The sequence below is a fragment of the Furipterus horrens genome, unplaced genomic scaffold, assembly GCF_987537825.1.
Source record: "Furipterus horrens unplaced genomic scaffold, mFurHor1.1.pri manual_scaffold_8, whole genome shotgun sequence".
In the NCBI taxonomy this organism is placed as follows: domain Eukaryota; kingdom Metazoa; phylum Chordata; class Mammalia; order Chiroptera; family Furipteridae; genus Furipterus; species Furipterus horrens.
Genome location: NW_028327178.1, coordinates 98,942,436 through 99,063,776, shown reverse-complemented (window position 1 = coordinate 99,063,776; position 121,341 = coordinate 98,942,436). Strand labels below are relative to the sequence as shown.

At 46.6% G+C, this 121,341-nt stretch overlaps 4 protein-coding genes and 1 pseudogene across 6 annotated transcripts; all 5 read right to left on the bottom strand.

The window, feature by feature from the left end:
- Positions 1-5,013: 5,013 nt before the first annotated feature.
- IFT52 (intraflagellar transport 52) lies at positions 5,014-28,924 on the bottom strand. Its single transcript, XM_090286431.1, has 14 exons — positions 28,854-28,924; positions 26,190-26,314; positions 25,452-25,539; positions 24,827-24,956; positions 24,469-24,544; positions 23,287-23,358; positions 18,335-18,461; positions 16,325-16,411; positions 15,011-15,079; positions 10,993-11,147; positions 10,556-10,643; positions 9,462-9,570; positions 6,869-7,014; positions 5,014-5,297 (listed from the first exon to the last, which is right to left on the bottom strand). Exons 1-14 carry the CDS (start codon positions 28,872-28,874, stop codon positions 5,250-5,252), a joined length of 1,341 nt encoding a protein of 446 aa, XP_090142557.1. The 5' UTR covers positions 28,875-28,924; the 3' UTR covers positions 5,014-5,249.
- Positions 28,925-30,474: 1,550 nt separating this feature from the next.
- Positions 30,475-51,663, bottom strand: SGK2 (serum/glucocorticoid regulated kinase 2). 3 transcript variants are annotated; one of them, XM_090286429.1, is made up of 14 exons: positions 51,474-51,663; positions 45,354-45,419; positions 44,738-44,787; positions 44,183-44,240; positions 43,912-43,995; positions 42,906-43,037; positions 42,227-42,339; positions 41,896-41,932; positions 40,881-40,967; positions 39,265-39,360; positions 38,180-38,335; positions 35,764-35,853; positions 32,594-32,790; positions 30,475-30,768 (listed from the first exon to the last, which is right to left on the bottom strand). In XM_090286429.1, the coding sequence occupies exons 2-13, from the start codon at positions 45,393-45,395 to the stop codon at positions 32,626-32,628; spliced, it is 1,110 nt and encodes a 369-aa protein (XP_090142555.1). In that variant the 5' UTR covers positions 45,396-45,419; positions 51,474-51,663; the 3' UTR covers positions 30,475-30,768; positions 32,594-32,625. The 3 variants fall into 3 exon arrangements, with proteins under 3 accessions (XP_090142555.1, XP_090142554.1, XP_090142556.1); XM_090286428.1 differs by lacking the exon at positions 51,474-51,663 and adding an exon at positions 46,548-46,606; XM_090286430.1 differs by lacking the exon at positions 51,474-51,663 and adding an exon at positions 46,548-46,606 and having other exon boundaries at positions 42,906-43,034.
- A 7,194-nt stretch (positions 51,664-58,857) lies between these two features.
- Positions 58,858-76,857, bottom strand: L3MBTL1 (L3MBTL histone methyl-lysine binding protein 1). Its single transcript, XM_090286427.1, has 19 exons — positions 76,685-76,857; positions 76,247-76,397; positions 75,979-76,126; positions 75,237-75,321; positions 74,677-74,765; positions 74,096-74,200; positions 73,071-73,206; positions 72,654-72,745; positions 71,500-71,651; positions 70,984-71,060; positions 70,344-70,429; positions 70,039-70,149; positions 69,442-69,556; positions 68,457-68,556; positions 68,097-68,294; positions 67,957-68,006; positions 65,256-65,413; positions 64,794-64,856; positions 58,858-60,725 (listed from the first exon to the last, which is right to left on the bottom strand). The coding sequence occupies exons 1-19, from the start codon at positions 76,794-76,796 to the stop codon at positions 60,591-60,593; spliced, it is 2,163 nt and encodes a 720-aa protein (XP_090142553.1). The 5' UTR covers positions 76,797-76,857; the 3' UTR covers positions 58,858-60,590.
- A 12,871-nt stretch (positions 76,858-89,728) lies between these two features.
- On the bottom strand, positions 89,729-94,447 carry SRSF6 (serine and arginine rich splicing factor 6). The gene is made up of 6 exons (XM_090286426.1): positions 94,177-94,447; positions 93,801-93,949; positions 92,395-92,519; positions 92,043-92,251; positions 91,746-91,829; positions 89,729-91,655 (listed from the first exon to the last, which is right to left on the bottom strand). The coding sequence occupies exons 1-6, from the start codon at positions 94,281-94,283 to the stop codon at positions 91,292-91,294; spliced, it is 1,038 nt and encodes a 345-aa protein (XP_090142552.1). The 5' UTR covers positions 94,284-94,447; the 3' UTR covers positions 89,729-91,291.
- Positions 94,448-107,084: 12,637 nt separating this feature from the next.
- LOC150003586 (peptidyl-prolyl cis-trans isomerase A pseudogene) lies at positions 107,085-107,792 on the bottom strand (annotated as a pseudogene).
- Positions 107,793-121,341: the final 13,549 nt, after the last annotated feature.

The following is a 121,341-nucleotide window of genomic DNA, read 5'->3' as shown; positions in this document are numbered from 1 at the left end:
CCTGGAATTCAGTGGCTGTGCTCCCTCGGCTCCACTCCTGCCTAGCAGCCCGAGCGAGCCTTCTAAAACGTAAACCTGATTTAGCTTCTCCAGAACTTAAAACCTGTGTCCTCCCTAATCAGGTTTATAGTATTCCACCTGGTCACCACCCCCCATCCCGAGCCAAAAGAAACTTGCTACCTTCCCTGCCTTTGCTTGCGCCCCTCCCATTCATTTCCTATTTATCCTTGGGGTCCACTGCCCCTAGTTGCTGTTGACTGGTGCGTTTCCACCTTTGGACTTGGGGGGAGAGGGGAGGAGGGAAGGGGCCACCTACTAAGCCTGACAAGCTCAGAGGAGGCCTGCATGGCGGTCTTACAAACTTAAGAGACGCAAAGTAACCACAGAGGATGGTCTGAAATTAAAACTTCCTAACTAAAAACAGGTCTTGGCAGGTTGTTCTGCCTTAGGTCGGTATCGTCCCTGACCAAGGTCAGTCTTTATACCTTAACAGAGCCTGTGTTTTTGCAATTCTTTTTCTCTGGACCCCTCAGGGCACAACCACCCAAAGACCACAAATCCCCTCATTGTCATTGATATCATGTTAATTGTTGACTGTTAACTATCCACAATTGTAAAGGAAGTATGTATCTATTCATTCCTACTTTTTATACAATCTTTGCTGCTCTGCTCTTCCCCTCTTATTCTGATGTATGAAATAAGTGGAATACGCTGGCTGGTGTGGCTCAGTGGACTGAGCACGCCTGTGGGTGGGAAGGTTGCTGGTTCAATTCTCAGTTCAGGACACGAGCCCAGGGTTGTGGGCCAGGTCCTCAGTTGGGGGTGTGCAGGAGACAACCGGTTAATGTTTCCTCTTTTTTCCTTCCCTTCTCTAAAAATAAATAAAATATTTTAAATAATAAAGTAAGTGGTAAAATAGCCATTTCCAGTGCATTTTCTCAATCCACATTGATTTTGCTTCCTGGCAATTGTTGTCAGTTTGGCTCAAATAAAATTGTAAAAATTATCTACAGGTTTGGCCCTGACTCTGTGACTCATTTGGTAGGAGCATCATCCTGTGCACAGAAAGGTTTTGGGTTCAATATCTGATCAGGGTACATACCAAGGGTGTGGGTTCCATCCCCAGTCGGGGCACACACATATGGGAGGCAGCTGATGGATGTTTCTCTCTTTCTCTCTTCCTCTCTCTCTAAAATTAATAACAGGATATCCTCGGGTGAGGATTAAAAAAAATTCTCTACAGGTTTGAATATTTCTTACCTCGACAGAACCATGAGCATGCTGAGGTTCAAGTGGTTCTTGAATTCACCACAGTATCCCCAAGGCCCAGAATTGAACTGTTGAGTAGAATTCTGTTTACCATGCACTTAAACAAACTTCCAAAGGCTTAGCAAGGGTTTTCCATTTTAAGTTGCCATTTACCAAGTACCTTCCACACCCAGCTCCCTGGAAGGCATGCTGAGAGGAAGAAAAATGAACAGGAGCCCTGGGACACCGGCTGAAACTCAGCCTCTTAGCCCCTGCTTATGCCTCAGACTCCTCTTCCAGAAACTGCTGGATACTTGGGGACAGTCCAGCCAGCTGATGACAACTTCATTTACCACAGCAGAAGAAACACTGACATCTTAAGTGCTAGAAGATTCCACCTCCATTCATTCAGGGCTTTCCCCATCCACTTCCCTCATAAAATAGTTCATATGGACATTCTCTCTTCATTGCTGGGTCACAGTATTTAAGAGTGCAGGCTCTGCTCTAGCCAGCTAGTTCAGTTGGTTGGAGCATTGTCTCTGATAACGAAGGTTGTGGGTTTGATCCTGGGTCAGGGCACATACAAGAATCAATCAATGAATGCATAAATATGTGGAACACCAATTCTATGCTTTTCTCTCGTTCCCTTCCTCTCCCTCTAAAATCAATTAAAAAAATTTTTTTTTCCTTCTTCTTTTTAGATTTTATTTATTTTTAGAGAGCAGGGAAGAGAGGGAGAGAAACATCAATCAGTTGCCTCTTGCACGTGCCCGGACCAGGAACTGAACCTGCAACCCAGTCATGTGCCCTGACCAGGAATCCAACTGGTGACCTTTCTGTCTGCAGGACTATGTCCAACCCACTGAGCTATACCAATAAAGGCAATACATATATAAATATATATATTTAAGTGCATGCAGACTTTGAAGCCAGACCTCCTGAGGTTAGAGTCTCAGCTTCATCACATAATAGTTGTGTGGTCTTAGGCAAATTACTTAACTCTGTGCCTCAATTTTCTCATCTGTAAAAATAAGATTTATCAAAAACTTAGATAGCTTTTACTATGCGCCAACCACTGTTCTGTGTGCTTTGCAAATTTTAATTAATTTAATGCTCATAACAAACTTATAGCGTTAGATCTTCTTTCAGCAGGTGGGGAAACTGAGGCACAGGCCTCCCCCAGGTCACACTGCTGGTAAATGGCAAAGCAGGCAGTCAAAGCTGGGCTAGTTCTCGAGTCTATGCTGTTAATCACTACACGGGTTCCTACTTTGTAGGGTGGTTTAGGATTAAGTAAATATGTGTAAACCACTGAAAGCAATCCCTGGTACATAATAAATACTGTATTACTTTTATTTGCTATTTATGTGACTCTTCAGTTTATTGTTAAGTGTTGTGACAATTCGGGTGCTCTCATGCGGGACCTCCTTTGAAGTCCAGTAAGCTGTTTTGCACACAGCACACAGCACACATTCTCAAGATGCTCATCGGTCTCTCGCAGCCCGCGGTGATGGGGGCAGGGACACCAACCACTTTGTAGGCGCCAGGCGTGAGCGGCCGCCTAAGGCTAGGCACTACCTTACTGCGGGTCCCACAGCGCTGAGTAAGCACTCGGGACCTTGGGGCGAGCGCTTGGACTCTGGAGCCGCGCGAAGCATCACGGGAGTCTCGCCGCCTGACGCCAGCAGGGCGGCACCTGCGCTCGGTTCCGCTCGGACCTTCTAGGGCGACCTGTCCCCGCTCTGCAGCCCCACCGGCGGATCCCGACAGCCCCGCACACGCCGAGCCATCGTCGTTGGGACGCCTCCCCTGACGCCTGCCATGTGGGGTCGTGCGGAGGAAGAAGGGCCCAGGGGAAGAGAGGGAGCAGGGCCGGACCATCGGCAACCCCTGGCCTCCGACGCGGTGGCGGTCCCGGGACTGCGCGGTCAGCAGTCGCCCCTGACCCACAGCCCTGTCTGTAGAGCCCATTCTGCGGGGAGCCGTACCTGACACCTCCGTGTGTCAGCCGCCCTGGCCAAGCTATTAACGCTGCAGATCTTCCTGCTACTTATCACCGTTTGAAACATTTAGGAAGTCAGTTTCTCTCCTGGATTAGATTGTGGGCTGCAGGAGCGCAGCCCTAGGAGGAAACATTAGCAGCTTTCATGTTAAAGTGCGGTGTAAGCAAGAATTTTCTTTTTAAAGTGTGTATTTCTGTCTCTTAGAGGCAGCGGAAGAACATAACATGGGCTGGAGAAAGGGGAACCGAGTGCCCGAAGAGGGTGAAATTCTTTCTTGATCCTTTAGTTCCGTTTTCAGTTATCAAGTACATTTTTTATTTTAAAAACTTTTAAATGCCATTAAGGTATACATGGTGCCCTGGGATCTTTTAGGAAACAATAGTCGAGCCCCTTATATTTAGTTTTATAAATAAAAAATAGAAAGTAACTTGGCAAAAGCCATAGATCTATGAATCATAAGATACCACATTTTCCTCCTTGCTCATGGGGGATGTTTGTCACACATATCTCCTCCCCTTTCTGATGTTACCTCCTCTTTGTGACAGTTTCTCTGATCAGAGATGTATTTGAGTTTAAATAAAATCTCCAACAGTTACTTTTATGCTGTTAGCTGCTAGGACTGGAGCTATTTATTACTTTTTGTTAGTGGGTTTTTTGGTTTAAGAATAAAGTGGAACCCTGGCTGGTGTGGCTCAGTGGACTGAGCGCCAGCCTTGCAAACCAAAGGGTCACCAGTTCAATTCCCAGTCATGGCGCTTGCCTGGCATGGGAGAGATGTACCTCTCACACACCAGTGTTTCTCTCCCTCTCTTCCCATCTCTCTAAAAATAAATAAAATCTTTAAAAAAGAATAAAATGGAAACACTTGTTCAAGTCGGTTAACTTTTTCATCTCAAGTGACTATGTGAACCACTCAGATCTTGACCCGGACATCTTTTCTAAGCCTCAATTAGGGATTTTCAGCTATTTACTGATTATTTCCACTGTATAAAATATCATCATCTCAACTGGATTCTTATGCTCAAAACAGTACACTCTCTGGAATCTCCATCTTCCTTACCTCCACCACCAAGCAGTCAGGATCAAAATCTTGCCAGGCTGACCTTCAACCCCCAGACCAAATCTATCTCAAAATGCCATCTTTCCTACAATAGCACCTTAGTCCACATTCTCATTACTTCCACTTGGGGTTATATCACACTCTCCCCCTGAATGGCCTTCCTTCCACAGTTCCATCTTTATGAAGCCCACCTGCTAAGCCATTCCCATTGTACCACATCCCATACACACTGGCAGTGGCTCCATAATCTTCTCTCTGGTTTTCAGGGTTCCCCAAAGCTAGTTCCCAGCATATCCAGTACACTACCATGCATTTCCACATCAAGCTGCCCCATGCAAGCAGGAATAGTCTCTCCCATTGTCCTTAGGACGACCATATTTTGCCCTGCACTATAACCCCAAATGATAGAGCTAAGTGCTTTGGAAGCTCAGAGGAGGGACAGAAAATATGGGTGGAGACACTAGCCTCCAAATGGCTGCGTCTAGTGGGCAGTTGGGAGATGAAGCGGTAAGTAATCTATGTGAGGAAGGTGTCTGCCTACTATTTTTATTTTTTTCATTAGGTGCAATAGGGCAAATGGACTGTATCCTTCTGAGCTAGTCCAAAGGCTGTACAGTATTCACAAGCTTGGAAGTTATTTATGCCTTTGATATAAAGACTCAAATCCAGAACTAGAGTTGAAAGAAAAAACTTCAGACTTTCGTATATTATAAAAGAACAGATTCAATCAGATTTAATTTAAAAAAACGGAACATATCGTACATAAGGATCTTTTAAGTTAGAAATGCTATACCTATCTGGGCACCACAGAAGATACATAAACCTTACATGGCTCTTAGAAGAAAGAGGAGATAGACAATTTTGATAAAGAAGCTGAGGAACAACTGAAAGTCAACGGACACATCAGGAGGCAGAAAATGCTTCACGAGGCCGGATCCTCAGAAATTATCCTGGAATGCAGTTTCACTGGTATCAATGTCATGTTCCTGGATGAGGGAACAAGACACAGAATTTTAGTATTTCAGTGCAAAGTCTGAAATGTGCTCTTCAGTATTTTGGACTTGATTAGAGATTCTGAAACACCATTAACTGGGACACAGGTTCTCTCTGGCTTTAAGGCCGAATCCAGCCCAAGGGTCAAGTTTTCACCACCAGGACAGGGAATTTGACCACTGTGCGTCACCCACCATGATGTAGGGAGCAAAAGCCATGAAGGTGCTGATGCAAAGACTTCTTACCTAGGCCTTGGGGGCCTATCCCTCCCTGCCTTGCAAAAAGGTAAGTACTGTTGAAAATCGACCTGAGCCCCCACCCCACATTCCAGTGCTGAGCAGCGATTATATCAACACCTCACCTCAGGACGCCACCCATGGCATTTGTCTCAGAGCGCTGCAAATGCCCACATAGTTCCATCTGCCGCATTACGCAGGGCCCAGAGACCGCAAGGGCTGCATTCACCTTGCTCAGTGACATAGACCCCACATCCAGCACTATGCCTGGCACATACGAGGCGTGCAGTGTGAGTGCCCAGCAGTGCCAGCCCCCACCAGCGAAGGCTCAGACCCTAACAAGTCTTTCCACTCAGCATCCAAATTCCTAAATATATATATGGAGAGAAATGGACTTTCTTTCTACTGTTTTATAACCCTTCCACGACCGCATGAACGTCTTCACAAGTCCTTAAACACTCTTCTAAACACTTCTAATCTCATGGACGCACCCTAGATCTTAACCTACAGGTGGTTTTAGGCATTCTACTAAAGCAGGGCTACTGCACTGAGAACCCAGATGGGTAAATCTGTACACACTTGGATTCCATGATTAAGACAAATTCTGAGGTTAGAATTGCTGGGTCAAAGGTATATACATTGTTAGGGCTTCTGAACAATATTATAAAAAGTATCTCCAGCAAAGTAGGACCAATTTATTCTCTTTCATCAGCAGGTTGGCATTTAATGTTAGAAATCCTGTCAAGGTACAAACAGAATGAAGGCCAGGCATAATTTCAAAGTAGCTGGTCCTCAGCCTGGAGAAAGCCGGTTTCTAACATGAAGTGCTGACCTCATGTCCTGCTGCTCCGTCGCGCTTGGCTCAATTCTCTCTAGCCACAATGGTACCACTGCTGTTCCTCACACATGCCAGGCAAAGCCCAGCCTGAGGGACTCTGCATAGGTCTTCCCTCTGCCTGGGACACTTGTCCCCAGCTAAATCCTTCAGCACTTTCAAGTCTCTGTTCCAGTATCAGCTTCGTAGTGAGGCCCACACTGACCACCCTCTTTTAATACCGCCCGCCGCATTCAGCACGCTGATCCCCTTACCCTGCTCTGGTTTTTATACCACAGCACTTCTCATCTTCCAGCAGACTATAATTTATTTATATACTTATTGTTTACTGTCTCCTTCAGCTAGAACAGAAGTTCCGTAAGTGGACTATTTGGTTCACTTAGCGGTTACTTAATAAATACCTGCAGAATGAATGAATGGCATGAAACTCAGTTACGGACGATACTGCCACTTGAAGGGCTCGCACATCAGTGAGTCCTTCTAGGCTTTGTACCTGGTTCAATTTCTTGAACTCCACCACTTGGAAGAAGATGTGCTCAAGGATATGTTTGGCATCTTGTTGGTCCTTTGGTAGTTTACTGGTTACTCCAAGAATGTCACCACACTTCCTGACATAGAATTCCAGGTCTTCTTCAGTACCTAAGGACAATTGAGCCAATTAGATTAACTCATGCCTTCTTCTCTTCCCCAAGTACAAACTTATTGTGATTTAGGCATCCCCTGTCAGATTCCTACATCTCTTTTAAGATCACTCACCTCTTTCTAGGGTATGTGACCACAGGACACACTACAAAGACCTCTGACACATTGCTTTTATAAATTAGGAAAAAAGTGTGACACTTCTAATTAAAATAAGGTTGGACTAGCCCTGGCTCTTCTATTCCCAGATAAAGCATTCCTACATTACAAAGCACAACAACCAGTAAGAAATCAAATTACCGCCCTGGCTGGTGTGGCTCAGTGGATTGAGCACTGGCCTGTGAACCAAAGGGTCACAGGTTTGATTCCCAGCCAGGGCACATGCCTGGGTTGTGGGCCAGGTCCCCAGTTGGGGGAGTGTGAGAGGCAACCATACACTAATGTTTCTCTCCCTCTCTTTCTCTCTCCCTTCCCCTCTCTCTAAAAATAAATAAATAAAATCTTTAAAAAAGAAAGAAATCAAATTACCATCCTCTGAATGCAGCAACGACCATTATGAGGGCACACAGGTACTTTAAAGAGCATTTATTATAGCAATACTATAGAAAAGGGTATGGAAAAAAAAAATCACCCATAATTCCATCAGCAGCCTAGCTCTGCAAAGCCATCCCCAAAGCCCCACAGTCAGGGATAAACAGCCATGAGTGCCCTTCTTACCCTGTAACTTCTTTTTTCCCTTCTGATTTGCCTTTTCTCTTTTGATTTTATCTATTTTTTATCCCCATATGAGGACATTTTCATTTGCTTTTTTAGAGAGAGAGAATAAGGGAGAGAGAAAAATATTGATGACAGAGAAGCAGCAATCAGTTGCCTCCGCACGCACCCAGACCGGGTGTCGCATGCAGCTGTGCCCAACTGGGGATGCACCCGCAACCTCCCAGCTACAGCACGACACTCTAACCACTGAGCCACACCGGCCAGGGCTAATTTCTTTTTTCAGTGTTATGATATAAATGTTAGTCTTAAATTAAAACATTCAAACCATACAGCTGCAAAAATCTCTCACACTACCTCTATCCCCACCGATACTACGTAGGATAATTACTGCCATATTATGCCTACATACTTACATATATGTAAAAATGGGATCAGATGACAATAGTTCTAAGTTGCCTTCATCATTTAACCATGTCACAATGGCATTCCATGTCAAAGCCTATGCTCTACATCTTTCATTTAACAGATGTATAATAGTCTATTTATTTCATGTTTTTTAACCAATCTGCCTACTGATAAAACATGACTATTGCCAATTTTTTTGAATGCTACATAATATCACTATAGCTACATCTTTTTTGTTTTGCATTTCTACAAGGGTTTCTGTGGGATAAATTGCTAGAACTGGGAATGCTGGGTCACAGCATCTGATTCTTCTCAGGTCTGTTATTACCACTGGACTCACCACTACGTCTTGCCACTTTTTGATTGCCCAGCACCTACCGCAGTGCATGGCACAGAACAGGGGTGCAGTGAAGGTGTTTTGCATTGAACAATTTTCATTTCTGTGTACTCACTTCTGGTCTCTGGGGACCTATAGGTGGTGCCCACGCAACTGGGAGCCTACTGGACGCGCAGTTTTCTGTCTTGCTTTCCTCATGTAGGGCTCTCACTTAAATTCCATCGGCATCACTCCCCAGCCTCTGTAAACCTCTTTTACGTTGACTACGTGCTGCTGCATCGATTGACTGTGGCACAATTTACTACCATTCCCCTGCTAGTAAACACTACAGCCATTCCCAATTGTATTTTATTTTCTAAGTAAACACTAGAGCAATCATCAGTATACCTTCTTTTATCTCCTCAGATTCTCAGGAGTGAGGTCTCTACCTCAAAATGGTTAATTTCTTGCCTCGCAGCAGCTGCATGCAGGCCCATCTGCTGTGCTGGAGGCAGTGCGTGTCGGGGGAGCACAGGACTGGGAGTCAAGGGTACCACTCACCTTGTTCCCTCATCCACAGGGCAAGGTAGGAATGCTTGATTCCTTCTAGGACCCCTCTGAAGGATCCACTCTGAAGTCTCTCTAATTCTTTTGGACCAGATCCATTTTCCTATGTAACTGCTCCTGTGACTAGTGTCCTAGACCCGCTACGTGGCAGCCAGGTTCAGAATTCATTCCAGGGTCACTCAGTGGGTCAGAACTAAGGACATACAGGGAGTACAGCTGAGACTGTGGCTTCTGCTCAGCCCCATGTTCTAACTCACTGAGCTAAGTGGAGTGGAGAGAAAAACATCATTCACACAAAATAAAACAGAAACTGTAACTATTCTCCCATTCATATTTTGTCCTCCCTACATGAATACTCAACTTCCTCTCACGGCAAATCTCAGAAGTTCACAATTAAATAAAACTTACCAAAGAAGACAAAGAAAAAGGTGACTCCACTTACACTTATTGGTGATCTGAGCAAGCCGTGTCTTCTCAGAGGAGAATGTCTCATCCAGGTCAAACAGCTCCAGCGGAGGAGGTGGCAATTCCCTGAAACTGGGAGGGAAAACCTAAAAAGAAATAAGGTCTGTTGTGAAAAAGAGTATCCAATGCCCAACTGACAGTGAAAAGACAGAAGGGAAATGAGAGGCCAACTCAGCCCTTCCCTGGGAGGAACCACCCAAACGCCTGTGACCTCCTCATGCCCTGACCCATTAGACGGTGTCAAGCAAGACCCCAGCCCATTGTAAACAAGCAAGCAGAGCCTGCGCTGATACACCACTAACCTGACCAGGCCGACGTACCAGCGCCCACCAACTCGAGCAAGGACACAAAAGCTTACGGCTTATCAGGCTTACCTGTGGTGAACATCTGATTGTACTATTGTTTCTCATTTAATCATGAGCTCTTCAGGGACAGAAATTGGGGGAGCAGGTGTAATTAGTGTAGAGGCACTACACCTGGAGCCAAAATTTGCATGTATGCGTCAGTGGTGTGCTGACAAATGTTTAACTATCAGCTCTCAAAACAAAAGTCCTGATCTATAGCATTTGTGATTTTCTGTGATGTACATACATCCACATGGCCAATTTCAAGCTACCTAGATGAAGCCAAACAGCTCGGAATATTCCAGAATGCAGTGGGCTAAAACAATTTTGAAGACCAGCTGAGTAAATGCTGGATGGGAATGGTGGAAAGTCGCCTGCAGGCACACGGCTGCGCCCTGGGCTGCTGGAACTGTGCTACGGCCCCGAGGGCCTGGTGCCGGGGACACTGGGGCGCAGCCCTTCCCCTCCCGTTTACGCTTATGCAGAATGCTCACATACGCCCTCCAACCCCACAGACGGGAAATGGCTAACAGGCAGAAAAGGCCATGCCCTTGATTCCTCAGGTGGGAACCACGCCAGATGAACGTCCCCGCAGAGCACGAGTAGGCAGACGGGCACAAATCACATACGAAAGGATCGACTGGGGGGGGGGGTGCGGTGCCCCGCTGGTAAGGGAGGGGCAAACAGTGGGGTTCCGCAGTGGGATCCCCCAAACACACCCACTCACCACTGGCTGAAGGGCTGGCAGTGGCGTCTCAAACTGAGGTTGGATGAGCTGGAGAGGTTCATGCTTCACGTTCAGCTGTTCATAAGCCCTGTGACAGCAGTGAGACAAAAAAGCAGGGGTCAAGGTGAGACCCTGTGCGAACGGACACCTCACTGACCACACCAGGCAAGTCCTGGGCACACCGGAACAAGCTGGTCCCCCTAAATGCCTGATACAGCACCTGCAGCACAGCAGGGACTGACAGCACTGAGGCCGCTTCCCCTGCACCAAGGGCCCCGCCCCAGTATCCCAGCTCTCTGTCCCCCTCATCCCAGAGCTGGGAGCACGTTTTGCATACCACCTTTGCTGTGACCCCAACCCTCGTCCCCAGGCTCCTGTGCTCAAACCAAACACTCAGAATGGGGTGCGGGGCTGCTCAGAGAGCCACAGGTACTGACTTGATGACCTTGGTGAGGGAGGTGATATCCAGCTGGTGAATGGACAGGTCGAAGAGGGTTGTAAAGTCCCGTGGGTTCTCATCACCCTCCTGGAGGCACACGCGAAGCCGCTCTGACAAGGTGGCTGTGTCGGGCAGCATCGTGTAGTCGGAGATCTGAAAGCCACAGAGGGCTCCTTTCAGCAAGGTAGAAACAAGAATTTAATCTGTCAAGTCACCAATGTCTCAGGACTAAATCTGCAGTATTGATCTTCTCTTGCCAAGAGATTTCACTCTTCACGATCACTGACAACTAAACCGTGAATAAGCCACTTCATGTGGAAAGAGAAACGAAAGTCACTTGGCTCAACCCCAGTGCTGGCTAAATGCAACTCCCCAATTACGCATGCTGGCGTTCACGCCACAGAGCACGGTGCAGAGGCATGCCACCACGCACACTGGCCAGCTTCGAGTTTCACGACCACTGACCCTGAGAGCCCAGCAATCAACAGTGTCCCCCAGTCACTGCCCGTTCCCGGTCTCCTGTACTTTCTTTCCTTTTGTCACTTCAACCATCTAAAGTGGTTCTTCTTTCTTAATTCTGGCCAATGACTTCATGTCTGTTCCAGTGAGAAATCAAAGGCAATCATAAAACAAAGCCCACAAGCTTCCACGGAAACACCTACCCGCCCACCAGCATCTGGGCCGTGCACTCTGCCTTCGCTCCTGTTACACGTGCGAACTGCGTGACCCCCAACGCCGACAATCCCTCCCCTGGACACCAGGTCCCAGCCATTCTCCCCCAGGACATGCATCCAGCGTCGCCGAGAGCCCTTCGTGATGACACGTGCTGTGTGTTGGTAACAGTAAAAGATCAGGAAACCCTAAACGTCTAGCAACGGGAGACTGGCTAAATATACTACAGTATGAACAATGGAAAACGCAACCTTAAAAAACAGAACAAAACAAGCAAACAAACAGAAAAAGCGCTTTATGTATAATAGGAAACATCTCCAAGACATGTTGGTAATTAAAAAAAAATAAGGAGGTCGGCAGTGTTCCTACACATACCAGAAACGGCTGAGATTGCTGTCACTGGGGAGGGGAACAAAATGGTTGGGGAAAGACAGAAGGAAGACTATTTACTGCATATGCTTTTGAATTCCAAACTATGTGACTGCATTGCCTATTCAAAAGTTAATTTACATAAATGCATGCTGGCAACAAGAACCATTCCTAATTGCCCCTGAGCTGCATTTAGCCCTGAGTCTAATAAGGCCAACTTGTTAACAGTTTGAAAATCGGTCCTCTGGAGTCACCTGCAATATACTGTCCCACATTCTCCAGCACCAGCACTTGAGGAGACACACCTGAGCATTCCAGAAATAAGACAAACAGGCTCACTTTTTTTTCCCCTATATCCCAAGGGCGAAAAACTCCTCCAATCCTCAAACTTTTCTGTAGACAAGAAACAAGAGAGGAGCATACGAATCACGGCTCTTCCCTACAACATTTGGCTGCTTGAGAGGCTTCACCCCTATCACGTGACAGTGGGTTGGGGGAGAGACAAGGGCACGGAGGGTGCCAGACGCGGCACAGAGGTCAGCGATGGGCCCGCAACCCACAGCCCCGAAGGCGGACGCTCGTCTCTGCACAGAGGCCTGCTACAAAGCCCTCGTGCAGAAAACCAGCAAGGCCTTAAGTGTCCAGATAGGAACATACAGAGTGCGCGTTCCTCATGACTTCCTAGCAGATTCTGAGGTTAAAACTTGACATATAAATTCCTTCAGCTCTTTATTGAGCTGCCATTTGGCTTTAGTAAATATCATTTGAAACGGAACTATACTGTGGGTTTCAAACCCATTTGGATATAACAATATTTGATCTGAAATCATAGGGAGTCCAGGTTTTCAGAATTTCTTCCTTTGCAACGCTGCTGGGTCCAGCCTTTTACTCTCTGAAGCCTCTCAACACAAAGGACATTTTCACCAGGACTCACACCTGCAGAACAGTAACCTGTGCAGTTTTGGAGAAAGGCTTAACACTATGTTCCTCTGGCTCTCTGACGCTTCCCTTCTGAACCAGCCCAGTGTCATGTGTGAACAACAGAGAAAAGGCACAGGCTCCAGAATGGGCTGACGTGGCATAAACAATGGCTTGGCCAGGTACTCATGTAAGTGGGACCGTCGAGAATTTACTGACTTCCGTTTCCTCAGCTGGCCAGGAGGAATGACAGAAACGTAGCAGGAGCAAGGCGGCCGCCCAGCACAGGAGCAGATGCAGCATTCTTAGTGCTGCGACCCTTGACCCACGACACTCTTAACTAGGGTTGGCAGCTGCTAAAGATCCGTCCACTCAGAGATCTGAAAGGCGAAGTCCTGACTATACCCCCATTCTTTTAATTTGGGGGCTTACATCACTTCTCCGGAGGGATTTACGCACCACAGCCATACCCTGAGTGTTTTCGACATGGGGCTCTCCTAACCTGTGTCAGCCCCGGGGAGGCCACATCTTCAGCTGAGGAAGGAAGCAACCAGGGGGCCCATTTCTGACTGCCCTCCCCCTGCTACCCACCCCGGAGGTCGCTTCCCTGACATTTCGGAGGGTGAGGAACAGAGAAGCAGTTATAGAGTTAACAGGCTGAATCAGGAGCCCTGGGTTTGGGCCTGGCCCTACATTTGCTTGAAATCTGAGCACATGACGATCTCACAGAATTTTAGTTTCTTCATCTATAAAATGAGTTCAACACCCTCTGCCTCCCAGGGCTGTTGTGAAGCTTAGATAAGATGGTTTAGGAGGAAGTATATGATATCATCGTCATCGGCAGCCGTCCGTCTCGAGAGACGATGGTGTAGCTTCTTAAGAGTCCATCTGCACCGCCGAGAATGGCTGTGCAGTCCGACTCGGGAGTGACACGGTATCTGTCTCCTCCCGTGTTGAATCGACATCTTGCGATGACGCTGGAGTGTCCTCTCCAGTGGAGCTGAAGCTACAGAGCCTGGGCAGGGTGATATGGAGGGTCTGCTGTTGCCCATGCAGCAGACCCCCCCTCTCTTCGCAGCTGAAGGATCCAAGGGAAAGACGGAGTCAATACAGCTTGGCTTCAGGTGCGCCGCAGGAGTTGCCGGTGTTGACTACAATGTCAAACCGCCTTAGGGACTCCGGCTCCGGATTTTCTGTCGGGGTTTACTCCCTTAGCCTTTCCCCTGAAGAGGTATGCCGCAAGGCAGCGGAGGTTTTTTGGAATCAGAGTTTTCCTTCTCTGATGTGCCCTGACTGGAAGATCGAACCAGCGACACTTAGCTCGCAGGCCGACGCTCAATCCACTGAGCCAAACCAGCCAGGGACAGTATATGATATACACTGTCTAGTATATGGTAATGACGGAAGTTAAAAAAATGTATTATAGAGATACATAGCCCTTTTACACCTTTCAGTTTAGTAAGCAGGTTTACATCTATGAATTTAGGCCTCCCCATCATCCTGTGAGGCAGAGAGCATAGGTATTAGTGTTCCCTAGAAAACTAGGATTAAAAAAAGGACAAAAATGACCTGCTTAAGGTCCAAGTTATTGCTGAACGTTATTGGCTCCTAGTCCAGTGTTTACAACTCTCCCTCGTCTGATAAATAAGGTCATAATACCTTTAGGATTGTTATTCCCAAAGGCAAGGAAATGACAGTTTAAAAATTCAATTTGGATGGGCTTTGTTTCTCCATGAAAAAAGTATTTTTATATCCTGCATATTTCTGAAAGAAGTATTTCCCTACATATTTTGATGCTGAAAGTTTGGGCCAGGGACCATATTTTAAACTCCAATTATTATATACATAGAGAGGGAGATTCCCACACCAATAATTAATTTTTTTAATTGATTTACTACTTTTTATAACACAGCTTTCATCTCCCCCAAAAGCACCCCTTCTTGCCATCTAACAGGTAAAAGTAAAAAATGTTTATCCCCGTGGAACTGTTGGAAGTGGTGCCAAGACGGTGAACCCGTTTTTCATTAAAAGTTTTTGAATAACTCGCAACCTCCTACCTCTGGGTCCTCAGCATCAATCTGATTTAGGTGAATGTCTTCTGTTGTAAGCCACTGGAAAACAACATCCTGGATTTAAAAAAAGAAACTGGATTTAAAAAAAGAAATTGGAATTAAATACTTGGTTATTTGAGAAAGCCGAAAGCAGGAATAGAGAATTATATCAATAAAGAAAAACTGAAAAAGGGAAAAAGACTGGACCAGTGATTCAAAAGAGGGAAGCCGCCTTCCTATTGGTGACATCACATAAAAACGTAAGTTTTCCGCACTGTAATGTCACTTTTATTATCGAAGTTTATCATTTATCCTAGGGCACTATGATCTCTAAGCACCAGCCAGCACTGGCAAGAACAGACTCCCAGTCCCACAGCAATCCCTGTTTAATGCGCTGATAGCAGGCTGAACTTAACACACAGACTCTGCGAGTATTTAGATCTCCCCAGAATGTGTCTAGTGACACTGGAACCTCTAGGGACGCCGCAGAAACAAGCACTGCATCAACCTCCCAACACAGAGCCCTGCAGGCCTGGAGGTCTCCAAGGCTGAGGGACTTTGTTTCATTAATGAAAAAGCTCAGTGGGAACGTCTTCCTTCAGCAAGTGAGTCACGGGAATCACATCCATGTGCAGCTTGGGCATGCACGGTCTGTCATCCTTCACGGGCTTCCTTCACACTACTCTGACAAGCCATTGCCATGCCTGTACCTCCCTCCCCATGTCAATCAGTGACCGGTCCTATCCTAACCCGTCTGAAATACCTCTCCTGCCCACCAGCCCTCCTCTCATTCACCCCTTCACTACCTTCCTTCTGGGCTCACCATCCTCGCCTGGCTGACTTCTCCAGCCCCCCAGCCGGCTGCAGGCTCCCTCTTCATTTCCACTCTCCATACGCCCGACAAGGGGCTTTCTAAAACTCAGCTCTGACTATGCCCAAGGCTGCTCAACACCCTATAGGGGCTCCCGAAGGCTTTCTGCACAAAGTTCAAACTCCTGAACTTCAACCATGAGACCCTAACTGGGCTTGTCCCTCACCGTGTCCCCAGGGTCGGCTCCTGCTCCAAGTCAGCATGCTTAGAAATGCTCGCCACGCTCTTCTGCATTTACTTCTTGTTCTCTCGGGCTCTCTCTCACTGTTACAGAGTCTCAGAGTAGAGACCATGCCTGACTCAGCTCTGTACTCTTAGCACGTGGCACACAATGGGCTCTGACCCGCTGGCCTTCAATGAACAGATAAATTGGGCAGTATTTTTTTTTAATGACATGAAAAGCATACTTAAAACATTATACATTAATGAAATGAAAGAGAAAAGCTTACCATGATTTTGCTGTTTTCTTCTTTATCCAAGTACTGGTCACTAAACATGTGACACGAGCCGAGCACTGCCAGCTTCCCACCTTGGTTCTGCAGATGACAAAGCTGCATCAGACACTCAGATCCCAAAACGCACGGTATGCACCCGAGTTTCCAAACGCTTATCATCAGAATGACGTGAGCTACTGTCTCATACACAAAAAAATGCCAGTTCTCATCAGGATTTTAACAGTCTAGAAATATCAACTATGACAGCAACCACATTCCAATCTGCTTCTCGTTTTATTATTACTTTTTAATTGTATGTGCCCCGGGCATGAAGCAGCTCTGCTCACCAACACAGGCATCACATGAGGATGACTAAGGACTGTGCACCTGCTTTGCCCCTGCCTGATATAAGAGCAACACCTGCTTCTCACTTTAGACACTTCTACGTTCTATTTGACTTGACCAAAAGACACTGTGAATTGGTTCTACAGCATTTTCCCATTGTTATCTTATAAATGAAGATCATAACTGTAAAGGAAAAAAAAGATAAATCCAAAGAGAGTTGAAGACATTTTCAAGTACCAAAAGAGTATTTACTCACATGCATAAAAAATTCACGGAAGAAATAAGTTAATAAAAAATATTTGAATATTAGGAATTTTTAAAAAATCAAAATATGTTTGCCTATTAGATTAATAAATACGACAATATGACTAAAACACAGTGTTGGTCAGGTTTATGAGACAGGGCTGAGAGCCTGTGGGGAGGAGAACCGGGCCTTCCATGGCTGGGCAGTGGGCACACAACCTCCTGAGTTCTGGAAGAAATACCACACATAGCACAAAACTTTGTACCTAGGATCTACCCCATAAAAATCCACTGATTAAGCAAGGTAAAAGCTTTGTGCACAGTTAGGAAATCAAATAATTATAGTTCAACCACCAAAAGCCCCTTAAAATAGTATCTCATTACTGTTGTGCCTATAAACTGACATTTTATGTGAACCAAATCTGGCATTTAATAACACTTTAATTTTAAAACAAGATTTCCAGCTATTTGGGAGAGACTACCTACCATAATAGCTACACGAACTTTGTCTGAATAGCATCTTGCAAACATATCAGAGATACTTAATTACTTCATAATAAAATGAGGTCAGAACGATTAAATATGGGAGGAAAAGATAATACCTAAGTCCCACAAAGGAAATTATGATTGTAAGGAACTAGACAGCTGGGTCTCTGAAGAAAAATAGGGAGGTCAGCCAGTGAATTCTACGTCTTGGTGGATAGATGAAGGTAAATTCAGCAAAGCAGGAATTCAAAGGCAGTGGAAAAGCTGGGTCGTAAGGAGAGGGACTGTGTTCTCTGGGACCACCTGTTCCCACATTTTGTGGGGTTTCTAGAATAAGAACTGGATAAGCAATCTTCTGATATGTTTTCCTGGGATAAATTAAAACACAGCAGCACAATTCTATGCAAATAAAAAAATTTTTTAATTGAATTTATTGGGGTGGTATTGGTTAATAAAATTAAAGAGGGTTCAGGTACAATTCTCTAAGACATCATCTGTATATTGTATGGTGTTCACCATCCAAAGTCAAGTCTCCTTCCTTCACCATTCGTCCCTCCTTTACCCTCTTCTACCTCCTCCACCCCCTTCCCCTCAATTCTATGCTAGTTGGTGTAGTGTGTTAACCTGACCATTTTCTGAATGGATTCTCTTACACTGAAGGTGAGAGCCCAGAGTCACAGACAGAATGTAAGTTATTTTAAGAGTTATAATACAAGTAGTCTCATGCTATAGTGGAAAAGCTTTGGATTTGGAATGATAGAAGCTCAGTTTAGGCCTCGACTCCATCAGTTATCCCCATAAATAAAACGTAGATAACTGAAATACTGCTTTGCAATACTGTTGTGAAGAGCAATGAGAATAGATGTGAAATCCCTCTAGAAACAGTACAGTAGTTTTTACTATTGCAATAATACAAATAGCACATCTACCCATACCTAAGAGAGGCTGTACCTTGGCGTGATAGAAAGCCAGAATGGGTCTGTTGAGCGGGAAGCAGACAGAACCTGTGGACAGAACAGCCACTGCTGGTTTCATGACACTCAGTGTGGCACCAAAAGGATACACAAAGGTGAGAGCCCTGTGAGACATCAAAGAAACAGTCCAAGTTTTAAAAATAATGAGTAAAATCTTTTTGAAGATAATCTTAGTATTTCTTCAGGATTTACCATCAAATACAAACTTTCCTCTAAGCTTCGGTTTCTTAACACAAAAAGTAGTGTAACTCTAGCTACAAGTTTAATAAAACACTGTAAGGAATATGAATGTAAATTTACAATCGCATGTGCAAATGATTGTAACTGTTAGAACAAAAGTAGCCCCTACGGAGGAAGAAAGAGGGAGCCTCATCTAAGAACCGAACTCGAGCTCCACGTGAGCCCGCTCTGTATGCCATTTTCCCCGTCCTTGTAGATCTGACTGGTGCCATCTCTCAGAATGAGCGTCTGTCGTTAGAGGAGCATGCTACCGACTGAGTGCTTACACGAACGGAGGGCACCTCTGCACAGACCCGGCGTGGAGTCCCCCCTCTCCTCTCCACTGTCCTAAGTGAATCAGTCTGACTCGGACCAAGTGCTCATGGAAAGGGAGTGGGGAGGAGGGGGAAAGGTAGGATGCAGATCACGGGGTAAGGCCAGCCATGCAGGAGCGGCGAGGGTTTTACAAACAGCTGGAACTCTGCAGAGGTAGTTGTTTGAGGCAAGTGCTCTCAGAATAAAGAAAAACGGGAACATTAAAACCAGAGCAGAGCCCTGGCCATGGGGCTCCATTGGTAGGGCATTGTCCCACAAAGCGAAAGGTCCCTGGTTTGATTCCCGGTCAGGACACATGTCTAGGATGCAGGTTTGGTCCCTGGTCAGGGTGTGAACCAGAGGCAACTGACTGATGTTTCTCTCCCTCTCTTTCCCTCTCTCTAAAAGTAAGTAAATAAAATCTTTTAAAAAAGAGTTTAACTTCCCTTTTCCCTTTAGCCATGAGAAAACTCTTTGTAGCTTACATTTAAAATTCTTTCCACTGTTAGTTGTCCCCTTTCTTTCAGTAGTCTCATCTATTCCTTTTACAAACAGCAGATGAGTAAGATTAGCTGGGTGGAAAGTTTGGGAAAAGAACACTCTGGGGAAGGGTTACAAATACGTACAGATCCTAAGGTAAGAACCGGCTCATCGGATCTAAGGAACTGAAACAAAGGGAGTGTGCCTACAGCGGAGTGAGAGAAGGAAAAAGGGACATGATAAGAAACAAGGCTAAATCAAAATATGTGGCTCCAACAAGCCAAGACATTTTGAAGCACAAAGCAGGACTGATTCCCCACGTCTTAAAGCCTATCCGGAAGCTGGGCTGCTTCCAGATCAACCAGAAAACAAAAAGCCAGCCGGTTGCCCTTCACTATTACCAAGGAGGTGATCATGCAACAGCAGGGAAGGTGCTGTGCCTTACACCACAAAGCACTGCCTCCCAACAACGCTGCAAGATTATTACTGGTCCCATTCTCGTCGTCGTCGTCGGCAGCCGTCCGGCAGCCGTCCGTCTCGAGAGGCGATGGTGTAGCTTCTTAAGAGTCTATCTGCACCGCCGAGAATGGCTGTGCAGTCCGACTCGGGAGTGACATGGTAGTATCTGTCTCCTCCCGTGTTGAATCGACATCTTGCGATGACGCTGAAGCTACAGAGCCTGGGCAGGGTAATATGGAGGGTCTGCTGTTGCCCATGCAGCAGACCCCCCCTCTCTTCGCAGCTGAAGGATCCAAGGGAAAGACGGAGTCAATACAGCTTGGCTTCAGGTGCGCCGCAGGAGTTGCCGGTGTTGACTACAACGTCAAACCGCCTTAGGGACTCCGGCTCCGGATTTTCTGTCGGGGTTTACTCCCTTAGCCTTTCCCCTGAAGAGGTATGCCGCAAGGCAGCGGAGGTTTTTTGGAGTCAGAGTTTTCCTTCTCTGATGTACCCTGACTGGAAGATCGAGGCAGCGGAGGTTTTTTGGAGTCAGAGTTTTCCTTCTCTGATGTACCCTGACTGGAAGATCGAACCAGCGACACTTAGCTCGCAGGCCGACGCTCAATCCACTGAGCTAAACCAGCCAGGGCACTGGTCCCATTACAGGTACAGAAACAGAAGCTGAGTTACTTTGCCCTCAGGTCACCCTGCAAGTAAGACACTGAGACAGGCCAGTAAGCCAGGACAAGTGGAACAGGGAAACTGAAACAGAGAGTTAAACGGCCAAGCAGCTTACAGCCATCCAGTTATCAGCAAAATCCTATCTTCCCTAACCAAGGACACTTAAGAGTAAATGGTTTACACTTCCCCTCCCCAACCAGAGGGTAATAGCTAAATCACCCTACTCGGAGAGAGATAACAGAACTCCAGTTAGTGCCATTTGTGCCAACCACACCCAAGGATGGATGAAGTCAAGGGAATCAATCTCATTTTGGCACTGAGCAGAAAGCTGATGAATATTCTATTGAATCCTCCCCTAAGACCTCCCCTGAAATCCCCCCCTTCAGAAAACAGGTAAGAACCTCAAGACAAGACCCAGCAGGGCTCTCTCTGGAGCACACAAGTGCCTTTCTTCCCTCTCACATGGGGATCTTACTTTTCTCTCTTAACCTCTAAGGGTCCCCATGAGACTTGCAACCAGGGGAGCAACGCGCAGTGGCAGTTGGTCCCGGGCTTACCACTTGACCCTGTCTCCAAGGTCCCCTTTCCTCTGACTTCTCAGGGAGCTAACAGCAGCCCTGCACTGGCTCACTTCCGTCACTGTGACTTTTACTTCTCAGTGAGTCCCCGCAGCCCAGCGTGGCTCACTTCTTCCCTGTAACATTTCTAGAGATCCAAAGCAGAGCACCACCTAGGCTCTCGCCTACTGCTTCTTCTACCCTAAGCCCTTCCTTGTTTCACTGTCCCCAGCTTTAATAAACGTACCCTCAAATCACCTGGACTCTTATTGGAACTCTTTCCTGCACAAAGTCAACCCACACACTGCAGGCTGGCCTGAGGCAGACCCGCTCTGGGCCCAGTCCCTTCCCGGTGACAAAATGAAATCAGGAACTTCTAACTCCTTCTAACTCCAAGTCTATAGTTCTTTTACCTACAGCAACTGGATGAACTAATACAAAGCTCAAGACTTAACACTGTGATTCTTAGATGTCAAAAATTTTAATTCTATGACATGTTGTTATACTTTTTTCCCCTGTATGACTTTCCTTGGTTTCATACTAAAAAAGCTCTTCCCTACTCTTAGATTATAAAAAATATTCACTTACATTTTCTTTTAGTACTTTTACATTTTAATTTTTAATACGTAAAATTTTAATTCACCTGAAATGCATTTTGGGGTATGATGTGAAAATGGAAATGTTTTTCCAAATGGTTAGCCAAAATGATGCCATCCATGCCTCAATAATTTCAAATGTCATCTTTGTAATAAAATAATTCCAACCCTCCATTTATATTTTGGTCTGATTTTAATTTGTTTTATTTATTTTTTACTATTTCTGCATTGGTACCAAATTACTTTAATTCTAGAGCTTTGAAATATGCTTTAACTACCTAAAAGCTTTCAACTTTTAAGGGGCAAAATACCCCAAAGTAAAAATGTAAAGTGGAAAAAATACTTGCAATGCATGGCGGTCTTAGAAGTAAGACAGACCATCAATAGGAAAACGGGCAATAAGCAGTGGACAGGAAATTCACAGAATACAATCAGCCAAGACTCTAGAGGCCATACCAGTTACTACTAATAAAAAAAATGCAAGTTAAAATAAAGATATCATCTTCACTAGAATACTCCATGCTGGCAAAAGCAGAAGGTGTGTGTTCACAGGTACCACACACTACAAACCGCCTGGAGGGCAAATTGGCCATGGAGCACATTTGGCAAAGCAACAGCTGGAAGACCTTCCGCCAAGAAGTTCCAATGCTAAGAACCGAAACTACTGAAATATTAGCACAAGTGCACAAAAACTGTACATACAAAGATGTTCACAGTGTGCTTTGTTGTTTATAACAAATACCAAACTGTTTATGGTAGCAATATGGAACAGAAGTTAAAGGGTATACGCAGGCCCTGGAGCAGACTGCCTAGGTCTGGAACTAAATTCTGACACTTAGTCAAATGAGTTTGGTTAATTAACCTCTGTTATCTTGTCTATAACATAGGACTGTTGTGAGGAATAAGTAAGGTAATACAGGCCTGTCACATAGCAAGTGCTTGATAAATGTTGGGTGGTACTATTAAAGCAAAATATTATAAATTATCTAAATGTTCTATAACAGAATAAAGTGAGGTAAATCCAATCTTATCTAGTCATTACAATGTTTTATATAATGTAAAAAAATCTAGAAATCTAAATACCACTGTTAAGACTGATTATCTCTGGCATAGATTTACAGTGAAGGACTTCTATTTTCTTCTTTTTTCCTTTTTTAGAAGAAAAAAAAACTTTTTTACATTTTCTTCAAACTCTAATGTCTGGTTTGGTAGAAAATTACCTTTTTTAAAAAGATTTTAATATTTTTACAGAGAGGGGAAGGGAGGAAGAGAGGGAGGGAAGCATCCATGTGCTGGAGATACATTGACAGGCTGCCTCTCACACGCCCCACCCCTGGCCCGCAACCCAGGCCTGTGCCCTGACTGGGAATCAAACCGGTGACGTTTTGGTTTGCAGGCCAGCACTCAATCCACTGAGCCACACCAGCCAGGGCGAAAGTCACATTTTTTAGTATCTGCTTCTGCTTTCTTTTTTTTACTATTCAATATAGTAACAGCGGTTAGACAATCATATATTTTGAACCGTTCAACTTGTTTTTTAAGTGAGAATTACTTCTGTAATCATAAGCTCCTCATTCCAAAAAAGAAAACTCTTCAGAACGATGCCACCCTCTGCAGATGGCCGCAGAAAACACACTCACTGGGCGTCGTTACCACCGCTCTCTTCGTCGATGATGCCAGGCACCACTTTCCCTGCAGCTCGGCTCACTTCCCTTGAAGAAAAGTATTAAAATCTAGTAAACCAAAAAATGTAGGCATTTCATACTCCATTCATTAGTTGCACAATCTAGATGCAAGGACTTGGCAGACTTGTTCAAGATACAACTTTTTTTTTCTTTTTAAGACACAATTCTTGATAACTACAGGTATATACCCACCACACACTGACACCTCTTTTGGAAAACTTGCAGAAGTTAACATTAAAGTATAAGGTTCGGTTCCTGTTTGTTGAGACCTAAGGGAAGGGTCCATATATTTAATGCATATTCTAATCTAGTATCTAGACTCTGTACCATCAGATCCTGCAGAGTACCTGGCGTGTATGAAGTTCAAGTGTGGAATGAATCATTTTGAATACTGTATAAGGAAAAGCTCACAGAGGGCACCTGATGTTGTCCCCTCATGCACTCATTTCCCATTTCCCCAAAGCCCCTAATTTATGTTTTAGGATCCAGTGGATCAGAAAAAACTGACTTCATCCCAGGCTCCAGGGGTAGAGAACATGACATCAGGACAGTCTATGCCCTCAGGACATTCTATGCGCTCTGCCACAGTGACCAGTCGGCATGCACATGTGGCCTAGGCAAGCGCACACGGAGCAAATCTCAGGACTATTCTTGATGGTAACGCTGGGACCGAGGCACACACACTCTCCTTTCCTCGATGAATCTGAGAACTATTAAACCTATTCAGTCCACACACTCAGGAGAACAGGTCCAAGAGAATTACAGAGAAATGGAATTGGAACCCTGTATTTTCATTTAATCCCTATCCAAAAGATCCCCTATTTCTAGGCTTTTCAATTACAAAAATCAATAAAGTCCCTATTGGTTAATGCTGTTTGAATAGGGTTTTCTGTTGCTTGTAACTGAATGTATTCTGACAAAAGGGTGAATATCAAGTAAGGTTTCAAAGGACAAGAGGAAAATAAATTGATGAATGAGCATACAGTAAAATAAGTGATGATACAATAAAGTCAAATAACACAAAAAGGGAAAGAGAAAAGAAGGGCCAGTGAAAAGAATGTGTGAGAAGAAATGAGGGAAAGATGTAGGAAAGATTAAAGTCATTTATAAAGACATTTCTGCTTTCAACATGCTCACCTATTTAACACTCCATTGGAAACTAGAGCTTCTTTTGGATGGAAATACTTATAATACACATTTCTAACCACAGCATCTTCAAGGGGAAAAGAGAGGAAGGCACATTTTAAATTAGGACTAAGTTTGACATTAGAGACAAACGTGAAAAGCACCCAGGAGCTCAAGTCCAATCCCTCTCCCTGTATAAATAGAAGCCAAGAACCAGAGGGTTCAGACTGCCAGTGAGGCCAGAAGGCTGGACCACCACCCCCGCCACCCGGCCCAGGGCTTTTCCCATGGTACTATTAGGCCCCGAGGGCTACAGTATAAATAATAAATAGGGAATTACTGCTTCTATCAAATCAGTAATAATAATTACCATTATTAACCATGATGCCATATTCTTCTAGGAAAAAGTTAATATTGGTGTCAAATCTGGACTCCCCACCCTCTCCTAGCATCACAAGGACATCGCCGCCACCATCAAGGTACTTCTTCAGGACCTCAAACTATGCAAAGGGAAAAAACAACCCATGAATACACCCAACACTTTTGTCCAAAATACTATGAATAAGACCTTAACTACCTGAAAAATAAATACCTTAAATCTATAAGGCACTTAAATATAGATGTAGATAAGATTATATAAAATGTACTCTCTATGTAGGATTTCCAAGCTTGCCTTTAAATATAAAACTCCAGCCCTGGCCGGGTAGCTCAGTTGGTTAGAGCATCACCCTGATACACCAGTGTTGCCAGTTTGGTCCCCAGTTAGGGCACACACAAGAACCAACCAACTAACAGATAACTAAGCAGAATGATGCAGTATGTGTCTGGCGCTTTACATGCCTTATCTCATTTAATCATGATAACTCAATGATCAAGAGAGAGATGAAATCATTACCTTAAAGCAACACAGTAAGTGGTAAATAAGAATTTAAATCCAGGACTTCAGAGCCCATGCTCCTGACCATCTCATTCTAGTTCTTTATGGTATTTCTTACCTCAGCTGCAGTAAACTTTTCCCTTGGCCCAGCTGTGATCCACAGTTTCACTCCAATTAACTTCTCAGATGTGATTTCATCTTTTAAGCTACAAATAGGATTTTAAAAGCAAGTGTTAGATCCACAATTAAACCAATTTATGAGTCATTTTAGCCTCTAGACTAAATGGAACCAGAAGCCACAGAGCCCCAGAGGTGAAGATATTTAGAGGCACCCAGTCCAGCCTCTCTCCCAAAGTGAGAATCCCCTCCACGAGCTTGCACCCAAGTTGTTGGCCTCTGCTCAAACACTTCCTATAAGCCAAATTAAATTGTGCTAGAGCACAGAGAGTCCTCCGTCTACTAATGCAATCAGCTCTGCTACTAGTTCGAATGATTACATATCCCTACCCACTAAGAAAAACGACACATCTACAAAAACAGAGAAATACTCTCATTTTTCCTTTCTCTAAACTTTAGTATTAACCCAAATTGACATATGGTAAATGCCTCTTACCTCTTAATAAGCTGTATATGTTTAATTAGAATAATTTTTTTATTTGTGATTTTGGGGAGAACTTAATAATATGCTAACTGCCAATTTTCAAAAAAGGTGCTTTAATAATTTATTTACTTCTGAATGATCTTTAAATTGAGCGCCTCCCACCTGAACAACCCGTCTTAGGTAAGAAAATAAAGACTTTCAGTTTTAACCAGCAGACTATTATTATCTGGAAGGGAAAACAATCCACAAGGTCACCTCTGAATTTTCCAGTTGCTCCGAAGTCTCTTCTGCATGGATTTATAGCCATTGGTGGTGGTAAATACTTCTTTTTTGTATGCATTGAAAAGAATGGTGCTCGGAAGCTCTTTCTCCATGGTTACCTAGGCGACAAAGAAGGGATCAGAAGAAAAACAATAAAAAATATTCCAAAAGACCCCAAAAGGAACAAATAGTCAACTTCTTCTAATTTAATGAGAAAGGGTATAAAGCTGCCACCTAGCTATGAAATCTCTGCAACTCTCAAAGGTTGAGAGTGAAATGCATAATCATAGCTGAGAAACCTAAGGCCAGCGCTGGCGACCAGCCTCCTCCCATGGCCCTGCCACATCACCCCACACCTGTGGGAGACCATGATTCCTCACTGCTCACTACTGTTAACTGTGAGGTATGGTCTCCTACAGCCCTGGCTGGTTTGGCTCAGTGGATTGAGCGTTGGCCTGCGAGCTAAGTGTCGCTGGTTCGATCTTCCAGTCAGGGCACATCAGAGAAGGAAAACTCTGACTCCAAAAAACCTCCGCTGCCTTGCGGCATACCTCTTCAGGGGAAAGGCTAAGGGAGTAAACCCCGACAGAAAATCCGGAGCCGGAGTCCCTAAGGCGGTTTGATGTTGTAGTCAACACCGGCAACTCCTGCGGCGCATCTGAAGCCAAGCTGTATTGACTCCGTCTTTCCCTTGGACCCTTCAGCTGCGAAGAGAGGGGGGGTCTGCTGCATGGGCAACAGCAGACCCTCCATATCACCCAGCCCAGGCTCTGTAGCTTCAACACGGGAGGAGACAGATACCGTGTCACTCCCGAGTCGGACTGCACAGCCATTCTCGGCGGTGCAGATAGACTCTTAAGCTACACCATCGTCTCTCGAGACGGACGGCTGCCGACGACGACGATGGTCTCCTAGATTTATTTTTATATATACATTAACTTATAGTTTCACTTACGAAATAGGATTTTATTATAAGCAATACTTAACCAACACACTCTTTTCACCTAACCCTGTATCTTTCACATCTGTCTATGTTGGTACATAGGGATCATTTTTTAAAAACTGCTGCACAGTATTCCATTTTATGAATGTACCATTAATTTAACTATATACAGACTGACATCTTTTTTCCGAAACTTTTACTAGTAAAACAACGCTACGAACATCAATCATCCTTGAGCATGTTTTTGTGCACTTTCCATATTTGTAGAATAAATTCCTACCTGTTGAATGGCTAAGTAAATTATTTCCAAATTGCCCTCCAAAAATTGTAATTTTTACTTCCACTAATATGAATACAATCCTATTTCTAATCTTTTTCATCTCTTCTAGTAAGATAGGCACCCCCATTATTGTTTTCATTAGCACTTTAAAATAGTGAGATGGCCATCTTCTGCTGTTCATATTGCCCATGTGTACATATATCTCCTGATTTTCTTGTTCATGTGCTCTTATTTTTCTATTGGGTTTAATATTTTTCTAACTGATCATTAAACAAATACTTTCACAAATTTGTCTTTAGATGTAGCGTATGGGAGCTTTATTGGTTTGTTTTGGTGAAATTTTGCAGGCTATACAGAAGGTTTTATATTTTAGAGAGTCACAGAAGGTTTTATATTTTAGAGAGTCAAAAGTTTTAATCTTTTCCTTATAGACTTCTGGATTGCATGAAGTATTTAGACGAATTTTTGCCACGCTAAGATTATGAATATTCCCAATAATGCTTTCTTCCAGGACTTTTATGTCATTTTTTTAAATTTAAATTTTGGTCCATTTGGAATTTATGTTGGGGCTCAAAATGATTTTGCTGTTTTTTTTTTCTAGAAAGCTATGTGACACCAATCCAACTTTTCAATGCTGATTTAAAACACCACCTATAAATACCTGGATTTTATTTTGAATTCAATATATTCTATCTGACTGTAAGTTCCTATGCAGTTCCATACTATTTTAATTACTATCACTTTATAATTTTTGGTGGTACCGGAGAGCTAATCTCCCTTACTACTCTTATTTTTTAGATCTCCCTGGCTAGTCTCACATATTCATTTTTCCAGTTTAACTTTAAAATCATTTTGTCAGGTTACAAAAATAAATGCCCCCATGATGCCACCACAACTATCTTTTCATGTTTCATTCCATCCCTGTGCACGCTGTTTTCAGTGTGTATATACAATATTGTATTCTTTCTCCAGTTTCCGACAGGAAGAGTCTTCATGATTAGGTTGGTGGCTGCATGATCTATTGCATGTATATGTCATAATCAAGCCTTCATAGCCATCTTCAATTCTGTGCCATCACAGATACTACTGGAATATACATACTTCTGCTTCTGCCATTGTTTTTGCCGTAGAACAGATTCCTAAGAGCAGTATTCCTAGGAAATGGGGATGAGACTAAGACGTTACAAGTCCTTGTCCAATGTTCTTTCATACTCAGCAGGACCACTGCAAATCCGCGTAGCAGGAGGCGATGGAGGCTCGATCCCAATCGAGGGTCCGGATTCAGGCCCATTTCCGTGCCCAGTTTACTTTACCCCGGAGGACTTCTATTTTCCGTAAGACTGGCCCAGAGGCGCCCAGAGCAGTCCAGCGAGACCCTCGCCAGCGCCAGGTCGCCCCAACGCCCCGACCGGCCCTTCACAGTTGCAGTTCTTACCTGAGGCTCAGTGACCACCATCTTCAGCTGAAAGCACCCAGCATCCCGCGGCCAGGTATCCAAGGCCACTTAGCAACCCAGGCGTGGCTATACCTCCGGAGCGACGTGATGACGACAGAGCGGAAGAAGCCAATGCGCCTTGAGCGTCGGGAGGGTGGCGGTAGGGGGCGGAGCTAACATGGGACTGTACCATTATTTGGATGAGGTGTAAATCCAAAAGGAACGTAGGTTAACTTTAGGCCAAATGTAAACCGATTTAATTGTGCCTTTAGTATAAAATAATATTAACGACTGATAAAAGTGGTAGGTCCCAAGGGCTTAAACTTCGTTCGACCCCGAGGAAAGAGAATAGTGAAGACTTCCCGGCGGGGCACGGGGGGGGTGGGGAGGGTTGTTGAGGAACGCCCCCAACCTTGATCCCGAGAGCGCAGGCGCGAAGAAGCAAGGGGCGGAGCTTTGCAGCTGACTCCCTTCCAGAACTTCTGAGTAGGGATTTGCAGTATGACGCGTTACGGTTTGGGCTCCCTGGGACTTTAGGGAAGATTTGCCGGAGGGAAGTGGCAGGTTTAGTGGTGAGAAGGGTAACACGAGATAGTTCTTTCTCTTTGATTAGTCTCGCATCTCTTGAGCATCACAGTTCCGCGCCCAAGATTTGGCGGTGAACCCGCCCTCTAGGTGTCCCCAGGCCGGGAGTTAGATCTGGCCAAATCCTACAAAAAACATGAAAATATAAACTGTGCTAAGGGAGCTGTGAGGGGCTGGAGCTTGGCCAAAAAGCGCCCGTGATGAGAAGAGACGTGAAAGAAAAATGGTACTCATTAAGGCAAGGGCTGGGATGATCGTGCTGGGCAGAAGGGGATGCTGATGCTAAATAGCCGTCGCCGCGAGAAAGAAACCAGGTGCGGATAAACAGGTCTTCGTCCTCCCCCGATGAGCGCTCCGTGCCCTGAGTGTGTGGACTTTTATGCAGTGCCACCGCCTCGCTGGCTCCACCCGATGAGTGCAGAGACTTCGGACAGTTCCTATTTGATCTTATGTTTGTTAGAATCTTTTAAGATGTATAAATTGGTAGGAGTTTGGGGATCTTAAAACACAACTCTTGTTGCCTTTTCACAACTACTGTCATTGCAGAGTTAAAAAGTGGAGGAGGGTAAGTGAGGGATAAAAATAGAAGTAATGTATCTCCACTATGAAAAGAGTAGGCTGTATCACTTGAGAGTTGGGAGAGGTCTTGGGGTCCTTCTCCCGACGTAGAGTCAATATTTGGCAGAAGACCAAAAGAGTACCTATCCAGAGCCCTTCTCCCACTGCTGGAGGTTGAAGAAAAAGCAAGGGTCTTAGAATCAGCTGCCACCAAGTTCAATTCCTGGCTGTGCCTTATACCAGCTGTGTGACCCTGGCCGAGCTGCCTAATCTCTCTGAGCAAATGTTTCTTATCTATAAAGTGGGGTTAATAATTTCTAAATGCTGGCTTACTGTGAGGAGTATAACACTCAGAACATGCTCCATAAACATAAGCGTAGCATGATCAAATCTATATTTTAGTTTTTCTTCATTTTTATTCTCTATCCTGGTGAAAATTTTGTGATCTTATAGTCTTAGAAAAGATAGAACCACTATGTGTTTCAAAATCTATAGCAGATGTGTATTTTTGACAGTACTAGCATGCTTTGGATAATTACACTCTTTGCTTTGGGAAGTTGGGGGGATTTTGGCCCCTTGTGTTCTACATTTGTCAATCAACAGACACTGTGAAGAGAGAAATCAAATCAGAGTGTTTCAGAATTCTCAGTGCATGTCAAAGGGTAACAACAGCTCTTCCTGACCCAGCTTTGGTCTCCAGTGTCTGTGTCATTGGTGTGGTCTCTGTGGTCTTCAGTTTCATCCCCTATAATTCCTGGGGTGGGGGACTGCCCTGGAAGAATGGAAGGGAGAAAGTGGGACTGAGTCAAGAGGAAAAGGCAATAACAATCGGAGCACACACTGATGTTAACGAACTTCCTCTCTTCACAAACTTAAAGGCTAGTAAGAAGTAGATGGTGAACCATAGGTTTGTGAAATAAAGCAGCATGACCTATCCCTACAAGTACAGGGTGTTCTGAATTCATGAGGTTATGTGCTCATGTGTTGTCCAGAATTACCTTGAGAAGTAACTAATCTTGATTACGTGGAACTCCACAGGTGGCTGAGAAGCTGTGGTCACCAAGCCTGCACCAGCCCCCAGCCCTGTCCAAGGCCTGGGCTCGTGGCCTTAGACTTGCCAAACATACAGGGGCAGGTGAGGTGTAGCCCAGCATGAACTTGGCTGCCAGGCTCAGACTAATGAGCATCCAATTGAATGTCTCCTCTTCAGTACCCCATTTCCCACCACCTAGCTTATTCTGATCAGTTCCTGACTTGATTCTCATTAGAGATTTTGACAGCTATTCTGTTGGACCTAACAGAGAAGCAGATGAGCACAAAGGTTACAGGTGAGAGCCCCAGAGTCAGCTTACATGGCTCTGAGTCCCAGGTTCTGACCCTCACTAGCTGTGTGACAAGGCAAGGAACAACTTCTCTATCCCTGTTACTTCATTGGTAAAAAAAGGGGACAGTAACACTTCCCACCTTAGGGTTGTTTGGATAAAAACTGATAATAGACTTGAAAGAGTTTAGCACAGAAACTGGTTCAGCATAGGCTGGTGTTCTGAAGCTGACTTTGGCCAATTAAGCCAAAAGGGTGGGGGAGGGCTATTAAAAGGATCAGAAGCTCTGAAAATCATTCAGAAGCTAGAGGATGAGGCTCAGCTTCCCAGGAGTGATGGGAATGACACCACAGCATTGACATGAAACAACTGCTGCTGCTGCAGCTGCCACCAAGTACCAGTTGCCACAATTCACATAGTTGCCACCTCTACACCAGGAACTCGGTTTTGTGGGTGCTGTCACCACAACTACCACATGAAGGAGAGCTCCTAGTCCCTTCTTTGAGTCAAAATCTGGCACAGGTGCATCCCTGGGCCACATGCTTGGCCCTGGCTGCAAGGAAGGCTGGGAAAGTCACTGTCTACAATTTCAGCTATTGTCAACGGAGGTAGTGATGGTCCCTCATCCATAAAGTAGGGGATTCTCTGAATAGAGGAAGGAGTTCAGATGCCAGGCAGACGGACCTAATAACAAATATCTAATACTACCCACAACAAAGAGGAATACCATCAACATAGAAAAATAAGAGGATGTTGGGTGATATCCTGTAGGTTGTCACAGCTCTGTCATTTCATACTTGGAGAAAAATCTAAACACCAAGAGGCCCGCTGGTTGCCAACCCACCATTTTTCTCCTCCTCCCTTAGTGTCAGAACACCTGTGTTATTAGGGGTAATAATATGCTAATAAGTCCCATATCCTAGCCTCCATCATAGGTAGGCATGGGTGGCTAATGAGCAGTCATTGGGTGGGGCTTCTGGGAAACTGGGAAAGCTTCCTTTTGCTCTTCCTTTCTTTCCTCCCTTCTTTTCCTGCCCAAGACACAAAAGCAATGGCTGGAGCTCCAGTACCCACCCTATGATAATGTAGCAACTAATATTGAAGCCATTTGCCAAGGATGGCAGAAAGCCTCTGAGTATCTGATGACCTGTGGTACCAGCCCGAAGCCATTTAATACAATTCTTTATGTGCTGCAAAAAAAAAAAAAAAATCTTATTTAAGCCATTGTTCCTTTGAGTCTCTGCTCCTAGTAACGGAAGGTAATTCCTTACAGACACCAGCTGTGCTCAGTGGTGTCACAGGTACTTCTAGCAATCCAAGGCGGTGTCATCCTCTGGCACATAGGAAAATCCCAGGAATGCACTTGAGGCCCCAGAGCTGCTGGCCACAGTGTCAGGAGTGCAGCCAATGGACTTGGACACGGCTTCCTGAGTGAACTCTGGGTCAAAGTGTTTCAAGTCAGCAGGTCCTGCCTGTGAATATAAACCAATGAGAAGAAGGGAACGCTGAGGTCAGAGTGGCCAAAGGAACCCACAGGCCCTGAGAGGGATGTTCGGCTTCCCCTCTGAGCACTTTCTGGACACCCTTACTTAACTGTCACCCATGAGTTTATGTTAGTTATTTTATTCCACAAGGTCCAATAATGGCATATCAATTCCTTGAACTCCCCGGAACCCTCCATGCTGCTCCACAATAACCCTAAGACAAGCCTAGTCAACATATAATACTTACCGAATGCCTACCAGGCACTGCTCATGGCCCTGGGAATACAGGAGAACAAAAATGGAGTTGGCCCTGCTTTCATGGAGCTTATATTATGCAGGGGGTTGGAGGATTGATAATAAGCATGTATACAAATAAATAATTTATGGTGTTAATAGGTCTTATAAAAAATATAAAATAGGGTAATATGATAGAGAGTAACTTGGCTGCTTTAGCTGTTTTGCAGGAAGGCCTGTGAGGGAGTTTGTTAAAAGTTATCACAAATTCTTTCCTCTCATCCAGAAGAGGAGTCTCTTCCTCCATCCCTTTCACATGGGTTAGCCATGTGACTTACTTGGGCCAAAGGGATATTACCAAATGTGATGCCATCAGAGGCTTGAAAAACACACACTGGGAGGTCTCTCTTGCTGCATGTGGAACCCTAAGGCTACCATGTAAAAAGCCCAGGCCATCCTGCTAGAGTCTGAGAGGCCTCATGAGCAAGAACCCAGCTGCATCAGCTGCCAGCCAAACTGCCAGGCATGTGAGTGAGGCAATTCTAGATCATCAACTGCCAGCTGACCTGCCAGCTGCCTGCTAACATGAGAGAGCCCAGCAGAGACAGCTAGCCTGGCCCAGGCCAGAAAACCCCACCCAAGCAACCTGTAGAAGCAGAAGGAAATAAAAATTGTTTGTTTTAAGCCACCTAGTTTAGGAGTTGCTTGTTACACAGCAAGAGCTAACTGATACAACCTCTCTGTGGAGGAGGCACCATCTGTGGAGAAGGCTGAGCCAGCTGGGTTTTATGCAGTAAGCAGCAGAGCAAGTGGAAAGGTCTGAAAATCTCCTCTAGTATGCAAGCCACAGCCTGGGGAATGAAAAAGACCATGGCTTCCAGTTTCTCAAAAGACCACAGAACACAGTGGTACTAGCCCAGGGTTCAGAGTTTCAAGACCAGAGTGTGAATCCTGGCCCTGGCCTTTTTTTTTTTTTTTTTTTTTGCTATATGTGGCCCTAGACAAGGCAGGTATTTTTCTGTTTTTTACAAACAAAGACACTGATGCTAAAGAAATTTATTCTCAAGGCCTCACAAGTGGTAGGTGACAGAACCGGGAATCCAGCCCCACTAGGTCTCAGTCTAAAGCCCATGTATTGCATTTTATTACCTCCCTGTTTAGTATTTTGTATAGTCTCTCTCCAGGGTATATATTCAATATTATCCTCATAGTCTTTTTTTAAATCCTCAGATAAAGAAACTTTTCAGGAGCCTATCTGACAACTGCTGGCAAGAATCTGGTGCTCAGCGACATATTCATGAACAGGCAAATTGCCAAAGGAGAGATGTGAATAGTGACATTGACAGTGTGGAGGTGTGCAGACTGCTTGGGTGAAAGGGACTTGACATTGCTTAATGGTTAGAGGTGGCAAGAGAACCTCCAGTGTCTACCACAAATGGGGTTCCTTCTGTTCATACTAGTAGTACTGCTGATTAACATTTAAGAACTAACCACCTTGACTGTAAATTAAAGAAATATAAATTAAAGCAATACTAGATGCTATTTTTTTACTGAAATTTGCAAAGTTAAAAACAATGCACATGCTGCAGACAGTAAGATGAGGATTTTCCAGCAGACCCCACTGGTCAGAAATAGACTGCACCCCCTAACACACAGTGGGGGCAGTATGGATCAAGAACCGAGAAGCATTCACACTTTTTGACCTGGTCTTTCCCCTTCTGGAATCCATCACAAGGAAATAATCAGAACTCTGGGCAAAGGTAGACACTTAAAAATGTTCATCAGTACTTTATGATAAATAAAAAATGGTAAGAACCTAAAATTCACCATTAGGAGCATGGCTGAGTAAATTATGTCACCAACATAGGGTTGAAATAGTATGAACCAATTAAAATGATCCTTACAGAGTTTTACATGACTTGGAGAAATAATGACATAGGCCCTGGCTGCTGTGGCTCATGGGTCGAGAACCAGCCTGTGAACTGAAATGTCACTGGCTCAATTCCCAGTCAGGGCACAGGCCTGGATTGTGGGCCACGTCCCTGGTTGGGGGCGTGTGAGAGGCAACTGATCCATGTTTCCCTCACACATTGATTTTTCTCTTCCTCTCTTTCTTCCTCCCTTTCCCTCTCTGAAAAAAAACAAAACAACAACAAAAAAAGCAATCTTTAAAAAAAAAAAGAATGACATGGTTTTTAGCAAAAAAGGGGGGAGAAGTATCTACATATTAAAATATAACCTACGTAAAAAACACATAGAAACGACTGCAAGGAAACGTGTCAGCTATGGTTTCTCTTGAGTAGTGAAATAAGCTTCTCACCCTGCTGCTTTAAACTTCTCTGTTTTACATTCTTGTTCTACAAGAATACATACCATTTTTATTACCAGGAAAACGAACCATAGGAAGAAATATGTCTTTACAGGGCTTGGCTCCATCTAGCAGTGCTGTGTGACACAGAGCACTTTAAAAACTGTAAAGGGCTGTGCAATGACTTATTGGTGCCAAAAATAAAGGAGCAGAAGCATGGCTTGTTACACAGAGCTGAACTGGCAGTCAGGATTCCTGGGTTCTAGACCAGTTCTGCCTCTAACCCCGTGACCTTGGACAAAGCATGGAGCCCCTCGGACCCCAATCAATTTTTCCCATCTATAGAGAGTTGGCCCAGATGCCCTCCAAACTTCCACCAGCCCTGCTACCGCAGAATCTGGGATGCGGTGACCTCTTACCACATTTGGGTTGAAGGGTGGCGTCAGCCTCTTGTGGTACAAGTCATCCCAGTTTATGGGGCTGAAGAATACGTGGTTCTTTATCTCAAGCTGCAGGAAGAAGGTGCTGATCAGAAGCAGCCCTCCCCATAGGTGCTCCTGCCCCACCCCCACTCGGCCCCAAGTCCCAACTCTGCTAGCAACTGATTGTCAAGCCTGAAAACCTTTACTGAGACTGTAACTTGCACCTCGGGCTGATTTCCTGAGACCACAGTTCTGCAGCCAGGCCTCTCCCCTTTGCCACCATCAGGAACCCAAGCCCTTTTCCTCCGTGGCATTTGTTTATTCCCCGTCTGTATGGTGAACACCTACTCTGTGCAGCACTTGGTAGGCTTTCAAGTAAGACAGCAGAACCTGCCCTCAGGGTTCTGGCGGTATCTTGAGGACCCTGTCCTACCTTGCCTTAGTGCATTTTGACTCTTCCAGAGTGCACACCAGGGATATAGACAAATCAACTCACTATGGAAGGCTTAGGAAGGAAAGCCCTGAGAAAATCTGCAGGTTCCCAGAGAGCTAGAATTCAGGACTTCAGCCCTGGGCGTCTTTCACTGCTTCTTTCCTATTCCAAACCAATGTCAGCGCCACTTTCTCCTGTCCTAGCAGGACCCTCTCTCTCTCTCTTTCTCAAAGAATGTTTCTCCAGCCACCTATATAGAATACCACCTTCTGGGCTTGTTAAAGAGCCAGATCCAAAATATCCCAGATCCTCCAAAACTGGTAACACTGGTTGTATACCCAAGGACATTTTTTGACTCTCCACTTTACTTATTTTTTTCAGACTTTATTTATTTACTTTTAGAGAGAGGGGGAGGGAGGGAGAAAGAGAGGGGGAGAAAGAGAGGGAGGGAAATGGGTGAGAGAAACATTGGTCGGTTGTGCATGCCCCCAAGTGAAGACCTGTCCTGCAACCTAGGAATGTGCCCTGAATGGGAATCAAACCGGTGACTTCTTGGTTCACAGGCCAGTGTTCAATCAACTGAACCACACCAGCCAGGGCTTCACTACTTTGAGGGGTGGGGGGAGAGAAAGAGAGAGGCAGACAGACATTGATGTGATACATTGATTGGTTGCCTCCCGTATGCACCCTGACCAGGGATCAAACGCACAACCTAGGTATGTGCCCTGACCGGGAATCAAACCTGCAACTTTTCAGTGTAAGAGATGATGCTCCAACCAACAGAGCCATGCTGGCCAGGCCAAATCATACATATTTTTTAAGATGCAAATTTTCACCTGGAAGGATTGCACTGGTCTTCATGAAAGCCTCATTCTTTAAGCTGGCCAGGGATGGGTAGACAAATGCCCTAAATGTTGTTATACTTCACAGTATCTGACATGTAGGGCTGTTGGTAAAAATGCTTCGAAAGCACTTGCTATGTTTCAGGCATTGGCCTAAGCGCCTTGCATATCTTAATCCATTTGATTTTTATAGCAGCTTCGAGCTAGGCATTATTGTTACAGATGGGGAAACTGAGGCTCACAGAGAGAAGTTAACTGTGAGTGGTGGGACCCAGGCAGCCTGTCTCCTAGTCCACGCACCTCAGCTACAATGCTAGAAGAGAAAACAAACTTCTAGGGAGAAGAGTGCTGTGGTCTTCCGTTGATAAGTCCCAATGATCTTTGGTTGAGTAGGGGATGTAAGATCTTTTTAAAATGATATTTTCATATAAAATATATAATAAACTTATTAAGAGAATGGACTGCGAACTTTTCATTTCTATATTTTGAGTGTCCAGCCTGGGCACTGGCAAGGAGGAAGTACTCAGATGTTTGTGAAAAGCCAGTCCAGTTCACTCTGCACATAAGCCAGAGGAATTTCTCAAAACTTAAAAATGTCTCTTACTACACCTCTGCTCAGAATACCCTAAAGCGTACCACTCTCCTCCTCATTCCCCCACAGGACTTTTGCACATGCTGCTCTGTGTCTGGGAAGCCTCCTCCCAGCACTATGTAAGTGTTTCCTTCTCATCCTTCCATTCTCAGCTAGCCACCTCCTCAGAGAGGACCCTCCTGGCCATGCCAGTGTGACTTCTCCCCCTCCAGTTGTTGTCTATCTCAACTCATTGTTCATTTATTTCCTGACACATGTCATACCCTATAACAATTGTATCTGATGTTTGTTCATTTTCTGCCCTTCCCCCTCAATAAACTTAATAAGGACAGAGACTCAGTCTATTGAATCCTAGCACCTAGCTCAATGGCTGGCACATAGTAGGTGCTCAGTAAATATGGGCTGAATAAAAGATCTAGACTGAAGGAAGTAACCAAGCAGTAGCATCTGTGAATTTCCAAAGGAACAATTAGCTGGATGTGTGTTACTGTGCTTCTCAGCTGCCTCTGTAGGAAGGGGCCAGTGCTCCATGGGCAAGTCACCTACAAAGTCTGCTTTGGAGCCCAGCCGCTGCCTCTGGTCCTTGTGGAGAAGGCCTTGCAGGAGGTCACAGGCAGCCACCGTCCGGCCCCCAGGGATCTGTAGGGGCTGGTGCAGAATGTTCTCATACATCTGGGATATGTCTCGGCTGTAGAAGGGCGGCTGGTGAGAGAGGGAGAGAACTGGAGGACCACCCACGTTCAAGTGGGCTCAGGTCTCAGAGAGACTTAGAACAAAGCCGGGTCGCTGGAAGGACCAGCCAGACCCGTGTCTTGTACAATGACTCACAGATCAGCCTGGAGAGTGACAGAGATCTCTGGGCTTCCGACACAGTGGACAGGGTGCTGGGAAGGCCAAGGAGTCTCTCTCCACCAGTGGGAGACTTGTCACCACCCGGGAGCATCCCCTACCCCACCTGTCCTAACCCGGCTTGTGCACTAACTTTGCAAAGTTCACACTCTCCTCTCCATCATTTCATCCGAGCCTCACCACCATCCTTGGAGACAGGCGGTCATTTTTCAGTTGTGAAGACAGACTCAGCGAGATGAAAGCCTGTGGCATAGCTGAGAAGAGAGCCAGGCCCCAAACCATATCCAGAGCCCACCTTTCCTCATGCTCTTCCTCCACCTGCTCTGCCAGCTCTCCCTTCATACCCACCGAGTTCTGCTGCTGAAGCCACCCCAGTGTGAAGCCTGGCCTGGGGCGAGTCTACGCGTGCCTCCATGTAAGCAGGCAGCCTGGGTGGGGTCCAGGGCTGGCTGCGCAACCTCCCAGCACTGTGACCTTCCTGGGCCTCAGTTTCCCTTTCAGTAACTTAAGAACAACTCCATTTCCTGCAGCCACCCTAACAAGACTGTTTTCAGGCACCAAAGGGATAACATAGGAGGTGGTGTATTACAAAGTGCTGAACTGACATTACTGAAAAAGACATCTAATCCTTCTATTCACTTCGGCACCCTCTTTTTCAGCTTGGAGTGGAGAGGTGGCCTGTTCAGTTCCTTGAGGAGCCTGAGCAGGTGTCTCAAGGGAAAGACCCACCCCCACCTCTCCCAGAGCCAGATGTCCCTTGTAGACAGCTACACCCAACTCACCAGGCCGTGCAGCATCTCATAGAGAACGGCCCCCAAACACCACCAGTCCACCGCCCGATCATAAGGCTCTTTCCGAAGCACTTCTGGAGCCAAGTACTGTGGAAGGGAAACACTTATCTGAAAGACCCTCAGACTCAGTCTCCCCATTTGTAAGCAAGGCACTTGAAGAAAAAGATCATGGAAGAGATGACATGTTGGGGCTACTGTCCCCTACACGAGCCAGGTGCCATGTCCCCTGCTCCCTGCCCTTGGCAATGTCCAAGGAAGGGGTGGCTGGGCTGTCAGGCTTTGGGAGGCCAGCCCTGTCCAGCGGACTCCCTGCCATTCACAAACATAGACAATGGCTCCTGCTCAGAGGGGTCATCTGTCCTTCGTCTACCCCAAACCAAATTGAGGAGGCGCAGCTAAGACCTGAAACCTGGATCATCAAGCATAGGGAGAAAAATAGGCCAGCTGAAGTCCTGCAGCCTTGTCCCACAACCCCACCCAGACATCTGTCTAAGCAACTAGTGACACCTTCCGGTCCAAGGTCCAAGGGTCAACACTGGTGAGAGTTCAAGGAAATGGTTGAGCCCCAAGGCTGCATGGAGACATTGGCAGGCCAGACAGATGTGTGAATCACTGCTGAGACCCAGAAATTTTAACCTCCCAGGCTCTCGGTGGCTGGAAGAGGGCAAAAGAAAAGTGTCTTTCACACCTGCAAGCCCTGATCTTAATTGTCAGGCTAGGTCCCCCTGTTGCACATGGACTTCACCCTGTAGGGCAGTGGTTCTCAACCTTCCTAATGCCGCGACCCTTTAATACAGTTCCTCATGTTGTGGTGACCCCCAACCATAAAATTATTTTCATTGCTACTTCGTAACTGTAATTTTGCTACTGTTACGAATCGTAATGTAAATATCTGATATGCAGGATGTATTTTCATTGTTACAAATTGAACATTAAATTAAAGCATAGTGATTAATCACAACAGCAATATGTAATTATATATGTGTTTTCTGATGGTCTTAGGCAACCCCTGTGAAAGGGTCGTTCGACCCCCAAAGGGGTTGTGACCCACAGGCTGAGAACCGCTGCTGTAGGGCAATGCTGTCCAATGCAGCAGCCACGATCCACATGTGACCGACCACCAAACACTAGAAATGTGGTTCACCTGAGCTGAGATGGCCCATCAGTGTAAAATACACAGATTTCAAAGACTTAGGGGAAAAAAAAGAATAAAATATCTTGACAATTTTATATTGATTGTATGTTAAAATGATAATATTTTGTGTATATTGGGTTACTTAAAATAATTATCAAAATTAATTTCACCTGTTTCTTTTCACTTTTTAAACATGGCTGCTGGGAGATTGTAATTGCCTACATGGTTCACATTTCTGTGTCTATTAGACATCACTGTGGCAGAGTCGCCAGCCGCGGGCCGGATCCAAGCAGCCCCGAGATCTGAGGCCCCTATTACACAGATGAGGGAACCAAAGCTGAGTGCTCAGGCAGCTCAGGGGAAGTGCTTGGGTGGCTGATGTGAGCTCCTTTAGGTGTAAGCTGTTGCCTCCAATCAGGAGCTGTGGCCTCAGCCACTCACTGCCTGCCTCCTCCTGGGAGGCTGAGCTCACCTCGGGGGTGCCACAGAATGTGGATGTGGTCTCCTCCGGCTCTACGCCTTCCTTGCAGAGGCCAAAATCTGTCAGTACCACGTGTCCCTGTGGAGGAGGGAAGTCAGGCGCAGGAGGGTGGTCTAAGATAAAGGGATGGTGGCCAGGCCTAACCTCAAAGCCCAGATGCCACACCTGAGGGCAGCAGCCGTGGAGTCTGATGCCCCTGCACAGGCTGGAGGCTTTACTGAAAAAACCCAGGGCTTCTGGACTGGGAGCAGCATAGGGGGCACAGTGGGGAGGTGGCATTCCGCTGTCTGCCCAGCTCATCGCAGACTCAGACCCGAGCCTCATAACGGCGGCAGCTCCAGAATGTCCTTGCTGGAGGGGTCTGGTGGCAGCAGCTGGAGGTGGTGGAGTGGGTGGGCACTGCGGGGCTGTGCCCAAAACTCCGCTTTAGGAGCAGTCGTGCTGCTCTCCCCAGGCTGGGACACTGCCCTCACCCAAAGGTATGCCCCTCCCGAGGGGCAGTCCCCACCCAATGACTGACTGGTGCAGGGGCACGAACACCCAGCCCCCTTGCCCCAGTCAGGGACAGTTCTAAAGAGCCATTCCAGCTCGGGCCCTCCTCTCCCTGTAGGATCAGCGGAGGCCTCACTTGCAACCACAATGCAGTGAGCTTCCTCCTCTGCCCAGTCCTGCCTTTTCACCCCCTTAAAGGTAGAGCTCTTGAGAGGGTTCCCGAATAATCTTCTGCACCCAATGTTTCACCTCAGGGCGTTTCCAGGAAATCCAGTCTAAGACATGGAGTGACTACAAAATCCATGAGCCCCTACCCAATTCCACCCCTGCCCTCTATAGACCTCCTTTACACACATGTGCACACACATGCACATATACACATGGTTTTGTGCAGACACATGTATGGACACATATATACCTGGATGCATTCCTAACAATGTATGCACACCACCCACACACTTGTGGGTGCATAGCAAACACATGTGCAACTATGCACACATGAACATACACATACCTGGCAGTCCAAGAGAATGTTTTCTGGTTTCAGGTCCCTGCAGAAAACAAGAGAATAGCATGCTATGGTGGCTCTGCCACTTAGTGAGGACAGTTGGGGACCTGGGGTCCTGGTGGGAGAAGTATTCATGGAGGCTCACAGAGATGTCCAGGGAAGCCCAGGGAGGAAGGGCACTTGATCCTAGAAAGCAGGAGGCTCCCGCCCTTTGGGGGCACTCTCCTCAGACAAAGGACCAAGGTCACTGGGATTTCATCAGGATTCAGGAGCCCACACAAGCCCTGGCTGTCGGGGCAGCGGGCCGGGGTGGCTCTGAGCCACAGGCAGGCCTCACCTATAGATGATGTTGAGGGAGTGCAGGTAGCCAATGGCGCTGGCCACCTCAGCAGCGTAGAACCGCGCCCGGGGCTCCAGGAACCTGCGCTCCCGCTGCAGGTGGAAGAAGAGCTGGAGGGAGAGGACATCTGTGAGAGGGTTTCCTGGCATGGAAGGCCCTTCACCTCCACTGGGGGACTTAGGGATGCAGGACCTCATACCCAAAAAGCATGAGGTCACACAGCTTAAATCTGGGATCCCTGAGGGGACCCCACTAGGTTTTTCCCAGAGAGCCAGAGGGAAGTCCAGGAGGGAACTCAGCTCATTCAGCTGTGCTTCTAGGTCACCAGGGACCCTCAGGTCTCCATTTACCACAGTGACGGGTCACCCCCACTAGTGGCCTTTGGTGTAAAATGAGGGCATTGGAAACCTTGACCACGGTGCTCCTCTAACATTGACCTTTCCCAGGTGAGTCCCGGCTTTACAAGGGAAGTCAATACAGACACACATTCCAATCCTGGCTCTGCCAGGTACGAGCTAGCCAGGCTAAATCCTGAGCCTCGGTTTCTTCGGCTACAAAATTGATCTGTTGTATGAATAATATGAGATCATTCCCGAACCTGGTACTCAGGGGTATGTCTGATGGGCAGCTCCCAGCCAGGAGCTGGCCCAGGGGACCACCCTGCAGGCCTACTCACCTCTCCTCCATTGACATAGTCGAGCACAAAGTACAGCTTCTCAGGAGTCTGGAAGGAGTAGCGCAGGCCCACGAGGAAAGGGTGTCGCACGTTCTTCAGAAGCACATTGCGCTCCGCCATGATGTGGCTCTGCTGTGGGGTCACACAGACGGGCCTATGTCATAGCCCACAGGGCCCCACTGGTTGGGGCTGCCCTGCCCAGGACCTTACCAGGCCCCTCCACAGATGCCCACTGTGGCTCCTCACTGCCAGGCCCAGCTCCTTGCCCAGTGTTCAGGGTTCTGTGTGGTCAGCCTCATCCCCAACCAGTCCATGTGGGTGCAGCTTTGGCCCCCAGATCAGAACCCCTGCCCCCCAACCCTGGGCTGATAAGCAAAGCATATATGATTACTGAATAAATGAGACCATATTCATGCCTTGGTTCTTGCTGTGTCCCCTGCCTGGGCTCCTTCTTTTCAGACCTTCAAGGCCAGCTGCAGGGTTACCTCCCTCGGTTAGACCTCCCTACCCACCCCACAATGTTATTAACATTAATTCCCTCTCCTGAGTCCTCTGCTTTGATATTCAGCCCTCTCTCAGGTCCCATTCTCTCCTCCTCATGGGGTTGGAGTTACACGGCCCAGGTGAGCTAAAGCATCTGCAGTTCCAGGGTGGCTGTGGCTGGCAGGGCCTTTGGAGAGTCGGAAGTGTGGCCCCACACTGCACAGAGGCACAGGTGGGGAGGCGGGCACCTAAACCGGGCAGAGGCCTTGTCCACAGTGGGGCCCTGTAGTCCCCAGGGGAAGGCACAGGGCTGGGCCTGGCTCCTCCCACAGGCCCGTGGGTGAGGTGGTTGACCTGCCTTCCTTGAGAAGGGTCAGCATCCTAGGTGCCACCTGGCCCCCTGCTATGACCCCCTCTGCACCCAGCCCATGGACCCCCTCGTAGTTGGGACTCATCTTGGGAAGCCGCCCGAGCCTGGCAGTTGAGGAGAGGGAGAAGAAATGCTATGCGTGAGCTCTGGTACCTCTTTTTTCTTTAAGATGGATTTTTTCTGCAGCACCTTCACTGCATAGAACATCCCGTCGGACTTGCGCTTGGCCAGTAGGACCTGAGTGGAAGCAGAAACACAAGCCCTGCAGGTGACCCCTCCTCTGATGAATTCCCCCCAGCTCTTGCCTGCATCCTTGAATCTGCAGGTTGGAAGCTCCCTCTTTGCACATGCAAGGGACAAGCAGAGGGTGGAGGAGGCCAGAGAAAGGGAGATCCGGGCCTCTCGCCTTCACCATGTTACTCACCTTCCCATAGTTCCCTTTGCCAATGACTTTGAGGAAGTCGAAGTCGGTGGGCCGGGCGCTGGGGAAGAGGGAAGAACAGGGGTCAGCGCTGGCAAGCTTGGGAAACCTGGCCCTGAGATCAAATCCAGACTTCTTTTTCAGTTTGAAGGTGGGGAACACAGGAGCTTTCCTACAGCCACGCCTCCTCGCTGCTGAGGAACGCCATGCTACCCGGCCACTAGGGGTCTTGTAAGACTGGCCCCTGCACCTGGTAGTCTCACGTTCAAGGAAACAACAGGTAAGGTGGGGGAAAAACAGACACAACTGCATAGGAGGTGATGAATCTGGTTTCAAAGCCTGAGAAGGGCCTGAAGGGTGGGGATCTGCTAACGATGCAGACTTTGGGGGGCATTCCAGGCCCAGGGCTCAGCATGGGCAGAGGCTGGGGAATCAATGCGAGGTAAAGGTGGGGGGTGGTTCTAGGCCAGATGGCGGAGGGTCTTGAAGGTAGACCAGAGAACTTGGATTTTATTCCCAAGGCTAAAGGAGTCAGGGAGGAAAGTTGCCAGAACTTACTTTGGGTTGGCTGAAGGCCCCAGGTTGATGTTCCCATTGGCCCTTGAGGGCTAAAGACATTTACAGAAAGAAGTAATTAATATTGACAGGTCCCTGCTCCTTGGCTCCCTCCCTTTCTCCTGGCCCAGGCCCTGATTCATTCTCCAACCTCTCTACTAGGCTCCTTCCTCCCTCCCTCCCTCCCTCCCTCCCTCCCTTCCTTCCTCCCATCTCTCTATCTCCAGCCCCCCCATTCACCATCTCATCTGCTTCTCACAACAGCCTTGGGAGGCTGTTAGCTGTATGCCAAGTGTGAAGGGGAGGAAAATGAGGCCCAGAGAAGAGCTGTCCTACCCAAGGACTTACAGGCAGCCCCACAGGCATTATTAGAACCCAGGTGTCCTCAGGGCCAATCCTATGATTTTGCCACCCTATTTACTTCTGGAAGCCTTTGCCCAAGTCTCTTCTCTATGGACCCTGCAAACAGCCCACTTCTGTGAGCTCAGAGTGACCCCCGTTGGCCCCCCAGTCCTGTCTGGGATGGCCCACCTGCCTGGCAGGTGCTTCTATAGATTTTCTGAGCCAGGTAAGGAAGTGAGCCCCCTGGTGGTGGGTAGAGGAACCAAGACCCACTCACCTGTGGACTGGGGGATCCAGCTGGGCTAGGGCCAGAGTCCATTCTGTAACAGTGATAGGGTGGGCGCTGGGGGCACAAGGAGGAGCAGGCATTAGAGAGTTGGTTGGGGAGCTGCTTCACCTGTCTAGGGCTTCAGGCACCTCCGCCCTCACCACCCCTCCCCAACCCCATGCGTGCACCTGCCATAGCCTCAGATGCTTCTACCCTGGCGGCCAGCAACCACTGCATGGGACAAGAAATGATACCCACTGGGAAAGAGGGAGGATGGTCAGGGGTGGCCCCTCCCAGGCTGAGCCTTTTACAGGTGTCAGGGACAGCCAGAGTAGCAAGATCCCTGAGAGCCAGGCAGCTCCAGAAGTCCAGGATGGCTAGGACTGGAAGGACCCTGGCAGAGCATAGAGTCTGCACCATTCCCTCCATTTCACAGGTGGGGAGCCTGAGGCCTAGCGAGGGCCTTGCCAGGATGACACAGCTTGTGAGGGGCAGGCTGGGGGCCCCAGGCTCCCCTATAGGCATGCTACAGCCCTGAATTCCTGTGAACAGCCCCAGCATGGGCTCTGTGCTGTTATCTCCACACCCCGAGGACTTCCGCCTAATGCCCCTGGGAGGGCAGCTGCCTGCATGGAGAGACCCCCGACTGGCCAGTGTCTAGCTAAGATTAAACAGATCAGCTGGTCTACACAGCCAGGAGCACAGTGTCTTTCCTGCCAGCTGGTCTACACAGCCAGGAGCACAGTGTCTTTCCTGCACCCACTTTGCGGGTGGAGGAGGCTGGCATATCCCATAGCCCCGCCCCTGCTTGGAAGGTCAAGGCCAAGAGCTGATATTTCACCTGACAGCTGAGTTGTTTGTGGAACCTGCTGGATACTGTGCATTTCAAGGCCACGGCCTTGGCCCTTTGTGGGGCACAGGTGGCAGCCCGGCCTCTCTAGACACTGCCCATCTTTACAAGAGGGAACCTGGAAGTACCACCCCATGGCTTTTTTGGCAGCTGAGAAAGTGACCACAGAGGAAGGGAGGGAGTCCCCAGCTCTGTGGAGCCCTGAGAGAACGAGCTGCAGAACTGCCCACTATGTAGGGCAGGTTGCTGCCCTTGGCCTGTGCCCTGCAGACAGCCCATACTGCTGCCACACCCTCTCCTGTGCTGACTCAGATGGCCCCTTTGCCAGGCCCCGGCCTCCTGGCCCCACATACCTGCACTAGCCTGAGGATAGGCCGCCAAGAGAACCAGCAGTTGTAGCCGGAGGACGGGCAGTGGACAAGAGAGCCTCTCTCTGTTCTCCCAACAAGGGCTGAAGTGTCTGTGCCTGGCGCCGGCCTGGCCCCAGCTCGGAACTCCCGGCAGCATCGAGGGGGCTGTTGATGTCATGCAGGACCCAGCAGAGCTTAAGATGGGCTGGGAGACCTCTGTTCCCTCGGGGACATCGCCTCCCCCGGGGGTGGGCAACAGCTGCAGGAAAGCCCTGGAGACTTGGGGCTTGTTAGAATGTGCGAGTGTGGGTGAGGGTGTGCGTGTGCAGGTATTTAATGTGTAGGTGTGCTTCCGCCTGCCTGTCTGTGTGTCAAGGTACTTGTGTCAGTGTATGAGTCTCTGTAGGAGACTACCTGTGCTCTGTTGTTAGTGTGTGTCATGGCAATCATGTGTGTATAATTGTCCTATGTCTGTGCATCCATGACTGTGTGTTCTCAGTGTGTGTGTGTGTGTGTGTGTGTGTGTGTATGTTTGTGTGTGTGTGTGTACTTCAGGAAGCCTCTGTGTAGTGTGTGGATGTGTCAGTGTGTATCTTTATATGTTAATGTGCTTGTGTGTATGCGTGTGAGTCTGTGTGGTGTCTACCTGTGTGATTCTGCAGATATGTGTGGCTGTCTACATATGTGATTCTGCAGATGCATATGGGTGCCTACTGATACATGTGAGTGACAGCGTAACCATAGGTAGGTCATTGTGTGTCTGTATTCATATTGGTGGGTGCATATTGGTAAATGTGTGTGTGGGTGCACGCGCTTGTGTGTGTGTAGGGCCCCGTCTGTAAGAAGACATGCTCCCTGGGCCATACCCTGACCGGGTGTAAACCATCTGGGAAGGAAGAGGAGGTTCCAGGACCTCAATCATGGCAGCTGAGAGCCCTTCACTTCCCAAGAACCTGCAGATGTTTGAGAGGAACCTGGAGCCCAGGTGTCTGGCTCAGTCCAGATGGCCTTGGTACTTGGCCGTTTGGGCCTTCCCTGGTGACCTCCTCAAAGGCTCTGGCCTGCTGTCCCCAGAGTATGGCCAGTTGGCCCACAACTCTCCAGCTACAAAAGAGGCAGGGAACATGGTCCCAGTGGTACTTAGCTCATGAAGTTCTTGCTGCCTGGTGTGATAATTATACTCTCACGGGATCCCTCCTCTCCCCCAGAGCTCATGAGGGGTGTTCTGGAATACAGGAATTGACAAGGCCTGGCACAGTTGTTCTGGAATTTTCTGTGTGGCTACAACATGCCATATCCAGACCTCTTCAATTCACCACAGTGGAGGGATCTATGGGGCTGGGGCCAAGGGGTTGATTAGGGAGGGACCTGAGCCTAGTGGTCTTGGGGGTTCTCTGCGAGCTCTGAAGTGCAGGGTGCTGGTTGCTGTCAGCCAAAGAAACCTGAGTGAACAATATCAGAGCCTGCCATCTTCCAACAAAACAGAAGTGTTGATCCCATACACAGGTGGGTTATGTTGACAAAACACATACCCAGAACAAGGACATTCCTTTTCAATAACAAGCCCCGACTGGCCCCTCACTCAGCAGCAGTTTAGAAGAGGAAAGCAACAGCAGTGATAATGACAACCTAAATGTTCCACCACGAGGCACTTCGGAATATCACCGTCTACAAGAGCTCCCTCTCTCGTCCTGACATCCCCACCCAGATTCTGTCCATTTCTCTGCGCCCTTCTCAGTTCATCTCCTTGAAGGAGTTGTCTTTCCATTACAATGAGGCTTTCATTCCAATATGGCACCAGAAGAGTGACTTCCACGTGCCAGAGGCAGTGATGAATTCTTCATCCTCACCCCATGCAGCTTCTCAGGAGGCTGTGACACGACCCCTTCTGCCACCTGGTTCCGGGAGCTTCCGGCTTTCCTCCACCCTCACTGACTGCTCTTCTGCCTCTTCTGCCAGATTCTCCTTCTCTTTTTACCCTTAAACACTGGCCTGTGGTGGGGAACTGCTCTTTGTGGTTTCGGGAATTGTAGCCCAAGTCGTGAGCCAGGTAGCACCGCGCCCTCCCCCACCCCCCCGCAACCCCTGGGAAACCTGTAAGTCTCAGCAGAAAACCGAAAGGCTTTGTGGCAGACAGGACTGAAGGCCACTCAGAGGGTTTCCATGGGAATTGGATTTAAAGAATGCTTATTATGCTTTGGAGCTTGCTCTGCTTTTCTTACCTCTTAGTTAACTATAAACAATCTCTAGCAAGGAATTTATGAAACCTTGCACCTAATGCCAGTGTGGCGTCAAGATGTTTAATAGACCCTGACACAGACTGGTCACTGTGCCTTCTCTATTGATATCTGTAATCTGTAACCGTTAACTGTAATCCAGGTGCCAAAAAGCTAATTGATGATTTATGAATTTTGACCTTGTATCTCCCATGTATACTCTACTCAATAAAAGGCATGAGAAACGGAGGTCTTGTGCTTTCTCCACTAGAGGGAATAAGCCACCTCCCATTGCCCCCAGACAAAATACAGTGTTCTGGATAATAAATTTGTTCCACCGTGGTCCTGAAACCTCTGCTGGACAGAGAAGTTTCCAACCGAGCCGGGGCGTTGGAGGCAACTCAGCTTCAGTCTGTCCCAGGGCTCAGCCCCCAGATCTCTATCTTCACTTGTTCCCTAGTTGATCTCAAGCAGTTTAATGGCACCGAGTGCCAACTACACTCAATCATTCCCAAGCATATGTCTCTGGTTCTGATTCTCTCCTGAATTCCAAACTGAAAATCTCTGCTTCCTTGACGCTTCCCTGGTTAGATATCCAGAGGCACTTCAGATGTCACGTGGCTAAAACAAGTCTTGACTCACATTTCTTCCACTCTTCCTCGGCCTGCTCCTTCCATCTCACTTCTGGTACTACCACCTGCTCAAAAGTTCAGGCTGGCACCCTCACCCCACCTCCGCTCCTCCAAGAAATCCCACCAGGCTCTAACTTCCCAGTGCGTCCAGAAACCCAAGGCTGCGACCACTCTGCCTGAGCTGCTAGCATCCCTTGCGTGGATTATTGCAATAGCTGCCCTGCTGATTATCCGTTCCTATCTCCCTTAGTACAATCTCTTTCCACCAAAAGTCAGAATGACTCTTTAAAAATGTAAATCAGATCACGTGAGTTTGGTGCTCAAAACTCGGGGGACTTCCCATCCCTTGAAGGATCAAAATCCAAAGTCTTTAGTACGGTCTATGAGAGTCCACCTGACCTGGCTCTGCCTTGTCCCCACTGCTCTCCTCTCCCCACACTCCAGCCGCTCTGCCTTTCTGGCTGTCCCTCAGACACAGAGTGTCCTCTCGCCTCCAGCCCCTTGCACTTACTTTCCCTCTGCCTTGAATGCTCTTCCTCCCAGACATCTGCGCAGCTGCTGTCCGCTAATGGCACAGAGGTCTCCGGTCACATGTGACCTCTCGGATGGGCCTTTGCTGATTACTGGTGCCCAACTGTCCTGGTTTGTCTGGGACGTCAGGTTTCCCGGGATGTGGGACTTTCAGTGCTAAAACTGGTACATTCCTGGACAAACCAGGATGGTTGGTCACTCTACGAAACCAGTCCCGCTCACTTTTCCTGCTTTATATTTTGCTTTGTAACACTTAGTGCTTTTTGACACCTTCTCACGCAAGGCTTTATTTTCTGTCTTGAATGAGAACAGCAGCTCCACAAGGGCAAAGACTTCTCTTGTTTACTGTTGACTGCCCAGCACCTAGAACAGGGCCTGGAGTACAGTCAGTGCTCCATGCGTATTTGGCTAATGAATCAAGGAATGAGTTGATAAGATAAATTACAGAATATATATAGATGGAAAACTACCCAACATCAAACAAAATCTATACACAAGCCTATGTAAAATAAAGTAGGAACATATATATGCCACAGGTCAAGCCAAAAAAAGAAAGAAAAAGAAAGAAAGAAAGAAAGAAAGAAAGAAAGAAAGAAAGAAAGAAAGAAAGAAGCAGATTTCAAAATGGTAAGTGTACTGGGGATATCATCTGTGTACAGAAAAAAAAGACACACGCATACATATATATTTGTGTACAGCAACAGAAAAAAGTCTGGAGGGCTATGACCGAAGGTTATGGTGGGTTAGGTTCTTTTTTTACCTTTGTATCGTGTGTAAAATTTCTAAGTCCTGGTGGGAATTTTGACATGCCTATTGCTCCCCATCATTCTTCACCATCACCTTGACTGTGACCACCACTCCTGAGCAGCTCTCTGCCCCCAAGACTTCTTGCTCCCTTCTCTGCACCTGTTTCTGTTGTATTTGTCTTCCTGATATGGTGATTGATTCATTTACCCTTGCCTGGCCAAGGCACACCAATGGCCCACAGTGACAGGGCGCACCCAGTGCCAGCTTGAACTGATTTTGTTCCCACAATGCCATAGGTTAGGAACTATCATCTTCCCTGTTTGAAGGAGGGGGATGCTGGGGCTTGGGGAGGTGAAGTGACTTGATCAAGCCACATAGCTAGTACATGTTATATCTGAGATTGGAACCCAGGCAGTCTAACTCCAAAGCCCGAATTCAGGAAGAAGTTAGGAATGTAGAGAAGACCTGAAATCAGTGGGAAGGAAGTGAGGATGCAGATTGGTTAGTGAGGGTGGAAGACAATCAGGGAGCTGGGAAGGTAGAGAGAGTTCGTTGAGAGAAAGGAGGCGAAGGAGGGAGGGATGGGGGAAAACAAGTTAGGAAAAAAGAAAATTAGGAAAGAAGGAAGCAAAGGACAGAGGGAGGGAAGAGTTAGGAAAAAAAGGGAGTTAGGAAGAAGGGCGTTAGGAAGGAAAGGAAGGAAATAAGTAGTTAGGAAGGAGGTTAGTTAGGTAACTAGTTAGTCAATTTGGCAGATCATCAGGCCGGCAGGCAGGTGTCCTGCTCACAGCTGAGTCTCTCACCTGAAAATTCTGGGTCCAAGCTCAGGTCCTGGGGAGCAGCCCCAAGCACAGCTCTGCCCTCCTGTCTCTCAGCATGGTCCCCCGAATCCTGAATTGCCGGAACAACCTTCCCTGTCAGGAGCAACCTGCCACCCACTCACCAAGACTCCCAAACCAGCTCAAACCCAACCTCTCAGCCCTGCCAGCTGATTACTGGCCACAGGGCCTTCCAGTTACTAATTAACTGCTGGGCCTGAATCATGGTGCTGGCTGCACCCACTGACTCCTCAAAGGCCCTGCCCTGGGGAACCCTCTGAACTTATAAAACCTACTGCACAACTTATGTGACCTTGGTCGGGCAAGTGACTTCAGCTCCCTGAGCCTCACGTGAATTGGTGATGATGATGTGTGTCCTGCCTCACAGGGGAGGATCCTCTGAAGTCCCTTTGAATACTATCACATTTTTATTGTCTGAAATCTCACCCTCACCCTCCCAAGTTCAGCTCAAATGCTGACTCTCCCACAGAGCCCTCCCTGATCCCGTCAGCTGAATCACTTTACCATTCTCTTACAGCCTGGAGACAGCCCTTCCAAAGGGCCTGTCACTCACAACTCTCCCCTCTGCCGGTCCCTGATAGGACCACCAGCCTCTGCGATTCGCCCTTTCATAGACACCTCCAGGCAGGGGCAGCTCGCACCAGACAGATCTGGCATTCTCTGTGTTGAGCCAAAGCCTGCTCCTGAGCCTCCTGCACTGCAACTGCCTGGGCACCATCCTGGGTGAACCCACGCCCCGCTCTGCCCTTCTGAGACCTGAGGCTCAGGACCCAGGGCTCAGCTCTCCCCAGCTCCCACAGAGGGCAGGCTTTCCCTGGTTGGTCTGAAGATGCCCAGACTGAGGGTTCTAGCTCAGGGCAGGGACAGGGCCTGGCCTGCTGGACAGGTAAGAAGAGCTCCACCCGGTGACCCCCCCTCAGCAGGCAGCTCAGTCTGACTGCCTCACTGCTTTCTCCGATTACGTTTCATTAAAATGTCAACAACATGCCCTGGTTGGTGTGGCTCAGTTGGTTGGAGCATTGGCCCATGGACCAAAAGTTTGCAGAACCGATCCCTGGTCATGGCACACACCTGGGTTTCGGGTTCAGTCCCCAGGCGTGGCGCATGCAAGAAGGCAACCAAGAAATCGATGTTTCTCTCTTTCTCTCTCTCTCTCTCTGTCTCTTTGTCTCTCTCTCTCCCTCTCCCTGTCTCTCTCTCTCTCTCTCCCTCTCCCTCTCTGAAAGCAATGAGGGAAAAATGTCCTCAGGTGAGGATTTTTAAAAAATAAATACATAAAATGTCAACAATTTCTCAGTCATTCTAGTGCTTTAAAACTGGCTGCTTGCCCTGGCTGGGTAGCTCAATTGGTTAAAGCATCGCCCCGATCCAGTTCCAGGTTCAATCCTTGGTCAGGGCACAAAAAGAATCAACCAATGAGTGTATAAATATGTGGAACAACAAAGCGAAATCTGTCTCCCTCTCTCTCCCTTCTCTCTCTCTCAAATCAGTTATAAAACAAAAACAAAACTGGCTGCTCTCACATGCCCTGAAAGAGCTCTGCGTGCCGGCTCCCCGCCTCCACCAACACGCCCGCCCGTTGGCATGTGACCGGCCCTGCCCAAGGGGGGGCGGGGCAAGTGCTCAAGCAAATCAGGGCAGAGCTCTGGGTCCTGCCCCTTTCTGGAGCCATACTGATACTGCTTCTCTAAGCCCCTCCTCCCCTGCACTCCCAGAACTGGTTTTTAAGGACCCCGCATAATGGTATTGCATAAACTATTGGGAAATTGCAGCGCACAGAAGAATGTGAAATAAAAGTGGAAGCTTCTCCTCCAAACCATCTCCAATCTCATTTCCGGAGGTAACTGCTGTTAACTAAACGCTGACTCTCCTTCCAGGCTTTTGCCTATGCCCTAATCTGCGTATCTCATACACTACACCCCCCCCCAAAATGCGTCATACTATACATATTGTTCAGCCATTCACTTTTTTTCTCCCACATCTTTCCATGTCAATACATAGAGATCCAACTAAAAAACAAAGAACAACTACATCACATTATATATTGTGGCATTAATTTCCCTATCCCTGTTCCCTAGTCACTGTTCCTTTGCTGGTGGACATTGAGGCTGCTATCAATTTCGCAGTAAGTCTAACAAGGCTGCAGAGGACTTTTTTCTGTTAATATCCCGTGGCCTGGTGCTAGTGTTTCTGTCTGCTAATCTCCAAGCAAAGGTGCTGGGTTCATGCTGACCTCTCTACCATATTACTGTAAGAAGTTGTACGGACTGCCATGGCCATCAGCCGTGCTTGCCCTTGCGCTTTCCCCTCCAGGCTGCTGCAGGAAATCGCCAAGGCCACGCCTACTGGGAGGCCACTGAGGATAAGCCTCACCTCCCCATAGTCTTCCTTCCTCCTTTCTCATTCCACCATCCTGTCTCTTCTCTTCAACCGGCCGATTCTGTTGTTTGGGTGTGAAGGGCAAAGACATGTATGTCCTTAGAGATGCGAAGGAAAACAAGAGACTGAGCCAATGAGAACCCAAGTCTATGAAAGTTCCCTCCACCGTGAGATTCCTCAGCCTACTTTTCTCTGCTTACCTGGCCCCCACCCCTCCTCCCACTGCTACCCTGACCTGTACACATGCTCTCACACCTGCAGATTCGTCCACAGGCAGAGGGACAAACTGGCATAGGGGAATTAAAAACTGCCTCCTTCGATGATTTGAAATATTGAATAGACATACGTATACATGAACATACACATATAATTGTACGCTCTCTGCAACAGCGGAAATTATCCTTTTACTACAATAACACATAGGTTTCAGTTTGTTTTCTTTCATCCTTCCATTCTCACCTGGACAGTCACTCAGTTATCCACCTGGCCCTTCCCATCACTGTGGACATTTCCTTTGTCTTTGTTGCATGTTCTATTTTCCTGTTTAAAATTTTTTTAAAAAAATTGTGGTTAAATCTGTGTAACATAAAATTTGTCATTTTAACTATTTTAAAAAATATTTTATTTATTTTTTTAGAGAGAGGGGAGGGAGGAAGAGAGGGGGAGAAACAACAATGTGTGGTTGCCTCTCGCACACCCCTACCTGGGGACCTGACCTGCAACCCAAGCATGTGCCCTGATTGGGAACTGAACCAGCGGCCCTTTGGTTCACAGGCTGGTGCTCAATCCATTGAGCCACACCAGCCAGGACCATTTTAACTATTTTATGTGGACAATTCAGTGGCATTAAGTACATTTACAGTGTTCTGCAACCATCATTACTATCTATTGCCAAAACTTCCTCATCACTCCAAAGAGGAACTGTGTACCCATTAAGCAATAACTTCCCATTCCCCTTCACTCCAGCCCTGGTAACTTCTAATCTACTTTCTGTCTCTATGAATTGCCTATTCTAAATCTTTCATATAGGTGAAATCATACAATATTTGTCCTTTTACATCTGGCTTATTCTATTTAGCATAATGTTTTCAAGGTTCATCCATGTTGTTCATTCCTTTTTATGGCTGAATAATATTCCATTGTGGATATACCACATTTTGTCTATCCATTCATTCATCAATGCACAATTGAATTGTCTCCACCTTTTGGCTATTATGCCTAATACCTCAATGAACACTGTCACACAAGTACAGTATCTGTTTTAAAATCTTTCAGGTATATACTTAAGAGGGGAAGTTCTGAGTAATATGATAATTCTCTGTTTAGCTTTTCAAGGAACCAAATTATTCCTCAAACACCCAAACTATTTTCCAAAGTGGCTGCACATTTGACATTTCAACCAGCAATTCCTCCACATCCTGGACAGCAATTGTTATTTTTCCTTTAAAAAAAAATTTTTTTTTATTATAGGCATCCTAGTGGGTCGGAAGTGGTATCTCATTGTGATTTTGATTTGCATTTCTCTAATGACTAATGATGTCAAATATCTTTTCATGTGTTTATTAGCTATTTGTATAACTTCTTTGGAGAAATGTCTGTTCAAGTCCTCTGCCCATTTTCGTATTTGGATTGTTTACCTCTCTGTTTAGTTTTAGGAGATCTTCATATATTCTGCATAGTAAACCCTTGTCAGATATACTATTGGCAAATATTTTCTCTCATCCTGTAGGTTGTCTTTTTACCTTCTTGACAATGTCCTTTGATGCACAAACATTTTTCAATTTTGAAGTTCAACTAAACTATTTTTTCTTTTGTTGCTTGTGTTTTTGGTGTCACATTGAGAATCCATTGTTAATTCCAAGGTCATAAAGATTTACCCTACATTTTCTTTGAAGTATTTTAGGGTTTTAGCTCTTATATTTAGGTAGTCAATCCATTCTGAGTTCTTTTTTGATGTGGTGTGAGGTAGGAATTGAACTTCATGTTGTTCAACATTTTTTTTTTTTTTTACATGTGGACATTCAGTTGCTCCAGCCCTATTTCTTGAAGAAGATGTCTTTCCCCGTTGAATGAACTTGACACTCTTATCTAAAATCAATTGTCCATATGGGTTTATTTCTCGACTCTCAATTTCATTCCATTGGTCTTTATGTCTGTCCATATACCAGTATCACATTACTTTGATTACTTTATCTCTGTGATAAGTTTTGAAATCAGGAAGAGCAAGTTCTCCCATTTTGTTCTTTTACAAGATTGTTTTGGTTTGAGGGGGCCCCTTTCAATCCCATATGAATATGAGGATCAGCTTTTCTATTCCTGCAGACAAAGGTCATTGGAATTTTGATAGGGTTTGCATTGAATCTGTAGATCACTTTGGGTGGTATTGACATCTTGACAACATTAAGTCTTCCTGCCCATGAACACAAGTGTCTCTCCATTTATTTGTCTTAATTTCTTTCAGCAATGTTTTATAGCTTTCAGCATGTGTTTCAGCTACTGTTTAAATTTACTCCTAGGTATTTTTTTAGATACTATTCTAAGTTGAATTACTTTCTTATTTTTTTTTTTGGATTGTTTGTTGCAAGTATATAGAAACACAAGTGATTTTGTGTTGCTCTTATACTCTGCAACTGTCCTTTATTTACTAGCTCTTATTTAGCAGCTTTGCTGTGGATTCTTTATATAAATGATCATGTCATCTACAAATATAGTTTTTACTTCTTCCTTTCAAATGTGGACATCTTTTATTTATTTTTCTTATTGAATTTCTCTGGCTACAACTTGCAGTCTAATACTGAATAGCAGAGGTGAAACTGGGCTTCCTTGTTCCTGATCTTGGGTAGAAAGATTTTACCATTGAGTATAATGTTAGCTGTGGCCTTTTTTTTTTTTTTTTTTGGTAGATGCCCTGTTTCTAGTTTTCTGTTTTTATTATGAAATAGTATTTATTTTGTCAAATGACTTTTCTGCATCAATTGAGATGATCATGTTTTTTTTCCTCCTCTCATTCTAGTAATGTGGTATATTACATAGATTTTCTTCTGTTGAACTATTCTTGTATTCTTGTGAGGCTCCTCTTTTTTAATGTACTCTCTCCTTTTGATGTATCATATCCTCTAATGTTTTTCTGAGGAAAGGTGCAGAGGAGGTAAAAGTTTGAAATCTGGCTCTTTTCTGGGCAATAGTCTCAAGTTTATCTTTCAGCCTTGTACTTAATTATTTTTCTCTCTGCAAGCACATTTTATATTCCCAAAAGTACTTTCTTGTTTCTGAATGTGTCTTTTCCTTTTATAGCAGTCATGGTTCATTGAGGATCTAGCTTCTGACAAGTGGAAAAATCAATTCTTCCACCATGATGGAAGGAAGATTGGTGTAGGTGGAAGGACACTGGCAAGACGAGGTGGTAGAGAGGCGGGGGTATTCTTCTGATGACGTCCATTTTCTCTGTGACATAGATGCTGAGAACATCTATTGAGATAACAGAGAAGGTAATGGGGTAGGAGGTTTCAGGAGTATAAAAAGGGAAGTCAAAGGTACCACCCCCAAAACCCAGCTGCTTCCTGGGCACCCCTGAGGTTTCACACTGAAGCCAGAGACAATCAGTCAACCATGGTAACCAATCTGCTCAGTCAAATAAGTTCTCGGTCAAGGTGTGGAGAAGGTGGGCTCTTGGACAGATCCATGGCTGGTGTTCTTCTGGCCCAGCAGTCTGGAAGAGCAGCAGGGGGAAAGATTTGAGGACATTGACAAGGAAGGGGTTGATGTGATTGAACATGGCACTTCTGCTAGTTTCTCACCTGCTCCCCATCTCTGGAAACCTTAACACACTCTAGCTGTTCAGCTTGATATTCCCTCACCTGAAAGTTTCCTGTTATTTTAAAAACTGAAGGCTTCCTTGACTTTTCTGCCCTTAACACCAAACTGTCAAGATTGGGTCTTTCACGCTGTCTCTGAGGATTCACATTGTTTATATTTCTTCATGTAGACAGTGTACCCATATAGCTTTATCCTTTGTTTCTTATCTTTAAAATAGAATATAAAGCAGATTCTTTAGGACCCCTAACAGCAGAGAGAACACTTTATTCTGTTTAGTAATGATACTATAGATATTCGCTTTGTGGCTGGACATTTTACCATGGAAATAGAACAAACTCTGCATATGATTAAGTTGTTCAAGTTTATTTATGTTGTTTCGATGCACTGACAGAGCACGCCACATTTTGTTTTGTAACTCTTTCTCCCTCATGAGTCGAGTCACTTTATCTTAAACCAGAAAACTCTCTTAAAGAACACACACGTATGTGCACACATGCACACACATGCACACACACAGCAAGTACAAAAACCTAACTCCATCAAAGTGCAGGTGAATGAAAGTGCAAACAGGCTTCATTTTCAAACTTTGGGATCATTCTCTCTACTTCAGAAATCAAACAGAAAGGTCCTCATTGGCCTAGACCAGAGCTGGGCGAGGTGGCTGGGGCCAAAGTATAAGTGGTGCCCGCTGCTGCAGAGATGGACAGAGGTCACATGGCACTGGTCACTGGTGCTAGCCCCACCCCCTCACTGAGCTCCAAGGTCAAGGTGCAATGATCTCACTTGGGGACAGGATGGGGTGAAGGAGTAGTGGGGTGGACAGAAGGTAGATTTCTTTCTGCTTTTAAATGATTTGGTTTCTTTCCAAAGAGTTTGACATTGATGCAGAAAGTGCTGAAGCCTCAAAGTTTGGGGGTCTGGGGGCTCTTTTCCCCAAGGTCCATGGTCCATCCTGCCTTTCTGGTAGGCAGCCATTAAGAGCAGGGTTGGTAAATCCATGTGGCGAAGGTGTCCCGGCCACTTCAGCTGTGTGCATTTGCTGCCTTCTCCTCACACCACAAAGCCAGCAAGCATCTCTCCTCAGTCTCAGAGACGAAGCCAAAGGACTGGTGAGTTTTGCCACCATCCAAGCAGCCAAGTAGTCACCACTGTTGGCCAGTGGTGACACCCATGCAATGGCTGTAGACCCAGCCCTCAGCCTGAGGCAGGGCCTGCCCACTTTCCTCCCTGGGCGGTTGTGCTCAGAGCTGCCTCTAAGGGCTGAATGGGAAGGAACACCAAAAGCCCTGGGAGCAGGGTTCGACTGGGGGGCTGAATGGCTGACCCTTACTGGGCTGGGGCAGGAACTCAACTGAATTTGGGGTGTCCCTCCTCTACGGAGAAGATAAAGCTTCATATTATAACAGTAATAGCCCTTGACATTTCCCAACGCTGAGCCTCACATCAACACCCTGTCAAACATTTCTGAGAGTGCCCTGCACATGTCTGCTCACACACACACTCACACATCATGGCTGACACAGGGGAATGGGGAAGCCCCGCCCCCCATGCTCCACACCCTGGAGGCCATGGGAGCTTGGCAGCTGCTGCTCACCTCCATATGGGGCCCACTCCCAGGCTGCAGGCAGGGTTGGCAGTGGCTCAGTGGAGGCTGGGCCCCTGCTGGGACAGAAAGGCCAAAGTCCCAGAGTCCCAGCAGGCGCCTGGCCGGCAGTGCAACACTGATGGAGAGTGGTAAGAAAGGCTTAAGGGACAGAGAGAGTTCAAAGACAGAATTCACCTTCCCAACTCCCAACTTCAAGTCGTCTTTGTAAAACTCCTCAAGAGCAGGGCATTTCAGAGACAGGGCGATGTGATGTCATAGGGTGTGTTTCTGTGCTAGACAGAGTGCTACATTCCCACGACAGGAGGCCTGGCAGGCACACTCCCCCACACCTGCTGTGGGCAACACCTTGGCTGAAACCCACGGTGCAGAGGTGTGCTATGCCCAGCCCTGGGAGCCGCCAGGCCTGCTGGAGCTGCCCCTCTGACCAAAGATCTGGGACTGACCGACATGCCCCGGGGTGGCCTTGGCTCCGCAGCCAGCCGGGCTGCCTCCTCCCCACACCCGGCACAGCAGGAGTGTACAGGAACGTCCACGGAACCTCACCGCCCGCTGCAGAGGGAAAGCGCTCTAACCACCCACTCCACTGGAAACAGGACTTGGCGTGGGACATGAAACATGCCAAGGGGGCCAGAACTGGGCATGACTAAGAAGGCATCATGGCTCGGAATCCCTCGATTCGGGGTAGAAGGGACAAGGCAGCTGAGACTCCCATTGGATCCTATGGAAACGTGTTTTTGAGGCCCACCCACCTCAGGGGAAGAGCCAGGAGACCGGGCAGCAGGCTGAGAGCGGCACAGGAGACGGGGGTGGGGTGGGGTGGGGGGGTGTCTTTTTGAGCTCACTTCTTGGTGGGAGGAAAGGAGATGAGGACAGCACAGAGAGATGCCGCAAAGGGCCTCCTGTTCTACCAGACTGTTTCTAACTGCTAACAAAAAAGACCCTTTGGTGATGAAACAAGTTGGCTGGAGATGCGGGGCTGCCACAGGCAGGGCACCCCCTACCTAGTCTATCAGTGATGCTCCCCCAGCGCTGTCACTGGTGTGCCTGGTGGCAGATGAGCCCCAGGACTTGAGGGCTGGGACTCCATCTTCCCCACGACTCCTTTGCTCCCATGTGCCTTGTAGGAAGCAGCCCCGGAGAGAAGAGGGACCAACCCTGTCAGATACAGAGGGCGGTGGGGCCACAGGTGGGGTATGAGGAACTCAAGTCAGGAAGGAAGGAAGCATCAGGTGCGGAGGGAGGCCCAGCTGGGGCTGGAGGAGGGCCCAGCCCTGAGCCAGTCACTTCAAGGTGTCATCGGCGTTTTTGAACATGAGAATGGCGTTATAGATCTTCAAGGCTGGGCCCAGCTTGACGCTCATGATCTTCACAATGTCCGCCTGTGTCAGCAAAAGGAAGGCCTCGCCGTCAATCATCTGAGGGTTGGGGGAGGGAGGTGGAGAGGGAAGAAGGTGAAGAGGGTCATGGGGGAGGAGAGAAGGATGGTGGGCATATGCATGGAGGGGAAGGGATAAGGAAAATGGGAGTAAAGGATATATGGGGGGGAGGGAAGGAGGAGGGCGAGGGGAAGAAGAAGGAAAAGGAGAAAGGAGGAGGGAGGGAGAAAGGAAAAAAGGAAGACAGCAATGGGGACAGAGAAGGAAAGACAGATATCCACTGGTTTCCCCATGTTCACACACACACACACACACACACACACACACACTCTTTCTGTCTACTGACTGATCTAGACTTCGGTGTATATTTGCATAATGTTTTCTGAGTCCTCACTGACACAGCTTCAAAAAACCTGCTGTCACTGTCCCCACATGAACCCACCGGTCAATCTTAGTCCCGTTAACAGACAGGTGGGCATTCTGACGAATGCATCACAGTATCATCTGTGAGCTATGAGAGAGAGACAGAGAGAAAGAGATTGACTTAATCTAAACCTAACCAAGCCTTTAGATCTAACTTCCAGCTTGTGGGAAATATAGGGGATGTTGGAACATTGAATGATACCACAGAAAGCAAAGAGACACATCCAAAAGGGCGCATTCTGCAAGACTTTTTTCAATGGCTCCAATGCATCACTCAGAGATTTCTCACTACTGTAATTGCTGGGGCCGATTCTAGTTTCTTCAAAGCCAAGGGTGGGGTTCGTAGTCTAGCAGTTTGGGCCTACATCAGGGGACAATGAGATTATTGAAGAATATACAAGACGTTGCACGTGTGCTGATGTATATGGGGAGTTCTGAGCCATAATATTGGCAGGATCATATGTGACCTTGAAGACAAAGGAATTCAACAGGAAAATGAATCAAATGAGCCAAATGCAATAATGCACCCTCAGCAATAGGACCAGGAAAAGTCCAAAGTTGAGGTAACCTTAAAAGATCCTTAGAGAACCACACGTGGAATGTTTAGCAGAGGCCAAGCTAAAATCTAATCAGCACTATCAAAACCTGGTGAGGAGACTTCTATGCCATCACAACAGAAAGACACGGCCCACAGGAGCCCAATAAAAAGGGACATTTGGGGAGCAGGACGTTGCCAGTGTTTATCGGTGGCACAGTCCACAGAGTCTCTTGGCCCCCCTCTGTCTGCCCCACCTTGGAGCACCCATTACACCTGGCACATGTCTCCTTTGGAGCCCTGACCACACGCTACTGGGATAAGCAATTCACAATTTTGTCTCCCCTACTACGTGAGGAACCTTGAGAGTGGGGACTTCTGCTCTTTTTCTTCTGTACCCTTGTCACCTGATAAGGGGCAGGCACAGAGCAGACATCAGTACTTACTTGCTGAATACATTTGACAAATACACTGGGCTACAATCAAGATGACTGTGAGAGGACTGGGCAGACTTTGCTTAGGACCATGAGTGCCAACTACCAGACGGGAAAGAGTGCACCTAAGACCACGTATCTGCTTTGCTCTAATTCCTCGCTCATGAAGTATCCCTCTAGTGACTGGTCTGTGTCCTGGCTGGAGAGCATCTGACCAGTGTTGCCGAATGCTCTGACTGCATCAGTTCAGCCAGAGAGAACCCAGTCCCTGGGGAGACTGATGTGGACCAGACCCCAGAGAAGGCAATCCTCAGCCCCCACAAAGGTCTACACTGAGACTCTATTGGATACTGTCGGTCCACCAGCACACCTTCCCCACTCTGGCCATTGCTTTTTTCTTTTTTTTGTATCACAGAACATGCTGAACCAAGACACATATCAGATGTTCCTGGGAGAGACAGCTCTTCTCCCAGCAAGGGGACAATGCAAAGCCCTGCATGGGCCAGAGGACTCAACTCTTGGGTGGCTCAGCAGCTGGCTGAATGAATGTCCTCAAAGAGAACTCATTCATGATCTTTTGCCACATAAAGGAAGACCTCTAATGGGATGCCACATGGTTCTGCTCTGTCTCATTAACACCTGTGGGGAAGATTTGGCTCACAACACAGAATGCTTAGACTGGCAAGGCTAATTAATTTCAGAGATGACCAGAGTTGAGATTTAAAACAATGAGACTATGAAACAAACAAGGTAACATTTAATAGGGAGAAATGTAAAGTCTTGCACCAGATGAATAAAAAAACAGTGAGACAGGTAACACACCAGAAAATTTGTCTAGATTATAATGGATAATTGATATAAAAGGCACTTGGGGACTTTTATGAACCCCAGACTGGTGTGATGTGGCTATAATGAAGCTAGTGCAATCTTAAGTTTTGCTCACAAAAATATAGGGTTCGAGTCGAGGGGAAAGCAAAAATGTCTCTTAACTTTGGAGTAGTCATAAGATGGAGCACTACTCAACAATAAAAATGAACAAACTACTGGTAGACATGATAACATGAATGAACCCCAACACATTTCGCAGAGTGAAGAGAGACAGAAAAAAAAAAAGAGTACATGCTGTGTGATTACATTTATATGAAGTTCAAGGACAGGCAAAACCAAGCTGTGGTGCTAGAGAGGAGAACAGTGGTTGCCTATGACATTGGGGACTGATGAAAGGGGCCGAGAAAGAACTCTCTGGTTTGATGGAAATGTTTCATATCTTGACTGAAGCATTGGATTCAGAGTGCATATGTTTCACAAGACTTGTGGAAGTGTACTTTTAAGACAGGTGCATTTCTCTCCATGCACATTTGATCACGATTCAAAAACACCTAGGTGTCGGTTCACCAGTGGTAGTAAATGTGCCACTCTGCTGAGGGAAGGTGATGAACGGGGAGACTATGTGGGGGTGGGGGTGGTGGCAGGAAATATATGGGTAATCTCTGTACCTTCCTCTCAATTTTGTTGTGAATCTGAAACTGCTCTAAAGTAATAAAGTCTTTTTAAAAACAAAACCCGAAACCATCCTGAGGAGCAGCAGCCCAGGTGGTCTGTGCTGGTCAGAGGGTGTGTGACACACAGGTGCAGCTCTGGGCACATGCGTCCCCATATAAGATCTGCAACCCGGGACGAATGCACACAGAATGGGGAAGCGTTAGGGGGCCCCACCCAACAAAGACCTTATGAAGAAACTGGGGTGGGCCTGTGGTGGGAAAGGGGGCAGACTTCTTTCTCATGGGCACCTACCTGCAGGGGGCCCCGATGCAGAGCAGAGACTACACTTTCTTGGGTGAAGGGGGATGGGTGCATTCTTTGGAAGGAAGACCTAAACAAACTCAAAGGTCCCTTCCAGTTTCAAACTACAAATTAGGAGAGACATGATAAAGTTTCTCATTTATGGACAACTACACATTAAAATCAGAACAACCATGGATTGAATCCCCTCTGTACTGGTTCTTCTGGTATAGTGATATAATTTATATATTATTTTGTAGTATTATATATATAATAATATAGCATAATATCTATTACTCTATAGTGATATAATATATAATAGTATATATACTAGTGATATAATTATACCTAGACATTCTTATATAATGATCCATTCATCATTTCCAATGCTCACAATGGCCTTGAAAGGTAAGCATCATTATAGTACCTATTTTATGTCAATTTTACACATAAAAGATGCAGGCTCAGGAACAGTAAAAAGCTCAAATTGGCAGAACTTGGATTCAATCCCAACTATCTGAAAAGCTAGCGTTCTTTTATCTACAACTCACTGCTCCTTCTCTTTGGGGAGCTTTTGGATCTTGCTTTTAAGGGTATGTTAGGGTCCTTGCAGTAGACGGCAGTACCTGTGCCATTCAAAATACACTTTAATGTCCTGACTGAAGGCAGGCTTGGAAAACAAAAGACGGGGCAGAGAGCAGAGGGGTGAATGGAGTCTGGTCTTCCTTCCCGGGGTCGGTCTAACGACAAGGCTGGGCCACGGCCCATACCATATTTTCCCCAGGGATGTGGTCGCTGAGACTGCTGTCCCCCCGGCCGGACAACAGAGGGCCACCCCTATCTGAGGGCAGCACTGGTGAGGACAGCTGCTTCCTGCCGTCTCCAGGAGTGACCGTTCTGTCCCCACTCTGCACCTGCACCTACCTCACTCACCTCATCTTTGAAGAGTCGTGCTTGGTCCTCACAGCCTGTCAGTGTCTGAACGAAGCCAGAGACCTTGAAAATCAGAGAACACCTGTTGCCAAGGAGACAGGGTCTCGGAGTACATGGGAGAGGTGGGCTTCTACGGCCTTGGCACCTTCTGGGCTATGACAACGTTACTTTTATTTATCTTATCAGCCTAAAAGGATCCTTAGGTCTCTGTGCTGCTGGATTTCCAGCTGGACCAGCAGCCTGCCCCCTCCCCACCCCCCAGGATGGGCCTAAGGGACAGTCTCTCAGTCAGTCCCCACTGGACAGCCAGGAGGAACTGTGCACTCAAGGGATGAGTGGGAGATAGTGTCAGGGGCGGTGTCCAACTCTGTCCAGTGGTGGTGGGGTGTCTCCTGAACCAGGGTGCCATGGTGAGAGCACAAAGTAGGGGAGGGAGGGGAGGAAGGGGCCCGAGCTCCTCACCTCGTCGATGGTCCACTTGGCGACTGTCGAGGCCGAGATGCCCGCCACTCCTGGCAGGAGCTTGCAATGCTGCTCCCAGCACACTGAGAGTGACCGGTCAGGGTGGGCCGACAGGGCTGACATAAAGAGGGACTGGTGGATGACATCGCTTGTTAGTGCTGGAAAGCAGAGGCAGAGGCTGGCAGGCCGATGCTGAGGACTAACCTGTCCCAGAGCCCATTCATTCCTGTGCCACGTGGGAGGACCATGGCCACAAGGATAGCCCTGATCAGACTCCTCACCCAAGGCTCGCTCTTTCCGCTAAGTGGGTTCCTCACTTTACAGACTCCCAGGTCGGCTGATTGGAATGACCCTACCCTGTTCCTCTGCGGCCACACCACTGGGCCCTGCAGCGTCCTGGCACCAGGCTCTGGATACCTTGCATCCAGGTGGCTCCCAACATCCAAGCAAGCGCAGTCCAGGCATCAGGAGCCCATTCTGTTTGTCCTCCTTTCACTAAGTCCTTTTGGGCCCTTACTAACTTGCTCTTTCATCCTGGGCAAGCCACATAACATGGGCCTCAGTTTCCCCACCTGTAAATGAACAGGTTAAGGAAGGAAATCTCTGTGGTTTCCTCTTGTTCTTCCAAACGCTGACACTCAGGAGGCTGGGATGGCCCTAGGAGCAAGAACAGCTGTCCTCTGCAGGCAGCCTTCCCCTGGAGCTGTTTACTAGAGAGCCCTGGAGCCCACACTGAGGAGGTCTACCCAGGGACGTGTGAGAAGCCTCTGGAGTGACCAGTGTCCCCTCTGTGAGAGAGCCAGCTGGTAGAACAAGGGACAGAGGTCAGAGCCTGAACTCTGTCCCTGGCTCTGTCTCTGAAGGGCCTGGAGGCCCTCTATGGGCTAGAGCCTCAGTTCCTGGGAAGACTAGTTTCCCCAATACTCAGGAAATTTCTGGCATGAACACAGTAGGCACGTGCCCTCTGGTGGTCAGAACATGGCCCTACAATGGAAGCTGACAAGGTATTCCACAGGCAGGAGAGGTGCCCACTGCAATCCCATTCCCCAAAGTCCTCACTCTGAGGGCCTGGAGGCAGGCCGAGACCTTCCCCAGTCTGGCCTGGGGCTGGAGGAATCTCGCCTTGTGTCTCCACCAAGAGGAAACAGTACGGAACAACGCCAAGAGGCAGTCAGGCAAGAGGTCAGGATGAACAAGAATTCCTGCAGGTTATTAAGCCCTTGACGTGACCATCTCACTTGAGCCTTCCGCCACTCTTTAAGATCGGCACTATTATCATCAGCATTTTACAGAAGAAGAAACCGAGGCTCAGAGAGGTGGCATCACCTGCTCAAGTTTTCCTAGCTGGTAAAAGTCAGTCTGACTTCAGGTACTGCCCAGGTTACAGGAACTGTTCCTAAAGTGCTCAAATAATTTGGGTCGTGCCCAGAAACTGCAGTAAACCAGGGGATTGTTCATGGTCCCTTCTTGCCTTAAAGCGAGGTGCATTCAACTCAACTGAGGCGAGATCCCCGGCGTCCCTGCTGTGTATCAGGCCCTTTGCTGCTGGCTGAAGATGTGAGATGAGTTCATCACACCGTGAGGGGCTCAGTCACTTTGTCCCTCCCCTTGAAGCATGCTAGGGGCCAAACTGTGTCCCCCTCTCCCACATTCATATGTTAAAACCCTAGCCCCCAGTGCCTCAGAATGTGACTGTAATAGGAGAAAGGGCCTTTAAAGAGGTGATTAAGTTAAAACAAGGTCACCAGGGCGGGCTCTAATCCAATCTGACTGCTCTTATAAGAAAAAGAATTTTGGACACACAGAGAGACATTGGGGGTGTCATGTGAGGGCACAGCCAGAAGCAGCCATCTGCAAGCCCAGGAGAGGCCTCAGAAGAAACCAAAACTTTCTGCACTTTGATCTTAGACTTCTAGCTTCCAGAAGTGTTACAAAGTATATTTCTGCTGTTTAAGGCCCCAAGTCTGCGGCACTTGGTTATGACAGCCCAGCTAAGACACGGGGGATTGGGAAGTAAACTGACGTTTGCCTTAGGTGCTTTATGTCTGTTATATGAGCAGCACATAGCAGAAGTCAGACCCCAGCTTGAACCCCAGCTCTGCTCCTTACAAAGCGAATGACCTCAGGCAAATGACTTCTCCCTCTGAGCCTCCCGTTTCTCTTCTCCCAGAAGGAGAAAATGATAACCGCATTACAGGCTGCTTGTGCGAGTCAGCGACAGTGTACATAAAGCACCTGACACAGTGCCTGGCCTGTAGTGGGTGCTCAGTAAGCCCTGGTAGTAACCACTATTATTTTAGGTAGTTGACACCTGAAGGGTTTTCTAATGAGGAAACGGAGACTCAGAGATGTTAAGTGACTTGATCAAGGTCACTCCCAGGGAATCTAGAATTAAGAACAGAGCCGGGGGCATCATCCGACCTCACAGTGGAAAACCAGAGGCCGAGGGGGCTCTTTGCCTTTCCCACAGACTCCCAGCAAGGCCATGGGTGAAATGGGACTAGAACCTGTGGTCTTTCAAGGCCCTATCTGTAGTCCTGCCATTGCCCTAATGCTCCCCAAGTATCTCAAGTGAAGAGATACAACTCCCATTCCAGCTTCTCCTTCTCTGGATACCTCCCCCCTCCTCCCTGCCCCCACCCCATCCCACCAGTTGTAAACACTTTATGGAGAACGTGGGAGGAAACAACCCTGGACTTACTTGGGAAATCTTCTTGTGGAATCTTGCGGAATTTTGGAGGGCGCCCAATCCTGGAGAGAGAGGGACCAGGTCCGTGGCAGGGAATCAGTGCCTGGCCGGGCCCGAGAGGACATGAGGCCCTGCACCCTTGCCCTCCGCACCGGCCGTGGTGGCGGGGCTTCTTCCTTAGGGAGAAGCCTGAGAGGTTCCTCTTACGGGCCGAGGCCTCTGTGTCAGACAGCTCTGCCTTCAGCCGGCTCTGGTTCCTCTCAGCCAGCGGGCAGCCCGAGAGGCAATGGTGAGCTGTGAACTTGCCTGTGACGTGGCCAGACCCGTCACAACCAGGAGTGGGGCACTTCCTGGGGGAGAAGAAGGCGTATGAGTTGGACTGAATCCGCGTGTTCCCATTAGCCCTTTCCCACCCTGGCCCCATTCGGAGAGGGTCCTTAGTGAGCCCTGACTGGCCACAGGCCCTCTCTGAACGATGCCTTTGGGACTCTTAGCAGGAGCCCTTCCCTCACCGGTGGTGGAAGCTGTACTTGGAGGTCCTATTGGGTGGCAGGCTCCGGCAGCTGAGAGGGGGACAGCCCCCAGGGGAGGCTGTGCTGGGCTCTCTGGGTCCTGGGGGAGCAGAGAGAACAGAGTCAGCATAGGTGCCTGGCATAGGGGTGGGGTGGGGTGAACGGAGAGCAGGGAAAGAGCAGTTCCCATGGGGAAGGTCAGCACGGGGCACTAGTCCACACTAGTTTCCCAGGTACAGGGGCCCCAAGCTAGGCTGCGACACCACTTCCTGCTACTGGGTATCTGCCCCTCTGTGGGGAGAGAGGGGCTTGGCTATCGTATACTTTGGTGAAATCTGCAAGCCATACCCTCTGTCTCTTTGGGGGGAAGATCAGTGCAGAGGTGGGGTGGGCACAGCCGTACCTTAGGAGCCACGTCAGGCAGTTTCCTGTTATTCTCTGTTTGTTTCCCTGTTTCATCTCAGACTTCGGTTAAATGTTTTTAGGCTTTGCCCCACTTGGAGAGTAATCGAGAAAGATTCACACCCCATGTGAGACAGATGTGGCAGCAACAGGGAAATGGGGGAGGGATGGGAAGTCCTGAGGGTGAGAATAGTCCAATGATCTGACCTCTAACCCCTGCCTGTGGGGACCAAGATTTTACTTAACAGAGCCAGCATTTCCTTAGCAAACGCCATGCACACTCTGTGTGGTTCTGCTAGCTGCCGAGAGAACTCTCTGGTATGTAACTACCTTTTAAGCACATGTTCCCAATTGAGTTTCCCCTTCACACCTCAATACCCCAAATCCAACAACTGGGGGAGCCAGAGGACTGCTCAGTATAGCAGAAACCCCTGGGGCAGGGAAAATCTGGGACCTCAGAGCTTCCTGTGGCCACCAGAGCCCTCAGGGTCAGACCTGGGCATGCTTTCGGGGAGGGGGAGGTAAGAACGTGGGGTGGGGCTGGACACCAGCAAGAGAGGATCAGAGCCCTAGGGATACACACGGAGAGGAGGCTGCAGGGGGTGCCCTGTCTTGGAGCACCAGCCGGCAGGGTGGATGTCTGGGTGGTCGGCATCGATCCAGAAGTCGTAGGCATGACTCCAGCCATCAAAGTGGAGCTGGGGGGGAAAGGCCCTTGGAAGTCAGGTGTTCCTCGTGGAGCCCAGCTCAGCTGCGAGGTCCTGCAGGCTCCAGGAGGCTCTCCCCAACCCCAGGGCCTGTCAGAAACAAGATCCTAGATTGGAAGACCCAAGGGGCCAACTCCACAATAGTCTGTGTGGGCCACCACGTTTTCCAAGGGCTTCGTTCATTCAGTTATCGGCATCTCCCATCAATCCTTGTGTAGGACTAGGATTATTAAGCCCATTTTATAGACAGAATGTTGAGGCCCAGAGAGGGGAAATGACTTGCTCAAGCCCGCAAAGGTCACAGATGAGACTAGAATGAGACCCAAGATCTTCGACCTCAAGTTGACAGCTCTCTTCACTGCAATGTGCCATCTCCCTTATGTCTGGCTCATGCCATGCCCTTGACTTCTAATTTACAGAATTCCTGCCCAGCTGGCCTGTTCACTCCCCGAGCCCGAGGGTCCCAGAGCCACCTTTATTCGATGGTCCTCCACATCCTCCACACTGGCCACACGGATCAGGGCTGGGTTCCTGCAGTCCACGGCCTCCAGCTTCATGTTGACCAGAAAGCTGTGTGGGGGTCGCTGCAGGGGGACAGCAGCCTTCAGGCCAAGGCCCAGTTAGCAGTGCTCAGGCCCCAAGAAGGGAGTCTAAGTGCTACGCCTGGAAAATTGCGGCCTGCCAAAGTGGGGGGTGGGGGTGCAAGGCCCCATCCTAGCTGGCCAAGGGCTTCCAGCCTTCCTGAGATTGGCCCTAGGGGCAGGGAGAACTAACTTACCACCTTGAAGGCCCAGGTGGGCACAGCAGAGGCCCCAGTTTCTTCCAGATATTTCTCCCAACAGAAACTATCAGGGTCTGGGTAGTCTGGAAAAGAGGACAAGAAAAGTGTCCAGGCACCCAGGCATAGAGGGAGAGCTCTCGGCCACAAGGAGGACCAGGAGCATAGAAGAGACAAAGGCCAGTGGGGGACAATCTCCTCCCTCATCACGATGGCCAGCTCCTTGCAGGGGCTCCTGAGGCAGAGGGTGCTAGCCACCTCCCAGTTTACAGGGCTGCCTGGGAACCGTAGCTCCCATCCCTCTCCACTACCCTGTTGCCCAAGCTCCAGCCAGCCCCCTCTGAACCCCAATTGTACGTGGGCTCGTGTGATACTTTGAAAGGAAAGGATGTGCTTTCTTCACTCTGGACCCCTGCACCCTTGCTTGGGGGGACGGGGTTTATCTAGCTTTCTTCCCTTAAACCTCCACAAAGTCCACATTTGAGAGGACTCTCCAAAATTAAAGGGTTCTCAACTCCCAGGCACAGAAGCTGAGGCTCTAGGACATATCTGTCCCCTCACCCTGGCCCTAAAGACCCAGCTAATGAGGTACTAGTACAGGATCAGCGGAGAGGGCCATAGGGCCAGACTGCACGGTCACCTTGTGGAGGTGTGAGAGGCTTTCCTTGCTTCTGGCACCAGCCCACCGGGTGGATGTAGGGGCTGCTGGGATCACACCTGAAACCCAATAATACATCACTGTCACTGTCACTGTCCCAAGTGGTATTGGAGGCCCTGAGTCGGCTGTCCTACAACAACATGGCCTCAAGGGCCACCCTAATTCTACTTCTTAGTGAGGATTAGATTGATGGCTGATGAGAACATCAGAAAACTGTAGCATTAACTAAAAGCTCTAATGCCACCACCCCATCTATAGGCAAATCATGGATTACAGGGGTCTGCATATCTTAACCTTGGTATTTTTAGATGATACGTCTAATATTGCATTGTGTTTATGATATAGATCAAATCCTAGGACAGTCAACTGTTCCCCTAAACAAATATGAAGGCCAGGGCTGGGTGGGGGCCATACAGTGCCTCTGTTTATGAAGTCTTGCCTCCTGCCCTCTGCCATCCCCTCACCTCCCCCCCGGCCAAGTCTGGGCCCTCCTACTACCAGTAATCATAAGTATCGTCCCAGTTGTCAAAATGCACCAGGAAGCGGCTGCCCACCACGTCGGTCACACTGGCCACACAGATGAGGGACGGGTTCATTCGGTCAACAGCCTCCAGCTTCATGCCCACCTGGAAGCCCAGGGGTGGGGGAGTCTGGGGGCAAGAAGAGGGGCTGCCATGGCCAAGCCACGCAGGCTTGTGATAGCTCAGAACCCACTGGCAGCGGAAGAAGTGGGTTCCCTAAGAGTCATGCTGGGGGTTGGGGGATGGGAGAAACAGGCAAAATCATCACCCCCAGCCTGGAGTCACTCAGAAACTTCTGGCTTCCCAGGTACACTCGGAGGAAGCACCACTATGGCAGAAGATGTGTGACTGGCAGAGGCCACTCATTCACCCAAAGAGTGTGCCAGGCTGAGCGCAGCCTCCCTTACCCTACGAGAGAACTGTCATCATCCCCATCTTATAAGTTAAATAATTTGCCCAGGACCACAATGCTAGCCAATGGTGGGTAGAACCCCACTGGTTACTTTGGAATCTGCAAGTAGGGTCTCCAGGGCTGGACTGGGGAGGGGAGTAACTGTCTGAATGGCATGGCAGGGTCCTTGGCCCAGGGAAACCCTGGCCTTTTGATACGGTGATATTTTTAATGGGGGTTCCCTATATATCTCAGACCTTTTGTTTGGGATTAGGAGATACTTGAACTGTTGGGTAAAGCTGCCAGCTGCCTTGAATAGAGAAAAAGACAAGGGGAGAGTTGTTGGGACTAAATGGGAGAGCCTTGATGTCAGGCAAAGGGAAGGAAAAAGCAGCTTCCAGGAGAGATGCTTGGACCTCACACCAAGAACTACAGAGCAGACCAAAGAGAGAAACGAGAATGGTGACATCTCAGAGCCAGGCTGAGACAGTGCAGCAGGCCCTCTAGGGGATGTGCGGAGGAAGGGATTTCTGTAGACGGAACTGGGAGAGAACCTATGCCCAGCTTCCCACCCTGGCCTTTCTCTGCCCAGCATGCCCCTCCCATTTGATAGGAGAGACCGGACAGAGCTGAGAATACGGGTGGGTAGACAAGCTCTCCTTGTTAAGTCAGATACCCTGGGCCAGCTTCAGTGACTCTGTCCCCAGGGCAGGTGTCCACTCTGGCTCAGGGGCACTCACGTGGCTCTGGCTCACAAACAGGTGCTTGGGGGCAGCCTGAGCTCTTGTGTTGCGCAGGTACTGACTCCAGCTGAACTCCTCCTCCTTGTAACCTAGGCCCCTCGGAGGGGGACGAACAGAGCGCCATGCAGACAGAGGCTGGGCTGCGGCGAGGGCACCCCCACACTAAAGCAGCAGAACTGAGCAGGTCTGAGGACCCCACAACCCTCAAGAACCTGACCAGGGACCCCTTGCCAAAGCAGGACACAACCTCACACTCAAAGGGTGAGGGCAAAGCAGAAGCCCTGGGGCCAAGATAGAGCAGCAGGTGATGGAGAGAGGCTGGCTGTACAATGGGGAAAGGGAAAGGAGACCATGGCAAAAAAGGGATGGATCTGAGGGCCACTGCCTCACATGACCAACCCAGCTAGGCCTTACCTTTGGGGGGCTGCAGCTTGTGCCCACTCTTCTCGAACCAGCCAGCAGGGTGGATGTCGGGGGAGTTGGCATTAATCCAGAAGTCATGGCACTCAGCATACCCATCAAAGTGCAGACGGAGACGGTAGCCACAGACCTGGCCCCATGAGGGGGAATCACAGGGACTCCGATGCCAGCAGACACCCACTCCCTCTCCTGCCTAGCCTGGTTGTCTCTAATGCTGGCCGGCTCCCCACCTCCCTTCACTCCCAGGTTTCCCTCCATCCCCAACCTTGACCCACCCTCTCCCAAACCGCAATGAGGAAAGTTCATGCAGTCATGAGCCCTGAGTTCCAGGTACAAGACAGGCACATTCTGTGGCATCCTCTTACCCTTTAAGACCTAGCCAGAAACCCAAGGGCACCTACCAGGGCTCAGGCCTGCTCAGGGACCCGGTGACCTTTTCTTTTGCTACCTTCTCACTGCTCCCCAGTCGCACGCTCTGTTCTGGCCTCACTAAACCAGTGGCCACTCCTTGCATGTGTGGTCTGTCTTACATCCTAGAGCCTTTGTTCACTTTGCTGCTTCTGCTTGGGACACCCTAGTCATTCACAAGCCTCAGCAAAGGGGGCCCCTCCTCTGTGAAGCTTCTCCTGCCCCCTCAGTGCTTCTCTGTGCATGTCTGTCCCACACCTGTGGTCTGTTGCTGATATGTTTATCTGGCTGATTCCCACACAACTGTGAGCTCCTAGAGGACAAGGACCTTGTTGGATTCATGCCGACCCCCTGCTCTCAGGATCTCCCCAAGGTCCCCCAGCCCTGAAGTACACACCCGCTCAGCACCATTACCACCCTTCACACTTCGTCTGGCTTTTGTTCATTTTTTGGCTCTCCGTGTGTTCCGCCTTAACCTCCCACTAGACTATGCTTTCTGAGGGTAGGACAGTGCCCCCTTGATCCGAGCCCAGGCCCTCTGTGCCCCAGGCAGGCTCCATCTGTCTATCCTGAGAGACACCATGGGAATGGTGGTGCGAGCCTCTGCTCACCTCGGCCACGGTGAGGATGAAGTACATGGATGGGTGCTGAGGGTCGATGCCTTCCAACTTCATGCCCAGTCTGAAGCCATTCTTGTTATGAGGGACCACCTGGTACTGTCAACGCACAGATTGGAGAGGACCCAGCTTCCATCCAGCCTTATCCTTGCCTAGTGGGCTTGGGGTGAAGGAGCTCCTTTAGGCCCCACCCGCCTGGGACTGCCAAAGGGACAACTAGTTTGGGAGTCTTTGGGACAGAATGACCCTGATGCCCCTTGAAAAATCTGGGCTGAGTCAGGGCTGGTCTTAAGGGCTCCCTTTCACCCAAGTCATTGAGAGCAACATACAGAATTGAGTAGAAGGTGCCAGAACTCCAAAGTCTAAAGGCCCGGTCTTGGGTGAGCCTGGGTTCCACCTCCCTATTTCTTCCCACCCTGGACATTCCTTATAGTGGGCTCTTTTCTACTTTGGGCCCCTAATCAGTCCTTCTCCTTTCCATTCTGATGGTCCTTTAAGGGATGTCAGACACAGAAAACACTAGAAGGCCTGAATTGGGTGGTAAGCATTTCCTAGGCAGAAATTGTCCCACTCACGTCCTGGAAGAGGCTGACAGGGGCAGTGATGGCCTTCTGCTCCTCAAGGTAGGACTCCCATGACCAGCTTTCTTTCTTCTCCCCTGACGCTGTGGACAGAAGACAGATAGGTAGGCACAAAAGAGCGGAGGTGGTAATGGAGAAGGCCTGAGGGCCAGAGCTGATTATGAATGACCTTTGCTCCATTTTTCTTAGAATCAAAGGGTCAGAATGGTGGCCAAAACAGCAAAGTCAGGCCAATGACAAGGACAGACTTGCTCATGCCACCAAAGGCATATGAGCTTCGAGTCTTTGGATACTGAGCCTGGCAGTGAGGCCTATTTACAACTAAGTAGAGGGTAAACAAACAGATGGTATAACTCCCAATAAAGAACACACATATACTGATATACAAACCACAAACATTGTTTTTCTCTCATTCTTTCTCTCACACACACTAACTCATGCTCACATATATACATACAACACACCATCACAACGATAACCTACACTCCCAGCCTCACACATCCAAATGTGTATACACAGATCATATCAATATATATACACATAAGCCAGCATACCAGGCTGGCTGCTGCTCCACTCCTCACTTTCTGGGATGCTAGCAGTGGGTTGTCCCTCTGGATCCTTTCCTTCTTCTTGCTTCTCCTGTGGAAGGCAAGCCTGATTCCAGCCACTTGTCCTCATGGGTTTGGGAGAAGCCCCAGTCGCTATTCCTGGCCCATGTCTGGCTCTCTGACCACATGATTTTTTGCCCCAAACAGGTGAAATTTCTTCTAGGCCACCAGTAGGAACACATCTCCAGCAGACAACCCCCTACCAGTTGGGCACAGACTCACATGAACAACCCCCCTCCCCCTCAGCTCCACAATCTGACTACAATTCTCTTCATTCCCAGGTGCGGAAGCGGAACACAAACACCTGCCCCGTACTGATTTTGCCTGCCCACTGGAACTTCCATGCTCTGTCTCTTTCAGCTTCTCTGTAGATAGAGCCCTGTGCTCCCTGCCCTCTGGCCTAGTGACAGGCTCCAGCGACAGAGCTCTCCATCTGTCCACAGTCTTGGGTGCCAGTTCATGTGAGCGTGTGTTAGCCCTGACACTAGACTGGGATGAGTACTCCAGAGAAGCAGAAGAGTGTTTATTCGTTCCCCTCCAGCCAGATACAGGACCTGACTCAGGATGAGACCTAAAAGATGAGTGAGTCTTCCCTGGCCCAGCCCCGTGACCTGGATTGATGGAGAGGATAGTGGGATTGAGGGATAGCCCCTAGCCTCCCCCTTCCCTCCCACTGTCCTCTTCCTACCACTGCGTGTGGCTCTGACTCCTCCTCTGGTGGGCTCTGGTATTCCCTGTGCTTCCTCTTCTTCATGGGTTTGAGGAGATCAGAAGGGCTGGTGCAGGAGTTCTGGCCTGAGGAGTTCTCCACTATGACTGACCTGAGGGAGGGGCAGCTGCAGGAAAGAACCGCTGACCCATCAGGCACCTCCCAGCCCCTCTCCGAAGCCACAAACACAAATGGGGCTTTGGGGCCCCAAAGCAGAGCAAGTAGAGGGGTAAGCCCTGATCCTTACCGCTCCTGGAAGAGCTGGGGACAGCCACCACTGGAGGAACCAGGATCTGGGCCAGAGCCTAGTTGAGGCTCACACACCTGGCACTGACAGGGGCCATCATCCTTCGGGGGGTCCTGAGCGGAATCTTCCGGAGGGTGCTGGGGGAGGTCCGCTGTGGAGGCCAAAGGGGCCTCAGGCCACCTACCCCATTCCAGCCACACCCAGGTTCGGAGCTCCCGGCCTCCCGAAGCCCTGCCTCCACCTAGGTCCCACCTTCTCTGGCCCCGCTACTGGACAGCCCCCGTCTCGCCCGGCCCTCCCCATAGCCTTCTCCACCTTAGGACCAACCCCTGGGTGCACCTGTAGGAACCCCGGCCTCACCCCCAACCATGGCTCACCAGGGAGCTCAGGCCTCGTTCCACCCGCGCAGGGGCCCAACTCAGGGCCCGGGGCTCCTACCTGGCTGTAGGGTGCCCGCATCGCCACCTCCCGCCGGGGCCTCGCCAGCTTCGTACTGGGCCATGTCTTCCCGCCGCAGTTCGGGGCTTGGGGGCTGCTCGGCTCCCACCATGTTCAGTGGCGCGTACTCGCTTATCCGGAACTGGAGCGCAGTAGGGTCTCAGGACCGCGACTCTGGTACCAGCCCTTGGCCCACCTCCAGTCGGCACACAGTGCCTCTCCCAAGGTCTCACTCAAGCCACGCCCCCAGCAGCCCGCAGGACTCCGCTCTTGGTTGCCCCACCCCAAGCCACGCCCTCAGACACCTGCAGGCCTTGGCCTCGGGGAGCCACAGTCCAAGCCACGCTCCTAAGGCCTCTCCCTGAGCACCCTTCTCTAAGCCACGCCCTCAGAGCCCATTCCTCACGAACCCCGTCTCTAGGACCCCACGTGTCTCGAGCTCAGAGTGCCTCGCTCCAAACCACGTCCCGAGAGTCCCTCACTCAAAAGCCCCACCCACTGAGTCTTACATCTCGGCCAGCTTCCCCCACTTTCCACCTCAGGCCCCGCCTCCGGGCCCTCAGGCCCCGCCCCGCAGCTGCGGCTGGCTGGGCCTCGCCAATCCTCAGAGACACTGACCCTCAGACCACTCCCAGGAGGCGGGGCCTCGGCCTCGGTCCACTCCAGAAGCCGCACCGTGCTGGCGCCGGAGCTGGCCGCTGGCCCCGCGCTAAACTGCGGCAGAACGGTGGCAGTGACAGGTACGCTGCCTGTCACTCGCTGCGGGGCGCCCACATGGATCGGCTCCCGCTGAAAGCAGGACACATCCAGAGAACTGCTGGGCAGGCCAAGGGTGGCAGAGCTGGCTGTGAACAGATACACGAACAGACAGGACCCAGGTGAGCCTGGTGGCTCTGCCCCAATCCCACCATGCATGTGTGTAGGCAGGTGAAAAGTATCATCTCCTCCCCAGGATCCACACCTGCTTTGGTAGGTATGGGAATGCTCCTCCTCCCCAGACCCCTAGCTTGGCCCACCTGGAATGATGAAGGCAGTGGAAGGCAGGTGAGGGCCGGAACCTGAGCTGTCTCTGGCCACCAGGTGCACGCTGACCTCCCCAGTGGAGGGCCCCTTCAGTGTCCTCAGCATCTGCATTTCAGCATGCCCCTCCATCCTGGTAGGCCTACGTTCAGAACACAACCCCCAGGGTGATCAGGGAGGGAGGGGGCTACTTTGAGGAGCCGCCCACCCTCAGAAAAGCATAAGCCCCAAGGGGAGTATATGGTGTCTTAGGAACTCAGCATCCAGTCTGGCTCCTGGCTGTAACCAGGTCACCCAGCTGAGGGCTCTGGCCAGGCCCTGCACATCCCCAGTCACGTAAAATGAGTGTGTGTGACAGTGCTTTGTAAACTGTGACATATAGAAATGACTGGGGAGTATGTTTGCAGCCAAGGTTCTGGCTGGCCAGCTGTCTTCATGATAGAGCCCAGGCCAAGTCCAAACTGCCTTCTTCTTCAACCCCTACCTCCATCCCCACTAGAACCACTCCCTTCTCTGTCTGGGGGTTCAGAGCCCTCAAACACCGGGTTCTCCCTCACTTGTACAAGTCTGTTTCTGCAGGGGGTGATCTTTCCTGATCATATTCTTTTATGCCCCCTGCCCACCACTCCTGCAGGACTGCGCAGTCAAATATCTGTTAAACTAACTCATGCATCTGAAGAGCAAAGGGGTAATGTATGAGAACCCCAGCAGTGCATGATTCCGTGCTAATGAAATAATGGCAGTACTGGCATTTAATGAAGAGGTGGCTAAACAGATAAATACAGGCGAAAGAAAACCTAGTGACCTAACAACTATGCTTAATATCTATCATTACTTAACTCCTAAAATGTGTTGGCCACTGTCAGAGACACCTTACCAACACTGTCCAGTAGAATTTTCTGCGATGATGCAAATGTTCAACACAGTAGCCACTAAGTCACATGTCATTACTGAGCATTTGAAAAGTGGCTAGTGTGACTTGAGAAATTGAATTTTAAATTGTATTTAATGTGAATTAAATTTAAATAACCACAGTGGCCATAGTTATTGTATTAGAAAGCACAACTTCATACATGTTTTAATTGCCTGTTGGCTCTATCTTCTAAACACCCCTCAACGTATGACCATTTCTCCCCATCTGTATTGCCACCATGCTAGTCCCAACCACCACTAGCTCTCCTTGGACTTCAGAAATTGCTTCCTAACCCATTTGCCTTTCTTCCTCTCTTGCCCCCTCCAGTCTATTCTCCAGTAAGAAAGAGCTTTTAAAATGTAAATCACAAAATTTCCCTATCCAAAATTCTTCATTGGCTCACCACTGCCCTTAAAATAAAATCAAAGTGCTTTACCCTAGAGAATTTAGCCCATCTTCCTCTCTGACCTCATCCTGCACCCTCAATAGACTCTGGTTTCCTTCTATTGCTTCACATACGTTCCCAACTCAAAGCCTTTGCCCTTGCTGTTCCCTCTGCCTGGAATGTTCTTCCCCAAGTTCTCTTCTTGGCTGCCTTCTTCCTACCCTCCAGGCCTCAGCTGAGTGGTCATCGCATCAGAAGAGGTCTTTCTTGACCTCTCAAAGTAACAGCCCGTGCCTCACTCCTTCTCATTACCATTTATTTCCTTCATTATAATGAATAATAATGATCTTCATTTACTTATTTGTGTTTGATCAGTCATCCCCACATACATGGAAGTTCCATGAGGGCAAAGACATTTTGTCTTGTTTACTTCTTTATTGCCAGTACTTAGAATGGTGCCTGGCACACAGTAGGTACTCAACAAGGACTTGTGTCAGATTTCAGTAATTTCAACTTGTTAATAAAAAAGCACTGTGTTGAAGCTGTGGCCAGGTAGTTCAGCTGGTTAGAGCATTGTCCTGATACCCCAAGGTTGCAGGTTTAATCCCTGGTCAGGGCGTATATAAGTATCAACTAATGAATGCATAAATAAGTAGAACAACATCTCTCTCTCTTTCTCTCTCCCTTCCTCTCTCTCTGTAAAATCAACAAGTAATTCATTTAAAATTTTTTATCCTCACCTGAGGACATTTTTTTCATTGCTTTTAGAGAGAGAGGAAGGGGGAGAGGGAGAGGGAGAGAGAGGTATTGATGTGAGAGAGAGACATTGATCAGTTGCCCTCTTGCATACACCTGGACCGGGGATCGAACCCACAACCTGGGTATGTGCCCTGACCGGTAATTGAACCCATGATCTTTTGATCTATAGGATGACACTCCAGCCAACTGAGCCACACAGGCCAGGGCCAAAAAAAGAAAAATCAATATAAATAATTTTTTTAAAAACCACTGTGTTGATACTTGGTTGCTTTAAGGTGTTAGCAGTACTTGACAGTGGCTTCTGGCATACAGGTTAAAGAAGAGAATGTGGGCCAAGTCTTAAGACAGAGTTAAGACAGTTTGAATCTCAGGTCTACTGCTTAAGACCTGTGACTCTGAATAAGTAGCTTAACCTCTCTAAGCTCAGTTTCCTCATATGTAAAATGAACCTGGTAATGGTATTTACCTACAGGGCTTTGGTGAAGATTAAATTCTAAAATATGTAAAATCTTTATAGCAGAAGGCCTTCAACAAATACCAATCCATTACCTTTTAACAGAAATTCTAGGGAACTTTGTAGCTTCTGGCCAATAACATGTAAGCTACTTGCTTGCAAAATCAGCTTGCAATGGTTGCTCTCTCTCCCACCCTTCCTCCTGCTGTTCTTCTGCATTTATTTGTATCCCAACTTTTCCTCCCTAAAATACAGAGTCTATCCTCCATATTAGAGTATATAATCATGTAGGTAAAAGTGAGATAGGTAGTCTGATTAATTAAGGCAATAGTCAAACTGAGGTTTGTTTTCCCCTTTTCTAATTATAAAATGGAATTCCCTGAATTCCAATTTTTTTTTTTTACAATTTTATTTTTTAGAAAGATGGGAAAGGAAGGAGGAAGAAAGGGAGAGAAACATTGATGTGCAAGAGATGCATTGACGGGTTGCCTCCTGGACGCCCCCAACTGGGGAGCTGGCCTGCAATCCAGGCATGTGCCCTAAACAGGACTTGAACCAGTGACCTTCTGGCTCTCTCTGGCTGGCGCTCAATCCACTGAGCCACACCAGCCAGGGCTTAATTCCAAATATTTTGCTTTGCACAGATGACATACTTGTACCATTTAAGTTATTTTCAACAGAGTCAATCTTTTTATTCAAAACATTGTCAGTCATTAAGAGTGACTGTGGTTACTCTGGAAAGAATTCCATTCTGTTTCCAACCTGTCACATATTTCAGGGCTGTCAATGAAGAGTGACAGAGAGGACTGCCCTTCTGTTCAGGTTCGCTGCCTTTTCTTCAGCACACATTAAAGGCTCAGCTAGGTATCAGCACCATTCTGTGCTCTGGGAATACAGTTTCAAATAAGACTAACTGCTCCCATGAAGCCTACATTCTAGAAATAAGGGATAAAGTCGAGGCTGGAGATATATAATTGAAAACCACCATAAAGAGATGGCCTTGAAAAAGTTAGGACTGAGAATAAAGAAAAAGGTGGGAGCCTTGGAACTCACCAAGATTTATAGGTTGGGAAGTGAAAGATCTAACAAGAGACTGAGAAAGATACAAAGAGGTGAGAGCGGTCGCAGAAGAAGCTGGGCTTCTGGAGGACACGGGAGGCAATTTTTCAGGAAGGGGGGACTGCTCAATGATGTTAGATGCCACTGACAGATCAAGTCAAATGAGGTCCAAGAGCTGACCATTTTAGCAATAAGAAGGTCATCCGTAACCTCTACCAGAGCTCTTTCAGAAGAGCTGTGGACATAAAAACCTGATCAGAGTGGTTCTAAAGAGAAATAGATTAGTTCAATATTTATTCAGCACCTACAATGTGCCAGGCACTGTTCTAGGCAATGCAGATTTGTCAGTGAACAAGACAGACACCTCCACCACAGAGTCTACATTTTAGGGGGGAAACTGACAATAAGGATTGGTCCTATAGGAGAACAGAAAAAGTGAAAACAATTGGTCTAACAACTCCTTCAACGAGTTGCAATGTGAAGAAGAGCGTGGCAATGGGGCTTACTTAGTATTTGAAAATGATGTGGTCTCAAGGAAGAGTGGTTTGTTTTTTTTTTAGTTGTTTTGCTTTTAAAAATAGGAAGTGTTACAGCATGTTTGAAGCTGATGAAAATGAACCTACAGAGAGGAAGAAACAGTGCAGGAGAAAAAGAATAATTCTAGAAGACAAATCCTTGAATATGCAGGAGGGAAAGGGTCATCCAGTGCTCCCATGATGCTGGGACCCATCCCGTGTGGTTGTGAGCTCCTATCTAGAGGCACATACTATTTCTGTGTTCTTTCTCCCTAACTAGACCATTAGCTTTTCTGAGGTCTCGAACTGTCTTCTCTATGATTTGAATTCACCTCTCCTTTATCAATACCACCCCTATATTTGCAGCTTACACAGCATTTTCATAAGCATTGTCCCACTAGGTCCACACAGCAGCACAACTGGTGAGCCAGGTGTAAAGAATCTGTCCACTCCTACCCCTGCAGCCTGGTCACACCTTCAGAACCCCATTCCTGTGGCTTCTGTGCATAAGGTTCCTTCTTGGCACCATTCCACATCCCATATTTCTGGAAAATTCCTAATCATCCTTCAAGATGCAGCTTGAGTGACTCCCAGAATCTACCCCCCAAAGTTAATCACTCCCTCCCCTGTGCTCCATGCCACCGCAATCTATGCATTGACTTCTCCTCCTCCCCCAGAGACAGAACAAGGCACCCAGTGAGCAAAGAGCCTGATCCAGAGATCGCACTCCATAAATAGTCACTGAATGAATGATTCACGGATGTGGGAGTGAAGAGTGGTCAGTGACATAAGAAACAAATGGTACTGAAATCCATAAATGGCTTAGCCATTCTTGCCTTAGGACTAGAATACTATTTCCTCCTGTGCTGCTCAGAGGCTGGGGGAGGAGGGAGTAAAGGGGGAGGTCCCAACTTCAGTGAAGGCTGTCACTGGTAGCCCCTCAGCTGTCAGCTTCTCTCGCAATTGCCCTCAGCCAGGGCAGCTGCCTCGCCCAAGTGCCCTCTCCTGGAAGGAGCTCTCCAACTGACTACTTGTTACCGGGTATAAAGGCCCCGCCCCCTTGCCTCAATTTGGGACACATCTGCAAGGCCATCTTGGCTCCAGGGCTTCCCTTGGGACAGGAGCAGTTCAACTTCTTTGCCCAACCATCTTGCTGTCCTCCCTCTCAGAGTTTGTTTCCAGGAAACCCAACCTAAAACAACTGTGGATCCCCAGCACAGAGCCGTGTCTGGCACATAACAAATGCTCAGTAAATATTTATTGAATGAATGTGCTGTGTTTATTTTCTCTTGGACTGTCTGTCGGCAAAGCCCGCCCCCCCCCCATTGCCCTTCAAGGCCTCCTGGTATACAACAGGCGCTCAATAAATACCCTCTCTCTTGGTGTTGGGGGTTGGGAGCTAGCGCCCCAGACAGGTACCCCCAACGCGGCCGGGACGTCAGTGAGGATGGAAGCGGGTTCCAGAATCGGGGCCCGCCGCCCGCCTTCCTTCCGAGTCCTCCCGGGGCTGGTATAGACGGCGGCGGGCGGGGCGGTCACTGATCCGTCAGCCCCGCAGAACGATTACTTTTAAAAACGCCAAAATGGCGGAATTCTTTTTATTCTTTCCCTTTATGGCAAAAATAATAATTATTCAATTTTCCGTTATGAAAAGCAGAAATGAACGGAAGGAAAAGACAAAGTTTGCCAAATGACCTATTTCCTAAGAAAAGCAAAACCCCGCCCTCTACTACACCTTTCCTTCTATTAATGAAAAACTCTTAATTGATTGCATTTCTCTATAAACGAAGCCTCCTCTCTCCCAGCCTCCAGATCGCGGGCCGCCACAGCTCGGCGGACGCCTTCCAGCCCCGCACCCGCCCGGCCCTCCGCACTCCGCGCGGACCCCCTTCCGCTCCCGCTTTCCTGAACCTCCTCGCCAGCCCGCGCCCCACGCCGGAGGCGCTGGGAGGGAGCAGCACACCCGGGCCGTAGACCTGGGCCCTCGCCGCGCGGGGTGGGGTCGGGTTGCGCGACGGTCCCGCACCCCGGGGTCGGAGCCACTGGCCTGCGATGTCCCTACCTGCGAGGCCAGCCTGTGGCCGCCCAGCGCCGAGCTACGGTCCGAGCCCAGCGCGGCACGCGCCTGCGCGCACTGGGGGGCGGGCCCGCTTCCCTGCAGGATGCGGGACGGGGACCGCGCGCGGCGCAGGTCTGGGGGCGCGGGCCCGCGGTTGGGCAGCGCCCGCGTCCTCTTCTTGCCTCCCAGCGAAGCCTGGCCGCATGAGCCTAAAGCTCCTTCACCCCTGGGGTTGGACTATTGCGAGGGCAAGGCGGATGGAGATTCTTTCTGCCACCCATAGCCAGCACGCTAAGTGGGGGCGCACGGACCACTGAGCTGAAAGAGAGAGACTAGTAGTCCCCAGCCTGAGAGGTCAGTGACAGAAACGAGGCTGCACTCCTGCAAGCACTCCGGCCGTGTCGCTGCGCGGTCCAACGCCTTCCCACCCGCAGAAGGGGAGCCAAGGAACCTCCGAAAAGGACCCAGGAGAGATGAACGGCTGTGCGACTTAAGGAAAGGAGGCCCCGCGGCGCGTGGGTTCTGATCCTAGCCCTGCTCTGGTTAAAGACGGCAGTAAGCCGCTCCTGCGTTTGGGTGACTGTCCTGCCATTGGCTGAGAGTGAGTGTGACCTGGGGCACATCACTGTCCTCCTGGTCCTCCATTTCTCCATTTGTAAAAACTGTCACCTACTTCCTGGCATATGGTTGTTTGCAGTAGTCTTTCCTGTTGCGGTGTGGCCTTGAGCAAGTCGCTGCTCCTCTGTGCTCCAATTGCCTGGGCTGATCTATCTGCCTCCACAAGATCTAACTAGTCAAATCACTTTCCTGATTCTTACGGTACAAAATACTTCTTTCTTACACGTCACAGCTGTAACTTAACACAGATTTGAGTAATTCAAGAGGTTAAGAAACTACAAGCTCTAAGGAAGGAAGGAAACACCAGTTTTTGTATCCTTAGCACCCAGCACAGAGCTGGATGCTGAGTGGATGCTCAATTAATATGTTGACTAAATGATGTTCTGCATGTAGACAAAACAGAGCACTTTTTGGTGCATTCCAGAGCCCCAGCCCCCTCTCCCACACCAATGATTTAAGTGAATCCCTTAGGGCCGTGGCCCCAGGTCCCACCTCCAGGGTCCTGAGTTCAAGCCCAGATGAGATAATTCTTCCTGATTAATTGTAGGCAAATTTCCCAAATTTCTGTGGTCATCGGGTTTAAATGTAGCATTTAATCATTCTGGTTGCTACACCAATGCGCGTTGTGTTCTTCCTCGCTGCAATGTCAATTTTTAAGCACAGCTCATTATTGGGAACAGGACTGCATCCATTGAGGCTGGTTGCCATAACAATAGGTTTCTTTCTGCACACCAATATACACATAACCAACCACTCATTTTTCTCTTCACACAGACTGTGTTTGTTCTGGATTCCAAAGGGTTTATTTTAGGTTTTCAGATGATTTCAAGAAAGCGGTGAAGCTACACAAAGATATGGCTTCTCAACATCATGCACCCTTGAAGTAGTGATTAAGACAAGGCTAGTAGAATCTGAGCTGTGAAATCTGGGAATGAACACCACGGATTTGAGTTATTTTTCTGCTCATTAACAGTATGTTGGTCTTCATATCTTTGGCGGGCTTGATTGCTTGAACACCTTCAGGGATGGAGAACCCCTCCCAAGCTGATGTGATTTGGGGAAGGTTCTGCCTTTGATACAGTCAAGAGTTGGCTCTACTGGTCCAATGAGCCCCTGAGAGCAAGGGAACAAGTCCAATTCTTTCCTCAAGTTACAGCCCCCTTCTACAAGTTAATAGCTCCTAGTGTCTTCTCTGAGTTAACCCCCTAACCAAGAATGGACCCCCCCCAAAAAAAGTATATGACTAGAAACACTGAGAAAACTTGTTTGTAGCAGCCCACACCTTTCTGTTCCTACAGATTTTAATTCACCATTAGGGCAGTCCATGTATTTTAGGAAAATCATCAGGATGTGCCTTTTATGTAAGTGTGAAAACAGTTCTGGTTCCAGCAACATGGCAGGCTTTGCTAATAGGGAGCCCTTTATAGCACAAACACCTCCAAATCCTGGATAAAATATTACAAGAAAAGAAGCAAACAAGCAAAGAAGAAAAGTAAATTCATTGCTGAACTTGTAAGAAGGGGAAGTTGGAAGCTAGAGAGAAGCAAACAGAGCAAGGAAGTCTGATGTCTCCCTTGTCTTGGAGGTAGTTATTGAGGAGACAGGAACCAACTGCTAGGAACTTGGTTTTCATCACACACATAATGACAGGAGATAGGCTCTTGGGTTCATGTGATACTGGGAATTGGAACTGAACCCCTGTATAAAGACCCCCAAACTATGTACTTGTGGGCCCCACGGTGGGAAAGGCCTGGGAGGCCAAAGTTTCCACCAGACATGGTTAGTTTAAGGTCCTGCTTTCACCTGGGCATGGCTGTATGTTATTCAGCAGAGACTGACAAAATTTCTTTTGGCTTTGGGAATTGACGCTTCTATTTGTAAACACTATAAAAATTTCAGTGAGGGAAGAGCCTCAAGTGTTTCCCTTACCCCAACGCTGCTACATTTCTGAACCTTGCTTTCAATATACTGTTAGGATTCATGTTTTATGATGTTGCTGGGGCACCCAATGAAAAGAATCAGTTGACCAAGTTGTTTTCCATTGCCGCTGAATACACATCAGCACAAGGTTACCGGCTTAAAACAACACCAACTTATTATCTTGTTGTTCTGGAGGTCAGAGGTCCAAAATGGGTCTCACTGGGTCTCAAGGTATAAGTAGAAGTGCCTTCCTTTCTAGGGGCTCTGGAGTTTATCTTTTTTCCACCTTCCTTGGCTTATAGCCCCTTCCTGTCATCAAAGCCAGAAATGGACAATAAAAGCTTTTTCATGTCACATCTCTGTGACTGACTTTTGCCTTCCTTTTCCATCTTTTAATGGTCCTTATTATGCTGGGCCCAAATACTCCAGACAATCTCCCTATTTTAAGGTCAGCTGATTGGCAAATTTAATTATATGTGCAACCTTAACTCCCCCTTGCCACATAACATGTTCACAGGCTCCAGGAATTAGGATATGGACATATTTGTGGAACCATCACTCTGCCTACCACAAAAACTAACAGTAGTTGGTCAAGTAACTGATCCTCTTCTAAAGTGCTGGCAGTCACCTTCAGTGTCACTCTGTGACATACACTATTCTCATGGTGATGGCAGAGATGCATAAGACTGAGCCCAATTGTGCAAGTGCTTCTTATGCCTTTAGTCATGTTTCCTGTAGCTGCAGTAACAAATTGCCACAAATTTGGTGGCTTAAAACAACATAAATTTATTGGACAGTTCTGGAGCTCAGAAGTCCGAAATGGGTCTCACTGGGCCAAGATCAAGGGGTAGAGAGTTGTGCTCCCTCCAGAAGCTGTAGAGAATTGTTTTCTGGCCTTGTCACACCTTTTCTGATTTTTGACTCTTGTGATTAGGCCCACCTGAATAATCTCATTTGCTGATCTTAATCCAATCACATTGGCAATATCCCTTTTGAGAATTTTTATAAGTTTATTTGAGCCAACCTGATGACATGTTCCAGGGAGCAAGATCTGAAATGCTCCCATCTGCAATGTCCCTTTTACCATGTAAGGTAACATTCACAGGTTTTAAGAATTAGAAAATAGGGGTCTTTGGGAGAAGGGAGGGCAGTATCTCCTCTACCGAGTATGTCATGTTGTTAAAATTCAGGGTCAAAATCAAAGGATGGGAAGCACTCTGCTTATGGAGGGGAAAAACAAAAACCCCTTTTGACCTCACCTTGAAAACAGTCTATCCTCCACAGAAAGCACTTCCTTACAGAATGCCAATGAAACTTAGAAAATAAGCAGTTAACAGTGAGTGAATTTGGTAAGGAACTTGGGAATTTAATAGACTACAGTTACCCACATCAAATTAGTGATTATAAAGCGAATAAATTACTTAAGGGATCCAGGTTACCACGTGCCACTATGATGCACTGAGGACAGTCTCATTCTTATAGTTCCTGCCAAAAACTCAATGAGGAGCTATGAGGTAAGCCCACCTTGAAGGAAATTCTACAAAATAACTGTCCTTTACTCTTCAAAAACAAGGTCAAGAAAAAGACTGACGATCTGTTCCAGATTAAAAGATACTTTAAGAGTCATGAAAACAAAATTCAATAAATGATCCAAGACCAATTGAAAAATATGAATTATAGGAAAATGATAAAATATAAGGACTGTAGATTATATAACAGTACATCAATGCTAATTTCCTTGTTTTAATAATTGATTACTATAGTTATATAGACAACATCCCTGTTCCTAGAAAATAAATTTTTTTTAGAGATAAAACAGCAAGATATCATATTTTCAGATGGCTCAGGGAAAGAAAAAAAAAAGGAAACAAAATTGGTTTTTAGTTTGAAAATTTTATCAGAATAATTTTAAGTCTGTTCATTTTCTGAGTCTTTTTATCCTGATTGAGTGCTTTTCACTAAGGGGAGTTGAGTATTCAAATAGGCAGTTTTAAAACTTTAGGGCTGCTTATAAATCTTCATGCTAATACCTATTTCCTTAGAAATATTTTCAAAATTGGGTGTAAATATGAATGCTAAATGAATAATTACCAGTAGTCTCCTATTGTAAGCTAAGTATTTAGTTTCACTTGCCTTTATAAAATTCAAACAAGCAACAATGAAACTATGTAGGGAATGTGAATCTTTCTAGATTTGCATCTCCAAAAGGATTTGTAAATTAGTAATCCGGTTTTTCTCTGAAGGTGGATTTTACTGTTGTTCTTTGGTATTTTGATTTTTGAACAATGATTCCTTTCTATTCAAGTGTTAAGTTAATCACTTTAAGTACTACACTGAAGGCCTATCTGTGGGGTTGAGGTAAGACAGGCAATTCTAAATAAGCTACTTAGGATGTAAAGAATTACATAATTGTGTGAACTAACCCTGTTAACAAATGGAAGCATACATGATGCTTGGGATACAAATATGCATTTTATTCAGGATATGGCTGCTGCCTCAGAAAGTTACATTAGTATAATTTAATTACTCTACTAGGTTGATAAAACTATGTAACAGCTCTAAAAGTTTCACTGTGTGAAGTTGAATACTGAAAGTAATTTGTTTCCTTCCGTGTGTCACCACTAAGTCAAAGGATTACTGACTTGAACACTACTCATGGGATGAACAGCTTATTGGCATAGGCACCATGCCACTGTCAACAGAGGCTACCTAGGTATGTGGGCTCCTAAGGAGATATGGTGTAGTTCAAGTATATATGTCTTCTGTAATTAATTAAATCATAATTAATATCCACTGCCACAGGACTAAAACTGGATAGGCAGAAAAAATTTTTTCTGGAAGGCAAATAAAAATGTGATGGTTCCTAAACATAAATTGCTGAAGTTTAGAGCATTCAGTCTAAATTAAGGACTTGGGAAAAGATGATTAGTGCTTGCAGGTTTATCTGAGAAATAATTGTCATGGAAGATGTTTGAACTGCTACAAGATAAAATGGGTAAGATTTTTGTGAAAATAAAATAGGGTTGATACAAGGTATTTTTAATCCTCCCCAATAGCTAGCAGCTAGTATATTTACTATGGCACTGTTCTAAGTACCTGTCATGTGTTAACCTTTACTCTTCACAACCCATGAGGGTTTCTCTCTACCACTTCGTGGATGACCCTAAAGCACAAAGAGAGCCAATGACGATGTTGATCCCAAACTCATTATTTCTGAGTAACTGAAAAGAAGATAATTTCTCTCATATTTAAGTTAGGAACAGCAACACCAATTCAAAAGACCACTTGTCAGGAATCTGGCACTAAGTGGAATACACAATAAATTCAAAACAAACCTTTCCCTCAGTAAGCATTTTATTGAGATAAAGCAAAAAATAGGTTAACAAAATGGGAGAAAGATACCAAAGATCAAAGATGGTAACACAGGAGCAGGTAGGACTTAAACTTGCCATAAAGGCACTATGGTGTATCAATAAACAGGTCAAAGAAAGGGGACTCAAGATGCTGCTCACTTCTCTTTTGCTCTCCATCAGCTTAATACACCATCTAGTCAGAGATCAACATGTGGCATGTTGTAGAGACTGTTGGATTCAACTCACAAGTTAGCAAGAAACTAAACATTTTATCAGTCAACTGTTCTCAAGTGGCCCTATGCTCCAGTGGTTTAGTTGTCTAATGATGCAGGTCCACAGGTATGAAATAAAACTAGATTTTTAGGAAGCTGGTCTTTGCTATTATTGTTAGAAAATTTTTACAAGTGCAGTAATTTACCTATATCCACTACAGACCAGCTAAAAATGTGGATAAACCTATTACACAATGTGATATAACATTTAACATGAGGATGTTGCATACTTTTAGAGAGTTAAATTCACCTTGTAATATTCCCCACCCTCTCCTTCTACAAGCGTTTGTTCTTTCCTTAAAAACAAGAGAACTTTGGTCAAAGCCAAGTCTTAAAACTAACTTGTCCTTAAATTCTTAAACACTAAATTCTGAAAAGCAGCAGAGGCTTGCCTCTCAAGTCATTAACTTCTGTTCTTTTGAATCGGCAAAGCAATGAACTATAATTACAGGCACCAGTTTCTTCTCTGAAATTCTGTTCATATTGTAAAAAATAAAAAACCCATTTCTTATAAACATCTAAATTAAAAAGTATCAAAGTAAAGAAAGGTTTCATTATTTAAAATCCATTAATTTAGGCAAAATTGTATAACAGATTGACTACAAAATATTTTATTATTTTTAACTTAACTTGTTAAATGGGCAGATACAATGACCGTGGCAAATCTGATTAACAACAAAATAATTTTATCCAAATTGAATAATTTATTGCTGGTTTGAGGCTTTCCTTGTTTTACACTTAAGCAGAATTTACACTGTTTCCGCAAACAGCAGGTATCAGTATTTAAAGGAATTAATAGTGACCTATTCAATAAGGCAATCATCTTGGTAACAAACTTTTATCGAAATCTTATATAACTTAGGCTTTATAAAAAGCCAACATAATTGAAAAATGGGTTTTCCCTCTAAAGCCTTAAGTATCCAAAGCTTGAAACTGTTTAAATTTAAAAGCAAACAAATAAAACAAAACCCCTGCAGCAGATCCTGCTGAAATACTTAAAAAAAAAAATCTAAATGAGCTTAATCTTTACAAAAGTTATTTTAGCTCAAAAGCTATAAAATCAAAGTTATCTTAATTCTACAAAGAAGGGAAGAGGTCTTCATGCCATCATTTCTTTAGAACCCCTTCTTTTTCATCAAATTTGCCCACAAATTTCTGTGTGCCCTTGTTTTCAGGAGATTCCTCTTGTAGGAGAGGCCCAGTACAAACATGGAAGAGTAACTGCCTAAGCAAGTAGGAAAGTGTTCCATAATAGTGTGCAAAGAACATAGAGTTCTGAATTAATCTCTGGAACTTGATCTGGACCGTGACCTTGACTTTGAGTGGGATCTAGAACGGGATCTTGAAGCTCTTTTTGGTGGAGGGGACACAGAATGAGCCTTTGAGGGTGGAGCAGGTAGGGGAGACTTGGAATGAGACTGGCTCCTCGATCTAGACTTTGACTTTATATCACCTTTTCCATTTTCTTTGGGGGAACGAGATTGAGAACGAGACCTGCTTCGAGATTTCTCATACGCATCCTTAGACCTGCTTCGAGAGCGTGAACGAGACCCTCGGTCAGATTTGGGCTTCGACTTGCTCTTTGATCTAGATTTCCTGCCTTTTGACCGAGAACGTGATCGACCTTTGCTCCGAGATCTGGATCTGAACAAGAAAAGCCAGATTTTTCTTTCAATACCTTGCCAGAACACACAAGTACACTTAACATTCAAAGAAAGACTCAACATTATTTACCGGGAGCGACTTTTTGAGACACTTCGTGATCTACTGCGGCTGCTCCTGCGACTCCTACTTCGTGACCTCCTCCTAGACCGTGACCTATAAGAATAGTAACAAAATCTTAATCTCAATACCTCTCAACATGTTTGTGCCACTTACTGAGGACAGACCAAACAACAGAAAAAGAACCCAAAGATACAGCCTGAAAGTGACCTAATTTCAATTAAGTATCAATTAAAATACTCCCATCTGAATTTTTCTTTGTTCTTCGTAAATACTGTTTCCTCCCCTCTCCATTATCCTTCAAGTTACCTTGACCTGCTTCCAGAATAAGACCGCCTATGGCTTGATCGAGCTTTATCTTCAATGAGCCTAATATTTCTGCCATTTATTTCTGTACCATCTAGTTTATCCAGAGCACGCTTCATGTCAGAGTAGGAGCGAAACTCAATTACTCCTTCATTTGTGCGTTCTTTGTGAGCATCTGCATAGGTTACTTCACCTGCTTGTCTCATGAAATCCTAAAAAAGTAACAAGATAGGTCAGTCCCAAAAATCTAAAGAAAAGGATTTACATAATGTACCTGACTTTCAGGAATAAAAAGAAACAAGAGCCAACTTGTTAGTATCTTAGTATCACTTTGATTTCGAATTATAGCTCATACCTTTAAATCTTGCCAGCTGCAGCGACTAGAAAGATTTTCTACAATAAGCCTGAATTCTGTACGAACAGGTGGTCCATATTTGTCTCTGCCAGAAGTTCTCCGACTGCTGTATCCACCTCCACCACCTTTATCACATGAAGAAAACAATTAGATGCTTTGTAATGACAGGGACACACGTTTTTGAAAGTTAGTACAAACATATCAACTTTTATTTACTGGAGTAGGACTTTGCTATTATATTGCTAAACCTTTGATACAGTTGTGATTTGCCATAAATTAAATTAAGGGCAAGCCAAATAGACTAAATCCAACTAAACTTTTCCTACAATCTGTTAGAGAGTGACTGCTCCTTTATTCAATTTACCTCGCTAAGTTTTATTTTACAGAACATTGTAAAATATAAAACTTAACTGATTACATGCATTTCTACATTTTACAAAAATGTTTACTAGTTACACTAAGTACTTACATCACAGTGTGAGGTTTTTGGTGGTGGTTTGGCCACAAAACACGCAAGGTAACAGTCACCTAGTTCAGATTAACCAGTTTTGTCTAACCCTTGGAATCCTCACCATCACCCTGCGTCTAATGGCAAAAGGCTGCTGTCGTCATGGCTTCCGGTAAGGTCAGCCAAAGGGTCATAGGGCAAGGGTCACACAATGTATGGAAAAGCCAAGGCCAATCAGGAAAGGCAGTCATCTTAGCCTCAGTGGACACAGCCTCAGCCCCATTGGTCACTTTCAAATTGAAACATCAAGGACTTGTTAAAAAGTTTGAATTCAACATGCAACAATTTCAACATCAAACATTTAACATAACCAACCCCCCACCTCCTCCCAATAACATGCCCCCATTAATTCAAATATAGCATAAAGCTTACTTAGATCTACTTGTGGTAAGTACCACATTAGTTCAATATAGTATTTTATTTGGCCCCCGCCAACTTTAATAACTCTAAGACCTAAACTTAAAACCCCTCCCCATTCCCCATCCCACCTCCATCCCAGCCTGTTCCCCAACTCCTACGCTGAGACATTCCCATTTCTAGCTAACGCACTGACAGGTAAGCAAGGGGGATACAACATATACAGCCACCCCTCACTTCCTTCGTGGGCAGAGCCACGACAGTGCTGACAGGGGCCCAGAACAAGCCACCCACCCCCCCAACTTAGCAACGAAACCCCCAAACACCCAAACTCTGACTAGGCAAATCCCACGACCCAATCTCCGCGCTCCGGCGTCCCGTGACTGCCCCGGGCAGGCGTGAAGGCAGCGGGTCCAGGAAACACCCGAGTCAACCGACCCCGCCCACCGCGCCTGCCCAGGCTGGGAGACCCCACCCCCCTCTAAGCCTGCGCCCCCGCCCCGGGTCCCAAGGGCGCGGAGCGCACGGGGGTGGGACTCACTGCGGCTTCCGTAGCTGTAGCCGTCGCGATCGCGGCGCGGGCCCCGAGCGTGTTCCACGATGACGCGCTCCCCGCAGAGATCCTTGCCGTTCAGCTCGTAAACGGCGTCGTCGGCGTCGCGGGAGTCCTCGAACTCCACGAAGCCGTACCTAGGAAGCGGTGCAAGGCCCGGGAACAGGCGGAGCTTCGTTAGGGCGGAGACACGCATGCGGCCCCGCCCCCTCGCTCGCTCCCGCCGCCCCGCGCCGCCGCCGCCATCTTGGAGACCGTGCGACGCGGCGCCGCGGCCTTGATCGCCTCTCTCCTGTTAAAAGTGCCCAGCCGATGCCAGGCCCGAAACACTGTGGAATGACGCAGGCACCCAGGCCCGACTCACCCATTTTTAAGATCTATTTCGAGGAGACGACCATAACCACTGAAAAAGCGTTGAATGTCCTTCTCCCTGACGTGGTAGCTAAGGCGTCCTATGTAGACGCGCGGCATGTCCGTGGCGGGCGAGGGGCCCGAGGGCTGACTGTCGAAAGGTGGACTGTAAGGTAGAAGCCGCGATGCGGGTGCCGGGACGTCAAAAGCCCAAACACGCGCCTTTCGCAGCAGCGGAGGCCAAGTCCAGCCACACAATGGTGTGCGCGCGCGCCCGTGCTACGCTATAAGGGCAGGAGGGGCGGGGCCTGGCGCGTTACATCAGCGCGCAGCACGTACTCTCCCGCCTCTCTCCGTGCTGGAGCCCTCGACTGGAAGGTGACTTGCGGGTCCGCCGCCCGCGAGGTTTTGAGGAAGCGCTGTTCTACTCACTTACAGAACTCTCTCCACCCATCTTTGTAAGCGTAGTATTCCGTCGTTCAGACGCGGACTGGTCTTCTAACTTGTACCTTCTAAAAACCTTCCTCTGCGTGATCTCTTCGGGACTGGCGCTAGGGAGGCAGGCTAGGAAAGTCCCCAGTTTTCATTGGTTTTCGAGGTTGTCATAATAGGTCTCCGTGGTCTTGGATTGGTTCCTTAAAACGAGGCTGCGTTTTTCCTGCACGGATTGGCTCCCGCTCTGTTGGGTGGGGAACGCGGTCATTTTACGGAATCCAAGGTTTAAGCTCCGAGGTTGACTCCTTGGGCATCGCGAGCCGAGCTCACGTCTTGCTGGCTTGTTTCTCGCGCCTTGTTCACAGCCATCATCAGCCTTCACCGCCTACCGGACTTCCCCTAACACTCTGTTAGGTCTTTATTGACGCGCTGGCAGATGGAGTCACCTGTAGGTTGCTGAGTACAGGCCAATCCAACGCTCGCCCTAGATGTTCATAAAGGGAACACGGCCAAGGCCTTTGGCCCAAGAAAGTTGAGCAAGACCTGGCTGTTCTACAGAGTTGCGCACTTTTTCTTTCCCATATGCCATCCCTTCTCCCATCGGTTTGGAAGGCACCTTATGTGGCAGAAATAACGCATTTTTCAGTTTATCACTAGCAATGCCTTTTAAAATTGGAGAACTAGATGAAAATTCCAACAGGGTAAGTGGAAGTGGAGAGTCAAAGACCCTGAGCAGTATTCTGAAATTTAAGTGCAAGAACGGAGACTAGAGAGAGGGAAAAAACCAAGAGAGCATGGCGTCTCAAGCTAAGAGCGGAAAGGGTACTGCTGACGTAATAAATACTGGCTGTTTAGGTATTTCCGTATATGCCAGCTCTTCTAGAGCAGTACAGTCTTGATATTCAGGTTCTGGTTGAAAGGAGCAGTTTTTGTCCCCCATGGGACATTTGACAAAGTCGGCGGGTGTGTGGGTTTTCGTGACTGCGCTAGGGCAAATGTTAAAATTAGAGAAAGTACGTAGGTATATCTTTTTGTAAAAAATAAAATCGTGGAACATGATAGGGAAAGGAGAATTCCACAATGTGATAACATTTTTTTTTCACTCATCAAATTGTCAATATTTTGAAATTTGGTAAAACCCATTATGGGCTAGAGGTGAAGCAGAAAGATATAGTATTGGTGGGACTGAAAGTTCTATTTGTCTTTCTCTGTCTGACTTCTTTCACTTAGCATGATTCCCTCAAGGTCCATCCATGTTGTTGCAAAGGGCAGGATCTTTTATGTAACGTTCCATTGTACATACACTCCACATTAAAAAACCCATTCATCCATTGATGGACACATAGGTTGTTTCCATGTCTTGACTGTTGTGAATGATGCTGCAATGAACATAGGAGTGCAGATCTGCCTTTGAAATAGTGATTTCATTTCCTTCGGATATGTATCCAGAAGTGGGGTTGTTGCATTATATGGTACTAAAGTTGTATTTTTAATTTCTTGAGGAACCTCCTTACTGGTTTTCATAGCTGCACCAATTTACATTCCCACCAACAATGCACAAGGGCTCCCTTTTCTCCACCACCTCACCAACATTTCTTGTCTTTTTCTTCTTGATAATAGCCATTCTAACAAGTGTAAGGTGATATTGTAACCATCATTTTTAAAATAGCATCCTTTCTGCACTCTATCTCTTACTCTGTTTTATTTTTTTGATGGAATGTTCATTACCTGACATATTTACTCACTGTCTTCCCCTGCCCCCACTCGGTAGTAAGCTTCATTAGAACAGGGATGTCTGGCTGGTCACTGTGATGTCCTCAGCACTTAGGAATGTGTCCAGCACAGCCAGTGCTCTGTGAAAGCACCTTTCGGGTCATTGTTCAGGGCATGTGAGATGAGGCTCTCCATTCAGTGTGAATCAGTGTGCATCAGTGTGCTGAAGGGCATATCAGGATGTACTGGTGGGTTGGAATCTTCCTCCTGGTTTGTGCCTACCCACTCCTGCTGCACACACCCTTGGAGTGCTCAGAGGAATACAAGAATGCTCAATGCAGATCCCACATATCCTCTACCAAGTCTTATCTAGACAGAGAATATTGGTGTGAGTATGGAGCCACTGGAATTCTCATATATTGGCAGCAGGAATGTAAACTGTCTACTAAAGAAGAAGCTGCTAGTGTCTACCCCCATGACCTAGCAATTCCACACACAACAGAAATGTGCATACCTTCTCCATAAGGAATGTACTAGAAGTTCATAGCAGTGTTATGTGTAGTAGCCAACAAACTGGAAACCACTTGGTTGCACCCCCACAGGAGAATGGACAGATCGACTGGTTTATTCACTTCACACTACTACACAGCAATGAGAACGAACCACAATGATCCACAGCAAAATCAATGGAGCTCGCCAACATAACTAAGCAAGACCCAAAGGAGTCTGTACTGTATGATTGCTTGTATGTAAACCTGAAAAACAAGCAAAACTAATCTACGGTGTGAGACGTCAGGATGGGGGAGTGTGGGCAGTGATTAAGAAAGGGGCTTCTGGGGTTCAGGTTGTATTTTGTTTCCTTGTTTCCAGAGCACAGTTTTATTTTAGCTGGGTGCCTGTGAAAGGAAGACAGGTGCTGCCTGGAGGGGCCAAAGCATCCTCAGGCCCCAGAGGTGGGGCGTCACGGCAGAGCTTCAGGAGAAAGTGGAGTTCATGAGAACCTGAGAGCCCGGAAGAGCAAGAACGGGCATCTGTTCAGGCCAGGACGGTGTCCGTATTTTGTTTCTTGGGCTATGCTTGTTTCACAGATGTGCTCTGTCTGAAAATGCATTGAGCTGTACATTCATGATTTGTCTGCTTTGCTATGTGTATGTTGTACTTGGATGGAAAAAAAGGTTTTAAGGGTAATAAATCTTTCAAAAACTTGTAACTTACTTGATCTTGAGTCCTCTGGGTCGTGATGGGGACTAAAGCTTTACTGAGGACTTGATTCATAGTCTGCCTATGAATGTTAATTTGTCTGAATCAATTAATTTTTTTTTTTGGTGGTGGTTTTTTCCCAGTTAGGTTTCTGTAGGCTAAAAAGTGCTTCTTGGTGCCTAAGATGTGGCTCGGTTGCCACCTGGTGGCTCTCGGTGTGGTTACAGCCATGTGTCAGTGAGGCGCAAAGACAGATTACCTTTGAAGGTCCCTGAATCCAAATTTTTGAATTGCCAAGCCCTTCTTCACCCATAGGTTATCTGGCCCTTCCTTGAACACCTTCCCTGATGGAGAGTTCACTGCCTAACCGGGTGGCCAAGTCCATTCTTAGACAGCTCTCACTGGGAGTAAATTCTTTAAAGAAAGTAAAAAAATTACAACCTTGTATTGTCTACCCACTGGTCCTGGTTCTACACCTAAGGCTGTTAAAATAACTGCCTGTGTCCCACAAATGGGTCTTGAGTGTAGGGGGCTTTGGGGTTCTCCACCTTCCCAGCAGTGTGCCACGTCATCTGTGCCTCTGAGCCTCGTTCCTCATCTGTAAAATGGACACAGTAATAGGACGAAGTAACTGAGGAGTAACAAAGGTGGTGGTGCATCTTCAGTGCCTGGGGTGGTGTCAGCAGACCTTTTCTGTAAAGGGCTGGGCAGTGAATGCTTTGGCTTTGTGTCTCCGAGGTCTTTGCCCTTGTAGTGCTAAGCCCCCAGGGCTTATATACAAAGGTTATAACAATAGGCGCCAACCCCTGGGTGAGAGCCTGAGCAGAGTGGGGAGGGGGATTTGATTTCTTCCTTAGAGGGAAGAAAGTGTTTCTCACGTATCCTTGTGTCCTCCTTTGGCCTCAGCACGGGGCCTGGCTCATAGGTGTTCAGGAGAAGTTAACTGAAGGAGGAGAACCTGTGACACAGGAAGAGAATGGCCTTTGCAGTCAAACAGACCTGGGTCCAAGTGGACATATTCTCTATGTGACTTGTGTTAAAGAAAAACTTGTTAAAAAATGGTCAGGCAGACTGCTCAGCAGACTGTTGAGAAAGGTGTGGAGACCACTGCAGTCGGGCAGAGAGATTGAGCTCAACTTTGAATACAACAAGGGAAAGTAATAATTTATAGACAAAAAGCAGGGTGGGGGTGTCAGTGGATGAAAAATTAGACATGACTTGGGAGACGGTGGAGGATGAGGCACCAAATCAGATATTGAGGGTGATCAGATATTGAGGGTCTTCTGGCTAAACCAGCTTAGCAGAGCAGGATGCTTGCTAAAATTGTGTCTATCAGCAGAGTTGAACACAGAAGCCAAAGTCATGGCCTGGCTGGAAAGAGAGTTCAGAGGAGCCTGACCACAGTTGGTCAAGGAGAGACTCTGTCACCTAAGCTAAGACACTTCTCAGTGCCTCTTTACCTGTAAAATGGGCATCGTAGTAATACCTGCTGCATAAAGTTCTTGCAGGTGTTACTGGAGATCATGGGGAAAAGTGTGGATGCTGAAAAAGAATTGTTTTTCTATAAAGTGTGCAAAGGAGTCTCCACCTTCCCTGGTTTTTAACTCCATGGCCTTCAACCCTTAGTCCCTCTGCACCGAGGGCCGTTTCTTGTCTCCTCCAGCCTTTGCTGCACCCCCCTAGCCTGAGGTGGGTGGCACCAGGGGAGAGGAGTGGTTGCAGAGAGGGTGAGGGGAGAGCCATGCTTCCTGTTCTGAATTCAGGGCCAGGCTGGCAGTAACAGCAGACAATCAGTTTTTTCCCCAAGGGCTCAGTGTCGGTTGCAAAGAATTAATGGCCAGGAAAGGTGTCTGCCAGTGATTTCTCAGCTCAAGATGCGGACATAACAGAAACACAGCCGAGCACATTTCAAATCCAAGCCTTCGAGCGATGGCTGACAATTACCCCCCTATCGACTTCCCTCCCAAGAGTGCTGGAGCCACGGGTCTCTCCTTCCAGGGCATGCTCAGACTTCTGAGTGTGTGAGGGAAGGAAGGTCACATGTGTATCTTGGGTTGGTTACCCTAGAAGCAGTACCTGAGACAAGGGTTTTGGGTCTATGGAGTGCGTTTGGGAGGTGATCCTAGGAAATGCCACTAGGAGGGTCAGGACAGGAGATGAGGAAGGGGCGGAGCTTAGAGGTGTATTATCAAGTCAGTTGCAGCTTGCTCTCACCTGCAGGTGAGGGAGCTGGGGTATTCATGCACTGCTCCCGTGGATCACTGGTTGAGGGCTGCCCCAGAGGTGTTACTTACCCAGCAGGTCCAGCCTATCTCACTCGGTGGCCTAGAGCGTCCTCAGGCAGGAAGTGCAGGTCCTGTCGGCTGGCGTGCCCTGAAATAGTTGGGCCTCAGGGATTCGATCCAGCCACTCCAGAGTCCACCACCCTGGTTCAGGCACTTAATGTCTGCGATCTCATTTAACCTCTGCATGTATCCAAGACTGAATTTTAGTTAACTTCCTCTCCCCACAGCTCCTCCTCAGCGCTGGGACTGTGGGTAGATGAGGGAAGCCCCCGTGCCAGGTGCTGCATTTAAAGGGGCACTGAAAACCACAGCAGTCAGATAATATTTTCATGTGACATTTGAAAAAAAGAAGTGGATGCAAAAGATTCATGATGAATCAAATAGTGGAATTTTAAATCAAGTCAGGATCAATAACAGTGCTGAGCTGAGCCATACTGAAGCCTGAGGCAAAAGGAAAAATCGGTAATACTGATCTTGTTCATGGGTTTTTTTTTTCCTTGGGGCATCCATTTTTACTTAAAAACTATCATTGCATTAAAACATCCTTTATCGCGACTACCGAGTTTTTTGGGCACACACATAATTTGTACCCCACGCGTCTCACCTCAGCCTTGGCCTCTTCCCTCCCCTCACCCAGCTTCCCCCACGTTGGTGTGGATGTGCTCAGTCCACTCAGCTGCTCAAGCCAGAACCTGATAGGCCAGCTGCTGCAGTTAAGAAACTCTCTCTCTTCCTCCCCTCCCAAGGCCAGGTTTTAAGACTGGTCCCTAGATAGACTTGGAGCCAGACTGTGACCTCTTTATGGCAGATGGTCTCTGCACTCCTCTTAAGGTAATAAAAGTCCTGATTGAGCGGGGAGGGGGTTGGTGAGGTGAAGGGACACAGAGCATCGCGACTCACCGGGATGCAAAACAGGTGGATCTATTGGGTAGTTTCAAACACATCCCTCTATGCAGTCACATGGGTCCAAGTTCCCGATGCCTTTGCTCACCTCCTGGGCATTCACACTTTCTGGAGCGTTCCAGCAAGTTCTCCCATTTATCTTGACCTCTCCACGTCAGGGCCATATTTGTCCGGGGCCCACGGATGGTTCCTCTGCTCACTTATTTAAGTTCTGAGTGGATAAAGAAGCTCTTCGAATTACTCGCGGTGAAATCCAAGCTTCAGGGAGGAAAGGGGAGATCTGGATTCCAATCCTGGACCTGTCTGGGTCTAAAGTCCCTGAGTGGAAAATGCGGAAAAGAATACCCCTCACACGGGCTGTTGGAAGGATTAAACAAATAATGGGTATATGCGAAGCTTCACAAGCAGCAGGCTCCGCCTGCATGCCCACTCAGAGTCTGTTTCCTCCCCTCCGCCTCCACCTTCCTGCTTCCTCAGCCTCCTGCCATCTCTGCCCTCTGAGCGGAGCCCCCCTGTTTCAGAACTAAGGGCTTCTGTACACAGAGCTTGGTACCGAGTTTGTTAACCTGTTCAGCAAAGCCAGCCCAGCTCTCGGACACGAGCCCATCCCGCTGCTGTTGAACGGTGCAGCGATTCAGCATACGTGGGCCGCAGCTGCCCCGATGACTAATTATTAATGCCACTTTCTCAGCCGAGAGCCAGGTGAGTTGGTTCCCCAGTGCTGTGATTGACCTTGGAGCTGAAGAGTTCCCCAATAACCATTTGATTGTTTGATTGTCACCATTATTGTGTATACACACTCGCACTCCCACACACTAACATGTGTTTTGGGTCCTGGGTTGTGGCACCCGGGAATCTTGGGTCAGCAGAGGTGTTGGGTTAAGGCAGGTGGGTAGGGGAGCAAGAGAGTCCAGAAATTCATCTTGGTAGCTACAGTCCCTCCCCAACCCTCCAGGTTTACTTGTCCAGCCTCATTGCCTCTGTGTCACACCTGTTTTGAGCGTGGGCACACAAGATTGTGGGACAGTCCTGCAAAGCCCAGTGTGGAATGGCCCCAGCCATTCTCTTTACCCTTAGGTCCTGAATTTGCCCGCCCCTTGTCCTCTGTGCTCCAGTGACAGTGCCCTGCTTTAGATCACTAGAGCACATCCTCTTTCCCTCCTCAGAGCCTCATCACCTGCCTGTCTCCGCGGCTGCTCCTTCTCCCCTCTCCTCCCAGGGCTGGCTTCTCATCCTTCAGCCTCACGTGTCACCTCTTCAGGGAGGTCTCCCCTGACCTCCGTGTCTAAAGAAAGTCCCCCTAAAATTATTTATCATAGCCCCTCACTTGCTTCCTTCACAGCATCTATTTTAATTACTTTAACCCATTTTTAAATTTGCTTTTTTGTCCCCTCCACCAGACTCTACTATCCGTGAGGGCAAGAGCCATTTTGTTTAGTTCCCTATGCTATCCCCAGCACCTAGAGTAGTACTGGCACGGCGGCGGCAGCCGTCCGTCTCGAGAGACGATGGTGTAGCTTCTCAAGAGTCTATCTGCACCACCGAGAATGGCTGTGCAGTCCGACTCGGGAGTGACATGGTATCTGTCTCCTCCCGTGTTGAATCGACATCTTGTGATGACGCTGAAGCTACAGAGCCTGGGCAGGGTAATATGGAGGGTCTGCTGTTGCCCATGCAGCAGACCCCCCCTCTCTTCGCAGCTGAAGGGTCCAAGGGAAAGACGGAGTCGATACAGCTTGGGTTCAGGTGCGCCGCAGGAGTTGCCGGTGTTGACTACAACGTCAAACCGCCTTAGGGACTCCGGCTCCGGATTTTCTGTCGGGGTTTACTCCCTTAGCCTTTCCCCTGAAGAGGTATGCCGCAAGGCAGCGGAGGTTTTTTGGAGTCAGAGTTTTCCTTCTCTGATGTACCCTGACTGGAAGATCGAACCAGCGACACTTAGCTCGCAGGCCGACCCTCAATCCACTGAGCTAAACCAGCCAGGGCAAATACTGGCACGTAGTAGGTGCTTAATAAACATTCATGGAGGAACGACCCTCACTTCCACTCTTCAATTTACTATCTTACATGAATTTGCAGGCAGCCCAATGGGCCACCTGGATGACCCACCTTGAGAATCATTTCTGGGGCCAAATCTCCTTCTCTTCAGAAGCAGCTGGGGTTGGATCCTCCCACATGTGATGCCTGAGTCTCCATGAGACACTCATTGCCCAGACTCCCCCCAGCAGGCTGCTTTCCTTCTAGTAACCTACATCTGGTGAGGGGAGGTCAAGGACTGGAACTAGTCTTCCCTGAGAACTCACTACACAATAGCTCTATGAACTTGGCAAATTAATCTCTGGTTTCCTCATCTGTAAAATTGCCTAACAGTAATACAGGATCTCTCAATGTCACCACTGTTGACATTTGGGGGTGGAAAACTCTTTGTTGGGTGGTGTGTGTGTCCTGTAAATTGTAGGATGGTTAGCAGCACCTACTCATTAGATAGATGCCTGCAGCAAACCCCCTTATGCAGTCAAGAATGTCTTCAGGCAATGCGAAGTGTCCCCAGGGGTAAAATCCCTTCCCCTCTCCCCCCATTGAGAACCATCTAATAATACCTGCTTTATGCTAGCATCATTGGTAGATTAAATGATATAAGTCATGTTAAGTACTTATTCATATGCTTGGCACATTAGGGATTTATTATATGTATTTAAAATTTATTGTTGTTATTATTGACATCATTATACTGAAAGCCACAGAGTTTTAGGCAAGAGAGGTGCACACAAGGGCAAGCAGACCCAGGAAACTCCTCTTGTGCTAATGGTGTGCTGGAGCCATCTTGTTCCTGCTTCCGATCACTGGTTGTTAAAATTTTCAAGAAATTTGAAAACCAGTTGTTAAACATCGCCACCCTTGAAATGGGCAATGAGAGTATTTACAGCGTGGAAATCAGCAAATGCTGCACAGCAGAGCTTTATGTTGGGGGAGCTAACATAGTGCTTCTTTATTAACGCATCAAATGACAAGGTCTTGTGGTGGGTCTAATAGCTACTGACATGTTGAAATAGTGATGAACATAAATGACACTTTGAGAGAATAGCAACAGTTGTAATAGGATATGAAAATATCAGTGATTTCTCTTAGTGATAAATTCCCAGGTACTGGTTTGTTGCTTACATTCAGATTTAAAGGAAATGCTAAATTCCAGTTAGGAGAAAATAAAGATGTAATTTTTTTTTTCCCATTCACAGACCCCCTGAATTCTATCCACGGATCTCACTTAAGAACTTCTGCTTAGCGGTTAAGTGTAAATGCACCTGGACCTGAGCCACATTCCCAAGCCTGCCAATTACTTAGCTGGGCAAGTCATAATTTTCTCAGTCTCTAAATGGGACACGGGTTGTGGAACTTGAATAGAAGGATGTAGCTAATGTGCTTTAAGAGGGGCCTGGCACTCAGTAGTGTGTGTGTGTGTATGTGTGTGTGTGTGTGTGTGAGACTGTATCATGTATCCCACACCTCCAGCTGTCTGCAGAGATCTCTGAATTTGAGCAGCAGAGGTAGTGACAGTTCTCACCCCAGATGGCGCTCCTGGCTCATCTTTATTTTTAGTTTCTGCCTGGATGAAGAATTTGCGATGTGTATGCCGGGCAGAACAAATATAATTATGACTCACTTTTCACAAATTGTGTAGTGGATCTCACATACTTCCGTGCTTGATTTTCCACCTATTTCAAACTGTTACAAAAATGATTTTCCCCTCTTCCTTTGGGACTTTGGGACACGTATCCCAGTGGGGGGTGGGCATTGTGTTCCCCCTCCTTCCCTTCTCAGCACAGTGATGGAAGGATCACACCATCTCCCTTCCTCAGCCTGGAAGCTTCATTATTCCTCACACAGGACCATTTTTCCAGCTCATTAGGACCTGAAGCTAAGATAAAGGAGGGCAGAGCCATTAGGTAGCAATTTATATGTAAATGTGGAAGTTACCAAAGAAAGAGAGTGGAGCTTTTTTGGGGAAGCATTCAGATTGGGCCCCTTCTGGAAAGCATTAGCATCCAGAGCCCTGAATACATACCCAGCCCTGAATACACACACTACCCTCTGCCAGGCTCAGGGTACCTTGCCTTGTCTTCACCCAGGAGGAGACGGAGGCCAAGGCCATACATTAAGTGCCCTGCAGGGCCAGCACTTAAAGCCAAAGTTGGACCCCAAAGTCAGAGTGTGGCCACTTAATGGGGCATCTCTAAGGGGAGGTGGCCCCTCACACCAGCCCACAGCCTTACACTCTCCCTTCTTACTGATGTTTTTTTTTTAGCCTATTCAGGCTCATCTTTCGGCTTGGGAGCTCGGTGGTGAAGGGGAAATGTATATTGTACACTCAATTAGTCAGATTTAATTCAGGGAGCAAAACCTCCCTGAAGCTAAAGAAAAGTGGGCTTCGCCTCCACTGCAGGCTGTTCTGCTTGTGGTCAGTAGCCTTCAACCAGCCCAATCCCTAACTTCTTGAGAATCACAAAGGGATGGATGAGTGATGGAGGTCAGGCTGTCACCCTAGGGACAAACAGCTTCCATGCTCTTCTTCAGCCACCTGGAGAGTAGTTTTCTGACGATATCACTTGCATCAAGTGTTCCAGTTCTTCAGTGTATGCCATGTACTAGCTCGGCACCCTAGACCTTGGGCCCGGCCCATAACAATATTCTGCCCTCCAGTATCAAGGGGTGGGGGGGATGTGTGTTAGGGAAGGCTGAGCATATCCTTAAACCAATTATGTCATGATTAAGAGTTTGATCTTGGTCTTAACAGCAATGGGGAACCCTTGAAGAGTTTTAGGCAAAACAATGTAGTCAGATTTGTGTTTTAGGAAGATCTCACTGGCTTCTATGGGGAATGAATGGGAAGCAGTAGATAGAAAGATGCCTTAACTAAGACTACTTGAGATTATTACGAAAAAACTACTGTGAACATTTGTGTACAAATCTTTCCATAAACATGCGCTTTCCTTTCTCTGGGGTAAATACCTAGGAGTGGGATTGCTGGTCACAGGGTAGGGGTATATTTAGCTTTATAAGGATCTTTCAGGATCTTTTTCTAAAGCGATTGCATCATTTCACACTCTTCTAAAAAATGTGTGAGTTCCAGTCACACTACATTCTTAACAAGTTGGAGGTGTTGGTCTTTAAATGTGGCCATTTTGGTAACTATATAAAGGTATCTCATTGTGGTTTTAATCTCCTGTTCCCTGATGACTGATGATGTTGAACATTCTTTTTTTCCTGTGCACATGGGCCACTTATATATTTTGTCTTGTGAAGTGTTTCTTAAAATCATTTACCATTTTTAAGTAAGTTTTTAAAAAATTAATGAGTTGTAGGAGTTAAAAAAGAAACAAAACTCTGAATAATGGCTATTTGTCAAATATATGTTTTCTGCATTTTTCCCCCCAGTGACATATTCATTTTCCTAAAGGTGTCTTCTGATGAGTAGACATTTTACATTTTGATAGCTCTAGTTTATACATTTTTAATTATCATTGTTTATATGATTATTCTTTTATGATTTTAAATGGTTATTGTCTAAGAAACCTGTCAAAGAAGCCTACTTTCTAAGTTGAGAAGAAAGTCATCTACATTTTCTTCTAGAAGTTTTATAGTTTAAGCTTCTATGTTTAGGTCCATGATCCTATCTTGATTTAACTTTTGTCCATGGGGAGAGAAGGTAAGGGTTGAGGGTCACTGTATTTCCATATTGGCTATCCAGTTGTTCCAGAACTATTTGTTGGAAACATTTCCTTTCTTTATTGGATTGCTTTGGTATCTTTTCATCAAAACTAAAATAACCTTATAGATGAGAATGTATTTCTGGGCACTCTATTCTGTCTGTCCTATACCAGTGCCTTAATTGCTATAGCTTCATAGGAAGTCTTTTATTTTATTTTTTTTTATTTTAGAGAGAGGGGATGGGAGGAAGAAAGAGGGAGAGAAACATTGATGTGGGACACTTGATTGGCTGCCTTCCGTAAGGGCCCTGATTGGGCACTGAACCTGCACCCCAGGCATATGCTCTCATCAAGAATTGAATTGGTGACCCTGGCTGCTGTGGCTCAGTGGATTGAGCATTGGTCTGCGAGCCAAGTATTGCCGGTTCGATTCCCAGTCAGGGCATATTACTAGGTTGCATGTCAGATCCCCAGTTGGGGACACAAGTGAGAGGCAACCACACGGTGATGTTTCTCTCCCTCTCTTTCTCCTTTCCCCCGTCTCTAAAAATAAAATAAACAAATAAATAAATTATAAAAAAAAAAAGAATTGAATTGGTGATCTTTTGGTTTGTGGGATGCTAACCAACTAACTGAGCCACATCAGTCAGGGCTTCATAGGAAGTTTTTTTTTCTTTTTTTTGACAATTGTTGTTTAGTTCTTATTTCATAATCATAAACTTAACTCTGCAATCCAGCTAGACTTGGAAGGGGTAAGGAAAATATGGAACCCAATGAACTGCGGTGAGAGCACGAAGATTACAGAACATTCCAAGCAGAGAGGGGTGAAGGGGTGCTCTCCTGAGCTACAGAAGGAATGGTCGGGTGGTTAAGATAAAACCCACGTCAAATGTATTAGAGTTGTCCACAGTAAGTAATGGTAATCTTCTTGCTGCTCTTGCCGTTCCCGGACCCATAGCGCTCCACAGCTGTCACAACACCGTGCCGTCTTTCACCTGGCCGAAGACCACATGCTTGCCATCCAGCCACTCGGTCTTGGCCGTGCAGATGAAGAACTGGGAACCGTTTGTGTTGGGTCCAGCATTCACTGTGGACCAGATGCCAGGACCTGTGTGCTTCAGGATGAAATTCTCATCATCGAATTTCTCCCCGTAGATGGACTTGCCACCTGTGCCATGGTGACGTGTGAAGTCCCCACCCTGGCACATAAACCCCGGGATAATTCTGTGAAAGCAGGAAGCTTTAGAACCAAATCCTTTCTCCCCGGTGCTCAGAACACGAAAGTTTTCTGCCCTCTTTGGGACTTTTTCTGCAAACAGCTCGAAGGAGACGTGGCCCAAGGGCTTGCCGTTGGCAGCGATGTTGAAGAACACGGTGGGGTTGACCATGGCTGGATGCAGGAATATCTGGGGTGGCGGTGGTGGCGGTGGTGACGGCGTCTGCCCATGGGAAGTCTTTATGTCAGGTCGTGTTAGTCCTCCAAATGTGTCCTTTTTCAATGTTACTATGGATATTGCTAGGTCCTTTGTATTTCTATATAAATTTTATAATCAGTTTGTCAAATTCTACAAGATGGACTAACTACTTGGATTATGGTTGGGATTTCATTAAATATATAGATAATTGACATTTTAAAAACATTTACGATTTCCGATCAGACAGGGCTCACCTCTTCGCACAACTGCATCAAAGTTATAACTAAAATATAGAACAATCATCACTCAGAACCATCAGAAATCAAGTAGAATGGAAGCCTGACAACTATGGAATTAAAGAAACCACATCCATCCAGACTGGTAGGAGAGGCTCAGACATGGAACAGTCTGGCCTCTCACCCACATTTGGTGGGTGCAAATTTGGGAGGGACATCTCGGGAGTGAGGAGTCCCAGCCCCACACCAGGCCCCCCCGCCCAGCTTAAGGTACCAGTGCCAAGAGGATAAGTCCCTACAACTTTTGGCTACAAAAACCAGTGGGGATTGAGTCAGTGGAAGAAAGTGCTGGAACTGCAAGCAGTTCCTCTTAAAGAACCCACACATGGACTTACCTACTCAGACTCACTCCCTCTCAACTCCAGCACCTGGTAGCAGCTTGAAAGGCACCAGTGGTACACAGGGAGGAACTGAACTGTCTGGCATTAGTCAAGCAGAGGCCATAGTCTCTTTTCTGAATCTGCCCCCAACAAAGCTGGCAAGCTGGTGCCATATCTGAGACTCCATCAACCTGGCTAACACTGTTTGACCTGCCTTGGAGATCCCCAGAGACTCTGCCCCACCCAACTTATGGGCCCACCCAAGCTGCTTTTCCATATGAATGACTGGCCTTAGCTTCACAACTTTCTAAATCCTCTCAAATAAGCAACAGCTGGCCTCAGTGAGCCCCAGGCACTAGCAGCAGCCGGCCTAGATTCACACCTTGAATTCACCTGGGAGTTTCCAAACCCAGCACAAGTAGCAGCCATCTCAGATTGCTTTATAGCTCAGGCAGGGTGGCCCAGGGCAAAACACAGGTGGGGGCCAACTTTGCTCTGTACCACCCGGGAAAATCCAGAGCCTGTGCACCCATTGGGCAGCCACAGACCACATTAGCCTCTGCAACAACTTCAAGAGATCATAGGGATGCCAGGAGGAGAAGAGAAAGAGCAAGAAATTGGAAGTCTATTTGAAAAAATAATGAAAGAAAACTTCCCTAATTTGGTGAAGGAAATAGACATGCAAGTTCAGGAAGCACGGAGAATCTGAAACAAGATGGATTCAAAGAGGCCCACTCCAAGACACACCATAATTAAAATGCTAAATGATAAAGATAAAGAGAGAATCTGAAAAACAGCAAGAGAAAGGAAGTTAGTTACCTACAGGGCAGTACCCATGAGACTGTCAGCTGATTTCGCAAAAGAAACTTTGCAGGCTAGAAGGGATTGGCAAGAAATATTCAAAGTCATAAAAGGTAGGGATCCACAGCCAAGATTGCTCTACCCAGCAAAGATATCATTTAGAATAGAAGGGCAGATAAAGTGCTTCCCAGACAAGGAAAAATTAAAGCAGTTATCATCACCAAACCATTATTATATGAAATGTTAAAGGGGATTATTTAAGAAAAAGAAGCTCAAAACTATGAACAGTAAAATGGCAAATAATACAAATCAATCAACAATTGAATCTAAAAAACAAACTAAGCAAACAAGAAGAACAAAGGCAGAATCATGAATACAGAGAGCGTTTTGATTACTGCTGGATGGGAGGGGGTGTGGGGGGAATGGGTGAAGAGGTGAGGGGATTAAGAAGCATAGATAGGTAGTCACAGAATAGCCATGGGGGTGTAAAGTACAGTATAGGAAATGGAGTAGCCAAAGAACTTACATGCATGACCCATGAACATCAACAGTGGTAGGGGGACTGCCTGAGGGAGGGGGGTTGCTGGGTGGAGCGGGACAAAGGGGGAAAAAAGTTAGGACAACTGTGATAGCATAATCAATAAAGTAAAATTTAAAAAGTAAAAAAATAAAAACATTTAGTATTCCAGCTGGTACATTTGGTAGATCTTTACATGTATTTAGATCTTTAATTTATCTCAGTAATATTCCGTGGTTTTTCATGTAGAAGACTTTTTTTTTTTAAGGTTTTATTTACTTTTAGAGAGAGGGGAAGGGAGGACGAGAGGGCGAGAAACGTCAGTGTGCAAGAGTCGAATGGATCCATTGCCTCTCACAGGCTCCCAACTGGGGACCCAGACCCCTACCCAGGCCTGACTGGGAAACCAGCCACCTTTAGGTTCACAGGACACCGCTCAATCCACTGAGCCACAGCAGCCAGGGCTAGAAGTTTTGAACATAGAGGTAATGTCTTTTGTTAAATTCATTCCTATTTTATGTTTTTTGACAATACAGTAAATAAATTGCTTTTCTAATTTTACTTTCCAATTTTTCACTGTATAATATAAAAATACAGTTGTTTTTGTATATATTGTTCTTGCATCTCCAAGTTTGTTCATTTACTTACTAGTTCTCATAGATGTTTTATAGATTCTTTAGGATTTTCTATATAAACATCATTCATCTGTGAATAAGGAGAGTTTTACTTCTTCCTTATCAACCTGGATGTCTTTTACTTCACGGGCTAGGGCCTCTGGCCTAGTGTTCATTATAAGTGGTGAAAATGGACATCCTTGCTTTACTCCCAATTTAGAGGTGAAAGCATTCAATATTTAACTATTAAGTATAATATTAACTAGTTTTATGAAGATGATGTTGATTAGATTGAAGTTGCCTTTTAATTCTGGTATGATGAAGTAGTGTTTTTTTTCTTAGTGAATGGCTGTTAGATTTTTAATAAATAATTTTCCTGCCCCTATTTATTATTTTAAAATTTCATTTATTAGAAAGAGAGAGAGAGAGAGACATCGATTTGTTGTTCTACTTATTTACATATTCATTGGTTGATTCCTCTGCGTGCCCTGAACCAGGGATTAAGCTGCAACCTTGGCTTATCAGGACAACGCTCTAACCAGCTGAGCTACCCAGCTAGGGCCTGCCTCTATTTAAATAAGTCTTTGATTTTTCTTTTTAGCCTATTAATTTTGGCTTTGTGTAAGGTAAACCAGGCATGGAGTCCTGGGGTGCACCTAATTTGGTCTTGATGCATTTCGCTTTTTGTATGTTGTTGTATTCTACTTGCTCAGATTTTGTGAAGGATTGTTACGTCTATGTTCATAGAGGATTTTGGTCTGGAACTATTTTGTGTGTGATTTCTTTGTCAGGTTTGTTACTAGGGTTATGTTGTTTTCACAAAATGAGTTGGAAGGTGTTCTCTTTCCCATTTTTTGAGTTTTCGTAGGATAGGCGTTAATCCTCTTTAATAAAATTCTCTGGCAAAACCACATGAAGTTTTCTTTGTGCTAAGATTTTTTGTGTGGGAACGTTTTAAATTATGGATTCAATTTCTTGTTAGATGTATGGCTATGTAGATTTATTTTTTATCAATTTTGGTAAGTTGTAGTTTTCAACTTGTCTGTTTTTCTAGGTTGTATAAATCATTTTAGCATAAAGTTATTATAATATTCTGTTATTCTTTTAATATCTGTAGAATTTGTAACTGTCTCCTCTTTTATTTCTGATATTGGTAACTTGTGTTCTTTATCTTCTTTTCTTGGGCAGTCAAGCGTGGGATTTGTTAATTTTGTTAATCTTTGCAGAAAACAAGCTTTTGGCTTTGTTATATTTCCTCTATTGTTTGTTTTCATTTAGATGATTTCTGCTCTTCTAAAAAAGTATCTTATTTCTACTAACGTTGAGTGTGCTTTGCTCTTCTTTTTTAAGCTTCTTGAGGTGGAAACTTAGGTCATTTATTTTACATCTATTTTATTTTTTAATATAAATATTTAAATTATGAAGTTCCTTCTAAGCATTGTTTTAACTGAATCCCATAAAACTGTATATATTGTACTTCCATTATTCATATAAAATGGTTAAAAAATTCCCTTTTGATTTCTTCATTGACCCAATAATTAATTATAAAGTTTTCGCCTAATATCCAAATAGTATGTTTTTTCTGCATATCTAATAGCTAATGATTTTAAATTTAATTCTACTGTGGTCAGAAAACATACTCTGTATTACTTTAATTTTATTGAGATTTATTTTATGGCCCGGGATATGGTCTATTTGTTGAATGCATATGAGAATTTGAAAAAAATGTGGATTCTATTACTGTTGGGTATAGTGGTGCTCTATAAATATAAATTAGATCAAGGTGGTTTATGGCATTGTCCACAACTTTTACATTTTTAATGATTAAAAAAAATCTAGTTCTAGCAATCTCTGAGAGAGGAGTGTTAGCTTTTGTCATTTTTTATCCATGAATTTTAAGCCCTACCATTAGGTGGAATTATAATTTTTATGTCTTCTTGATGAAAATGAACCATTTTACCATTATGAAATGTTCCTTTTTATTTTTTCTAATGTTCTGTCTTGAGGTCTTCTTTATTTGAAATAACATAGCCCTCATTCCAGCTGCCTTATACCCTAATTTTGTTGTGTGATATATCTTTTCTCATCCATTTTCTTTCACTTATTGTATTGTTATATTTAAAGTGCATCTTGTAGTCAGAAGATAGCATTTCTTCTTCTGTTTTTGTTTATTTAAAAAATCCATTCTGAAATTCTCTGCCTTTTAGTTGGAGTGTTTATTTCATTTACAGATGCTGTAATTATGGATATTATTTAATATTAGGTCTACCATTTTATTATTTGTCCATCATATATATATTTTTTCCCTGATCCTCCCTTCTGCTTTCTTTTGGGTTAATTTTTAGAACTTTAATTAATTTAATTGGCTTTTAGCTATACTTCTTTGCACTTTTCAAAGTGATTGCTTAGTAATTACACTATTCACTCTTAAATTTTCTTATATTCTACTAAGATTTAATATTTTATCACTTCACACAACATTTAAGAGCCTCACACCCTTATCATGTATATTCCATTTACGTATTTTATAAGTCCTGCAATAGAATGTCATAACTTTTACTCTAGTCAGATGCAGTCTTCTTGGAAATTAAGATAATTTTAATATTTTATATTAATTTACATATTTAACATTTTCAGGGATTATCATTCCTTCTTGAAGAGTTCCCATCTACATCATTCTCTTTCCCTTGATGACCTTCATTTAGTGTTCCTGGTAGAGCAGGTCTGCCGGCAATGAGTTCTCTTAGTTTTCACCAATTTGAAAATGTTCTTATTTCACCTTTATTTGGTGGACAGGCCTTGAGGAGAACTCCCAATGATCCCCACCTCTGGTGTTCATGCCTTTAAATAAACCTCTGTGACTTGCTTCTAACCAGTAGAATATGGCAAAGTGGTGGGATTATGTCACATGATAAAAGACTGTGTCTTGATAGCTCACTCTTGAGTTCTTTCACTTGCTGACTTTGGGCAAGCAACACACCCTAAAGTAATTGGACCCCACAGGGCAAGAAGTTGCAGGCAGTGTTGAAGATGGCCTCACCATTATACACTCAGAGAAATGAATTTTTCCACAAACCTGAGTGAGCTTGTGAGAGGAGGATTCATTGTTAGCTGAGTTTTCATGTGAGAACTGAGCCCTGGCCAACACCTTGATTGCAGCCTTGTAGAGGCCCAGGTAAGCCATCCTCTAATTTCTGATCCACAGGAACTGTGAGATAATAGATGTGTTTATTTATTTTTAAGATTTTATTTATTTATTTTTAGAGAGAGGGGAAGGGAGGAAGAGAAACATCCATGTCTGAAAGAAACATCAATCGGTTGCCTCACACAGCTCCAACTGGGGACCTGGCTTGCAACCAAGGCATGTGCCCTGACCAGGAATTGAACCTCTGAACTTCTAGTTTGTGGGACAACATCCAACCTACTGAGCCACACCAGTCAGGGCCATAGATTTTTTTTTTTTTTAAGTCACTAAGTTTGTAGTAATTTCTTATGCAGCAATATGTTTATTTTTGAAGTATATTTTAGTGGCTTTGGACTTCTGCATTGACATTTATTCTTTTATCAGTCTAAAGATGTTATTCTATTGTCTTTTGCCTTTCATTATTTCTAATGTGATGTCAGAAGTCATTCAAATTATTGTTCCGCCATATGCAATATGTAATTTTTCTCTGGCTGCTTTCACATATATACTTTTAAAGATTTTATTTATGTATTTTTAGGGAGGGGGAAGAAGAGCGGGAGAGAAGCATCAATGTGTGGTTGTTGCTTGTGCGCTGCTAACTGGGGACCTGGCCCACAACCCAGGCATGTGCCCTGACTGGGAATCAAATTGGCGACCCTTTGGTTCTCAGGCCAATGCTCAATCCACTGAGCCACACCAACCACAGCCATATATATATATTTTTAAATCTTTGGTTTTCAGGAGATTGGTATGTCTATTGGTGGTTTTCTTTGTATTTTTTCCTTCTTGGGATTGGTTGAGCTACTTGAAATTTTAAATTTATATCTTCCACCAAAGAGGAAAATTTGGCCATTATTTCTTCAAAAAACATTTTTTGGTCCCATTCCCTTCTGGGACTCCACGTATACATATGCTAAACCTTTTCATATTGCTTCACAGATCACTGATTCTTTTAAAATTTTTTTAGTCTTTTTCTTTCCAATTGGATAACTTCATTTTATTGACCATTCTGTCAACAGCCTCTTGTTAAATCCACCCAGTCAACTTTTAAAGAAAATTCCAGATACTTTATATTTTTAGTTCTAGAATGTTCATTTATGTAGTTTTAACTTATTTGTTGAAATTTTCTATCTGTTCATTTTTTGAAGCATATTTTCATTTAAGTCCTTAAACATGGTTATAATATTGGGCTCATCAAAAATATGATTTGTTTTTTTTGTAAGATGGCTCTAGTAGTACCTAGTTGTCTTTAACTTCATTCAAAACAATTTTGTTAGATTGATTTGTGACAGCTGTCGTATCAGTGTACATTAAAAAAAGCGTATCAAAATCGGTGAATTTTTGTGTAGCCATTTTAATATTGAAGATGGAAGAATATATAAAACATTTTTGGCATATTATGTTTTATTATTTTGAGAAAGGTAAAAACACAACTGAAATGCAAAAGAAAAATTTGTGCAGTATATGGAGAAGGTGCTGTGACTAGATAGAATGTCTCTGAAGTGGTTTGTGTAGTTTTGTGCTGGAAATTTCTTGCTGGATGATGCTCCATGGTTGGTTAGACCAGTTGAAGTTGATAGTGATCAAATCGAGACATTAATTGAAAACAGTCAATGTTATATCATTTGGGAGACAGCCAACATACTCAAAATATCCAAATCAACAAGGTTATTAGTGAAAATGAAAAATGTGTCTTACTTTACAGAAAGAATGAAACAGACTTTTGGCCAACCCAATGCCTGCTTTAAAATTATTTTATGTGGGTTGGAATTTCTGAGATGCAGATCCTGAGACAGAATTAGCAGTACAAAAGACTAATTGTAGAATAACACCTGTGAAAGGAGGTGGGCGGAAGCAGGATTGGCCAGGTGGATCCATCACATCCAGACGTATACCCAGTACTGCCTCTGCCAGCCTGACAGGAGAGCTTTGAAGCAACAATTGCCTGTTAAAGGAACCCCCCATTGGGTAGAAATGGCTAAGCCCTTGTACCACTGCCTTGCCCTGTCGTTTATTGAGTGGAAGCCACCCAGACAAGATGGGGCTAATTATATCTGTCCAGTTCTTTTAGCCTTGGCTGGGTCTGGTGGCTTTGCACTAGTGAACTTGGCTAAGTTAAGCCACATTCCACAAATTCCCTTACCTATAGATTTCTTGTTAAGGTAAACCCCAAAAGAGAGATTGTTATGGGAGATCAGCAGGACAGAAATGAAGGACCAACCATTTTTAGCTCAGACACATTGTTGTCTATCTGCTGGCTCACCTTTGAGTTCTTGAATATCCTTGAGTGTCTTTCTTCCATCCTATCACATGAGTAATTTCTTAGCCAGGTAGTCCTTTTGTCTCTGTGGACTTGAATAGGTTATTCAGATCTTTCCTCAGTTCAGGGGAATTTTCGTCTGGCGTGAGTTTAACTATTGCCTCTCTTCCTACTCTTATGTGTCTCCGTCTGGAACTTCTATTCTGTACATGTTAGGATTCCCAGATCTTTCTTCTCAATCTTTTATCTTTTCCCTCTTGACTTTTATCTCATTGTCTTTCTTCTTTAAGCTTTAAGATATTTCTTATACTTGATCTTCCAGGTTTCTGATTCAGGGCTCAATAATGTCATCCTTTCCTTTAGTTCATCTACTGCTTTTTTTTTTTTAAGCTCAAAGTTCTTGTTTTTAAGCTTCAGATTATTATTTTTTTGTGTGATGGGTTTGGCTCATCTGATAGCCTGCTATCATTTAAAAAATTTGTGTGTTAATTGTTCTCTTCCATCTGCAGTTCTGTTCAGTGACCATGTGGTCTGACTGTTCAACCTCACCCTCCTCTCATGTCCCTCTGTTGGGCTGTCATCTTTTGCTGTCTACCCCTCAGGATTTAGATGTGGCTGAGAGGTGTCCTTAAAGATGGACAGAGGAGCAGCCCATGTCAACAACTTTCTGGCCTTTTAAAGGTCAAGAAGGCTCATGCAGGGCCTATAGGTCCTAAAAGCCCAGCTTTTCCTTGAAGGCCACTTTTGGTTCTTACCTCAGCACTGCTCTCTATTTAACTGTCCGGCAGTAAGAGAGCCCACAGCGGTGATTTCTTTGGGAACTGGCTCTTGCTCAGGAAAGACAAGAGCCTGAGATGGGGATTGGAAGAAAAGGGAGTCCTTTCAGGATCCATTGTCTCCAGAATCCCTACAATGACATATAATTTCCAGAATGTTAAAAACTTAACCTTCCATAAAGTGGGCATGTGTCAAAGATTTAATTAACTCCTTAATGAGGAAACCAGCGAGATGGTAAGGAGAGTTCAAAACAGTTTCAGCTAGACGGAAATATTTATAGACACTTAAAAGAATGTTGAAATAAGATTGCTAAAGAACATGTAAAAATATATGTAAGCTTTGTGTTATAATCTTTTCATTTACATTTCTACAGGATAAAATTTATTGGTTTTCCAGGGTTAATATCTATACTTTCATAGTTGTAAAGTAACCTAATCAATAGTTAATACAGTATATACCCCTAGAATAACAGAAATACAATGTGAGCCCCCAAGTAGGCCACATATGCAATTGCTCATTTTATTTACTTTAACTCAATGTATTCAAAATAGTATCATTTAAACATATGTTATGGGTTGAATTGTGTCCCCCCAAAAGACGTATTGAAGTTCTAATCCCCCAGCACTTCAGTATGTGACCTTATTTGGAAATAGGGTCCTTGTAGATGTAATTAGTTAAGATGAGGTCATAATGAAGTAGAGTGGGCCCTTAATTAAATCTGGCTGGTGTCCTTATAAGACAGGAGGATGACATGTCACAACAGAGGCAGAGATTGGAACCAAGGGATGCTAAGGATTGACAGCCACCACCATAAGCTGGAGCTAGTCAAGGAAGGGTTCTCCCCTTCAGGTTTCAGAAAGAGGACACCCTGCCGACACCCTGATTTTGTACTTCTCGCCTCTAAGACTGTGAGACAGTACCTATCTGTTGTTTTAAGGCACCTATTTGTGGTACTTTGTTATGGCAGCCCTAGGAAGCTAATAAAACACATAATGTAAAAATTATTAATGAGATATTTGACATTCTTATTTTTTTACTAAGTCCTTGAGATCCACATGTGTTTTGCATTTACAGCACATCTCAGTTCAGATGGCCATGTCTCAAGTGCACAGTGGCCACGTGGGGCTAATGGCCACCACAGTACACAGCACAGTTCCTGGAGAATCAGATAATGGGTGCTTGGCCACACCCAACGCTGAAGGAACACACTCATTTCTTTGCCATGTTTCCAGTTGTTGGCCAATTTCCCTTAATGTTGTTCTCTGCCCATTGGAGTGGTGGTGGAGTCAGAGAGGCTAATAAGGGGTGACTGAGTGAGAGAGGACTCTGGAAGAGCAGGGGTGTCTGAAGCTTTGTGCTCATGGGCCAGGGTTCACACTTGTCCTACTTTTGTTCAAATTTGAGAAATGGGCCACTCTGGGTGGATGAAATTAGAAAAGGCCGTATGTCTGGGCATCTCACATCAGGGTAAAGGGCTTGGAAAACAAAGGTGGGTTGGATTTCTGTTCCTACGGACACCTTGGCCAGGTGCCCACGTGCACGGACAGCCCCACCAGGGATGAGAACCAGCCTCAGGCGGCAATGCGATGAGGGAGGATGGGGGAGAGAGGGTGTGTGGCTGGGAGCAGGACGGAGCGAGGGATGTGGAAGGAGGTTGAGGGGGTTCGGGCCAGCTGGCATTATTTTCACCGTGAAGAAGGAGAGATGGGTTGAGAGTGAGGGTCAGACGTTTGGTGGGAGAGGCAGATCTGAAACTGTCCCCAGGGAGAAGGCAGGACAGACTGGGACAAATTCAAGGATGGTTGAATGATGTCAGACCTGACAGACTTCTGTCTGGAGCGGAAGGCAGGAGTGGCCAGAAGTTGGAAAGTGAGCAGGAAACTTACTGGGGAAACAGACACCCTTTGTGTGCAGGCGTGCAGAGGGTGCAGGTGTGCAGCAGGTGCAGGTGTGCAGCGGGTGCAGGTGTGCAGCGGATGCAGGTGTGCAACGGGTGTAGGTGTGCAGAGGGTGCAGGTGTGCAGTGGGTGCAGGTGTGCAGAAGGTGCAGGTGTGCAGCGGGTGCAGGTGTGCAGCAGGTGCAGGTGTGCAGAGGGTGCAGGTGTGCAGCGGGTGCAGGTGTGCAGAAGGTGCAGGTGTGCAGCGGATGCAGGTGTGCAACGGGTGTAGGTGTGCAGAGGGTGCAGGTGTGCAGTGGGTGCAGGTGTGCAGAGGGTGCAGGTGTGCAACGGGTGCAGGTGTGCAGCGGGTGCAGGTGTGCAACGGGTGCAGGTGTGCAGAGGGTGCAGGTGTGCAACGGGTGCAGGTGTGCAGAGGGTGCAGGTGTGCAGAGGGTGCAGGTGTGCAATGGGTGCAGGTGTGCAGAGGGTGCAGGTGTGCAATGGGTGCAGGTGTGCAGAGGGTGCAGGTGTGCAATGGGTGCAGGTGTGCAGAGGGTGCAGGTATGCAATGGGTGCAGATGTGCAGAGTGTGCAGGTGTGCAGAGGGTGCAGGTGTGCAATGGGTGCAGGTGTGCAGAGGGTGCAGGTGTGCAGAGGGTGCAGGTGTGCAGTGGGTGCAGGTATGCAGCGGGTGCAGGTGTGCAGAGGGTGCAGGTGTGCAATGGGTGCAGGTGTGCAGAGGGTGCAGGTGTGCAGAGTGTGCAGGTGTGCAGAGGGTGAGGGTGGGTGTCCGTCAGCAGACACAGGACAAAGCCCCAGCAGCTTGCTTTCATCAAAGACTGCATGTCAACCCCTATTCCAAGCACGTGACACATTAAGTCAGCTACGGATTCTCAATTGTTACTCGGCAGATGGGATGAGCAAAGCACAGGAACATTTAAGTGACTTGCTCAGTCACACAGCTAGTTAAGTGGTAGAGCCAGGATTTGCATCTGGACCGTCTGGCTCTAGCAGCTTTGTGGGAAGGATGCTCTTGGTCCTGACTCCACTCCTCTCTCACTGTGGGAGGCTTTCCCTTCTACCAGAGGTACCTGTGAGGTCCTCGTGGTCAGTCTCGAGGGTGGGGTGACGTGATTTTTTAAAAGCCAAAAAGATAACTGTTTTGTTCGGTCTAAACATTCTTATGTCCCTATGTCTATATGCCATGTGCCCACGGGGAGGATCTGGGTACCATGGGTAGGTCTGTTTTCTGCTCCAGGCTCACAGACACACCTGGGTGGTGCCTGGGGATTGGGAGGGTGAGGTCAGGGAGTGACACCCATCTTCTTTCATTAATTGGTGAAGAGAGGGGTGGGGGGAGCCCTTCATCTGTGAGACACCATTTTTCCATCTCTCCCACTGTTTTTACATTTAGGAAAACATGCCAAAACCAGCTTTATAACAATCTCAGTGCTCATTTTATAAAACGCCACATTTCCATTGACGCTACCAGCAGAATCACTTCTGTCAGCCATCAGCCTTGTAAAAGAAATGAATGCATTTTCTGTGCCCATAATCACCCCTCTATGGGAACGAGGTCGATTTCAATGACTATCTAATAAAGGAATAACTCAGCATTAAAAAAAAAAAAAAAAAAAAAAAAATCAGAGTCCCTAGGAACCCTAGAGGCAAAAGGCAAAGGAAATTTGATCTGATGAAAACTGAGCTCTTTTTAAAGGAAAGCTTTATTATTTTCTATTTGAAGGCAAATGACACTTTAAAAACAGTAGGTTGGTTTATCAACAAATCTCTATTTAAGGAATTGAATATGGAACTGATTATACAGCTGGCAAAACCTCACTATTCCGACACATTCTGAGATGTTCTAATTTCGTGAAAGGTCTGAATCAGTTTGAAGCATGTGGTTTTGTAACTCTGACGTGCTTAATTACCTTCAACTCAGACTAAGCAGAGAAACTCATTCTTTCAGATTGGGGCCTCCAGAGCCCAGGGAACTTGCAGCAACAAGCTGATAAAGATGGTTTGCAATTAGCATGTCAATTGCGCAATATTAATCACCCACATCCTGCTGTTTGCACTGTTCATGGTATAGGAGGCACCGGTCCCTGTTGGTGTCTACACAACTGAGAAGTCTTAGCTCCCTCCCTCCCAACCCCATGGTCACACGTGCACGTACAGCATACAGATGTGGGAACTGAGGCTTAGGGAGATGGGGTGGGGGCTGGGTGCCTGGCTCAAGGTTTTGAAGCTGAGCTCTGGCTCGAACATACCTCCTTATGACTTGCAGTCCAGTGTTCTTTGCAATGTATGTCAAACCACTTGGTATATATATGGTAGTTACATTGTGAATAAAAGAAGGGAATGTCAGAATATTATTCTCTGCTGTGTTTTAGACATTTCCCCTATGATTTCACCAACTTCTAATTTGACCTGTCTGTATAATAACAACGACATGTATATAGCAGTTATCAGGCCAGGCACAATCCTAAATACTGCATGTAGCCTCACTTAATTAATCCTCTCAACAACCTTATGATATATTATCATCCCCAATTTATCCTTAGGGAAACTGAGGCCCAAGAGGTGAAGTAAAATGCCTAAAAAACAGGGATTCCCACAATGTCTCTGTTCCTATTACCCTTAGTATCTTAGTATTTTTTTCACAATGCTCAAAGGCCAACAAAGCAAAACAAAACAAAAGAAAACAAACAAACAAAAAAAAAAACCCCTACTATTTGTTTATTAGGTAATTAGTCCAAACAACATACATATTTATGTCCTGAGTAGTCATTTGAAAACATAACTCACATAAGTTAAAAGGAAAAAATTATTCCACCTTAAATAACAAGAATGACGTCGTACAGCCTCTCAGA

What these genes read in the sequence shown, in the direction of transcription:
- IFT52 (XM_090286431.1), bottom strand. Translation starts at nt 28,874, where the DNA reads ATGGTGGTCACTGAGCCTCAG. An exon ending in TCCAATGGAGTGTTAAATAG is followed by an intron (nt 23,359 to 24,468) that starts GTGAGCATGTTG and finishes CTTTTCTTCAAG; the next exon opens with GGAAGTGAGCCGAGCTGCAG. An exon ending in TGCTCAGATCACCAATAAGT is followed by an intron (nt 7,015 to 9,461) that starts GTAAGTGGAGTC and finishes AATTGTCCTTAG; the next exon opens with GTACTGAAGAAGACCTGGAA.
- SGK2 (XM_090286429.1), bottom strand. Translation starts at nt 45,395, where the DNA reads ATGGACTCTGGCCCTAGCCCAGCTGGATCCCCCAGTCCACAG. An exon ending in GGGCCTTCAGCCAACCCAAA is followed by an intron (nt 44,241 to 44,737) that starts GTAAGTTCTGGC and finishes CCTCTTCCCCAG; the next exon opens with CGCCCGGCCCACCGACTTCG. An exon ending in GCAAAGGGAACTATGGGAAG is followed by an intron (nt 43,996 to 44,182) that starts GTGAGTAACATG and finishes GCTTCCACTCAG; the next exon opens with GTCCTACTGGCCAAGCGCAA.
- L3MBTL1 (XM_090286427.1), bottom strand. Translation starts at nt 76,796, where the DNA reads ATGGTGGGAGCCGAGCAGCCCCCAAGCCCCGAACTGCGGCGGGAAGAC. An exon ending in CCCCCTGCAGCCTCCTCTCC is followed by an intron (nt 68,557 to 69,441) that starts GTGTGTATCCCT and finishes CTGCTCCCCCAG; the next exon opens with GACCCAGAGAGCCCAGCACA. An exon ending in CACGACTCTTCAAAGATGAG is followed by an intron (nt 60,726 to 64,793) that starts GTGAGTGAGGTA and finishes CCCAACCCTCAG; the next exon opens with ATGATTGACGGCGAGGCCTT.
- SRSF6 (XM_090286426.1), bottom strand. Translation starts at nt 94,283, where the DNA reads ATGCCGCGCGTCTACATAGGACGCCTTAGCTACCACGTCAGGGAGAAG. An exon ending in CTACAGCTACGGAAGCCGCA is followed by an intron (nt 92,520 to 93,800) that starts GTGAGTCCCACC and finishes CATGTGATAAAG; the next exon opens with GTGGTGGAGGTGGATACAGC. An exon ending in TATTCTGGAAGCAGGTCAAG is followed by an intron (nt 91,830 to 92,042) that starts GTAACTTGAAGG and finishes CTATTCTTATAG; the next exon opens with GTCACGGTCTAGGAGGAGGT.